This window comes from Pongo abelii, chromosome 2, assembly GCF_028885655.2.
Source record: "Pongo abelii isolate AG06213 chromosome 2, NHGRI_mPonAbe1-v2.0_pri, whole genome shotgun sequence".
In the NCBI taxonomy this organism is placed as follows: Eukaryota; Metazoa; Chordata; class Mammalia; order Primates; family Hominidae; genus Pongo; species Pongo abelii.
Window position 1 is genome coordinate 96,037,911 of NC_085928.1, and position 135,015 is coordinate 96,172,925.

The 135,015-nt window shown below is 45.9% G+C and overlaps 3 protein-coding genes across 11 annotated transcripts in view; 1 reads left to right on the forward strand and 2 right to left on the reverse strand.

Moving 5' to 3' along the window:
• The window catches only part of RPP14 (ribonuclease P/MRP subunit p14), a 13,884-nt gene extending 13,852 nt beyond the window's left edge, over positions 1-32 (reverse strand). Inside the window, exon 1 of the mRNA XM_009238854.4 lies at positions 1-32. This exon is cut by the window's left edge and continues 141 nt beyond it. The gene's annotated coding sequence lies outside the window, so the exon portion shown is untranslated.
• Positions 33-11,373: 11,341 nt separating this feature from the next.
• ABHD6 (abhydrolase domain containing 6, acylglycerol lipase) lies at positions 11,374-66,185 on the reverse strand. 8 transcript variants are annotated; one of them, XM_002813592.5, is made up of 10 exons: positions 65,771-66,181; positions 53,950-54,014; positions 47,207-47,350; positions 36,571-36,727; positions 34,478-34,591; positions 32,837-32,969; positions 29,091-29,248; positions 18,719-18,773; positions 18,405-18,505; positions 11,374-12,520 (listed from the first exon to the last, which is right to left on the reverse strand). In XM_002813592.5, exons 3-10 carry the CDS (start codon positions 47,323-47,325, stop codon positions 12,344-12,346), a joined length of 1,014 nt encoding a protein of 337 aa, XP_002813638.2. In that variant the 5' UTR covers positions 47,326-47,350; positions 53,950-54,014; positions 65,771-66,181; the 3' UTR covers positions 11,374-12,343. The 8 variants fall into 8 exon arrangements, with proteins under 8 accessions (XP_002813638.2, XP_009237130.2, XP_003776263.2 ...); XM_009238855.4 differs by having other exon boundaries at positions 11,374-12,523; positions 65,771-66,172; XM_003776215.5 differs by lacking the exon at positions 53,950-54,014 and having other exon boundaries at positions 65,771-66,185.
• A 27,290-nt stretch (positions 66,186-93,475) lies between these two features.
• DNASE1L3 (deoxyribonuclease 1 like 3) lies at positions 93,476-116,131 on the forward strand. Of its 2 annotated transcripts, XM_002813594.6 has the most exons (8): positions 93,476-93,682; positions 100,712-100,800; positions 103,464-103,553; positions 104,140-104,252; positions 107,986-108,098; positions 111,121-111,278; positions 115,327-115,423; positions 115,956-116,131. In XM_002813594.6, the coding sequence occupies exons 1-8, from the start codon at positions 93,542-93,544 to the stop codon at positions 116,070-116,072; spliced, it is 918 nt and encodes a 305-aa protein (XP_002813640.3). In that variant the 5' UTR covers positions 93,476-93,541; the 3' UTR covers positions 116,073-116,131. The 2 variants fall into 2 exon arrangements, with proteins under 2 accessions (XP_002813640.3, XP_009237133.3); XM_009238858.4 differs by lacking the exon at positions 103,464-103,553.
• Positions 116,132-135,015: the final 18,884 nt, after the last annotated feature.

Here is a 135,015-nt window from a genome sequence, read left to right on the forward strand (position 1 = left end):
CGCCCCACGAAGCGTGACGCCCAGGCGGATATGACGTCAACGCGCGGCGTCTTCCTAAGGACCCAGGCGCGAATCCTGATCCGGAGCTGAGAGCGGCCGAGCTCAGCGCCGTCTGGTGTCCACTCCGGGAAAGCCGTGTGTGCAATTTGCTTGGGGTGCGATTTAGGGCGTGTTTATTCCGCCCTGGACGGTGCTTCATAGTTATCCATTTCTTCATGCATTCATTCATTCATTCATTCAACAATTTCTTTGTTGTTTTTTTGAGACAGTTTCACTCTGTCGCCCAGGCTGAAATGCATTGGCGCGATCTGGCTCACTGCTACCTCTGCCTCCAGGGCTCAAGCGATTCTCCCACCTCAGCCTCCTGAGTAGCTAGGACTACAGGTATGCTCCACCATGGCTGGCTAATTTTTGTATTTTTAGTACAGACAGGGTTTCACCATGTTGGCCAGGCTGGTCTCGAACTCCTGGCCTCAAGTGATCTGCCTACCTTGGCCTCCCAAAGTGCTGGGATTACAGATGTGAGCAACTGCGCCCGAGTCATTCTACACATTTTTAAAATTATATTATAATTTATTTATTGAGATGGAGTCTCGCTCTGTCACCCAGGCTGGAGTGCAGTGATGCGATCTCGGCTCACTGCAACCTCTGCCTCCCTTCAAGTGATTCTTCTGCCTCAGCCTCCCAAGTAGCTGGGACTACAGGCATGCACCACCATGCCCAGCTAATTTTTGTATTTTTAGTAGAGACAAGGTTTCACCATGTTGGCCATGATGGTCTCGATCTCTTGACCTCGTGATCTGCCCACCTCAGCCTCCCAAAGTGTTGGGATTACAGGCGTGAGCCACCGCGCCTGGCCTAATTTTTGTATTTTTAGTAGAGACGGGGTTTCGCCATGTTGGACAAGTAGGTCTCAAACTCCTGACTTCAGGCAATCCACCCACCTCGCCTCCCAAAGTGCTGGGATTACAGACGTGAGCCACCGCGCCCAGCCTACAAATTTATATCTAGCATCTCCTCTCCTCAAGATCTATGTCAAGCACTCCCCAAAGATAGGACCCACTCTCAGTGTCCCTTGTGACTCCCAGCACATAGTAGGTGTTCTATCTAGGCCGTCCTGAAAAGACCCACAAAGTAAAGACTTACTTTGTGCTAGGCACTGTGCAAAATATTTTACATATGTTATCTCATGGAACCCTCACACAATGCTGAGATGGCTATTACTATGATCATTGCCATTTTAGAGGTAGAAACTGAGGCACAGGCCAGCCGCAGTGGCTCATGCCTGTAATTCCAGCACTTTGGGAGGCCGAGGAGGGCAGATCACTTGAGGCCATAAATTCAAGACCAGCCTGGCCAGCATGGTGAGACCCCCATCTCTACTAAAAATACAAAAATTAGCTGGGCACAGTGGCACACACCTGTAATCCCAGTTACTCGGGAGGCTGAAGCAGGAGAATTGCTTGAACCTGGGAGGTAGAGGTTGCAGTAGGCCGAGATCACACCACTGCACTCCAGCCTGGCAACAGAAAAAGAAACTGAGGCACAGAGAGACTAAGTTATTTGCTCAAGATCACAGTTATAAGCAGTGGCATGGGCTGTCTGATTCTAGCCAGTGCTCTCCATACTGCACTGTATTACCACCAATTGAGGGGCTGCAGTGGGAAGGGAACCTTTAGTGTAACCCCCATGAGGATGGGGCCTTGTCTGTGTTTCTCACCACTGCATCCCAGTTCCTGGTACCCAATGGTGACCCAACATCTATTTACTGAAGGCATTTGTTCATAAATGGATGTGCTGGTTTTGCTTGGGTTGAGGGGCAAAGGGTTGCCTTGCACAGGACAGTTGAGTCAGCGGGGATCTCCTTCCTCAACTATTTTCTCAAAATCCCACTGTGTTGTTTCCAGAAGCTTCAGTCCTCAACCTTGGCCATGCTCTCCAGTTCTGTGGTTCCTACTTTCTTCTTCCTTCAGAGGAGACAGAGCTTGTTCCAGATGTGGGAAGAGGTGGAGAAAGCAAACACAGACCCCACAGACCCCGGTATTATCTTTCTCAAAGCAGCTTGATTTCAGAAGCTGCCAGAACTTGCTTCAAATGCATCCTCTGCCACTTTCCTACCTCCCTCATCTGTCACATGGAGAGATTATTAGCATCTACCTCACAGAGTTGAGGGAAAAAGAGTTGATGGTATAAAGTGTCTGGCACCCCAGGAAACCCTCAGTAGTAGGAGAGGGTTCCTGTAAGCCAGCTGCCTGGCAAATGTATCCTGCCAGGTGGCCCAGGAAAACCAGAGCAATTCCTGCATTTTGAACTTCAAAGAACAATAGATAATTTTCACCCTGCTGCAACAAACCCCGAAAATGAAGTGTCTTCCCAGTTGCCTGAATTCTCTCATGCTGTCTTATTAATTCAGAGCGGAGGATAAAAGAGATGCCTTTGAATGATAAAGATAAAAAACTTTTGTTTTTTGGCTGGGTGTGGTGGCTCAGGCCTGTAATCCAGCACTTTAGGAGGCCGAGGTGGGCAGAACACCTGAGATCAGAAGTTCAAGACCAGCGTGGCCAACATGGCGAAACCTTGTCTCTACTAAAAATACAAAAATTAGCTGGGTGTGATGGTGCGCACCCGTAATCCCAGCTACTCGGACGGCTGAGGCAGGAGAATTGCCTGAGCCCAGGAGGCAGAGGTTGCAGTAAGCTGAGATCACGCCACTGCACTCTAGCTGAGATGACAGAGCGAGACTCTGCCAAAAAACAAAACAAAACAAAAAACAAAAAAAAAACTTTTGTTTTTCAACTAAATTTTATATAAAAAAATTGTTTTTGGACAGTGTCTCACTGTCACCCAGACTGTAGTACAATAATGTGATCATGGGTCACTGCAGCCTCAACCTCCCAGGCTCAACCGATCCTCCCACCCCAGCCTCCCAAGTAGCTGGGACTACAGGTGCATGCCACCATGGCCAGCTAATTTTTAATGTTTTTGTAGAAACAGGGTCTCACCATGTTGCTCAGGCTGGTCTTGAACTCCTAGGCTCAAGCGATCCTTCTGCGTTGGCCTCCCAAAATGCTGGGATTACAGGTGTGAGGCACCGCACCATGCCTAAATTTTATCTTCTGAATAGGTACTGTAGGCTTACAGCATACATTTCAAATGACAGAAAGGGATAAATATTAAAAAGTGATTCTCCCTTCCACCTCTTCCCCTGTCAGCCTCTCCCCTCTCCAGGAACAACAACTAGTATGAGTTTTTAAAGTGTCCCCTGAAAAATATGATATGGGGGCTTTTACCTCTTGATGATGTATCTAAAATTGCTCTAAATCAAAACACACAAGGCTGCCTCAGTCTTTCTTTCTTTGTTTTTGGAGACAGGGTCTCACTCTGTGGTCCAGGCTGGAGTACAGTGGTGCAAACATAGGTCACTGCAGCCTCAAACTCCTGGGCTCAAGTGATCCTCCTACCTCAGCCTCCAGAGGAGCTGGGACTACAGGCATGTGTCACCACACATGGCTAATTTTTTTTATTTTTATTTTTAGAGAGGGGATCTTGCTATGTTGCCCAGGTTAGCTGCCTCAGTCTTTATGAAAGTTACCCTGTACTGCATTGGGTGGAGCCAGTTAGTTCTTAAGAGGACCATTTCAGGCACCCTCTGTGTTTCAGAGCAAAGTTGTTGGGGTCGGTCTCTATTTTATGTTCCTGAAAGGTACGGCAGCCAAGAATGAGTTAAGTCCACACTTCCCCTCTGCTGTGTGGCTCCCCTCACTGCCTTACTTATTGGTGCCAAATGGATTTTTCTAAAGCTGAGGAGCTTTCTCAACTTGGGGAAGAAAAAGCAAGAGAGAGGGGTCCAAGTGAGATTTCAGTCCCCCTGTTCTCCATTGATTTAATGGAAAACATACCCCCTTATGTCAGCAGATTGTGGAGATAGGACAAAGGAAGTGAAAATGATCAGAAGTTAAAACCTATGGAACTGTAGCCATTGTTTCTGTTTAGAGAACAAGATCACGTAGTTTAGGGAGATTTGCTAAGTACCAGATAACTTGCTCACATTATTCCATCAACCATGCAATGTCACTATTATTACCACTTTTCACAGATGAAGAAAATGAAGCTAAGTCATTTATCTAAGGTGGTGAGAGGCTCCAGGGCCTAAGAAGCTGCATTCCATCCCTCCCATGTGGAAGACCAGGCTGGGAGCTGCTCCTTTGAGGCAACTCAAGCGTCATCTCCAAACAAGAAACTCTGAAAAGCAGGCAGTGCTTTAGAATCCCTAGAAGCCAAGCCTGAGAGAGAGACCCTCACGGAAGTGATTTACTGGGAGATGGCCCCCAAGTGAAATCTGTAAGGGAGGAGGGAAGCAAGATAGGGCAGGAGAAGAAACCAAGCAAAGATGTGGATTTGAAACCGGTCCAATCATCCCACAGAACTGATGCTTATGGTTTCTTTTGAGTATATGTAGAATTGACCTTCTCATCTTAAAATCTGAGAAAGTTACATTTGTCTTATCTGAGTTCCTTTCTCAGTAAACCAACCATGAGGCTTCCCAGGTAGTATCAAGGAGCTGAAACTCACCAGATGACTGCATTTGGACAATGACAGTCGAGACCCTTCACCCTTCATGACTGCCTATCTCCCACGACCTGCTTTCTGTTGACCAACTCCCCTTCCTTATCCTTCCCTGATTCCTGTTTTCCTGCATTTAGTTATATTTCTGCTGTGTAAACTCCTAATTTTAGTCAGTCAGGGAGATGGATTTGAGACTGATCTCCCATGTCCACAGCAGCAGCTCCCAAAGAAAGCCTTCTTCCCTGGCAATATTCATTGTTTCAGTGATTAGTTTTCTCTTTGGTGAGCAGCAGGACCTAGAAGCAACACTTGGTGTTTCAGTAACAGATTCAGCTGAGTCTAGCCTCAGCTGGATCCCATGGGGAGTCCTGGAGCATAAATGATACTAAGGAAGCTTCTAGGCTTTGAGGCAAGGGGGCCAAGCCTTCTATTGGTGTCATTGGCTGCTACCTATAGGGTTGCCAGATTTAGCAAATAAAAATACAGGATAGGCCAGGCACAGTGGCTCATGTCTGTAATCACAGTGCTTTTGGAGGCTGAGGCAGGAGGACTGCTTGAGCCCAGGAGTTCTTACCCGTATGTATGTGTGCAAATGCACAGAAATCCCAGTGGACTGACTGATGGGGGAAGGGTGGGGCTGTGCAGAGGGTGTAAGAGACTTTCATTTTTTCAGCAATCTTTTTGTTTGATTTTTTTTTTTGAGACAGTTTTGTTCTTGTTGCCCAGGCTGGAGTGCAATGGCACAATCTCAGCTCACTGCAACCTCTGCCTCCCAGGTTCAAGCGATTCTCCTGCCTCAGCCTCCCAAGTAACTGGGATTACAGGCATGCACCATCACACAGGGCTAATTTGTTTTTTTTTTTTTTTTTTTTTTTGAGTCGGAGTTTCGCTCTTGTTGCCCAGACTGGAGTGCAATGGCCCGATCTCTGCTCACCTCCACCTCCTGGGTTCAAGCAATTCTCCTGCCTCAGCCTCCAGAGTAGCTGGGATTACAGGCATGCGCCACCAAGCCTGGCTAATTTTGCATTTTTAGTAGAGACAGGGTTTCTCCATGTTGGTCAGGCTGGTCTTTAACTCCCAACCTCAGATGAACTGCCTGCCTCGGCCTCCCAAAGTGCTGGGATCAGGCGTGAGCCACTGTGCCCGGCTGTTTGATTTCTTTTAAAGTGACAGCATCATTTTGGTAACACTAATTATTAAATAAAAAATCAGGACCTGCTACTTACATAGTTAGGCACAAGAGGGAGCTGTGGACCACACCTATCTGTTTTTTTTTCTCTGCAAAAACAAGCAAAAATACAGAATTCCCAGTTAAATTTGAGTTTCAGATAAACAATGAGTGGGACATCTTTATACTAAAAATGTATTTGTTGTTTATCTGAAATTAACATTTAACTGGGCATCCCGTATTTTATCTGGCAACACTCGGACATGAGAGGAGAAAAGGCATAGCTTTGCAGGTATCTCCAGTTATCTGAGGGTAGCTCAACACGGCAGCCAACCCAGCAGGTGGGGGGTGGATGCAGCAGTCAGCAAAGTGGACCTGGGAAGGACATAAGCACACCCCTTTCGGGCAGGAACTCTGGGGGCAGGGCACCAGACAATGGTAAAAAAGACTAAAAGCCCTTTCCTAGACCATCAAAACCACCCCCATCACCCAGGGAACAGCGAGACAGCCTGGTCCCCTGCCCCAGCACCCACCCCTCTGCCAGCAGCTGCTGGAGGACATCTTTTCCCCTTCAGTCATTCCCCTGCTTGTCTGGGGGTTATAGCTGGAGCCATGCTGTTTAACTTTGTGTCACCCAGCATTTCTGAACTGTATTTAAATGACGGAGGAAACTTTCCTTGGAAGTGATCTTAGAAACCTCCCTCCTAAAAAAATGGCTCCAGGGCCCCAGGAAGGGAGATTTTGGGGAGGGGATAACCACCCTGTAATAAAGCAGCCTGTTTCTGGAGGGGCCTTAAATCCTTTCTTCAAAATTCAGAGACCTTCTCCTGGGGGTTCAAAGATGTCCTTACAAAGAGATTTGCACCCTGTTTTCTCTGGAGGACTCTGCATCCCTGTTATAGGAATCTGGGGGCTCTGTGGGTTTGGACCTAGAAGAGCTCCAGGGAAAAGAGCAGGAGGAGTGGGCAACAGTAATGTCTAGCATAGCCCCAATTGTGTTATAAAAAAAAAATCCACAAAGCCAACCAGTTTTACACTGCTTACCCGTATGTATGTGTGCAAATGCACAGAAACCCTAATGGACTGACTGATGGGGGAAGGGTGGGGCTGTGCAGAGGGCGTAGGAGACTCTCCTTTTTTAAGCAATCTTTTTGTTTGATTTCTTTTAAAGCGACAGCATCATTTTGGTAACACTAATAATTATTAAATAAAAATCAGGACCTGCTACTTACATAGTTAGGCACAAGAGGGAGCTATGGACCTATCTGTATGCTGCACCTTCCACGCTGGAAGAAAAAAATGCTTCCTCAGCCCACCCCTAAGGCAGGAGAGCCGGACCTGAAAAGCAGTCTCCCATCCCTTATCTGAAATCCTAAAAAAAAAAAAAAAAAAACTGGAAACCAAATATCTTCATCCAGCGCCAATGCTTAATCTGAACTAAGGTGAGACTTAAAGCTTTTGTCCCACTTACTGTGGCTAGACATACATTGCATGGCAGAAATACGAATGCATTTATTTGACCATGTGTGGTGGCCCCAGACCCTGCAGAGGGCATCACATGATACATGGTATACGCACTGTGATACCTTTCCAGGTCGGAACGCTTCTGAATTCAAATCACGTCTGGCCTGAGAGCTTTGGGGAAGGGTTGTCTTGGCAGCCACCTTTCCAGTTGTCCTTCAGGAAGTCACCTGCCCCCAACCCAGCCAGCTTTGGCCTTTGGTCATTGGAATTGTTACCCCCTTACTGCCCCTATGAACTCTTCTTTCTTCCACCCCCTGCTGCAGCTCCTGCTGTGGCCTCAGATGCCTGTTCATTGCCTTGAGGATTTAAAGACCTAAGATCCAGAAACCAATGAAGGGAAGGTTCCTCCAGGAGCCAAGAGAGAGGGACTGTCCTGTTGCTGAAAGGAGACCCAAGCAGTCACCTGTCCTCTCCCTCTGTCCCTCTGCCAGACTAGGCTGATGATGGTCACAAGACTCTCCTCCCACTGCCAGCACAGGCAACCCCAAGTCCACACCCTGGTTGGTACCAGTCCCAGGGAGCAAATACTGGGCCCCAGAGCCCTGGGGCAGCTGGGGACACCAGAAGAGCCAGCCCCAGGACTGTCACCTGGCAGGTAATTTGAGGATATCTCCACTGCCCTATCTGTGACCAGCCCCGTCCCTCTAAAAAAACCCCTCTACTTTTTTGTCTCCTTTCAGGAAATGGAGAAATTGCAAGAACAGCACCCAATTTGGGGTTGGGGAGGGAGAAAAGGCTGATGAGAAGGTCCAATCTGTGGTTGAAGGGTGATGCTGGAAGAGCTGAAAGGTGATGGCTCCTCCAAAGCAGAAGGCTGGGGCCTGCACGTGTTAAAATCTGCAGCCACCATTTTAGAACGATGTTAGTTACCTAAGCAACCCATGGTCCTAAGAACAATATCCAGGGCTTGGAAAGTAAATAAGGGGGCCTACATTCAGCATTTATGTATAAATATTAGATCCAAAATGTGTTTGAAGGCAGGTATAGCCCCTGGCCGGTAAGCAATCACTTTAAAAGATGCCTGGGCAGACCCCAGCAGAGCCTCAGGGCTGGCTTCTGAAGCAGCAGCTAGGAGCAGCCACTTTTTTTTTTTTTTTTTGAGACAGAGTCTTGCTGTGCTGCCCAGGCTGGAGCGCAGTGGTGCAATCTTGGCTCACTGCAACCTCCGCCTCCCGGGTTCAAGCAATTCTCGTGCCTCAGCGTCCTGAGTAGCTGGGACTACAGGTGTGCACCAACATGCCTGGAAAATTTTTTGTATTTTTAGTGAAGAAGGGGTTTTGCCATGTTGGCCAGGCTGGTCTTAAACTCCTGACCGCAGGTGATCCAGCCGCCTCAGCCTCCCAAAGTTCTGGGATTACAGGCGTGAGCCACTGCGCCTGGCCAGGACACATCTCTTGACTGCTTTCCATGCCAGACCCCAGAGAGGCAATGAGACTGAGCCGAGACTCCTCCCAAAGGAGAATATTGTTAGGAACAAACAACACTCATCTCCAGAGTATGGGGGCAGGGAGAGGATATCAGCAAGGTGAATAAGCCCTTCCAAAGTAGATGAGACACCAGTCCTGGTTGTTAAGGAGGCTGGAGTGGAGAGGGCAAGCTGTCCCTGGATATGTCCTTAGCAGAATGATGTCGGAATCCAGGTGGGTTCTGTTTCCTGTCCAGCAGGAGGCTGGGCAGTTGGAAGTCCTTAACTATGATGAATGAACAACCGGATGACCTTCTTCAACAGGAGCTCAAGCCAGGAGGTGTGGCCCCAGCAATCTACGGCTGAAGCTGCCACACACTGGCCTGGTCTGGGTGAGCCAATGGGGCCCCAGGTGGATTGGTAAGGTATGTGGGACAGCTCCTGCCTGAACAGGTAAAAGCATTGTTTTTACACGTTACCGTTACCTTGAGTTATATACCGAGAGGCTTCCCTCTCCTCATAAGCTGTGTGAGCTTGGACACAATACTTTACCGCTCCATGCCTCAGTACCTCTGCTGTAAAACTGGCATGGTGTCATACGTACAGGGCTGTGTGAAAACACTTAGAATAGCCCCTGGCACATAGTTTAGTCCTCCAGCCTGGCCTGACATACGTTCTGAGAATTTCCTCTGGGCAAAGCAACAAGAATACTCACTGGGGCTCAAATGGAAGATACAGGTTTACAAAGGCAGTCTCATCAGTTTGATGCATTTGTTACATCACTCACTCCTAGTGTTACCTCTGTCCAGGACAAGGAGACCAGACTGACTGCAAACTGAGTTCTCACCACTGCTTGTCCCTCTTCAACACCTGACCAGGAGGGTCTGCCTACAGCAGCCCTGAAGGCCCCAACTCCAGGCAGTGGGATCGAGAGCCCAGCTGCAGCTGTGATTCCTGGGGCTACCCATTGTTATTTCAGAAGTTCCTGGCAGTCTTTCAGGCGGTGCTGTGATGAATGAGTACTTTCTTCTTCCCGACCACCATCAAAGGCACACACCATAGAGCCCAGGGGATGTGTGGCAAGGGGGACTCAGAGCTGGCAGTTACCAGCAGGCTTGCTATAGTCACAGAGGCAGGAAGTGAGGCACAAGGGTCTTCCGAGTGCAGCCAGAATTGCAGCACCAAGAGAGAACCTGAAAACCCACCTTATAGTTAAAAATGACTCTTTCATACTCTCTGCTCACAACTTGTATTCAGTACTTTCTGATGACAGCAGAGGAGATGGAAGCTGTGTCCAGCTGCAGAACCTGCCCACTGTCCTTCCGGGCTCGGATGGATGGCACACACCCTGCCTGAATGACCCCATGGTGGGCACAGTTCAGGGACTGCTTTTGATGTCATCTTTAGCTGGTATTCAACCCAGAGCATAAGAATTCCTGTATCCTGTACGGTTTCTGATCTAAGGTACTTATCCCAGGTCTGGGGCTTCCTCAGTGATCCTGAGGAAACCATCTCTCATCACCTAGGCCCACCAACACTGAACCCCTCTCCCACTATGCTCAGAATTCTTGGTGAATATAGGAAATTGGAACAAATAAAATGTCTAATATCTACTTTCTTTTCTACTTCATTGATTTTTGTTTTTGTCTGTTTCTTCCCTCTATTTTGCTCTGGCTTTGATACTATTTCTTTTTTCGTTTCTTGAGCTAGAAGCTTAATTTACTGATTTTTCTTTCCTTTTTTCTTTTTTTATAAGAGATGGGGTCTTGCCATGTTGCCCAGGCTGATCTCAAACTCCTGGGCTCAAGCAGTCCTCCCGCCCTGGCCACCCAAGGTGTTGGAACTACAGGTGTGAGCTACTCCACCTAGCCTCTTCCCTTCTAATATACGTATTGAAGCCTATAAATTTCCCTCTGAGCACTGCTTTAGCTGCATCCCAGCTTGATGTCATATTTTCATATCTTCTTCTTGCTTTTAAGCTCTAAGTTCCATTCTTCTCTGGTAAACTAAAATATTCAAACACAGTCCTGAATTCAGATTTAAACTATAAAGTTTATCTCACTTTATTCCCAGAATGACTTGGCTGTAGATTTTCTGTAAAAAAAAAATTGGAAAGAGTGAAGCTCCTGGGGAGTTTAGGGCTCCTAAATCCTACAGAAGAGAGTCAAAAAGAATAGTTTGATGACTCTTGCCTTTTGTTTTTGATATACAATTTCCAGTGAATTATTATTATATTATTTTGAGATGGAGTTTTGCGCTTGTTGCCCAGGCTGGAGTGCAATGGCACAATCTCGGCTCACTGTAACCTCCACCTCCCGGGTTCAAGAGATTCTTATGCCTCAGGCTCCCAGGTAGCTGGGATTACAGGTGTGTCGAACCACACCCGGATAATTTTTGTATTTTTAGTAGAGATAAGGTTTTGCCATGTTGGCCAGGCTGGTCTTGAACTCCTGGCCTCAAGCAATCCACCCACCTCGGCCTCCTCAAGTGCTGGGATTACAGGCATGAGCCACTGCACTTGGCCTTTGATATACAATTTCAGCTGGATAAAAATTGCAAACATGATTCCTTAAAACTCATAAATCATCCATGCAAAGACTTCCAAAGCCTGTCAAACAAACCTTATTTTAAAAAACACATTTTAAAGTTAACAGAAAATCTGCCAACATTGCACCTAATTAGGAGTTCAGAAATAGAAACCACCTGCATGTTGCTGATCTAGGACTTATTAAATTTATTTCATGTCATTGTGGTCACTTTTACAGCTGTTTAGACTTATTTTCAATCACATTACTCTTCACAGAATTCACAGAATTCATTAACAAACTAGTATGTTACATCCAAGGGTTCTTAGTAGCACACCGAAATAGAAAAGAGGCCCACGAGTTGTTGCTTGTGTGTGGAACCTGAGTCTGATTACTTAGACAGATGTCTAGAACATTATTGCTTTATTAGGCCTATTTTTTAAAATAATAAATTATTCCTAGGAAACCCACCCTGCCAGGTGCTCATTCTGCGACTGCTGTGGGTTCACTCAGAACATACCTGACTGGTGGGTGCTGAATGAACCTCCCACCCATGTACCCTGCTGCTCCGGCTGCTCCGAGGGCTGGAGCAATGCCCCTCCATGCATGTAAACATTTTCTACAGCTTGCCACTTTCCTCCCTGGTCTTGCAGCCAATGGGCTGCAGTCATACATGGGTCTCTATGTAAAACTTAAATTAGACCTAAACAACAGGGTTCGGCGAATGAGGACTAATGCTCCTATAAAAGCTACTGCCCATGCAAGGGAATACAACTGAAGCAACAAAAATATCTTGAGTCTCCAACTATAAGGAATGTCTCAAAGAAAATGTCCTTGATTTAATTATGGTCCAAGGTGGCTGCTTTGCACAAGCTTGTCAGTGACATGAACTTGAAGACTTCATGGTAGATTTCATGGCTGGGGTTTCTTATTTTGTTCCATATGAGTTTCTATTTTGTGAAAAATATCTTGGAGGTTTTCGCGTGGTCCCCAAAGCTCTGGGGAACCGTGGATACCAGGGATAAGGGACTGGCTTCCTCAGGGTCACTGGCGCTCCGACCGCATTTGGGGCAGGATCCCTGAGAGTGGTGGCCGCGTCAGACTTGGGGGATGGGAGCAGATGCTGTGTGCAGAATGCAGGCTGCAGTCAGGGCCTCAGTCCAGCTTCTTGTTGTTGTCTATGTTGTGCACAGAAGCTAAAAAGTCGATTATGAGCTTGGCTGTCTTCCTGGGTCTCTCCATCACTACCGAGTGCCCACAGTTTTCCAGAAGCTCCACCTGGCAGTTGGCAATTGACTTGGCCAACATGTCTGCCCCAGACACATCCAGCACCTGCTGGGCAAGAAAGGGAGCTGGATGATACACAAAGATTCAGACACCCACGTGTGCACTCCGTGGACAGAACTTCCACCAAGGCCTGGCAGGGGTCAGTGGGGCAGGAGGATATGAATTTTAGGACCAAGTCCCTTTGGTGTTGGGGCTTGTGGCTGTCTGAATGGAAGTAACCATGATGCCTCCTGTTTTATTCTGCAACTCTGTGCCAGGAGCTGGGCTGATGTCAGCAATACTGAGGTAGAAAACAAACGTTCCTTGCCCTTGAGGAGGTTATGGTATTGTGGGGAAGCCAGAGAGCACAGGGGATGAGCAGGGTCGAGGGAAGACCTTGTTCCTGAGTCCCGGGACAGCAGAAAGGGGACCGGGGAGGAGCATTCACGGATGTGGGAATGGCACAGGGTGGGAGATCATGGCGAGTGCAGGGGCCACCAAGGAGCACGGCGGCTGAGACACCAAGCACATGGGCAGTGGGGGTGGCATGGTGGGGAGAAGGGGCAGAGAGGAGGGCGCTGCTCCTATAGCCGCACGGACCATGGGGAACTACAGGCTGTGTTAAGGTGAGTGACTTGATCAGGCTGGCCCTGTGGCTGGTTAGGGCAGCGCAAGCTGTAGGAAGGATGCAAGAGGGGAAGGCTAATTATCACAAGCTGGGCGTATCTCATTATTTTTTGAAACGGAGTTTCACTCTTTCGCCCAGGCTGGAACGAAGTGGCGCGATCTCAGCTCACTGCAACCTCCGCCTCCCAGGTTCAAGTGATCTTCTGCCTCAGCCTCCCCAGTAGCTGGGATTATAGGTGCCTGCCACCGTGCCTGGCTAATTTTTGTATTTCTAGTAGAGATGGGGTTTCGCCACGTTGGCCAGGCTGGTCTCGAACTCCTGACCTCAGGTGATCCACCTGCCTCAGCCTCCCAAAGTGCTAGGATTACAGGCCTGAGCCACAGCACCCAGCTGGAGGTCTCTTTGAAGGTCCTCTGGGGATCCCCGGAGCTGTGTGTTTCCTGGCTCTAACCTCTGCAGATATGGGGAATACTTTTCCAGCATGAAAGCCAGAACTTTTCCAGGGCTGACCCTTTTCAAACAACTCATTTCCTCTCCTTTTCCTGTGGGTTCCCAGCTACTGTGCCAATCCACCTCCATCTTTTCCCCCAATATCCTCCCTCAGAAGTGGATCCGCATTCACTCCCCCTCTCTTAGCTGCCTTTACCTTCAATTCATCCCAGACAAGAGGGCCCCTCCTCCCCATCCTTAACGGCAAAAGCAAAAGCCCCAACAAACTCAAGCGCCTTCTGTGTCTTTGCTCTATTCTCACCAATTCAAATGATTAAAACCAAGATTTTCTGCCCACTGGGGAGTTAAGGTAAGAGGATGCCTCAGTCAAGGAAAAGAGTCCTGCAGGGCATCCCTGGACCAGGAAAAGGAACAGCTAATGGGGAGCTTAACAGCTAATTCCAGCCAAGGAAATGGAAACCTCTGCCTTGTCACTCACTCACAGCTAAGGCTGCCACGGCAGCCCACTGAGCAAGAATAACATCCAGCTACTGTGGAAACACCCAGAAGAAACACAGATGCAGTCAATAGGTGAAAAAAGCACAAAAAAGTAGAAACTCCCAACTGAGTGTCTTTTTTTGTTTTTTTGAGACAGGGTCTCGCTCTGTTGCACAGGCTGGGAGTGCAGTGGCACGATCATGGCTCACTGCAGCCTTGACCTCCCGGGCTCAAGTGATCCTCCCACCTCAGCGCCCCCCAGGTAGCTGGGATGACAGGTATGCACCATCATGCCCAGCCAAAACTGAGTGTCTATCCTGCAGAGAGATCAGAAACCACAACTCACAGGCAAAAATACCCATATGAGCTGCTGGCTTTGGCACTGTTTGCTGGTCAGCGTTACAAATCCATCATTCTCCCTGGTCACCCAGAGGTATGTGCAACTACTGAACGGCCCCCTGATGAGATATGCACATCTGTGGGAACCGTTTCAGCTATTTCCTAGATAGAATATTCATATAAATGGTCAAAAACTTTTCCTGGGCTGGGCGTGGTGGCTCACACGTATAATACCAGCACTCTGGGAGGCCGAGGTGGGAAGATCTCTTGAACCCAGGAGTTCGAGACCAGCCTGGGCAACATAGTAAGACCTCATCTCTATAAAAAATAAAAAATTACCCGGGTGTGGTGGCGCATGCCTGTAGTCCCAGCTGCCTGGGAGGCTGAGGTGGGAGCATTGCTTGAGCTCAGGAGGTTGAGGCTGCAGTGAGCTATGATTGCACCACTGCATTCTAGCCTGGGTGACAGAGCAAGAACCAGTCTCAGAACAAACAAACAAATAAATCCCCCCCAACAAAAAACAAAAATCAAAACCTTTTCCTGCATTGCTTCACACTAGGGCTAAAACTATGGTGAGGCAAGTGAGGCATTCACCTAAGGCACAAAATTTGAGTGCCAAAAAACTCATAAATTAAAAGAAAATATTTTAGTGCAGTATGTTAAAAAAATTAATGGAAAAAGACACATGATGAACAAAATATCAAAATCATAAATACAGACACGATCTGACCCTGCACCTGCATGACACATCTCTCTCATCTCACCCTTATCTCGGGCCTGTTATGCATTATAGGGGTAGGTAGATGATAAGCTGCTGGAGGGCAGGGATCCTGGCTGTCTTGGTCCCTACTGTATCCTCAGGGCCTAATACAGTGTTAGGCACATACTAGGTGCTCAATAAATGCCTGTTAACTGGCCTAAATGTGTAGTCAGTCAGTTAGTGGGTTTATCCCTTCACTAGTTGGTTTGTTCACTCAATTTCTCACTTGTTTGCTCACTCACTATGTACTCTGGGTCTCCTGCATACCAGGCATGGTGCTGGCAGGGAGAAGGGACATAAAGAATAATAGCCTGTCTGTCTCTAGATGGCCCTCCCATTTTGGTGGACTGAACATAGAGGAGCGATGCTTGAAATGAAGCATGCAGAAACCCTCTCAGGAAGGGCTGCCATGTTTGGGTGTACAGGTTGTATACTGCCCAAATCCATCATTCACAAAAATGACAATGCACATGGCTCCCCTTGCAGCTGTGCAGTATAGCAGTCAGCCTACAGGGGTCCAAAGAAGAAGGAGGCTGAATTTGGCCTGGTAGGGGCAGGTGCTGTGACACCAAATGTTGATGACAGAGCAGGAAAAGAGCCAGCGAGCCTGGGAGGCAAAAGGCTGTGAAATAAAAGACTCCCTGAAGCCTCTGCTATTTGGCCTCTGTCCCGGGGACAGTCCACAAAACACATGAAGGATCTGATCGTATTTATAGCAAGCCCATAGAATGTTAGGCTCTTTTTCTGGAATGAAATGGACTTCTGAGTCTGGGAAAAAATTCTGGACCATGCATTGAAGCCACCAACAGAGGCAAAGGACATGAGCAATCTAATCTAATACCAGCTAACCTAATCATTTACTTTTTTGCAACTGGAAGATCACCTTCATACATATTATTTCATTTGAGCCTCAAAATAACCCCGGTACTAGAAGTTTCAGAAACCCTTAATTTAGAGGGGCTGAGTTACTTGCTCAAGGTCATGGGCTGACCAAGGACAAAAGTAGGGCTGGAACATAGACTTTCAGAATCCAAGGCCAGTGCCCTTGATTCTGCACTGTCTCCACAGGAAGATGGGTTACAGCCTCTCCCTGTTGGATCCTGAGAGCCCCAAATCACCTTTGGGGTTTTTAGAACAACAGAAGGCCTTCGCTGCTCTGGCTCTGATTCCTGATCAAATGACTCTCTGCTGGCATAGCCCAGGGCACAAACAAAGCTTCTTTCAGTCCCTTGGCGCTGCAGAAGAGAGCACATGAGAGCCCCTTCTCTCCACATCCACAAAACCATGCTGTGAATCCTCACCATGCCTGGCTCATCTAAGACACCATTGCCTCTTATTCTGCGTACATGCCATGGGCACAGCCTGGCTGCTCCTCCCCACTCTCTCCTGCCTGGGCCATTCATGCACTTGTGGGTCTTTGTGGCCACAGTGTGACATCCTGCCAGTTAAAAATTGATGCATTTAGGTAAAGGGTATGCAGGTATACTCTGTATTCTTTTTTATTTTTATTTTTTTGAGATAGGATCCTGCCCTGTGGCCCAGGCTGGTGTGCAGTGAAGCAATCACGGCTCACTGCCACCTCCATGTCCTGGACTCAAGTGATCCTCCTGCCTCACCCTCCAGAGTAGCTGGGACTACAGGTGCATACCACCATGCTTGGCTACTTTTTTAAAAATTTATTTTTTACAGAGATGGGATCTCACTATGTTGCCCAGGTTGGTCTCAAACTCCTGGGCTCAAGCAATCCTCCTGCCTTAGCCTCCCAAAGTGCTGGCATTATAGGCGTAAGTCACCATGCCTGGCCTTCTTTCAAATTTTCTGTAAGTTTGAAATTATTTCAAGATAAAATTTTTTTAGGAATAGAAGGAATAGATCTGTTTGGGCTGATATGAAATGATTTCCAAGATATGTACTTCTTATATATATATGTACATACACATATATAATCTTATATATCTTACGTGCACACCTATATATATCTAAGCTTTCAAACATGCATCTTAGATGCCAGTGTATCTAGCATGTTTGAAAGCTTAGATATGTATAGGTATGCATATACATACCCTATATGTGTGCTTAGAATAGGAGTAGGCAAACAATGGCTTGCTGCCTGTTTTTATAAATAAAGGTTCACTGGAAAAAGCCATGCCATTTGTTTACATATTGCCTATGGCTGCTTTTATACTATAAGGTCACAGTTACTCAACTTTGTCCAGGTGTGACAGAGACTGGACCACAAGGCTGAAAATGTTTACCATCTGGCCCTTTACAGAAAACATTTGCTAACTTCTGGCTTAAAAAATTTAGGCCAGGCATGGTGGCTCATGCCTGTAATCCCAGCACTTTGGGAGGCTAAGGAAGGTGGACTGCTTGAAGTCAGGAGCTCAAGACCAGTCTAGCCAACATGGTGAAACCCCGCCTCTACTAAAAAAAAATACAAAAATTGCCAGGTGTGGTGGCTCACGCCTGTAATCCCAACATTTTGGGAGGCTGAGGCCGGCAGATCACGAGGTCAGGAGACCGAGACCATCCTGGCTAACATGGTGAAACCCCGTCTCTACTAAAAATACAAAAAATTAGCTGGGCATGGTGGCGGGTGCCTGTAGTCCCAGCTACTTGAGAAGCTGAGGCAGGAGAATGGCGTGAACCCAGGAGGCAGAGCTTGCAGTGAGCCAAGATTGTGCCACTGCACTCCAGCCTGGGTGACAGAGCGAGACTCCGTCTAAAAAAAAACAAAAAAACAAAAAAATTAGGTGATCACAGTGGAGGGCACCTGTAATCCCAGCTACTTGGGAGGCTAAGGCAGGAGAATCGCTTGAACCTGGGAGGCAGAGGTTGCAGTGAGCCAAGATTGGGCCACTGCACTCCAGCCTGGGTGACAGAGCAAGACTCCGTCTCAAAAAAAAAAAGGAAAAATATATTCAAGATAGTAAGATAAGAGTTGCCTCATGGTAATGGAGACTGGAATTTGGGATGTGAAAAATAAAAGTTTTCATTATAAACCTTTTGGTATTCTTTGAAGATTTTTTTATACCATGTGACTACATGGCTTTGATAAAAACAATTTTTGAAAATGATTTCAAATTGCCTTTCCTTTTACCGACCAAATGTTGTTTCTCTCAACTCCCAGAACTCTGCCCACTGTCAACACCGGCACCCAACACAGGTGCCTTCCCCCTCTTCCTGACAGCAGCGATCAGCTCACTCCATAAATAACCACTTGTTCTTCCTCAAGGACGTTTTTCCTCAGAGGCCCTGGTGACCAGCACAGACTGCCGCGGGGATGTGTTACATACCTGGTCTTGTTTCCCCCAGATGATCTGCGTCGGAACCTTGATCTTGTCCATGTTCTGATGGAGAGAGTATCTGGACTTCTCACTGACGATTTCCAAAAACACTTGTCAGAAAAGGAAAACAAAGTGAGCATGTGCTGGACTGTGCCTGTGGCACCACCGCAGAATCAAGGGATAGTCACCAGGCCCAGGCCACCACTTCCTCTCTTCAGGGGCCCAAGGAGACACTCAAAGTGTCAGAGATTTAAGAAATAAAAGCCATCCATCCACAGAGCTTCACTTGTAACAAACTCCAAGCTGAAAGTAGGGCTACTTACGCTTTCGGTAGAAGTTGTTATGAGGGATGCGGACATCGACAAGGCCTTGCAGGATCTAAGGATAAATAACCCAAAGTTAGAGAGCAAGAGAAGATTCATTTCCTCAGGCCTCTCTCAGCTCTGGGACAATGAATGGGAATGAGGTCCAGCAATTTATTGCACTGTCAAGGTCTTTAGAGCCTGGTCCTCTGAATTCTCATGATGCAGCATACAGTCTAATGGGGAGTTAGGCTTCCAAGAAGCTTTTTATTGTTATTATTATTATTATAAAGGAACTTGGGTAATATCATGAAACCGGAGGTGCCCTACAGCATGTTAAAGACACCTGAGATGGCCTGACAGCAACTTTAGCTTGAGAGATTCTCTGCTTCACTTAAGACATAATCAGGCCGGGCCGGGCATGGTGGCTCATGCCTGTAATCCCAGCACTTCAGGAGGCCAAGGTGGGCAGATCACTTGAGGCCAGGAGTTCAAGACCAGCCTGGCCAAATGGTGAAACCCCCATCTCTACTAAAAAGACAAAAACTAGCCGGATGTGGTAGTGCAGGCCTGTAATCCCATCTACTCGGGAGGCTGAGGCAGGAGAATCACTTGAACCTAGGAGGCGGAGGTTGCAGTGAGCTGAGATTGCGCCACTGCACTCCAGCCTGGGCAACAGTGAGACTCCATCTCAAAAAAAAAAAAAAAAGACATAATGAGGATGACCATAATATCAAGTAATTCGCCAGTAATATCCAAATGCAGAACAAGTTCCATTAAAAAAAATTAAGCCACTGGGGGATGATAGGTCTATTAAACAACAAAGAAATAAACTATTGAGAAGATTCTGGGGAGGGTTCCACAGTCCCACTGGGAGGGTTCAACAGCCCTTTGTTTATCATTTGACACTGTCTTTGCCTTCCCTGCTGAGGGCTGGTGAGGGCTGCAGCCAATGTGGACAGGCCACATCTCCTGGATCTGGGCTACTGACCCAAAGAGGTAGTGGTGGCTGGAAGGAACACAGTCCTTCTCTTCCTCCTGCCTCAGGACTCCTGAGGTAGAGTACAGGGTTCACATTAGTGGCTGTACTCCTCTACTCCTCTCCTCTACCTGCAAACAGGTCTGAACCCTTTAAATGCACTCTCTCAGGAGTCCTGTGCACTGACTGAAAGTAGGGAAGACCCAGCCATGGCTGCTGTGGACTAAACCAACCCTCTGGAGCATCACTAGACTCTAACTCATTCAGCCTGGACATGAGGACAATGACAATTTGTTAAATAACAACATTGTGCTCAGCATCAGACATTTTCTTTGTTCAGCTGTCCACCCTGTACCCACATATCTATTCATCTTGTATCCATCCATCCTCCATCTCTGCTCAATTCAGCCATCCATCCTGAACCACATATGCATGTGTCTACCTATCTATCCTGCATTCACCAATCCATCCAACCTCCATCTCTGCATCAACCAGATATCCTCCCATCCATCCATCCATCCATCCAACCATTCAGCCATCTATCCATCCTGCAGACCTAAATCATCTGTGCACTGGCACATCAAGCAATTCATGCAAAAATCTGTCCTGCATCTACCCACCCATCCATTTTCCATCCCTGCATTATCCAGACATCCCGTCATCCATCGATCCATCCAATCTATACCTAGGACCTACTTCATGCAAGCACTGTGCTAAAGTCTGGGGATAGAACAGCCAATTAAGACAAAGTCCCTAGTGGAAGACACACACGTGCAATCACAACACAATATGACATGGTGGGCTGAGTGTGCAGGTGCTCCTTCTCTCCTAGGAAGGAAAGACTTTTGGAGCTGCCATTTATTTTTCTCTCGGTGTTTTCATATCCCTAACGACCCAAAACATGGAGTTTTCCAAAACACCATTTGGCCACTCTATTCTGGGAAGAGATCAGTGCTGGGAGAAAGGAATGCTACTTCATGGCTAAAAAGGGATTTCAGGGGTGGAACATGCCACAGCATCAGATTCTGGGTGTTTCCTGAGGGACAGGCCATATCTATTAACTGAGCCATGTTCACAACTTCTGAATGGGACCTATTCTCTCAAGTCTTAGGAGGACCCGCCCACCCCCAGGCAGGGTCCAGCTCCTACAACAGAGGGAGATAATTTGGGGTTACGAAGCCTCAGCCATGGACTCTCCTCTCTTGGTTCTTCACACCATTTCCCTAGATGACCTCATTCAGGCCCATAACCTTCAATATTAGTGTCTGCTGATGGCTCCAGTGGTACAGCTTCAGGCCAGACTTCCCTCAGCTACACCTTAACCTCTGCACTTGGAGGCCTCACAGGCAACCTGAACTTAACACATGAAAAATGGAGCCCTTGGCATATTCCCCAAACCTGCCCTTATACTCTTCAGAATATACTACCTCTGTTTTTGTTTTTGTTTTTGTTTTTTTGAGACAGGGTCTCACTCTGTTGCCCAGGATGGAGTGCAGTGGCATGATCTTGGCTCACTGCAGCCTCTGCCTCCTGGGCTCAGGTGATCCTCTCACCTCAGCCTCCTGAGTAGCTGGAACTACAGGCATGCGCCACCACACTTGGCTAATTTAAAAAAATTTTTTTTGTAGCGATGCGGTTTTACCATGTTGCCCAGGCTGGGGTGGGCAATCCACCCGCCTTGGCCTCCCAAAGTGCTGAGAATACAGGTGCAAGCCAGCATGCCCAGCCGGGAAAATACTACCTTTATCCATCCAGGACCTCAAGTGCTGGAAGTCACCTGTGACTCCTCCCCTTTCCCCAGCCCCCATTTCCAATTTGCCTGTACATCCTGTCCATTCTTTCTCAAATCTCGTCTCCATTGCTACCATCCTAGTCTACACCACCAACATCTCAAAGGCACAATAGTTCCCAAATGGGTTCCTCTGTTCCATTTGTGCTCTCCTACAATCCCTCTGTGGTCCTATTATATTTAGAAAAACCCCTGGCTCCTTTCCGTAACCTATAAGGTCCTACAGGATCTAGTCCAGCATTTTTCAAAGTGGTTCTTGGGAGTCCAGGAGGTCAAACTACTTTCCTAATGTTCAATGTTACTTCCCTCTTCACTTACATTCTCTCAAAAGTACACTGTTTTTCAGAGCCTATAAAATGTGGGATGATGTCCTTGCTCTTGGCTACTGGAATGAGTGCTTGTACATTCATTGCATTTTGGAATCTTCTGAGTTTCCATTTATTTTCTTTTATTTGTATTTAAATAGAGATGGGGTCTCGCTACATTGACCAGGCTGGTCTTGAACTCCTAGTCTCAAGCAATCCTCCCATCTTGGCCTCCCAAAGTGCTGGGATTACAGGCATGAACCCAGCCTGAGTTTTAATTTCTAATATGGTAAACATTAATAATAAATATAACCCCTATAAATAAAAACCCTTTGGGTTCCTCAATAATTTTTAAGAGTATAAGGAGGATAGGTTCCAAGATGGCCGAATAGGAACAGCTCCGGTCTGCAGCATCCAGCGTGATTGAGGCAGAAGACGGGTAATTTCTGCATTTCCAACTAACGTACCTGGTTCATCTCACTGGGATTGGTTGGACAGTGGGTGCAGCCCACAGAGGGCGAGCTGAAGCAGGGCAGGCATCGCCTCACCTGGGAAGCTCAAGGGGTCGGGGGTTTCCCTTGCCTAGCCAGGGAAGCCATGACAGACTGTACCTGGAAAAATGGGACACTCCTGCCCAAATACTGCACTTTTCCCAAGGTCTTAGCAACTGGCAGACAAGCAGATTCTCTCCCGTGCCTGGTTCGGTGGGTCCCAGGCCCACGGAGCCTTGCTCCCTGCTAGCGCAGCAGTCTGAGATTGAACTGCAAGGCGGCAGCCTGGCTGGGGGAGGGGTGTCTGCCATTGCTGAGGCTTAAGGAGGTAAACAAAGTGGCCTGGAAACTCGAACTCAGCAAAGCCCACCATGGCTCAGCAAGGCCAGCTGCCTCTAGACTCCACCTGTGTGGGCAGGGCTTAGCTGAACAAAAGGCCCCAGGCAATTTCTGCAGACTTAAATGTCCCTGTCTGACAGCGCTGAAGAGAGCAGTTGTTCTCCTAGCACAGCATTTGAGCTCTGAGACAGACTCCTCCTCAAGTGGGTCCCTGACCCTTGTGTAGCCTAACTGGGGGACACCTCCCAGTAGGGGCTGACTGACACCTCTTACAGCCGGGTGCCCCTCTGAGACAAAGCTTCCAGAGGAAGGATCAGGCAGCAATATTTGCTCTTCTGCAATATTTGCTGTTCTGGTGATACCCAGGCAAACAGGGTCTGGAGCGGACCTCCAGCAAACTCCAACAGACCTGCAGCTGAGGGACCTGACTGTTAGAAGGAAAACTAACAAACAAAAAGGAATAGCAACTACATTAACAAAAAGGACATCTACACCAAAATCCCATCTGTAGGTCACCAACATAAAAGACCAAAGGTAGATACAACCACAAAGATGGGCAGAAACCAGAGCAGAAAAGCTGAAAATTCTAAAAACCAGAGCGCCTCTTCTCCTCCAAAGGATTGCAGCTCCTCGCCAGCAACGGAACAAAGCTGGATGGAGAATGACTTTGATGAATTGACAGAAGTAGGCTTCAGAAGGTCAGTAATAACAAACTTCTCTGTGCTAAAGTAGCATGTTTGAACCCATTACAAGGAAGCTAAAAACCTTGAAAAAAGGTTAGACGAATGGCTAACTAGAATAAACAGTGTAGAGAAGACCTTACATGACCTGATGGAGCTGAAAACCATGGCACGAGAACTTCGTGATGTATGCACAAGTTTCAGTAGCCAATTTGATGAAGTGAAAGAAAGCGTATCCGTGATTGAAGATCAAATTAATAAAATAAAGTGAGAAGACAAGGTTACAGAAAAAAGAGTAAAAAGAAATGAACAAAGCTTCCAAGAAATATGGGACTATGTGAAAAGACCAAACCTATGTTTGATTGATGTACCTGGAAGTGATGGGAAGAATGGAACCAAGTTGGAAAACACTCTTCAGGATATTATCCAGGAGAACTTCCCCAACCTAGCAAGGCAGGCCAACATTCAAATTCAGGAAATACAGAGAACACCATAAAGATACTCCTCAAGAATAGCAACCCCAAGACACATAATTGTCAGATTCACCAAGGTTGAAATGAAGGAAAAAATGTTAAGGGCAGCCAGAGAGAAAGGTTGGGTTACCCACAAAGGGAAGCCTATCAGACTAACAGCGGATCTCTTGGCAGAAACCTTACAAGCCAGAAGAGAGTGGGGGCCAATATTTAACATTCTTAAAGAAAAGAATTTTCAATCCAGAATTTCATATCCAGCCAAACTAAGCTTCATAAGTGAAGGAGAAATAAAATCCTTTACAGACAAGCAAACGCTGAGAGATTCTGTCATCACCAGTCCTGCCTTACAAGAGCTCCTGAAGGAAGCACTAAACATGGAAAGGAACAACCGGTACGAGCCACTGCAAAAACATGCCGAATTGTAAAGATCATCGACACTATGAAGAAACTGCATCAATTAATGGGCAAAATAACCAGCTAACATCATAATGACAGGATCAAATTCACACATAACAATATTAACCTTAAATGTAAATGGGCTAAATGCCCCAATTAAAAGACACAGACTGGCAAATTGGATAAAGACACAGACTGGCAAATTGGACAAGACCCATCAGTGTGCTGTATTCAGGAGACCCATCTCACATGCAGAGACACACATAGGCTCAAAATAAAGGGATGGAGGAAGATCTACCAAGCAAACAGAAAGCAAAAAAAGAGCAGGGTTGCAATCCTAGTCTCTGATAAAACAGACTTTAAACCAACAAAGATCAAAAGAGACAAAGAAGGCCATTACATAATGGTAAAGGGATCAATTCAACAAGAAGAGCTAACTATCCTAACTATATATGCACCCAATACAAGAGCACCCAGATTCATAAAGCAAGTTCTTAGAGACCTACAAAGAGACTTAGACTCCCACACAATAATAATGGGAGACTTTAACACCCCACTGTCAATATTAGACAGATCAATGAGACAGAAGGTTAACAAGGATATCCAGGACTTCAACTCAGTTCTGCACCAAGCAGACCTAATAGACATCTACAGAAGTCTCCACCCCAAATCAACAGAATATACATTCTTCTTAGCACCACATCGCACTTATTCTAAAATTGACCACATAATTGGAAGTAAAGCACTCCTCAGCAAATGTAAAAGAACAGAAATCACAACAAACTGTCTCTCAGACCACAGTGCAATCAAATTAGAGCTCAGGATTAAGAAACTCACTCAAAACTGCACAACTACATGGAAACTGAACAACCTGCTCCTTAATGACTACTGGGTAAATATCAAAATGAAGGCAGAGATAAAGATGTTCTTTGAAACCAATGAGAACAAAGACACAATGTACCAGGATCTCTGGGACACATTTAAAGCAGTGTGTAGAGGGAAATTTATAGCACTAAATACCCACAAGAGAAAGCAAGAAAGATCTAAAAGCAACACCCTAACATCACAATTAAAAGAACTAGAGAAGCAGGGGCAAACACATTCAAAAGCTAGCAGAAGGCAAGAAATAACTAAGATAAGAGCAGAACTGAAAGAGATAGAGACACAAAAAACCCTTCAAAAAATCAATGAATCCAGGAGCTGGTTTTTTGAAAAGATCAACAAAATTGACAGACCGCTAGCAAGACTAATAAAGAATAAAAGAGAGAAGAATCAAATAGATACAATAAAAAATGATAAAGGGGATATCACCACCGATCCCACAGAAATACAAACTACCATCAGAGAATACTATAAACACCTCTACGCAAATAAACTAGAAAATCTAGAAGAAATGGATAAATTCCTGGACACATACACCCTCCCAAGACTAAACCAGGAAGAAGCTGAATCTCTGAATAGACCAATAACGGGCTCTGAAATTGAGGCAATAATTAATAGCTTACCAACCAAAAAAAGTCCAGGACCAGACAGATTTACAGCCGAATTCTACCAGAGGTACAAAAAGGAGCTGGTACCATTCCTTCTGAAACTATTCCAATCAATAAAGAGGGAATCCTCCCTAACTCATTTTATGAAGCCTGCATCATCCTGATGCCAAAGCCTGGCAGAGACACAACAAAAAAAGAGAATTTTAGACCAATATCCCTGATGAACATCGATGTGAAAATCCTCAGTAAAATACTGGCAAACCGAATCCAGCAGCACATCAAAAAGCTTATCCACCAAGATCAAGTCGGCTTCATCCCTGGGATGCAAGGCTAGTTCAACATACACAAATCAATAAATGTAATCCATCACATAAATAGAACCAATGACAAAAACCACATGATTATCTCAATAGTTGCAGAAAAGGCCTTTGACAAAATTCAACACCCCTTCATGCTAAAAACTCTCAATAAACTAGGTATTGATGGAACATATCTCAAAATAATAAGAGCTATTTATGACAAACCCACAGCCAATATCATACTGAATGGGCAAAAACTGGAAGCATTCCCTTTGAAAATCGGCACAAGACAAGGATGCCCTCTCTCACCACTCCTATTCAATATAGTGTTGGAAGTTCTGCCCAGGGCAATCAGGCAAGAGAAATAAATAAAAGATATTCAGTTAGGAAAAGAGGAAGTCAAATTGTCCATTTGCAGATGACATGATTGTATATTTAGAAAACCCCATCGTCTCAGCCCCAAATCTCCTTAAGCTGATAAGCAACTTCAGCAAAGTTTCAGGATACAAAATCAATGTGCAAAAATCACAAGCATTCCTATACACCAATAACAGACAAACAGAGAGCCAGATCATGAGTGAACTCCCATTCACAATTGCTGCAAAGAGAACATAATACCTAGGAATCCAACTTACAAGGGATGTGAAGGACCTCTTCAAGGAGAACTACAAACCACTGCTCAACGAAATAAAAGAGGACACAAACAAATGGAACAACATTCCATGCTCATGGATAGTAAGAATCAATATCATGAAAATGGCCATACCGCCCAAGGTAATTTATAGATTCAATGCCATCCCCATCAAGCTACCAATGACTTTCTTCCCAGAATTGGAAAAAAACTACTTTAAAGTTCATATGGAACCAAAAAAGAGCCTGCATTGCCAAGACAATTCTAAGCAAAAAGAACAAAGCTGGAAGTACCAAGCTACCTGACTTCAAACTATACTACAAGGCTACAGTAACCAAAACAGCACGGTACTGGTACAAAAACAGATATATAGACAAATGGAACAGAACAGAGGCCTCAGAAATAACACCACACATCTACAACCATCTGATCTTTGACAAACCTGACAAAAACAAGAAATGGGGAAAGGATTCCCTATTTAACAAATGGTGCTGGGAAAACTGGCTAGCCATATGTAGAAAGTTGAAACTGGATCCTTTCCTTACACCTTATACAAAAATTAATTCAAAATGGATTAAAGACTTAAATATTAGACCTAAAACCATAAAAACCCTAGAAGAAAACCTAGGCAATACCATTCAGGACATAGGCATGGGCAAGGACTTCATGACTAAAACACCAAAAGCAATGGCAACAAAAGCCAAAATAGACGAATGGGATCTAATTAAACTAAAGAGCTTCTGCACAGCAAAAGAAACTGCCATCAGAGTGAACAGGCAACCTACAGAATGGGAGAAAATTTTTGCAATCTACCCATCTGACAAAGGGCTAATATCCAAAATCTACAAAGAACTCAAACAAATTTATCAGAAAAAAAAAAACCCATCAAAAAGTGGGCAAAGGATATGAACAGACACTTCTCAAAAGAAGACATCTATGCAGCCAACAGACACATGAAAAACTGCTCATCATCACTGGTCATCAGAGAAATGCAAATCAAAACCACAATGAGATACCATCTCACACCAGTTAGAATGGCAATCATTAAAAAGTCAGGAAACAACAGATGCTGGAGAGGATGTGGAGAAATAGGAACGCTTTTACACTGTTGGTGGGAGTGTAAATTCGTTCAACCATTGTGGAAGACAGTGTGGCGATTCCTCAAGGATCTAGAACTAGAAATACCATTTGACCCAGCAATCCCATTACTAGGTATATACCCTAAGGATTATAAATCATGCTACTATAAAGACACATGCACACGTATGTTTATTGCAGCACTATTCACAATAGGAAAGACTTGGAACCAACCCAAAAGTCTATCAACGGTAGACTGGATTAAGAAAATGTGGCACATATACACCACGGAATATTATGCAGCCATAAAAAGGATGAGTTCCTGTCCTTTACAGGGACATGGATGAAGCTGGAAACCATCATTCTCAGCAAACTATCACAAGGAAAGAAAACCAAACATCACATGTTCTTACTCATAGGTGGGAACTGAACAATTAGAACACCTGGACACAGGGTGGGGGGTAGGGGGCTGGGGGAAGGATAGCATTAGGAGAAATACCTAATGTAAATGATGAGTTGATGGGTGCAGCAAACCAACATGGCACATGCATACTTATGTATCAAACCGGCACACTGTGCACATGCACCCTAGAACTTAAAGTATATTAAAAAAAAAAAAAAGGAGGATAAGGGGTCCTAGCCAGGCACGGTGGCTCACGCCTGTAATCCCAGCACTTTGGGAGGCTGAGGTGGACGGATCACGAGGTCAGGAGTTCGAGACCAGCCTGACCAACATGGTGAAACTCCAGCTCTACTAAAAATGAAAAATTAGCCAGGCGTGGTGGCGCACACCTATAATCCCAGCTACTCAGGAGGCTGAGGCAGAAGAATCGCTTGAACCTGGGAGGCGGAGGTTGCAGTGAGCCGAGATCATGCCACTGCACTCCAGCCTGGGTGACAGAGCGAGACTCTGTCTGGAAAAAAAAAAAAAAAGTATAAGGGGTCCTAAGATTTTTTTTTTCAATTGAGTATCTCTGATTTAGCCCCTGCCTCCCTTTCTAACTTTATCTTCACCATTCTCTTATTCTTGGGGCTCCAGCTACCCCAGCCTCCTTTGTCTTGAATATGTATGTTTTTCCACCTCTGCATATGCTGTCCCTAGAAGAGGCTTATCAAAGCCACCCCTTCCTCCCTGTATTCAATCACTACACAATCTTCATTTCTGCTATAAAACTCATGACCACTGGTAATTCATTGTTTACTTGTTATTGTCTGCCTCCCCCACTGGACCGTGTCTGCCCAGGGACCTTCTTGTCTTTACTGATCACCATGCCAGCACAGTGCCCAGCGTGTTGCAGGCACTGCAGAGACACTTGTTGAATATATACAGAAGAGGACAAGAAGGAGTCAATGAGTAGATGAAGGAGGGAATACGTGCAGGAAGCTGGTACTCGCCCCCGGGCCTCTGGGGAGGGTAGTTGTGTCGCTGCTGCAACCACGTTACCTGTTGGGGCACCTTGAAGCGGACATAGGAGCAGAGCTGAAGCATTTCACTCATCTCTTCTGGGGTAGACGGGATCAAGGGAATCTTCTCCACGGCGGCAGAGTCCTGCAGTTCTTTGAGCCGTTGTACGAATTGATTGTCAGTTGAGTACTGCAGGCCTGTGGGATTCAAACCCAAATGGCTTGATGATACATCTGCCTTCTTACCAATCCCATTTTATATAGGGAACTTCTGATAGCAGCCCAGAGTTAATATATTTCAGGTTTATTTCATGAGTAGATTTCTTTTTTGTTGGTACTGCCATCCTTGCTCAAATCAAAACCACACTGAGAAACACGCAAAAAAATCCTTCCACATATTTCAGGGACTGGTCACTCACACTGTAGTCCATGGACCAGGAGCATCAAAAGCCCACAAGAAATGCAGACGCTGCCCCTCCCTGAGCCTCTTGAACCAGAATTTGCATTCTCACAAGTTGCCAGGGGACTCATATGTATGATAGAATTTAAGGAGGGTTAGCCTAAGACAATTTGCCTAAGCACATCTGAGTGTTGACGGGAAACATAAGGAAATACATGACCGGAAGAAAACATAGGGCTGGCATGAATGACCTTCCTTTGGCCTCGACCCACGTGGTACTCTCTTATTTGGGGTCAATGACAAAACACAGGGGGACTGGGAGTCTTCCCAGCTGTCCCTTGCTTTAGGGCAGCAACCCTGCTGCCTTCTCCACAGTTGCTCTTCCTCTAGGAGAGCAAAATTGAGATTGCTCATTATCTCCCATCACCTCAGGGCATGACACGAGAGTCCACAGAAGCCGATGCTATGTATGCAAGAGGGCAAAACTAATTTTCACTTACAGCATGGAGCAAATTTCTAGGCATTTAGCTTAGCCAAATAATTAGATTTTTTTTTTTTTTTACTTTAAGTTCTGGGATACATGGGCAGAACGTGCAGGTTTGTTGCATAGGTATACATGTGCCATGGTGGTTTGCTGCACCTATCAACCCGTCATCTAGGTTTTAAGCCCCTCATGCATTCAGCATTTGTCCTAATGCTCTCCCTCCCCGTGACCTCCACCCTCTGACAAGTCCCAGTGTGTGATGTTCCCCTTTCTGTGTCCATGTGTTCTCATTGTTCAACTCCCACTTATGAGTAAGAACATGCGGTGTTTGGTTTTCTGTTCCTGTGTTAGTTTGCTGAGAATGATGCTTCCAGCTTCATCCATGTCCTTGCAAAGGACATGAAATCATTCTTTTTTATGACTGCATAGTATTCCATGGTGTATATGTGCCACATTTTCTTTATCCAGTTTATCATTGATGGGCATTTGGGTTAGTTCCAACTCTTCGCTATTGTAAATAGTGCTGCAATAAACATATGTGTGCATGTTAGATTTTTTTTAAATTTTATATTTTTGTAGAGATGGGGTCTCCCCTAGGCTGGTCTTGAACTCCTGGCCTCAAGCAATCCTCCCCTCTCAGCCTCCCAAAGCGTTGGGATTACAGGTGTGAGCTACCTCACCCAGCAAAATCTAGAAAAGAGCTAGATTTTACAAAGAAAGGCAATAGCACCAATAATATTGGTCGTGATGCAGAAACCCACACTTTACAAATCTATGTCCAGCAAACCCTTTAAATCTAACATGGATATGATGTATGGCTTTCATGATGCCATGAAGCAGATGACATTATCTATTTCCTCTCTCTTTAAAACTAAACCTAGGTTAGATGTCATGTGGTATATCCTGGACTGGATCCCAGAACAGAAAAAGGACATGAGTTGAAAAACTAAATGAAATCCAAATAAAGCCTGGAATTTAGTTAACAGTAATATACTAATGTTGGTTTCTTAGTTGTGACAAAATTTACTGTGGTAATGTGAGCTATTAATGGGGAAACTGAGTAAAGGTTATATGGGGCTCTCTAGAATATCTCTGCAATTTTTTTGTAAATTTAAAATTATTTCAAAATTTTTAGAAAGTTTATTTTAAAACTCTTGGTAGAATACAATCCTGAATTTATTTCTACTTTTCAATTTTCACATACAAACTTAATTTTAAATTTCCAGTTGAAATTCGGATGTCAATTTTTTCTCTGAACAAATGAACCTATACTTGAAAAAGCCAGTTAGATTTTACTTCCTGTAAGTGATTTAAAATCTAAAAACCTTCCATAGATGCTGTTCCTTCAATTCTCAAACTTATTATTATAAGATCAAATTATTTCAGATATGATACTTGAAAAAAAGAGAGGAGAAGACCCTTAGGTGTGTTCTCTTCAATTTCAATGTCTTTAACATATTGAAAATGATTAGCTTTCAGAGTGGCAGAAGGATTTTAAAGGTCAATTTAGTTAAGTTTCAGTAAAAGTCATTAAATGTTCAATTCATGGCTGGATTCTAGTTGAATCATACAGAGGACGTAGAAGATATGAGTCACAAAAAGGAGGCAGTAAATATGCAAGGACTTCCAAACATCACAGCTTGGGTTCTGGAGTCAGGCAGCCTGGGCTCTGTTCCTATTGTGATTCTGGCACTAATGTAATTTCTTTGTGCCTCAATGTTCCCATTTATAAAATGGGCATAATATCTTGACCTGCATGGTAACTGCATATGTAAAAAGTCATTGAGATGCACATTTAAATTTGGACAATTTACTATGTGTAAATAATACCCTAATAAAGCACCAAAGGGAGAGAGAGAGAGGGGCCAGGCGCGGTGGCTCACACCTATTCCCAGCACTTTGGGAGGTGGAGGCGGGCAGATCACTTGAGGCCAGGAGTTCAAGTGACTCAGGCCAACAGGATCCTGGCCAACAGGATTCTAGTTTGCCTAGCCAACATTGCGAAACTCCACCTCTACTGAAAATACAAAAAATTAGCTGGGCATGGTGGCACACACCTGTAATCTCAGCTACTTGGGTGGCTGAGGCACAAGAATTGCTTGAACCTGGGAGGTCAAGGCTGCAGTGAGTCATGATTGTACCACTGCACTCCAGTCTGAGCAACAGACTCTGTCTCAAAAAGAAAAAAAAAAAAAAACAGAGAGGGGGAGATAGAGGAGAAAAAGAGAAAATATGATTTTTATCTATTATATATTATAAACACAAGTCTAAAGACTTATGGAAGAAAAACAAATTTAAAAATCCAACTTCAAATGGTAATATCTGAGAACATGTTACACTTCACGTTGACATATGTACATATAACAGTAGACAAACTAAAGTTTGATTTTTTTTAAGATCTTACTATAATAAATAAAGATCTCTCAGTTTTTACCGAAAAAGGAGAGGGGCATAATTATAGTACCTTTACCTCACAGGGCTACTGCAAGAATTAAATTCATATAAAGAGCTTAGCTCGTAAGAGCCTGATAAATGTTGGATGTTGATATTAACATTATATTTCAAAGTATGTGCTGCAAAGCACTATATACATTTTAATCAACCACCTCAAACATTCCTTTTTTTTTTTTTTTTAATTTTAGATGTTTACAGGCATGAGCCACTGTGCCTGGCCCCACCTCAAATTCTTGGTGTAACAAGGCTGGCTCTATATTTTCAAAATCAGTCTGGTTATGATTATGATTATATAACTATTGGTTGGTTAGAGTTATCAGTAAAACACTGCATATCTCTCAAGCATACATCAAAAAGATCATTCCAAAAAACGGTCATAGCAGACACTAGCTACTTGTTTCTTCAGGGATTCACCCCTGCCGAGGGATGTTTCAGCCTAATAACTTACCAGCAGGACACACAAGACACAGGCTGGAGACATCCGATGGGTAGTAAGCAGCATACACCCCAGCCACCTGGCCACCCATGGAGGTGCCTACCAGGTGGAAAGGTTTTTTGTTCAGCTTCAGGCATTCTACAAACTAGGAAGGGAAATGAGAAAGCGGCTTGGTTATACAGCTGTAGACAATGGCAATGGTGATTACAGCATAGAAGCCCCCTGGATTTCCTATGGACAACTGAAAATGACTACTGTTTACAGAGTCCGAAACTCTACTGGATCCATTATAAGATGAGCCCTGTGGCATGCATGGACTTCTCTTTATCTGGCACAGGAGATTGAGAGGTCATTTATCAATATAAATCAACAGGGATTCTGCTAACTAGAGTCAGCAAACTTTTCTTTCTTTTCTTTTTTTCTGAGACAGGGTCTCACTCTGTCACCCAGGCTGCAGTGCAGTGGCGTGATCATGGCTCAATGCAGCCTTGACCTCTGGGGCTCAGGTGATCCTCCCATCTCAGCCTCCCGAGTAGCTAGAACTACAGGCATGCACCACCACATCTGGCTAATTTTTTTTTTTTTGTAGAGATGAGGTTTCACCATATTGTCCAGGCTGATGAAGTTTTCTATAAAGGTCCAGAGAGTAAATATTTTCTGCTTTGAGAGCCATATGATCTGTTGCAACTATTCAACTCTGCTGTTGCAGACAAAAGCAGTCAAAGGCAATATGTATTAAATAAATGAGTGAGTATGGCTGTGTTCCAATAAAATTTAGTTTACAAAAATAGGTACAAGCTAAACATAGCTCATGGGCTGTAGTTTGAGGGCTCCTGCACTAATTTAAAGCTCTTCTGGTCCATCTGACCATCCATTCATATAACTACCCATCCATTTGTCTATTCAACCATCCATCCATCCAACCATCCATCCACCTATCCATCCAATCATCCAATCAGCCATCCACCCAACTATCCAGCATTCTAAAAAATATTTATTGGATATCTATTAGGTACAGGAAACTATGATTAGATGCTGAAAACACAGCAAAGAGCTAAAAAGACAAGATTCCTGACCTAATTTAAAAAAGTTTAATGGAGGAGGCTGATATTAAATATCCTCATTTGGGGGAAAATACTTAAGGTCAACCTGAAACTTACGGGCTACCCCATTCTGAAATGGCTCTTAAACGCCTATGATCTTGAAAGCTTAGCCACAGAAGGCTAGAGATAGATTCTAAAACAGGTGCTAGCAATAGATGCTAAAGTACGTTATAATGTGAAGAACACCCTCCCCAGCTAGGCAGAGGGGCTATTACTGTTATCATATAACTAGTGAGCAGAAAAAGAGATCCCTAGGAAGGGAATTGGTTTTAAGAAATTCTAAACCCCTTTTCAAAGAGTTGAGAAAATGCTCAGATTGTATTTTGTTACAAACAACTGCAATAGGCTTAGAGTCTGTAATAAGCCCTGGCCCTCCATTGCCAACCGGAGATATCATCAGGTTGCCATTTGGCTTGCCATCACTTGTAGACAGAACGTACGGGAGACTGGTCATGAGGTAGCACAGGACTCCCTTCCCTGCTCTCCAGATTTGGACATGCAATGGTGGCTGAGACAGTCTGGGCAATCTTTGGTAGAGCCTCCTGCTTACCTGGTGTATCCTCTTAACTTGCCCATCTATGGACAGGTCATCCAGGGAGGAGCGGGTGGTGCCCTCATGTCCTGGCATGTCCACGCAGACCAAGTGCAGGTTCTTTGGAAGGAACTGAGGACACACAGACCCAGAGAGTCAGTACGTGGTGTGCAAAACATGTCTGCCCATTTTCTTGGGAGGTTGTCCCATGTACAGTGACCCAGACAGCCAACCCTGGGGATGTATGGGTCTTGGCCACTCAGTGTTTTACCCCACTAATTGAATAAGCATTGCCAGTAGCCTCATCGGGAGCAGAGGCCCACAAAGACTAATACATAGATGGAAGTAGGCTCAGGAGATGCCTGTAAAAAGGGGACAAAGTCGGGGCAGCAGGCTTAAGTCTCTTGCTTTTTCTTCACACCGGTTGACATGTACTGCCTCGTCCTTTCCCTCACCCCTTCCACACTTACTCCAGCCATGCAGCTGCTGACTTGGAACTAGAAGGGATGGTTCTGTTCTCTCATATTCTAGCCAGCTCCAGAGCCAACAGGAGCGATGTTTTCCCCAAGAACCACATCTGATCACCCCGATTCTGGTTTGTTTAGTTTTTTTTTACATTAAGTTCTAATTTTCCAAATTATTATTATCCTAAAACACCTTCTTCCATTTAGATATGTACCACTTTTAACCAGGAAACTGAGAAACATAAGTTACCAACAAACAAACATCTAGTTATAAGAAAGATGCTTATCTGAGGAGGGGACAGGAAGTTCATCAAGGCATGAAAATGACTGTCCTCATAGTGGAATTTGGAAATAAGAATACAACTAAGTAGAGGGTGTGTGAGTCTTCACCTACTGGTGTAGATGATACTTGGGATCCCTCAGGTATGGTCTTGCCTGAGGTGGGAGCCAGGGATGCTTCCTGCCCAAGACTTCTGCCAGCCCCAACCTTCACACCTGATCACTCTTACCAAGGGCAGCAAGTTGCCACACCCAAGTAAACCAAGACAAAAAGTGACTTGGAAAACTCTTCCAGAAAGCTGCTAGATCAAGACTGTTTCTCTAAATGGCAAAGGAAAAGAAAAAAGCAGACGTAGAAGAGGGAGTGGGAAGGAAAGGAAAAGAAGGAATGAAGGAAGAATATGGAGGGCAAGGAAGAGAAGAAACTTGGGAGGACAAAAAAAATGACTTTTAAAAGCCCATCTCTGATCTCACAGCAGTTCTGAGATGCAGCTGTGTCAGAAGCCTCCCCAAAGAAATATCCATGAGGTGAAAAGATTTCTAAGCCATACGTTTTATATATAATATTCAACTCAATAATTTTTTTCTGACAAAAGAATGAGTAACATATTGCATTAGTTTGTTTGTTTGTTTTGAGACAGGGTCTCACTCCTGTCGCCCAGGCTGGAGTGTGGTATAGCACGATCTTGGTTCACTGCAGCCTTGACTTCCTAGGCTCAGGTGATTCTCCCATCTCAGCCTCCAAAGTAGCTGGGACTACAGGTGCATGCCACCATGCCTGGCTATGTTTTTGTATTTTTTTGTAGAGACAGAGTCTCCCTATGTTGCCCAGGCTGGTCTCAAACTCCTGCGCTCAAGTGATCTGTCTGCCTTGGCCTCCCCAAAGTGCTGGGATTACAGGTGTGAGCCACTGTGCCAGGCCACACTGCATTAGTTCTAATATGACTTGAACCACCACAGTTCTGAGTTCCCTTTGCTTTCTACCATTGTTGATGACATCATGTCCTAGTGGAAACCCTTTTCTTCTTCCTTTTTTTATTTTTATCTTTTTGAGACAGAGTCTTATTCTGTTGCCCAGGCTAAGTGCAGTGGCATGATCATGGCTCACTGAAGCCTTGAACCCCCAGGCTCAAGCAATCTTCCCACCTCAGTCTCCTGAGTAGCTGGGACTACAGGCATGCACCACCACACCTGGCTAATTTTTTATTTTTTGTAGAGACAGGGTTTCTTTATGTTGTCCAGGCTGGTTTTGAACTCCTGGACTCAAGCAATCCTCCTGTCTCAGGTTCCCAAAGTGCTGGGATTATAGGCATGAGCCACAGCACCCAACTCCCTTTTCTTATAAGAGAGAAGAATCGAGAATTGCACCTTGACCACACTGAGCCACATATCCTTGTGGGCAGAGAATCCGTGGAGCATGAGGATGGAGGGTTTGTGCCCAGGCCTGCCCCGGAAGGAATAACAGAACTGATAGTCTTCATGGTGAACATAGCGGACTTGCATGCCCAATGTCCTCCGCCAGTACCTGGAGGGGGTGGGAAATAAAGACAAAACAAAACCAGTAGACTCAAGATGAGTGGCTTCAAGATGGGCACAGGTCGTCTCTATAAGTCTTACTTAGTGACATCACAAACACTTCTCCAGCCCTTGTCCTCCATCAGTCTCTAGAGTCCTCCTGAGCTTTACCCTCAAGGAACACGGAGCCAAACCATTCCAGAGAACACCTTAAATGAACTATTTTGGTATATATTTTACTAATCACTCTAGGAAGGGAAATGTGATGTTTTCTTAAGAAGCATGCCACACATGATAACCTTTTGATAATATGTCTTTCTAGAGACTTTGAGAGTGATAACTTATTTCTTGAGAACCATCTGCACTGGTCCTCTGGCTTTGTTCCTCATAACATATGGCAGCTGGTTGAAAGCTCAGCTTCTGCTGGTTACATAAGACTTGGCAGTGCTGGACTTTGGCCCAAAATCAATTTCAATATGAAATTACCATCTAAACAAATTGAACTCTCTGCATGGTGAATCCCTCCAAGTTGAGAGATAATTAATTCAATCAGAGATGCACTTTGTAAGATACTTCACACTAAAGAAGTAGCCAAGTCTTGCAAAAGCAAATAACCTAAACTGACTGGTCTTAACTCTTTGTGTAAAATAAGCAGAGAGGGAGAGAAGATATATATTCATTTACTTTTATCTGCATACAAAAAATGTGGGAGCATACATAAGGTTTTTTTTTCATTGTTTGTTTGGTCAGGTTTTTTTTTTTTTTAGATAGAGTCTCACTCTGTCACCCACGCTGGGGCAATCTCAGCTCACTGCAACCTCCACCTCCCGGGTTCAAGCAATTCTTGTGCCTCAGCCTGTATCTAGGGTTACAGGTGCACACCACCACACCTGCCTAATTTTTGTATTTTTAGTAGAGACAGGGTTTCACCATGTTGGCCAGGCCAGTCTCAAACTCCCGGCCTCAAGTGATCCATCCACCTTTGCCTCCCAAAGTGCTGGGGTTACAGACGTCCAGCTGGTTAAACCGCACCTGGTTGGTTTCTTTTGAAACTTTTTTAATGACTACATTGCCTACTCAAAACGTAAAGAACATAATAACATTGGCTAGCTTAAAAGCTCTTCTTACAGCAAGGCAAGCATATTTCAAAATTCTAAATCATAACATGACTTTGTTCATCCATTCACATCCCAGCTCATTCACTTACTGAGAATGTCCCCTCCAAAACTCATGTTGAAATTTAATTGCCATTGTGAAGTGGGACTGTTAAGAGGTAATTAGGCCCTGACAGTTTTGCCTTCATAAATAGATTAATGCTATTATTGAGGGAGTAGATTCCTGATAAAAGTGAGTCTGGCCCCCTCTTGTCTCTGGCTCCCTCTTACAGTCTCTTGTCCTTCTACCTTCCACCATGGGATGACACAGCAGGAAGGCCCTTGCCAGATATTGGTGCCATTCTCTTGGGCTTCCCAACCTCCAGAACAATAAGCCAAACAAATTTCTTTCTTTATAAATTACCTAGTCTGTGGCATTCTGCTGTAGCAACACAAAATGGAATAAGACACTAACTGTATAATCTTATAATACGAGGAAATGCTGCATTCCACTAAGAATATGGCAAAGATTAAATGATGAGGTAATTCATGTACACAGCTTTGTTCAATGCCCAGCACATGGTAAGTATTCAGTACATGATAGTTATTAGTATTATGTAAAGATGATTTTGTCCTTCCAAATATATCATTTGCCAAAAATTAAAAGGAAAAATTAGGGGAAATATTTGCAATGAATATGACAGCTGCAGAATGATATCCTTAATAAATAAAAAGCTTACAAATTGATCTCAACCATGCTAAAACCCTAATTCAACACTAGGCAAAATAAATGAAAAGGTACCTTAGAGTAGAAAAGATATTAATGACTAACAAACATAAAAAACATGTTCAAGTTCACTAGCAATTAAAAATATGAATAGTGCACCAACATGGATAGAACTGGAGATCATTATGTTACGTGAAGTAAGCCAGACGCAGAAAGACAAACATCACATGTTCTCACTTATTTATGGGATCTACAAATCAAAACAATGGAACTCATGGGCATAGAGAGTAGAAGGATGGTTACCAGAGGCTGAGATGAGTAGTTGGGGGTAGGGGAGAAGTGGGGATAGTTAATAGGTACAAAAAAAATAGAAAGAATGAATAAGACCTACAATTGATAGCACAATACCGTGACTATAGTCAATAATAACTTAGTTGTAAATTTTTAAATAACTTGAAGAGTGTAACTGGATTGTTTGTAACTCAAAGGATAAATGCTTGAGGGGATGGATACCCCATTCTCCATGATGTGCTTATTTCACATGGCATACCTGTATCAAAACATCTCGTGTACCCCATATATACCTACTATGTACCCCCCAAATTTTTTAAATAAAAAATTAATAAAGAAAAAATATGAATACCCTTCATGAGCTTCTAAATTAGAAAAGTGGTGGGGTTTTTTGTTGAGACGGGGTCTTACTCTGTCACCCAGGCTGGAGTGCAGTGACACAATCACGGTTCACTGCAGCCCTGTCCTCCTAAGCCCAACTGATCCTCCCACCTCAGCCTCCTGAATAGCTGAAATTACAGGTGCATATACCATGCCTGGCTAATTTTTTAATTTTTAAATTTTTTTGGTAGAGCCTGGGTCTCCCTGTATTGCCTGGGCTGGTCTCGAACTCAAGTGATCCTGCCACTGAGCCACTGCACCTGGCGTTTGTGTGTGTGTGTGTGTGTGTGTGTGCGTGTGTGTGTGCGTTTATATAACCAGTTATAAAGTTCAGCCTTTCTAGAAAGCAATCTGGCATAAAATATCAAGAATCTTTGAAACCTCATGCCCCTTGTTGACCTAGTAAGTATAATTCCAAGAATAATCTGTCTCAAGGAAATAAGTAGAAACTTTGAAAAATAATATTTTTAAAGTGTTCCAGCCAGTGTTATGTGTTGTTTAAATTAGAAAAAATCAATACTAACTTTAGTGTCCATGAATAGGAAATATATTAGATAAACTACCATATAGCTAGGTGATGTCTTATTTTGCTATTATTTAAAATGGAGTTTTCAAAGAATATTCAATAACATGGAAAAATATTTAAGACATGATGTCAAGTGAAAACACAGGACCCAATTTTTTAAAATACTATTGATTCCAATTCTGTTAAAAAAAAAAAAACTGTTAAGTATACACAGATGAAGAGGTGGCGGAGAGAGGTGGGAAGAACAAAAGAAGCACTGAAGAAAATTAATTATTCCAGGGGTTAAGGGTAATTTACATTTTCTTTGTGTTACCTTTTTATTTTTAAATTATTTCTTATTTTTTATTTTTGGTACCGGGACTGGGGCTCGAATGGGTTACGTTTTTATAATCATCAAATTCTCTATAACTCTCATACAAAGTACAGTGTGAGATCACGGAAGAGCTGGAAGGACCTTGTGGAAAAGGTGAAACTTCAGCAGACTACTGGATACTCAACATATATCAGCTGGAAGCTGGAGAAGGTGTGCCAGGAGGTAGAGATGGCAGAGGCAAGGGCCTGGGGGAGAGCCAAGTATGACTTGAACCAGAATGAAGAGACACAGGGTTGGAAGGCGGCCAGACTGCTGGACTCAGGAATTGAGGGCTTCTTCATTACCAGACAGAGCTCTTTGGTACTACTCGATATTTTTCATTTAATTGGTACATACACTGGACAAGTTTACCTAGGCTCCAGAAACAAGGAGCTGGAAAAGTAATATTTTTTCTTTCTTTTTTTTTTTTTTTTTGAGATGGAGTTTCACTCTTGTTGCCAGGCTGGAGTGCAGTGGCGCGATCTCAGTTCACTGCAACCTCCACCTCCCGGGTTCAAGTGATTCTCCTGCCTCAGCCTCCTGAGTAGCTGGGATTACAGGCATGCACCACCACGCCCGGCTAATTTTTTTTTTTTTTTTTTTTTAGATGGAGTCTTGCTCTGTTGCCCAGGCTGGAATGCAGTGGCATGATCTCGGCTCACTGCAACCTCCACCTTCTGCTTTCAAGCGATTCTCCCACTTCAGCCTCCCAAGTAGCTGGGACTACAGGCACGTGCCACCACGCCTGGCTAATTTTCGTATTTGTAGTAGAGACGGGGTTTCACCATGTTGGCCAGGCTGGTCTCAAACTCCTGACCTCGTGGTCTACCCACCTCAGCCTTCCAAAGTGCTGGGATTACAGGCGTGGGCCACAACGTCTAGCCTCTAATTTTTGTATTTTTTTAGTAGAGACAGGGTTTCACCATGTTGGCTAGGCTGGTCTCGAACTCCTGACCTCAGATTATCTGCCTCCCTCAGCCTCCCAAAGTGCTGGGATTACAGGCATGAGCCACCATGCCCAGCCCAGAGAACTAATATTTTCAAATGATCCCCTCAACGAAAGAGTAGGAAGATGACTCTAAGATACCAGGCCAGCTGAAAAATTCTGAAAGACCCATGGCCCAGATGGAAAAAATCTTCTTTGGTTTAATGATAATAGATAATAGAGAATAGATTACCTCTAATTCACAAAAGCAGAACCTTACAGAACAGAAACAAAGAGAAGAATTAAGGTGGGATGAATGAATGTCTCAGGAGCAAGATCTTTTACAATCTCAGTACAACAGCCAAACTGCTCCTGTTTCAGGGACAGAAGTCATTGAAGGCTCTATTGACCTAAATAGAAAAGCCCCAAAGAGGACCTCTTCGGGGTTCCTCTTTAATAAAGTCTCCCGGAGTCCAGAGTCCTCATCCTATAAGTCTCTGTCTAGTTAACAGGAACCTCTGAAGAAAAGTACTTACAGATTTTTTTATACTGTGGTAAAATAGACATAACATAAACATTTACCATTTTAACAAGTGTACAATCAATGACATTACAAAACATTGTAAAACTACCACCACTATCCATTTCTAGAACTTTTCATCATCCCAAATAGAAACTCTGTACCCATTAAACATTAACTCCTCATTTCCCCCAGTCCCCTAGCAACCTCTATTCTACTTTCTCTAAGAGTTTGTCTATTCTGGGTAAAAGTGGAATCATACAAAATTTGTCCTTTTGTATCTGGTTAGTTTCACTTAGCACAGTTGTTCTCAAGGTTCATCCATGTTGTATCAATAGCATGAATCAGAGTGTCATTCCTTTTTAAGGCTGAATAACATTCTATTGTGTATATACCACATTTTGTTTATCCATTTGTCTGTTGGACATTTAGGTTATTTCTATCTTTTGGCTATTGCAAAGAATGCTGCTATGGACATTGGTACACATATTGAGACCCTGCTTGCAATTCTTTGGGATTTACACTCATAAGTGGAATTGCTGGATGTTATGTTAAATGTATAACTTTCTGGGGAGCCAACAAATTTGTGCATAGCAACTATACTACTTTACATTCCCAACAGCAATGCATAGGGGGTTCCAATCTCTCCACATACTCAACAACACTTATTTTCCATTTTTTTTAAAGTTATGTATATACCACAATAAAAAGAAAGAACCAGGCTGGGCATGGTGGCTCACAACTGTAATCCCAGCACTTTGGGAGGGCGAGGTGGGTGGATCGCTTGAGCCCAGGAGTTTGAGCCTGTCTCTACAAAAACCTGCAAAAATTAGCTGGCAAGGTGGCACACACCTGTAGCCCCAGTTACTCTGGAAGCTGAGGTGGGAGGATCACTTGAGCCTGGGAGGCAGAGGTTGCAGTGAGCAGCCTAGGCTGGTCTTAAACTCCTGGGCTCAAGCAATCGCAAACCTCTGCCTCCCAAAGTGCTGAAATTACAGGCATGAGCTGCAGCACCTAGCTCCAAATTCACTTATTAATTCCAACAAATTATTTATAGATTTTTTTTGGACTTTCTATGTACACAATTGTGTCATCTGCAAGCAATGTCAGCTTTATTTCTTCTTTTCCAATTCTTATCCCCTTTTCTTTCTTATATTTATATAAATGAACTGTTCACTATGATTTCTTACCTTGATTTCACAACTGAGTTTCTTTGGGAAAACAAAAATCTTAGAAAATCTCAGTCTTTTTCATCTTGTGAACAGTCCTGATATTTTCATTACACAATGAAAATCAGACCTGATGTCATCCGCAGTGGCCAGAGCATCCCCAGTGTGGCTCTCTGTTGACTCACGTTGAAGCATTTGGTACCTCCTGCAGGAGCAGCCATAGTCCACGGTGCTGTGGAAGTGTGCTGGCCATGCTCCAGGGACACTTAGACCCAGAGAGAGCTGCTCTGAAGACTCGCTGTGGCCTACTGGGGACACCTGTTCTTGTTCCCTGAGGAGCTGAGACGATCCCAGAGGGAACTCCAGGAGCTTGCACGATGTGATGACTTCACCAAACCCTTATGCTCATATGGCAGGGCAGCGGGGAACGGAGACTGGGTGCCAAGCTACCTCTACTGCCTGCTGATCCTGTTTGTGTAGCAATCCTGAAAATTAACCTGACCCACCTAGGTCTGCGAGGTGAACCCACTTGTGGTCATCACTGGCAGCCAAGCAAATGGAGGCCTTTGGAGGAGTCGCTGTGGTTAAGGGATATAAGTGACTCATGGTGATGCTGCTCATTCTATGATAACCACTGTGTAAATGTCACTTGCGGTGAGGCTATTTGGAGGAAGCAGTCTGTGCATTTTGGTGATGCGGAGGAAGTGCCTCACAGGATTGCTGACAGCTCTCTGCAATGGCATCATGGGTTTTATTACTAAAATCATAATCCCCCGTGTCACAATGCCACCTGGCATGATCTGAAAGGTTTTCTAGGATTTTCATCTTGCCCAACCAGCTGGGTTTTCTTCTTGGCCTGTGTGCCTGAGTTCACAAAATAAAGAGCATTGTGTTTGTCTTTCAGCCACGGCACTGAGCTGGGTGACAGGCATGGGCAGGCTTTAAGACCCCATGCATCCATACTGCCAATTAAAGAGGCTCTGAATGCTCTGCACTGCGGGGCCTCTCTGTTTTTTTTTTGTGGTATTATTTGTTAATAAAAGTGAATTATTTGCTATGCAGCATTATTCATAATAGCCAAAAGGTGGAAACAACCCAAGTGTCCATCAACAGATGAATGGATGAACAAACTGTATATACACACAATGGAATATTATTTAACCACAACAGAAAGTGAAGGAGTGATGCATGCTACAACATGGACGAACCTTGAAAACATTATGCTAAGTGAGAGAAACCAGACACAAAGGTCACACATTGTATAACCCCATTTATGTGAAATGTCCGTAATGGGCACATCTAAAAAGACAGGAAGTAGATGAGTGGTTGCCAGAAGATGAAGTGAGGGAGAAACTGGGAGTGATGGCTACTAGGTATGGGGACTCCTTTGGGGAGGTGGAAATATTTGAAATTAGATAGTGGTAATGGTTGTACAACACTCTGAATATATTAAAACCACTGAACTGTACACTTTATTTATTTATATTTATATTTATGTTTCATTTATTTATTTATGTAGACAGAGTCTCACTCTGTCACCCAGGCTGGAGTGTAGTGGCACGATCTCGGCTCACTGCAACCTCTGCTTCCCGGGTTCAAGCGATTCTTCTGCCTCAGCCTCCCAGGTAGCTGGAATTACAGGCACGCACCACCATGCCTGGCTAATTTTTTGTATTTTTAGTAGAGATGGGGTTTCACCACGTTGGCCAGGCTGATCTCGAACTCCTGGCCTCAAGTGATCCGCCCGCCTTAGCCTCCCAAAGTGCTGGGATTACAGGTGTGAGCCATCGTGCCCAGCCTTGAATTGTACACTTTAAAACGGTGACTTTTATGTTATGTGAATTTTAACTTAATTAAAAAAGCAAATATTTGCTATCAACTTATTTTTCTCATTACAAATGAAACATCAAAATTACCCTGACACCCTTACTCTGAAAGCCTTCTCCTAGACAGCCCAGGGAACTGTTGGGGGACTATGCAGCATTAAGACTAGTTTCACACGAGGGGGGTGGAATTAACCTTTACATAATCACACCTCTGTATGTGACCATATCCATGGTTACGAGCCACATCAGTGAATTGCGTTCTCTGCTTCAATTTCATGTGGTTAATAAAAACGGCGTTTTGTGTGTGGCAGTCCATGATGCCTTGACGAGGCCATGAGAAGGGGCACGCAACTCTGCCTTCTCCATGTCAGGGGTCATCCAGAAGCCTTAGCCCACAAAGCACAGAACTCCTGCAACCAGCACTGCAAGGGCAATGGCATTTCAGCTTCAGAGTGAGTCTCGCTTTCTCAATGCAGAAGGTGGGTCCCGGGTGACTCGGGAGGGGGTCACAACTCCCCACTCCTGCCCCCAGAGAGCAAGAGCAAAAGATGAAAAGCTCCCTTCCATTCAATTAGTTTCCTTTCAAGGATCAGAGCTTGGCTGGCAGGCGGAAAATTCCACACTCAAGTGAAACAAAAAGGAGCCAGAAAGGAGGGCAGATAAAGGGCATAACACCCTCTCTGGACTCTTCTACGTACAGAAGTGAGTTCCGACTTCCCGAAGTCCCAGTTAGATCTCAATGGGCTTACCTATAGCACAGAGAGGAACCAGGTCTATTTCGATGCTCCCTTCATCAGGGGATGTACACCATGGGGGTGGGAAGGGCAATTTCATTTGATAATTGGACAGTGGCATGAAAAGGCAATGAAGCACATCACGAGAAAGTCACTTTCTTTTTGACGTTAACCTTCTGATTCCAACAAGGAGAAAGGCTCAGCTCAGGGCTGCTACATCTTTCATGCTGCTCATGCTTTGTAACAAAGTAAAAGGAGATACAATTTAATAAGACTGTTTAATGTCATTGTGTTTATTTTTACTTTTTGATATATACACATGTTTTTTTTTGAGATGGAGTTCTGCTCTTGTTGCCCAGGCTGGAGTGCAATGGCGTGATCTCAGCTCACTGCAACCTCTGCCTCCCAGGATCAAGAGATTCTCCTGCCTCAGCCTCCCGAGTAGCTGGGATTACAGGCATGCACCACCACGCCTGGCTAATTTTGTATTTTTAGTAGAGACTGAGTTTCTCCATGTTGGTCAGGCTGGTCTCAAACTCCTGACCTCAGGTGATCTGCCTGCCTCGGCCTCCCAAAATGCTGGGATTACAGGCATGAGCCACTGTTCCAGGCACTTTTTGACATTAATTTACTATTTATGGCAAGCTTTTCACTTAAGGGAGTGATATTCATATCACTTTTTAAATACTTGATTTAAGGATTTTTTTAAAAAGATGGCTCACTCTAAAGGAAATACAAAATAAAAGGAAAGGTGGTATCCAGATAGGACAAGAATAATAACAGTGGTACAAGAATGACATATTTTGGAAACTTCTTTTTCTTTCTGTCACTTCTTTACTAATGAACACTTCTAGAACAACTCTAAAAGTATTCTGTCCTACACATGCCATCTCAATGGTTCTGGTCTTTCTTGTTCATTTTTCAGTGACATCGCTGCACCTGTCAGGACATCACAGGGTCAGAATCCAGTGATGAAGGCCAGGCGCGGTGGCTCACACCTGTAATCCCAGCACTTTGGGAGTCTGAGGTGGGAGGATCACTTGAGGTCAGGAGTTTGAGACCAGCTTGGCCAACACGGCAAAAGCCTGTCTCTACTAAAAATACAAAAATTAGCCAGGCATGGTGGCACGCACTTGTAGTCCCAGCTACTTGGGAGGCTGAGGCAAGAGAATCGCTTGAGCCTAGGAGGCAGAGGTTGCAGTGAGCTGAGATCACACCACTGCACTCCAGCCTAGGTGACAGAGGGAGACCCTGTCTGAAAAACAAAACAAAACAAAACAAAACAAAAAAAACCAACCAACCAACAAACAAAAACAACCAATGATCAAGAAGATACCAAAGGAGTTCCCATAAAAATGTACAATTCTTGCTTGAAGACAGAATCGCTGACTTTGGGAATGTGGGTGGAGAAAGATGCTATCAGAAACCTGAAAGGGCCGGGCATGATGGCTCATGCCTGTAATCCCAGCACTTTGAGAAGGCGAGATGGGCAGATCACTTGAGCCAGGAATTGGAGACCAGCCTGGCTAACGTGGTGAAACCCCATCTGTACTAAAAATACAAAAAAAATTAGTCGGGCATGGTGGCACACACCTGTAAAATCCCAGCTACTTGGAGGTTGAAGCAGGAAAATTGATTGAAGCCAGGAGGTGGAGGTTGCAGTGAGCCGAGATCATCCCACTGCACCCCAGCCTGGGCAACAAAGCACAACTCTGTCTCCAAAAAACAAACAAACAAACAAACCAACAAACCTGAAAGAACTGATCTAGTAATATTCTTCAAGAGCATTCCCAAAATTCCAAACAGGATGAGTACCTTTCAACTTTTCTCTCTGTCTGAAATATTTCCTGATAAAATGTTGGACAATAACCACAAAAAGGACAAGCAGAGAAGATGTCAATATTATGATACTCTTTGAAAACGTCAATGATAAAACTGGCTTACCAATAATAGATTCTTATCAGTGCTGAAGGCCACAGAAGAAATGAAGCCACAAATGCCAGGATTGGGATGGCCAGCGTGCCGCCCGCAATCACAAACATGTTAACCACATCAAGATCCATCCTGCTCTTTCAGGCTGGCTGACTCCTGCAGGGGCCAAAGAGAATGACGATATTAAAACTCTGTATCAAGGGGGAAAAGGTGAAGAAGCAAAGGGGACAAGAAAAGTGAAGTTCCCAGAGTGAGGGTAAAGAACAGGAGGAAACCAAAGCAGGCAAGTGCTTTAAAAAAAACCAAATACATATGACAACTAAAAGTAACGAGGAACTTTTCAGAGGAGCCTGGATTTGTAAAAAACATTATAAAGGACATAGTTGGGACAAACGTGGAAATCTGAGAAAGGGCTGGGTATTAGACAACATCAATGTATCAGTGACACAATTCTTGAGTATGATGATGAAATTGTGATTATGTATGTATGTAGGAGAATATCTTCCCTCTTAGGAGATGTCTTCTGAAGTTGTAAGGGGTGAAGTATAATGGTATCTGCTACTCATTTTTAAAGGTTCAGGAGGGAAAAAGTAAAGTGTGTGTGTGTGTGTGTGTGTGTGTGTGTAGGTGAGAGGAAAAGAGAGAGAAATAAAGCAAATATGGTAAAATGCTAACCACTGGGGAATCCAGGTGAAGGTTACATGATATTATCCTTTCAATCTTTCTGTAGGCTTGCAGTATTTAAAAATAAAAAAGGAGACAGGTGCAGTGGCTCACACCTGTAATCGCAGCACTTTGGGAGGCTGAGGTGGGCGGATCACTTAAGGTCAGGAGTTTGAGACTAGCCTAGCCCACATGATGAAACCCCATCTCTACCAAAAATACAAAAGTTAGCCAAGCGTGGTGGCAGGTGCCTGTAATCCCAGCTAATCGGGAGGCTGACGCAGGAGAATCGCTTGAACTCAGGAGGCAGAGGTTGGAGTGAGCCAAGATTGTGCCATTGCACTCTAGCCTGGGCAACAAGACTCCATCTCAAAAAATAAAAATAAAAAACGAGGACTGGTTGGGCATGGTAGCTCATGCCTGTGATCCAGCACTTTGGGAGGCCAAGGTGGGAGGATCACTTGAGCCCAGGAGTTTGAGGCTGTAGTAAGCTATGATTGCACCACTGCACTCTAGCCTAGGCAATGGAGTGAGAACCTTTAAAAAAAAAAAAAGACAGACTTAAAGAAATCAATGAACAAATATACATGTACACATGGATACAAGAAACCAGTAACAGTGATTGCATCTAAGGTGGGGAATTAGATAGCTAAGTGTCAGGAATAGACAGGAAACTTGGTTTTTCACTTTTTAAAACTTTTAAGTTGTTATGTAAATATGTAACCAATTCAAAAAATAAGTACGTAATACAAAGTTAAGGGAGAATAAGCCAAAAAGGTAGTTTTCAGTGTACTTTCTGATGTCTTCCTAAAGACTGACACATCTGAAGGCGAGAATGTGGGATGCATGACAGTAGGGACTGGGTGTCCCCAGCACCAACACTAAGACCTGACACATCATCGGGGCACTAGAATTCCAGCTGTATCAGAGGCCCCACCCTGCCCTGTCTTATGAGCTTATAATGCAGTTCATTCTAGCATAGAATGAAAAATATTTCAGGCTGGGTTCCGTGGCCCATGCCTGTAATCTCAACACTTTAGGAGGCAGAGATGGAAGGATCACTTGAGGCCAGGCATTGAAGACCAGCCTGGGCAACATGGCAAGACCTCATCTCTATTTTATATATATATATATATATATATATGTGTGTGTGTGTGTGTGTGTGTGTGTCTGTGTGTGTGTATACATATATATGTATATACACACATATGTATCATAAAGTATATAAATATAAATATACAATAAATATATATTTCAAGTACCATAATTCTCCCCAACACAGAAAACCCTTGGAAGGGCCTGTAAGCCAGGCGTGGCCCTCTGCCTTGATTCCCTGCCATCTGTGCTAAGTGTGCAGGACTCACCAAACGTAATACAGATTTCTTCAAGAAAAAGCATTAACATCTAGCAAATCATGGCTTTCCTTACATTTCCTGGGAAATGGAGTGATCTCTCCCATATGCCGCTATGGACTGATACTTAATTCAATTTGATAATAAGTTCAATGCAGCACAGTATAACCTCACGACCACTGAGCACAAGGGTCAGCACATTTTTTCTGTAAAGTGCCAGATGGTGACGATTTTAGCACTGTGGGACACAGAGTCTTTATCACAGCTACTCAATCTGCCACTGGATGAGAAAGCAGCCATTGAAGACATGTAACGAATGAGTATGACTGTGTTCCAATAAAACTTCACAGAAATAGGCTGTAGGCCAAATTTGACCTGTAGGCTGTAATTTGCCAACCCTTGATATAGAACATCAACCCTGTCACATAGGAAAGGCAAGTGTTTCATCCTGTTTTATAGGCTGAGGAAACTGAGGCTCTGAGAGGCTAAGTAACCTGTCCAAGGTCACCCAGCTGGTAGTCATGATTACAAAACAGGTTTCTAACTCCAATCCACTACCTTTGCACCAAGCTCCACTTTGTCTATTTTTTATTTTTTTCAAATGGCCTGTCCTTAGTCTCTGTAACCTCTTTGCTGTTAGGTATCTACATTCATCATCCCTAATTTCTCCTTGAAGATATGAGCTCTCCATCTTCAAGAGGTTTTGCCTAGCAAGCACCTCACAGCCTGGAGAAGGAGACAGATGCACCCATAGGTGGGTTAGATGGTTCTTTTCATTACATACATATACTCTACCTAAGTACAGTCCTGAGTCTACAGTGATGAAAGCTGCCACCTTCCCAGGGCATAAGCACTGTCTTTGTCTCTGATGCAACTGCCCTCTCAGTTTCTCAGTCACTGTAAACAATTTTCCCAGCACACTGAAATCATTGGCCTGCTTCTCCTTCTGGAACCAGAGCTCCTTGTGGGTAGGGACAATCACGTATGTTCTTTCTCAGTGTCAAGTACGGCACAGGACACAAATAAGGCACAAATGAATCAATGAAAAGCAAATTTACAAAATGGGTTCCATCTGTTTCATTTCTTTTAGGAACAACCATTCCCAATGGCTCTGTAAGAGACCTGACATCCTTCCTCTTTCGGTAATTACAAAAATCCCTGAAGGAGTCACCTATTTAACACTGGCTACAATTTACCCTGCTAAAAGGCATCACCTTCAAGGAGTAAGCAAGTTAATCACAGACTGAAGGGAATCTGTACAGATCTGTTTGAACATCATGGGCTGTGAATGAGTTGACAAAGATGGGAACTGTCAGCTTTGAGAAGACTTTTCCACATCATACAAAGTCCTTAAAAACTGCTGGGGGCCACTGTAAATTCAGATTACTGAACAGCAGGGAGTCCTTTGGACTAGGAATTAGAACAGTTTATGCCCAAAGCCATATATATCATAGACTCTGACACTGGAGAGGATAGCCCCGAAATGAAGGCATGATCATCAAAAAAAAAACCCCTCTGTGCTCTGTCGGTGCCTGCCACAATGCCAGTCAGTTTCAGCGAAGGTTGCATCTGGCTCCATCTTCTATTTAACAGCAGAATAAAGTCTTCCATGAGCACCTTTTGTAGAACATGATCAATTTAGTAAAGTCTGGACTTATTACTGAAAACCCTGCACACTCTCCCTGACAGGTCAAATAAATCCAGACCTCAGTTGAAGAAACCACAATTTTGAGTTTTCTGTACAGATAAAGGGTAGGCAATTTATTCCTATCTCTACAACATCCTTCATTTTACAAAGGACTTGCTTCAGCTTTCCTTTAAAAAGACAGCTCCCCTGCCACGCTGGTGTTTATTTCTAGAATACTCTATGTACCCCAGGGAGAGGCTGGAGGCAGAACAAACTGAAGCATTATGAACCAGGAACCGCCAATGGCCAAAAATCAGAGATCAACCAAGAAGTGTAACTTGAGTTTCCCAAAGCATGGGACCCATACAACTGAGAGTTTGCATGATAACGTTAGTGAGTAGGAGAGTACTAAAGAATGTTTCAGGGGTACACAGCATTAGATAACAACATATATACTAGGAAAGTCATCTCTTTTCAGTCCTGCTTGGGTCAAAGAGAAACTCTCAGTGTGGTGGTGTTAAACCACAGCTGGGCGTGGTGGCTCATGCCTGTAATCCCAGCACTTTGGGAGGCCGAGATGGGTGGATTGCTTGAGCAGAGGAGTTTGAGACCGGCCTGGGCAACATGGAGAGGCCCCATCTTTACAAAAAATACAAAAATTAGCCGGGCATGGTGGCATGCGCCTGTAGTCTCAGCTACTCAGCAGATTGAGGTGGGAAGATTACTTGAGCCTGGAGGCTGAGGTTTCAGTGAGCCGACAGTGTGCCACTCACTCCAGCCTAGGCGACAGAGGGAGACCGTTTCAACAACAACAACAACAAAAAAACAAGGAGTCAATTTAAAGAAAAATGCTTAGTAGGTGACACATGAATATAGCAAAAATCGTGATGGTTATCCATGAATGGCTGCCACTGAGGGGCAAACTCGTGCGATGGATGGCACCAGGCTGGGGGCACCAGTGTGGCAGCTGGCCCTCTCCAACGTGACTTTTCCACACATCAGCTGGGAGACCTTGACTTCTTCATCTATTTAATGAGAACATTCAAATAGTCACGTCTGTTCTTTCTTACTTTGGTGACTTAAACATTTCTGGAATTATGCCAGGCAATTAAAGAGTAGGATTTGGCCTGCTCTCACAAGAATCTTCTCTCCTAATAGAGTTCCCAGAACCTAAAACATCACCTGGCAAAGACTTGGTGCTTGATCATGTTTATCACCTGACTGAATACACTGAAAAAGAAAAACACTTCATTTTATCTATTTATCGTGTAAAGTGAGGCACCCCAGGGTTAAAGACACTGCAGCACAGTGTGAAGCAGGCAATGCCAGGAAGGAGAGCTGGCCATGCTGGCACCAGGGAAAACATACTCTCACATCCCAGGCTCAGGATCCTCTGCCACTGCTTAACACCCAAGCTGTGCATTTGGGGGCCCTTATGTCTGAACACAGTGGCAAAGATTAATTGGATAGGGGACATGTCAGTGGATCCAGATAAACATTGCATCAGGGAAATGAAGTTTAATCTGGGGTTAGGAGTAAGACACATCTCACAATTTTCTTTAATGTTCTCACTGATTTTGAAAACTGGGATCTTAAGTTCCAATATCTTAGTCTTCAGGGTATAAAGTAAAATCTAAGAATAAACAACGTAAAACACTTTCATAGAATCTCATAGACACATCTCTCCTCGCTTCTCCTGACTTACTGATTTCTGTCTTTTTTTCTTTCTTTTTTTTTTTGAGATGGAGTCTCGCTCTGTCAGCCAGGCTGGAGTATAGTGGTACAATCTTGGCTCACTGCAACCTCCGCCTCCTGGGTTCAAGTGCTTCTCCTGTCTCAGCCTCCTGAGTAGCTGGGATTACAGGCATCTGCCACCATGCCTAGCTAATTTTTGTCTTTTTAGTAGAGACAGGGTTTCACCATGCTGGGCTGGTCTTGAACTCCTGACCTCAGGTGATCCCCCCGCCTCGGCCTCCCAAAGTGCTGGGATTACAGGCGCAAGCCACTGCACCTAGCCGATTTACTGATTTCTGCTGACAGTAATTGCATCAGTCTAACCTCCTAGATGCCAATGCATCTTCCATTCTCCTACTTGCTCACCACTCCTGTTAGGCAAAGGTGAAGAGGCACCAGCACTGGAGTCAACTTGTCCAAGTCTAAACAAACTACACTGCCTGATATATGGCAATTTAAACTTAAATTGATTAAAGCCAAAGAAAATTCAAACCTCAGTTCTTCAGCCACACCAGCCACACTTCAAGTGCTCAACAGCTACATGTGGATAAGAACTACCATATTAGACAGCACAGCCTTAGGGGACTTACACCCCTAAAAACTAATCCCTAAAAACCTAATCCCAGTTGGGTTCAACATTTACTAGGAATGTAAGGTAAAAAGAAAAATTGTCACCAGGTGTAGGACTTTGTATGAGTCGGACCGCAGCTCCCCTCAACCACCACACTGGGTCCAGGTCCTCCCTTCCTCTCCCTCCTGTTTCTGTAAAGGCTATTCTTTCACGCCCCATAGTCCCACCACCCCAGCTGCCAGAGGAATCTTCTCAATTCACAGCAGGGATCAGGCTGTGCTGGTCTCATGTCCACCAAACAAAATGTGAACTCTGACCGCCCCATGTGGTCCCAGCTCAACTTCCCAGTCCTGACTCCCACGTCTTTGCCTGCACTCCAAATAACCAGCTCACAAGCCCCATACAGCTTCATTCTGTCTTCCTTCCTGCTGACCCCTTGGTGTGAAGCACTCCCACGTCTGGGCTGCCTGATGAAGTCTTCCCTGCCTTCAGGGCCTGTTCAAGTGTCCCCTTTTCAGGAAAGCACTGGGGCCCATGAGCCCATGCCTTCCAGACTCCCTTCAAATTCAGAGCCAGGTTCCCCCGCATAGTCTTTCAGAACTATTTGCAGGGGGCTTTCAGGGTGTGCATCAGAGCTTTGAAAACCTTCAGGTGCCAAATCCCCTCCCACCAGACCTACTGATCAGAGAAATCATGCAGCACACTTTGGCCTGCAGAGGGCTTGGAAGCAGGGCTTGCAACAGCAGTCCCAGTCTAATTAAAGGCTGCCTTTTGGGGGAAATCTATGGTGGTTAAAATCCATACTCACTCTTCAAAGAGCACAGCCTTCTTTCCCAACTGCTACTGACTCTGGCAGAAGCTGAAAATGAGATTCTGGAATCACAAGAAATAAAATGACAAAGCATTAACTCACACTAGGGAATATGAATGAAGTGCTAACAGCCGGCCAAATTGCTGGCTTCAGTGAAGGTGGAGTGCTCTCTTCCTCAGCACAGGCAAAGTACAAACAGCTTGTGGCTTTATACTATGCCTCTTGCTCAGGTCACCTCCCCCAGTGAGGCAATAAGGCAAATGTGCACAAAGGGCAGGGCATCTCAGATAATGAGCCAGGACTAGGAAGAATTGACAGAGGTCAAAGAAGAAATCTGGTGAGTAGTCAAGCATGGAATGATAGTTAAAGCTCTCCTCCATCGGGGTTAGGACTTACCTAAACAGCATGTTCAGAAAGGAATGGAAGCAAGGCAGCAACCAATGGGCAAGTGAGGATAATATTGTTACCAGAGTGATGGCACTGGTACTGTCAGGGGGGCTGCACCGCTCCAAAACTGGGTTGGGCAGAAGCAGGGAGGCACTACAAACTGCTCAGCAGCAAGAGAATGAGATGAGCAAAGGAAATGAAATCAGCAAAACTCCTGAATTGTTTCAGATGAATCAAAGAGTTAAATATGAAAAATAAAACCATCAAAGTTCTAGGAGGAAACATGAGAATTCTATTTTAAAAGTATCTCCATAAGAAAGGGCTTTCTAAGTAATGTCTAACATCCAGAGGCCATAACAAAGAGTATTAGTTGCATAAAAAAGTTTTTAAATCTCCACGTGGAAAGAGACACCATAAATAAGATTAAAATTTGTAAATACATAATAGAGACAACATAGTAATTTCCTTAATGTATAAAGGGTTCCTACAAATCAAGACCAACAACAACAAAACCTAATAGAAAAATGAGCAAATGATCTGAACAGATAATTTACCAGGAGGGAAATACAAATGACTCTTAAACATATAAAAAGATGCTCAATCTCATTTATAATAAGAGATATGCAAATTAAATCTACAGGGTGATGGTGATCTTCCTTTATTGTACTGGCAAAGAACAAGAAGTTTAATACAGACTGTGCTGCTAAGGCTATGGAAAAATAGATGCTCTCATATAATGTACCAATTTGCATTCTCATCAGCAAACTCTACAGATTGCAATTTGGCAAAATCTGTGGCTATGTAAAATGCACATATCCTTGACCTAATGATCATCTCTCTCTCTTTTGTTTTTTTTTTTGAGATAGAGTTTCGCTCTTGTTGCCCAGGCTGGAGTGCAATGCCACGATCTCAGCTCACCGCAACCTCCGCCTCCCGGGTTCAAGCGATTCTCCTGCCTCAGCCTCCCGAGTAGCTAGGATTACAGGCATGTGCCACCACGCCCGGCTAATTTTGTATTTTTAGTAGAGACGGGGTTTCTCCATGTTGGTCAGGCTGGTCTTCGAACTCCCGACCTCAGGTGATCCACCTGCCTCGGCCTTCCAAGGTGCTGGGATTACAGGAGTGAGCCACCGTGCCTGGCTATGATCTTTTCTTCTACGAATTTATCTATGTTTATGCCTGATTATGTGTGAAAATGTTTGCGTAAGAGTATTACAATACCATTCATAATGGCAAAAGATTGGAAATAATTTACATGCTTACATATAGTGAACTTAAGTAAATGATGATACAGCTTTGCAAAGAAACACATATAGCCACTAAATACAAATAGAAATTAAATATAAACCATTTAAATAATGAGACAGTCCTATTTGTCCCTATGGGTAATGACCTCCAAGGTACATTAACTCAAAAAAGCATGGAACAGAAGACAATGGATAAGAGTAATACCCTAACATTGAAAAACAGAGAGTGAGAGAGAAAATATGTTTGTTATGCTTATGTACGTGGGAAATCCTTCTGAATGGACACAAAAGAAATTGGCCATGATTATGGTTAGCACTGTGAAGGGAAACTGCAGGGCTGGGGACAGAGATGAGAGGGAGACTTTTCACTGATACCTTCTGTCCCTTTTGAAGTGCTACTATGTGCATATTTAATGAAAAACTACAATATAGGCTGGGCACTGTGGCTCACACCTGTAATCCCAGGACTTTGGGAAGCTGAGGCGGGCAGACCACTTGAGGCCAGTAGTTCAAGACCAACCTGGCCAACACGGTGAAACCCTGACTCTACTAAAAATATAAAAATTAGCCAGGCGTGGTGGCGTGTGCCTGTAGTCCCAGCAACTCAGGAGGCTGAGGCACAAGGACTGCTTGACCGGGAGGTGGAGGTTGCAATGAGCCAAGACTGTGCCATTGTACTCCAGCCTGGGTGACAGAGCGAGACTCTCTCTCAAAAACAAACAAACAAAAAACAAAAAAACAAAAAATAACTACAATATAAACTCCTCAAATAAAGTAGTCCATCTGTATTGTCCAATATGGTAGCCACTAGTCACATGTGGCTGCTTAAAATTAAATTGAAATTAAATAAAATTTAAAATTCGGATCCTCAGCTGCACTAGCCACATGTCAAATGCTCAACAGCCACTAGTTTGTGGTTATCATATTGGACAGCAGAAATATAGAACATTTCCCTTATCACAAAAGTTCTACTGGCCAGTCCCAGACTCTACACTAGTTCAAGAGGCCAGGTACCATGGCTCACACCTGTAATCCCAGCACCTTGAGAGGCTGAAGCAGGAGGATCACTTTGAGCCCAGGAGTTAGAGACAAGCCTGGGCAACATAGCAAGACCCCATCTCTACTAAAAATACAAAAATTAGCCAGGTGTGGTGGTACATGCCTGTAGTCCCAGCTAGAATCCCTTGAACCCAGGAGGCGGAGGTTGCAGTGAGCCAAGATCAGGCCACTGCACTCCAGCCTGGGTGACACAGTAAGACTCTGTCTCAAAAAAAAAAAAAAAAAGGCCCATTAGAGACAGCAACCAAATATTAACTGTTTCCCATTATGAGGAAAGAAATACAAATGTGAATGCTGGAAGGATGGAGGATGAAACTCCCTCCATCTCCACACACGCTATGCAGCCTAGCAGCCCACTCTATTAACATTCAATGACTGGGGGACTACTGCCCACATGACTGTCCAAAGGTTATGCCTGCATGGCAGGAACTTTAGTCCTTAAGACTCAAAGTCCAGTACTCTAAGATAGAAGATAGGAATTTAAATTTTTCAAATGATAAATGTTCTTATCGTTCTATCCTGGAAACACACGACCATCCATAAACCACCAATTCTTATCTCCTTTGTGGTTCTGGGAGAGGTACTGATTAAATGGTTCACTCTCTCCTGCTTTGCACCAAAACTCTGACAACTGGTTCCTCATGGGGGTTCTCATTCAAGAACCAGCCCAGCCCACAGTCCCCTCCCTGCTTTGGCCACCTGGGCAGCACTGTGGGAAAGAGAATTCAGCCCAGCCAGGCTGGTCCTGTGGGTGGAGGATCAGAGAGAACCAGAAAGCCGTGCTACCTGATCCTCTAGAGAAGTGACAGGCAGAGGAGGGACAGGCAGGCAGATCAGTCCGAGGCTCAGTTGGAAGGCAGGGGGGTTGTGTATCTTGTGGTACAGCTTTTAACAAATCACATTGGCCAAGAAGCAAGGTGAAGAAACATGTCACACATGCACTGACCTGGCAACATCAGCCTCTTTGGTCAGGATGGGGGCTGTGGTGATAGTCTGGAATAACCGCCTGCTTGAAATCATGTTTAAAACAAGACAACCCTACAGAAATACAAGCCAGTCTCCTGCTGGATAAAACAGGAGCCAAAAGCCACTTGACCCTTTACCTTTAAGGAGCCCAAAGTCTTCAGGCTCTAGTGGAACCCACAACAGGCTTTGATTTGAACGTTTCTCACTGAATTAGCATGAATACACGTACTGTCATCAGCCAGGTCACCCCTCAAAGGTGAAGTGCTAGAAAGAGCATCATGTAAGTGACTATTTGCCACATGGCTGAAAGGAATTAAAATAGCCCTCTATTGGTGTGCTATATAGCAGATGGCAAAAATAGAACCTCAGCACCCAAAACATTCTCCTGTTGGCCAAACTTGCACTTTTAAATAAGAGGAAAAGCAGGGAGACCAAAGACGGTTTTGCCTTTCTTTTCTTTCTTTCTTTCTTTCTTTCTTTCTTTCTTTCTTCTTTCTTTCTCTTTCTCTCTCTCTTTCTTTCTTTTTCTCTCTACTTCCTTCCTTCCTTCCTTCTTTCTTTCTTTTTCTTTTTTTTGAGACAGGGTCTCCCTCTGTTGCCCAGGCTAGAGTGCAGTGGCACGATCTCAGTTCACTGCAATCTCTGCCTCCAGGGTTCAAGCAATTCTTGTGCCTCAGTCTCCCCAGATAGCTGGGACTACAGGTATGCATCATCACACCCGGCTAATTTTTGTATGTTTAGTAGAGACAGGGTTTTGCCATGTTGGCCAGGCTGGTCTTGAACTCCTGGCCTCAAGTGATCTGCCTGCCTCGGCCTTCCAAAGGCTGAGATTACAGGCGTGAGCCACTGTGCCCAGCCTGGGGTTTTGCCTTTCTAAATGAGGTGAAGTGGCCAGATGCAGTGGCTCAGGGCTGTAATCCCAGCACTTTGGGAGGCCCAGGTGGGCGGATTACCTGAGGTCAGGAGTTCGAGACCAGCCTGGCCAACATGGTGAAATCCTGTCTCTACTAAAAATACAAAATTAGCCAGGTATGGTGGCAGGCATCTCAGTAATCTCAGCTACTCAGGAGGCTGAGGCAGGAGAATCCCTTGAACCTGGGAGGCGGAGGTTGCAATGAGCTGAGATCGAGCCATTGCACTCCAGCCTGGGTGACAGAGCGAGACTCCATCTCAAAACAAAACAAAAAAAAAGGAGGTGAAGTTGGTCTACAGTACTTTCCAACTGCAGGAACAAAGTTGATGTTAAACCAAAAAATGAGCCCTGTTAATAAACACTGGCAGGACTTAGCAGGACAAGACTTCCCACTCCCAGCACAAAGTCTAGCATTCAGGGTCCTTGTGCACTGATCCACATCTTCTTTCTAGCCAGAATCTCCTCCCCAGAGACCTCAGTAGCCCAGGAAGATAAATACCAGAAAAAAGGATATATGGTAAAGCCACACTCAGAATTTCATAGTTAAGAGTAAAATACAGTTTTGTTTAGTACCTTATCTAAATAAAACAAAAATCAAATCTATCTATTTTAAAAGCAATAGTAAATACTAAGCAAAATTTAGGTTACAATTACACTTCTGTGCTTTTTTCTGCTTTTTTTAAAATTTGAGACAGGGTCTTGCTCTGTTGCCCAGGCTAGACTGTAGTGGCGCACTGCAGGCTCGACCTCCTGGGCCCAAGTGATCCTTCCACCTCAGCCTCCTGAGCAGCTGGGATCACAGGCATGCACCACCACACCCAGCTAATTTTTCATTTTTTGCAGAGATGGGGTCTCTCTATGTTACCCAGGCTGTTCTCAAACCCCTGGCCTCAAGCAATCCTCCTGCCTTGCCCTCCCAAAGTGGTGGGATTACAGGCACGAGCCACCATGCTCAGCCCTGTGCGGATTCTTAGAACAAAGACTTCATTTTTTGTAGACTGTTTTACAGTATGATAAGCCCTTCCAATTAACATTTGGTCATTGCTGTGCTATCATAAAGAAGCCATTTTTGCAAAAATATCTTATGGCCTCACTGATTTCTCAAGGGCCTCTCAATTCTTTGATTTTCAAGTCTCTCCCCTAAAGGAGTGTTCATCCCTTCTCTTTATCAATTGGCAGATCTCACACTGCCAGATCCTATTATTGCTTCCAAGCAGTTCTCTAACATCACTGGCTTTGATTTCATGAGATATTGCCTCTCTTAAGAGTTGCAACTTTACTTTCCATTGTTTATATCATATTTGCAAAACATCTGACGACCAGGCAGAGACCCAGAGCCAAAATATGGATGCTCCTGGAGCCTGGCTGACCACCAGGGTTGAAAACAGAGGGAGAGATGATGAAGTAGGACCTAATTTTGCACATGGCAAGTCCATTAATGAATATTTTCCTGTTATGAAAACTTCTGCTTCCCATCCACAATCTGGAAACTGTGGAGAATCAGATACTAGATACACTTAATAATCTGACTCTCTCATGACTATACCTGCACTGGCTTTCTGTTTTTTTCTCTATTTTCTCCACTCTCTACCTGTAAGACATCCTCTGTCTACCCCCAGTTCTCCTTTAAAAAATCTTTCTGGTGGAGCTAGAAGTTATCTCCGTCACTTAGACTTTCCTCAATCCCCCAGTAACCTCTATTTCATCCTCCATGCCCCAGAGTATTTGGTATGAACACTTCCCTTTCAAGACACTTGCGATTTGTATCTTGTGATAAGAACACTGGCTGGGCGGGACTGTAAACTAGTTCAACCATTGTGGAAGACAGTGTGGTGATTCCTCAAGGATTGAGAACTAGAAATACCATTTGACCCAGCAATCTCATTACTGGGTATATACCCAAAGGATTATAAATCATGCGACTATAAAGACACATGAACACATATGTTTATTGCGGCACTATTCACAATAGCAAAGACTTGGAACCAACCCAAATGTCCATCAATGATAGACTGGATTAAGAAAATGTGGCACATATACACCATGGAATACTATGCAGCCATAAAAAAGGATGAGTTCATGTCCTTTGTAGGGACATGGATGAAGTTGGAAACCATCATTCTGAGCAAACTATTCCAAGGACAGAAAACCAAACACCGCACGTTCTCACTCATAGGTGGGAATTGAACAATGAGAACACATGGACACAGGGTGGGGAACATTACACACTGGGGCCTGTTGTGGGGCAGGAGGAGGGGGGAGGGATAGCATTAGGAGAAATACCTAATGAAAATGACGAGTTAACGGGTGCAGCACACCAACATGGCACATGTATACATATGTAACAAACCTGCACGTGGTACACATGTACCCTAGAACTTAAAGTATAATAATAATAATAATAATAATAAAAAGAACACTGGCTGGACCCTCCACTAGGCTGCAAGCTCCTCAAAAACAAGTCTGACCACATCTTTGCCTCTGTCACAATACTTAGCATCCACTGTGCCTTGCCCTTGGCGGACACTTGGTCAATGCCAAATGATAAGCTGGAAAGCTGAAACAAAACCAACTGCTGACTGAGAAGAAACCACTCCCTGCACCCATCACACAGCCTTAGGGGGAGAAGTCATGAATCAACAGGGCTGCCCCACCAGTGTCAACGCAGGCCATTCCTTCACTCTGCTCATATGGCCACAAATGAAAGAAACATTCATCAGAGCAGTATAGTTTTAGAGGTTTTAGTCTGGATGGGCAGCTGGGTCCTAGAGAAGTTAAGCAAGCTGCTCAATGTCACACAGCTTTGTCTTCCTCTCTGCTAATTCACCAGTGGTTGGCAGTGGCTCTCAGCATGATGTTGAAGGCCACTTAGGATTTGGTGCCTGCCCATCTCTCAAAAGTCATCTTCTTCTATCACCTGTCGATTGCCTGCCCTCCATCCCTTCCCATAATGATCTGCAACCCCCAGACATGCTGTGCTCTCCCACACCTTCAGGACTTTGACACACCTGCTCCTCTCTCCCTGGCACACCTATTCTCCCTCTTGCCTGGCGAGCTCCAGCCCATCCTAAAAGTCTTGGCTATTAAAGCACCGCCCCTCTCTGTAAATGCTCCTGACAGTTCAGTTTTGCAGCTCAACAACCTGGGTTCAAATCTCTGCTCTGCCATTGAGCACTGTGACTCTGTTCTGGTCACATGCTTGCCATGTGACTGTAGCAAGTGACCTAAACTCTTAGAATTCTACCTCAGGGTGGGGATAAAATGGGATGCAAGGAAACTGTTCAAAGCAGTGACAGGCAGATACTAAGCATTCACTCTGCACTGCTGGGATTTTGCCTGACTTCACAGGCAGAGTTAGGCAGCCCTGCCATACCTCCACCACTCTGCATGGCCACTGCTCAGGCTTATTGAGATGCCTGAGTAGTCTCTGGGCAGGGTCTGCGTTGACATCTTTATACTCTCAGAATCCAGTCCCCTCCCCAGACTTCATCATATGTAAGGTCTGAATACTTTTCTGGGTATATCACAAGGCAAACACCCAATGCCAACAGCCAAACAGCCACAGCTTCTGGAAAAATGCCTAAGAGCAAAGGCTGCTGTTAACATATTACTTAAAAAGAAGAGGATCCCAACCTGCAGCAGTGTAAGAACCTCTGCCCACACCTCCTGAGTGCTGTCCTGCTCCCCTGAATCAGCAGTTTCCTTGGTACAGCACCAGAGAGCCGCACAGAAGCTCATGACAGACCCCAAACCCATCCAGCCACAGGCAGCAACACCCTAAGTGGCCTCTAGGATTGGGAAGCGTCAAATAGGATCCAGAGGGTTTCTGAGGGCCCAGTTTAGGAGAATACCTTGATCTTCTTGGAAGACGCAACTACACGCAAGGTCAGAAAGGACTTTAATGTTGTGAAAATCATGTCTGGTTTCAGTTTCTCAACTGTGGCACAAGTGACATTGGAGGCCGTATAATTCTTTGTTGTGGCACTGTCCTGTGCATTGTAGGACGTTTAGCAGCATCCCTGGCCTCTACCCACTTGATGTTACCTACAAGTTGTAACAACCAACAACAACAAAAAAATTTAAAAATTATCCAGGTTTGGCCGGGTGCGGTGGCTCACATCTGCAATCCCAGCACTTTTGGGAGGTAGAGGCAGGTGGATCACCTGAGGTCGGGAGTTCGAGACCAGCCTGACAAACATGGAGAAACCCCATCTCTACTAAAAATACAAAATTAGCCAGGCGTGCTTGTGCACACCTGTAATCCCAGCTACTCTGGAGGCTGAGGCAGGAGAATTGCTTGAACCCAGGAGGCAGAGGTTGCGGTAAGCCGAGATTGCGCCACTGCACTCCAGCCTGGGCGACAGAGCAAGACTCCATCTCAAAAAAAAAAAAAAAAAAAAAAAATTACCCAGGTTTGGTGGTGCACACCTGTAGCCCCAGTTACTTAGGAGGTTGAGGTAGCAGCATTGCTTGAGCCCAGGAGTTCAAAGTTACAGTGAGCTAAGATTGCTCCACTGCACTCCAGCATGGGTAACAGAGTGAGACCCTGTCTCTTAAAAAAAAATTTTTTTTAAGACTCAAATAGGAGAAATTTTTAAATGAATTTTTTTTCAACTTGCAGAACTAGCTTCCTGGCATCTTCCAAATATTTAGCTTTGATGGGGATGTCTTTGCCTCTTTTCTTTTGAACATCTGTCACGGTAATAATTGATCTAATCACCAAAATAACCAGGAGTTTCATAAAAAGTATGACATAGCGTGCCAGGTGTGGTGGTGCACACCTATAGTTTCAGCTACTTGGGAGGCTGAAGTGGGAGAATCACTTGAGCCCAAGAGTTCCAGACAAGCCTGAGTAGGAAACATAGTGAGACGTCATCTCTAAAAAAAATTTTTTTTAAAGAATATGACATAGTGAAGCTGATTTCCACTCTTAGCTGCCTGCTAGCCTACTAGGATAAACACTGATTCTTTATTTATTTTTTTATTTTTTGAGACTGGGTCTTACTTTGTCACCTAGGCTGGAGTGCTGTGGAGCAATCTCAGCTCACTGCAGCCTCGACCTCCCAGGCTCAAGCAATCCTCCCACCTCAGCCTCCCAAGTAGCTGGGACTACAGGTGCGCAACACCACTCCCAGCTAATTTTTTTTTTTGGTAGAGATGGGGTTTCACCACGTTGCCCAGGCTAGTCTTGAACTCCTGAGTTCAGTGATCCTCTTGCCTTGGCTTCTCAAAGTGCTGGCCACTTTGAGGTGTGAGACCACCACACCCAGACAAAACACTCATGCTTGCCTTTCTTCCCTCCAAACCCAAAGATAATCTTTGAGTCTAACTTCTTGCCCCAGGGATAGACCTCACCCAAAACATACTGCAAACCAGGATCACCTCTAAGGACAATTTTTTTCTCATATCAAGTTTCAGAATTACTTCCCAGTTGCACAAACTGCATTCCCATCTTTTACTCTAGGTTTGCAGATGCTCACAGAACTCAAAGGTCACACATTTTAAAAGCTAAAAAAAACCAGAAGGGCAATTCTGTCTCTAACTACAAAGACAATGGATAATTTGGAGTTGAAGAAAGCCACAGAATGTGTCAAAAAAGGCAAAATAATAAAAATAATAAAAAGATGAAAATAGAGAAAGTCTCATAGGCCTTTCTGAGCACACAAAATGGTTAATTTCTGCAGAGTCGGTGTGAGCCATTTATTAATTATTTTTTTCCAGTAATTCAAGGTAGTGGTCAACTACCACTCTTCATAATAACAGCTGCTGCTTTCTGAGTGCTTAACACATGCTGGGCCCTGTGCATTATTTTATCTAAATATTGCCACTACCCTCTAAAGTGGGTAGTGGGTACTATTACCAGAAGCTGAGAGGCCCTTGCTAGTCTGAGAACCAAATTTTAGAAAAACAAATTGGTGCTAGAAACACAGGTGATTAATTTCTCTTATTTCTAATTTCCTATATTATAACAATGTTCTTGATAAGAATTTGTTGAAATTGGGTAAAAAGTCTAGTGGTTCGAGGTCGGCTTGGGGGGGGTGGTTGGGGAGAGGGGGTGGTTCTGAGGCCAGACTCACTTCGTGTCTTGGGAAGGGACCACCTCTGGAAGCCTCATATTCCTGCTCTCAGGAATGGGCACGCCGGTGGTGGCTACCTCAAGGGGCTCTTGGGGAAAGTATGGCAGGTAATTCTTTTAAGGGGCTTAGGACAGGGCCTGGCACACAAGATTTGCTTATTCTATGTCAGCTATTATTCATTATAAACTACTTTAAACTCTTAGCCAGGTGGAGCCACTAGAGATTTCTGAGCAGGCGGGAGCAGCGGGGAGGGGGGCGGCGAGATAAATGCGGGCCTCCAGGTCCCAGCTGGAGTAAGACCCCCCCCTTTATTTCCTCTTCCTAACCACCCAGCTCCTGGGGCATACAAAGGGCTCAAAATACATATTCTCTGCATGCACAGTATCTAGACCCTCTGGCATCCTCCTCCTCGCCCACTCCCCCATGCCTCACTCTGTCACCTGGCCTCACTGTGGGCTCAGGGGCGCAAACCCTGCACGTGCACTGCCCTGCAGCCGGCGTTACACAATCCGCATTTCTAAGGCAGCCGGGAAGCCTGTGTCGCTGTAGGCGGGGGACCGCAGGTTGCGGGCGGGTACCTGGCTGGACAGCATCCTGATTCAAGGGTTTCGACACGGAGGGGGCGCAAGGGCACGGGAGCCGGGGCAGTCTGGGGAAAGGGAAGCTAAAAGACTGCTGGGGGAGGGGAGTAGCGGAGAGAGATCTTGAGGACGGCGCGGAGGCGGCGCGTGACACGGAGCAAGATGCCATCTGGGTGGGCGAGCTGCAATCCTTCTCCAGGAAATGGGGGAAACGGGGCAGCAGGAGACCCAAAATCCTCTCGGCACTGCGAGAGACGCCTAAGGGCTGCTGCGGGCGCAGGGGGTGGGGAGGCGGAGTAGAAAGAGGGTGCAGGTCCCGACACGTCCTCACTCTGTCCCCCGGCTTCAAGAGGCTGGCAGCCTGGACCCAGGAAATGGGGCGCCGGGTTTCGGGCATCTCAAACCTATCCAGGCATCGGGAGGTGGGGGCAGCGCCCGCGCGGGGAGCAGAGTGGAAAGGCAGGTGCAGATCCCCGACTCTTTCCACTCGATGCGCCGCTTCCGGGAGGTACTGGGGGAGAGGTCACGGGGCCATCAGGGCGCCCCATCCCCCTAGGGGCGCACCACCGCCCGCCCGCCTCTGCTCACCTGACCGGCCTCAACCGCCTGGGTCCCGCCGCCGGGCCCGGACCCCGGCCTTTGGTCCCTAGCCCTGGGCTCGGACCTGCCGCAGCGCTAGTACCCGCGCCGCTCCCAGCTCCGGCGCCCAGCCCGGCTGGACTCCTTAAAGGCGCAGTGTGCCGGTTCGCGTCCTCCGACAGAAAAGCCGGCTCCGCCCCAACTCAGCGCCGCGCGCTGTCCCCCAGCGGCCGCGCTCTGTTTGGGGGCTGCGGGGCGCTTATCCCCAGCTCCTCCGCGCGCAGGCTCACAGCGTTAAACCCGGAGGGTACAGTTAGCGTCCCGCACAACCCGACGCCGGCAACTGTCTCCTAGCACCCCAGAGCCAGGGCGAGAGCAGGATCTCCTACCGAGGTACCGGGGGCGGAGCCCGAGCGACCGGTCCCGCCCCCGCCCCGCCCCGCCCCGCCCCGCCCCGCCCCGGAGCGCACAAGGTGGCGGGGCGCGGGGAGGGCCTCTGAGCCCGCAGAGCCACACACAGTTCCACATCCCCGGCCCGAATTCTTCCCGGCACTGTTTCACTTACTGAGCACCTACTGTGTGCCTGGCGCGGCTGGGCATTAAACCCGCCAAAATGACTCAGGCAGGATCTCTGGATCTCTACCCCGAAAGGCATCAGAGAGAAAGGGACAGGCAGGGGTTCTCAGGCAGCAAAGCAACACTGCTTGACATCGGTTGTCCCACGTAATCCTATGAGGTAGGCACTGGGGTCGGCTTCTTTCTCAGAAGACACCGAGGCTCAGGGAGGTGAGGGGCTTGCCCTGGGTAGTCCAGGAAATGGGAGAAATGGGGGCGCAGGAGCCCCCAAATCCTCTAGACACTGCGAGGGCTCCACCCCAAAGAACACTGTAGGCGCTCGTGCTCCCGCCCTGGCTCTCGGGTGCTTGGAGACAGTTGCCGGCGTCGAGTTGTGCGGGACGTCAGACTGTAAGGACAGAACTGGGAATTCCAATCCAGGATCATCTGACTCCAAAGCTATACGGGAGAAATGGGCACCTGAAAAGGCCTTCGGCCACCTCTGGTTAAACCCCTGCTATGGTCGTTTCTTTCTTTTAGGGACAGTTAAATCCCAGCTTGGCCTGGCTACTCTTCCGTGTTTTCCATGTCTCAGTTTAGCTGCCACTTCCTCCAGGAAGCCTTCAGTAAGACCCCTTTGGGCTCACACTGCACTGTGGGCTTCTTTCATCAAAACATGTATTCGTTCATTTAACAGATATTTACTATACCTGTTAGGGGCCTTAATGGCACCCAGGTCTTCCTGCTGCACTGAGTGCTTGGCCTGCCACTCCAAACATCAAGGGGCCAGGGCCCAGCAGGACTCTCTTGGCCGTTTAAATCCCCTACAAAGGTAGCCTTTGGGCCTCAGCCTGCCAAGGCCTCCACGCTGGTGGAGCCTGGCTGAGTGGGGCAGGTCCTGGGTTTTAAGAATAGGACATAGTCAAGAAGTCCCAGAGAAGTGGCAAAGGGGCATCTCTGAAGCCACTAGTGAGCCCCATGCCTGTAAACCCTGCTCTGCAGGGCAGCTGGAATTCATCCGGAATTTGGGACAGTCCCCCTGGCTTGGGCTGGAGCATTTTCCTTTAAATTGTTGGCTGCCTTATCACTTAGGCTTCAAGGGCTGCATGTGACTCACTTCAGGGAATGGCCCCCGAGTTTCAGTGGCAATTTATTTACCAAAGAGTGGGTTGCTCAGTCCCACCTCTCTGGCTTTATCTCTCCTCACGGCTGAAGCAGAACCTTTCCAAGCCAGCAGTCCACCAACATCCCCAGAGCAGGTCCACAGAGGTAGCACAAAATGTGGGGATTAAATGTCCTTCAGTCACTACTGGCCACCTATTGGATTAGCATCCTGGACTCAGGAACATTCACCAAAACAGGAGTCCAGCGGGTGAATGCATAGACAATGAAATTGATGAATGACTTCCTGGAAGGCCCCAGCCTAGAAGCCATCAATACACCTGGTATAAAGTTTAAAACAATTGCTCTTTAGTCTTTTAATTTTCCCTCTCCAAAACCTTAAAAATGGGTAATTCATCAGTTTGGTGGGTTTTTTTATTTAACTCACAGCCTGTGACCCTGGGCGTCTCCAAGGGCCTGGAATTTCTATATCCCGAGGGTTTTTTCCCTCAGAGTTTTATATTTAGAAACACCTTTTTGAGCCCCACGTGGGAATCACATTCTGGGTGACTTATCTCCACCGGATGGCTGACAGGAGAGAAACCTTATTAGCTCCAGTTTTACAGTGAAGGAGGCAAGAGGAGATAAGGGAACTCACCTCTGGCTCCTCCCCGAGCCGGTGATGCTCCTGATTGCTGTCACTGAGGAATCAGGGCCTAGGTGGGAGACCAGAGAGCAGTCCCAGGGGCCTGGTACTTTCCAGATGGCACCTTTAGTCATCCCAAATAGAAACTCCTTATCAGTGGACAGGTCTCACCCTAGCATTAAGAAAGAGTTTTGAAACCTTTCCTCTGCCAGCAGTTACAGCAAAACGCTCCAGTATTCACTCTGCCATGAAGGCTGTACATGTCTCCTGGATGCAGCAGCACAGCTATCAGAGCTGAAGGATGCCATTATTTAATGCGCACTTACTACCTTCAGCCACAGGCATCAAATCACTTAGTCCTGACAACACATAGTAAAATATGCTCACCTGTGAGATATACTAACCCACTTTACAGACACATGAGGTACAGAGGGGTTAATGGACTCACTCAAGATCCCACAGCCAGCATATGGCAGGGCCAGCAGTCAAAGGAGTTCACTCATTCATTTATGTAGCAAACATTACTGAGAACCTACTACATACTAGGTACTGTCTGGATGAACAGAGACACACTTCTTGCCCTCAAGGACTTAGAGTCTGTTTATAATAATAAAATATTAGAAGCTATTTAATCAGGGAATCACACACAAGCTGTGAGGAATCACACAAAAGCCATGTCAGCACATGGAAATGTGTGCAGGAGAAAAGCAAAAAACACAAGATACCATGTGTACACAGACACCAGCTGGGCAGCACCCCTGAGCTTATGAGTCATTTGTACCATCTATTCCCCAAGCATTTGCTGTGTGACAACTCTGAGCCAACCACTGAGGCCTCTGCCCTATCTGGAACTCCGGTATTACTGCCTCCCAGCAGCCTTACCTGACTATCCAGGCAAAATTAATTTTTCCATCGTCCACACCCCTGTAGCACATTATACATGAGGATATGTTTATTTATTTAGGCAACTCTCAACTCCACGGAGTTGTGAACTCCTTTTCCACTTCCATCTCCCCAGGGAAAAGCATGATGAGTAGCACAGAACAGGCAAATGTTAATTAGCTACCATGTGTTGAGCTTTTCCTGTGTTCGTCACCTTGTGCTCAGTGCTTTACGTGCATTATCTCATTGAATCCTCCCAACAACTCTGTTATTAGCCCTATTTTACAAATGAGGAACATTTTGAGGCTCAGAGAATTTCTGAGCCTCAAATCTACCCAAATGTGTTGAATAACCTACCCAAATATCTTAGTCTGTGTGTGTGTGTGTCTTGAGAGAGTCTCACTCACTCTGTTGCCCAGGCTGGAGTACAGTGGCACGATCATGGCTTATTGCAACCTCCACTTCCCCAGGTGCAAGCAATTATCCTGCCTCAGCCTCCTGAGTAGCTGGGATTACAGGCGTTTGCCACCACACCCAGCTAATTTTTGTATTTTTAGTAGAGGCAAGATTTCCCCATGTTGGCCTCTTAGTCTGTTTTTGCATTGCTGTAAAGAAATAACTAAGACTAGGTAATTTATAAAGAAAAGAGGTTTAATTGGCTCACAGTTCTGCAGGCTGTACATAGTGCCAGCATCTGCCTCTCGTGAGGGCCTCAGGAAGCTTACAATCACAGTGGAAGGTAAAGGGGGGCCAGCATGTCACCAGGCAAGACAGTGGGAGCAAGAGGGAGCAGGAGCAAGAGAGAGTGAGGGCAAAAGAGAGTAAGGAAGGAGGTGCCACGCTCTTTTAAACAATCAGATCACATGTGAACTGCCAGACTGAGAACTCACTCATCACCAAGGGTCTGATGCTAAGCCATTCATGAGGCATCTGCTCCTGTGATCCAATCACCTGCCAGACTCTTTTTAACAACCAGCTCTTCTGGGAAATAATAGAATGAGAACTCACCCACCACCCCTCCCCACCAAAGGGCATTAATCTATTCACGAGGGACCTGCCTTCATGACCCAAACACCCCCATTAGGCCCACCCTCATACTGGGAATCACATTTCAACATGAGATTTGGAGGGGACAAACATCCAAACCATATCACCAAGGTCACACAGCTAGTCAATGATACTGCCAGAATTCAAACAAAGTTTTGTATGTCTGAGCACTAAATCTATATTCTAACCATTCAGCCACCTGCTGCCATGACAAGTAATGGAATTAAATAAGAAGAATACAACAAAATCTCACCTTAAAAAGCTTGTACCCAGCATTTTATGAAATAATAACATTTTTTAGGCTAAAAATACTTCTTTCCAAATGCCTTAAAATATTGCTTATTCATTTATTTGTGAATTAAATGTTTACAAGCATTTACTTATGCATAGGACCCAAGCTATGGTAGATACGATTTTACTCCTTCCTTTAAGGAGAACAGTCTAAATTATATACACCTGAAAAAAAGAACATCAATGCAAGAGTTAAGTAATAAGAACATATCACAAGACAACAAGTCAACATATGTCAACACATGTCATATGTAGTATATAATCATAGAAAGGACTCACTAATCAGGAAGTTCTAACACTAATTCCTACTATATTGATTCATTCGCTGAAAATGCCAGTTGAGCATAGCACTAGGCCAGAGAGTGTCCTGGATGGGAAGGAAAGGGAGGACTTTGAGAGAGCAGTGTCACTGCACCTGCAGCACTCTGATAAGCTCAGGCTTGCCAAGCACCTGAAAAGAAGTGGGAAGATGCTGTAGTTTGAATATGGTTTGTTGATCCTCACCAAATCTCATGTAGAAATTTGATCCCCAATGTTGGAGGTGGAGCCTAATGGAAGGTGCTTGGGTCATGGGGACAGATCCCTCATGAATGGATAAATGCCCTTTGACAGGGAGGGGTGGTGAGTAAGTGAGTTCTCACGCTATTATTTCCCATGAGAGCTGGTTGGTGTGTAAAAAGAGCCTGGCAACTCCCCACTCTCTCTTGCTTCGTCTTCTACCGTGTGATCTCTACACTTGCATGCTGTGCTTCTATGTCCACTATGAGAGGAAGCATACTGAGGCCCTCACCACATGGCCAGTCTTGATCCTTCCAGCCAGCAGAATTATGAGCCAAATAAACCTACCTACCTACCTTTCTTTCTTTCTTTCTTTCTTTTCTTCTTTCTTTCTTTCTTTTTGACAGAGTCTTGCTCTATTGCCCAGGCTGGAGTGCAGTGGCACAATCTTGGCTCAATGCAACCTAGGCCTTCTGGGTTCAAGCAATGCTCCTGTCTCAGCCTCCTGAGTAGCTGAGATTACAGGCACATGCCACCACACCCAGCTAATTTTTGTGTTTTTAGTAGATACAGGGTTTTACCATGTTGGCCAGGCTGGTCTCGAACTCCTGACCTCAGGTGATCCTCCTGCCTCAGACTCCCAAAGTGTTGGGATTACAGGCGTGAGCCACCGTGCCCGACCTAACCTTATTTCTTAATAATTACTCAATCTCAGGTATTCCTTTATAGCAACATAAAATGGACTAAGACAGACGGTGATGGAAATTTTCCAAAAGATTAACCTGGACCTTTAATAAGAGGTGAGGGATACTACCACCCAGAATGATTGGGACTCCACTGCTAAAGACAGGAAAAGGTTAATGTAAAACCAAATTAGGATAAAAATGATGAATGCAAAAGGAATGGAGCATATGGAATGTTAACAGATGGCAGAGGGAAAGCCAAACTACCAGTTTCCTATTTTACATCATCTTGATCATGGAAAAAGATTTGATCAGGTGAAAATATCACAAAGAGGGAAACTGAGCTCAGGATAGGAAGAAAAGATGGAGAAAGAGCACACAAAAATTTAAATTAGTTCAAATTACCAGATCAAGAGAAATTACTGCCAAAGATACTAAAAGGATATTTAGATGTGATCTCAATAAACATATTCAGTGATCTTTGAGAAATTATGCTAGAAGATTTTAATGGGCGAGAGTCCCATTTCAAATAAAGGAGAAAGACTGATACACAGATCTCGAGACCAAGAGGTGTGGTGTTGATTTTTAGCAAAGTTCTGCACCTGATTGTTAAACTAAAACAAAAGAGGTAAGTACAAGAGCTCATTTGGGTTCACTGTGAATGATCACACCAAAGGAATAATGTTTCACAGTTACTAGCATAAATAGACCTGGAGACTGTTGCAGGAAATTGCATACAGAATCTTGACTTATAGTAGGCTTTGGACAAAGCATTTTATAATCTGTTTATGGAGAAGATGAAGTAATTTAGACTTTGAAATATCACGGTTTGGTGGAGTCATAGAAGGTTAAACAACAGTGGCCCAATTTTGTTTAATCTGACAAAATGAGACTAGAAGCAATTTTTTTTCCTTCCTTCTTTCCTTCCTTCCTCTCTTTCTCTTTCTCTCTTTCTCTCTTTCTTTCATCTCATTATGTTGCCCAGGCTGGTCTTGAGCTGCTGGCCTCAAGCCATCCTCCTCCCTCAGCTTCCTAAGTACTGGGATTACAGGCCTGAGCCACCATGTCCTGCCTGGAAGCAATTTTCTTTTTCTTTTTTTTTTTTTTTTAGACGGAGTCTTGCTCTGTCGCCCAGCTAGGAGTGCAGTGGCGGGATCTCGGCTCACTGCAAGCTCCACCTCCCAGGTTCACGCCATTCTCTTGCCTCAGCCTCCCAAGTAGCTGGGACTACAGGCGCCAGCCACTACGCCCGGCTAATTATTTGTATTTTTAGTAGAGACGGGGTTTCACCGTTTTAGCCAGGATGGTCTCGATCTCCCGACCTCGTGATCCGCCCGCCTTGGCCTCCCAAAGTGCTGGGATTACAGGCATGAGCCACCGCGCCCGGCCAGAAATTTTCTAATAAAATGCTCTAGTTCTCTCTCCTTGAAATTTTTTTTTTAATTGAGGTGAACACAAATTCAGACTTCTCATTAAATTTTAAATTAAACAAAGCTAGGAAGAAAATTGAGATTTAAAACTGTTTCAATAATTTGGAATATGCCAAAAACATTATGGTGAAATTTAACCATCCCACCTTTAAGCTTTTAAAATCCAAATTGGAGGCTGGACACAGTGGTTCACGCCTGTAATCCCAGCACTTTCGGAGGCTGAGGTGGGCGGATCACGAGGTCAGGATATTGAGACCATCCTGGCCAACATGGTAAAACCCCGTCTCTACTAAAAATACAAAAAAATTAGCTGGACATGGTGGCATGTGCCTAAAATCCCAGCTACTCTGGAGGCTGAGGTGGGAGAATCCCTTGAACCAGGGAGTCGGAGGTTGCAGTAAGCCAAGATCATGCCACTGCACTCCAGCCTGGCGACAGAGCAAGACTCCATCTCAAAAAAAAAAAAAAAAAAAAAAAAAAAAAATCCAAATTGTAGCTCAGCATATGGTAGACCAGATGCAGCCTTCTCAACTCATCTCTATTCTGGATAAAATAGATTTTTTCATATGTTGTTGGGCTGACATGTATCAAAATAAGAGTAGGGGGCAGTGAGCAACAAATAAATGTGAAATGCAGTGTTGTCCTGAGAACAAATGTGTATATCGTACCCATAAACAATATTGGGAGACTAAACTTGGCCAGCTGTAACTTTGAGGAGCTGAACCTGAAAGCTCCATGTTTAGCCAGGACCCTCAAATGAGCTATGGCAGTGCCAGATGCTGGTGTGCCTTCACTACAAGCATGTACAAAGAAGGATGTTCTCTGTAAACCACCCAGGATTCTCATAGATCATAATTCACCACATATGAGCTTACTGAAAGAAGCCAGACACAAAAGAGCAGATACTATATGAGCTCACTCGATAAAGTTCAAAAACAGAACAACTATTCTAAGATGCTAAAAATTAGAAGTGGTTGCCTTTGAGGGGAAATGACTGGAAGGGGGCTTGAGGCAGGTATCTGAGGTGCCAGTAATGATTCTATATCTTTATCTGAGGTGGTAGTTAATGTATTCACTTGTGCAAATTTCTCAAACTATATACTTATGTGCAATTTTCTATGTGTATGTTATGCTTAAATACAAATATATTCTTAACAATAAAGTCAAAACCAATATCACCATCACACACAAAGAAATGAGTCACAGATAGAGAGAAAGAGAGAAAGGAAGAAGGTCAGCAGTAAGGGCAAACAACCAATTTAGAGTCCCCAAGTTTCTTTGTATATAAAGATATATTTCTATGTATTTATTTAATTTGCATTAATTTCTTTAATTTGCATAAAGAAATACGTGCAAATATTTAGAATTTTATAATGTAAATATATAATTTTATAATTATATTTGCATATAGAATTATTAGATTATAAACTAATTATGTATGTAATGTTAGCACAAATAAAAGGTGGAATCACAAAAATTAGTAAACAGCAGTATATTTCTTAAATGATTAGACATGTTTTTAAAGGAACAAATAGAAATTTTAAAAATAAAATATCTATTTTGAAGTTGAAGGAATAGATATCAAAGAATGTGAAAGATATCCATTCTTTCTTTGATCCATCCTTACCCAAAGGATGGGTGAAACAACAGGTAAGACACAGCTAATGAGACAATTGATTTGGTAGCCAGATCTGAAGACATTTTCCAGAATTCAGCACAGAGTGATGACATGACTAAATATGAAAAAGACGTTATGGAATATGAAGGATAGACTGAGAAGGTTTAATATTTATTTAATTAGTGTGAAAGATGGAGAGAAGGAAGGCGAGGCCATATTTGAGGTGGAAATGGCTGAGAATTTCTAGGGCAGGAAATAGAACGTGACTCCACAGATTTAGGAAGTACAACATATCTTTTTTTTTTACATTTCCATAGGTTTTTGGGGAAAAGGTGGTGTTTGGTTACATAAATAAGTTCTTCAGTGGTGGTTTCAGAGATTTTGGTGCACCCATCACCCAAGCAGTGTACACTGCACCCAATGTGTAGAGTCTTTTATCCCTCACCCCCTTCCCACCCTTTCCCCGAGGCTCCAAAGTCCATTGTATCATTCTTAAATGTCTTTGGATCCTCATAGCTTAGCTCCCACTTATGAGTGAGAACATACGATGTTTGGTTTTCCATTCCTGAGTTACTTCACTTAGAATAATGGTCTCCAATTCCATCCGGGTTGCTGCGAATGCCATTATTTTGTTCCTTTTTATGGCTGAGTAGTATCCCATGGTGTATGTGTGTGTATATATCACATTTTCTTTATCCACTTATTGACTGATGGGCATTTGGGCTGGTTACACATTTTTTGCAATTGCGAATCGTGCTGCTATAAACATGCGTGTGCAAGTATCTTTTTTGTATAATGACTTCTTTTCCTCTGGGTAGATACCCAGTAGTGGGATTGCTGGATCAAATGGTAGTTCTACTTTTAGTTCTTTCAGGAATCTCCACACTGTTTTCCATAGTGGTTGTACTAGTTTACATTCCCACCAGCAATGTAGAGGTGTTCCCTTTTCACCGCATCCACGTCAACATCTATTATTTTTTGATTTTTTTTATTATGGTCATTCTTGCAGGAGTAAAGTGGTATGACATTGTGGTTTTGATTTGCATTTCCCTGATCATTAGTGATGTTGAGCATTTTTTCATTTTTGTTGGCCATGTGTATATCTTCTTTTGAGAATTGTGTATTCATGTCCTTAGCTCACTTTTTGATGGGATTGTTTGTTTTTTCTTGCTAATTTGTTTGAGTTTCTTGTAGATTCTGGATATCAGAACTTTGTCTGACAACATATCTTTATTTATTTATTTATTTGTGACAGGGTCTCTCTCTCTGTCACCCAGGCTGGAGTGCAGTGGTGCAATCATGGCTAACTGCAGCCTTGACCTCCCAAGCTCAAGCTATCCTCCCATCTCAGTCTCCCAAGTAGCTGGGACTACAGGCATACACCACCACTCCCAGCTATTTTTTTTTTGTAAAGACTGAGTCTCGCCATGTTGCCCAGGCTCGTCTCCACCTCCTGGGCTCAAGCGATCTGCCTGCCTTGGCCTCCCAAAGTGCTAGAATTACAGGTGTGAGCCGCTTCACCCAGCCAGGAAGCACAATATATCTAAAGCAGGGTAAATAATAAGAAATATTGTAGTGAAACTGCAGAACACTAAAAACAAAGAAATAATCTTATAAGCAGCTAGAGGTTTTTTTGTTTTTTTTTGGCAGATTACTCACGAAAGAAGAAATTAGATTGTCACCAGATTTCCCAATGGCAACACTAGAAACCAAAAGATAGTGAAACAATATCTTCAAAGACCTGAGAATTGGATACCCAGCATTTTAATAATGAGGGTGAAATACAAATAAAAACTAAGATAATTTGACTAACTTTTTTTTTTCCTAAGAGACAGGTCCCTTACAATAATAGTTTCCCAGCTAGAGTGCAGTGGTACCATCATAGCTCACTGCAGCCTGGAACTCCTGGGCTCAAGGAGCCATTCTCCTGCCTCAGCCTCTCCAGGAGTTGGTACTACAGCCCTGCGCCTCCACACCCGGCTTGCGCTTCTAAGATGTACTTCAGAAAAAAGAAAAATTATCCCATTAAGAAGAAATGGAAGGAGTGAAAAAATTGGTAAGTATAATAAATCTGAACAAAATTGTCAGTACAAAAAAATAAAGATGAGAACAGTAATATACAATTTGTGAGTTTAGGACAGAATTAAAGAACAGAATTAAAACACTGGGCAAAAGTAAATTAGGAAAGAGTGACTGGAGTTAAAGTGTTCTGAGCGACTTTGCATTTGTTTGGGAAGGGGATGGAGATTTAACTTTGGTCTTTGTCAAATATATGTGGCAAAATGTCAATGGTCGTTATGGGGGCCGGGCGCAGTGGCTCACACTTATAATCCCAGCACTTTGGGAAGCTGAGGTGGGTGGATCACTTGAGCTCAGTCTGGTCTACATGGTGAAACCCCGTCTCTACCAAAAATACAAAATTAGCCAGGTGTGGTGGCACGTGTCTGTAATCCCAGTTACTCCAGAGGCTGAGGCAGGAGAATCACTTGAACCCGGGAGGCAGAGGTTGCAGTTGAGCTGAGATTGTGCCACTGCACTCCAGCCTGGACAATGGAGTGAGACTCTATCTCAGAAAAAAAAAAAAAAAAGGCAATGGTAGTTGCTAAAATAATATAAATAAGATATATAACTTTCAAATCCGTAGAAAGGGGAAATGACAAAAGCCAATAAGAAACAAACAAACAAATACCAATCAACCCCAAAGAAGTGTACAAAAAAGTAAGACGAAAGATAGTAAAAATAAGTCCAAATATATCAATAATCAAAGTGAATGTAAACTAACTAAACTCATCAGTTAGTCAGGAATTGTCAAATTGCATTTAAAAAACCCAAGAGACACTGTTTCAAGAGACACTCCTAAAACATAGGAATTTGGAAAGGTTGATAACTTAGTCAAATTATCCTCTATGTTTGGTGTTTTTTATGTCTTAAGAAATTCTTCCCTACTTCACATGAACCACATGGGTTGAGATTAGGGGAGATACAGCACCCCAAGGAAATGGGGATTGAGCGCCACCTTGGGAGTAATGGCCGCTGGGCTGGCCATAAAACAACAAATGGAAGGACAGAGGCAGAGACACTAGCTCCACACGTTCCAGTCACTTGAACATATCTCAGGTGAAGATGGTGGGCTCTAAATTGTAAAGTCCTGTTCTGCGGCTTATTAGATATCTGACTACCTAAACCTCAGTTTTGGCTGGGAGTGGTGGCTCACACCTGTAATCCCAGCACTTTGGAAGGCCGAGGCAGGTGGATCGCCTGAGGTCAGGAATTTGAGACCAGCCTGGCCAACATGATGAAACCCCTTCTCTACTGAAAATACAAAATTAGCCAGGTGTGGTGGCAGGTGCCTGTAGTCCCAGCTACTTGGGAGGCTGAGGCAAGAGGATCACTTGAACCCAGGAGGCAGAGGTTGTAGTGAGCCAAGATTGTACCATTGGACTCCAGCCTGGGCAACAAGAGCAAAACTGTGTTTCAAAAATAAAATAAAATAAAATAAACCTCAGTTTCTTCATCTATAAACAGAGGATGATGATGAGGAATTGATAATAATACCAACCTCACAGGACTTCAGAGAAGATCAAGCTGAACAATGCCTTTAAAAGTTAGCACTACACCTGGCACAGATGCACTGTGCATCGTGCTAGCTCTCAGCATCATTGCTGTTTATACACCAAGCATTTTTTGAGCTCACGCAGTCCTCAGAGGGCCTGAAAACTACCTTTGAATAATTGAAGGTCAGTTGTGAAAGAGATTATGAAGACCCCAAATTAGCAGGTGGGGAATCGATGGGTGACAGTTGCCAGCGGGTGTTTGCACATGTGTGGGAACATAGGGCCAAGTTTTTCTTGCTAAGACAACATACATTTCTTCAAGTCTTCTTGCTGAATGTCTCACAGGCTTCATTTCAGCATCTGTGTCACCCATGTCATTGGACCAAGACCTCTCCCTGTTGACTTTCCCTGGTTTCTCCTGGGGCCTTTATGTACCCCATCGTTTAGCCACTTGAACTTGAACATCTGCATGAAACTTTCAAAGATGCATGCCACATTGTGCCATTTAATCATGATGCTTTCTCACTCACCTAGTCTATCAGAAGGACAATGCATCCTCGTCTGTTCCCATCTCTTCTCTTCTCTGAGCTGCTGAGGTCAAGTGGGGAGCTGGGTTACCCATGTGTATGGATGGATCAAAGTCTGGTTACCCGTCAGGCAGTGTCCTAGTGGCTAGGTTGGGGTTCTGTGGACTGGGAGTATGGGGTACCCAGTAGGGGCAGGGATAGGAGGAACCAAGTTTGCTTATCTCTTCCCAGTGGCACAAAAATGATTGGGAACAGGCCCAAAAGTCAGAAGTGGGATGGAGGTTGGAACAGAGTAGGGAGAGATGGGGCAGGCAAAGCTAGAAGGAGAAGGTGACAGTGGAGAACAGACCACACCTTCCTGTTAGTTTTCAAAGGGATTGTTCTCATTTAAAGACATAGGCTGGGCCGATGCCAGTGAGCAGCTAGCATACGTTTCTTCATTCCCCGCTCTGGACCTGGCTTTTTTTGCATTATCCTGTTTGTCTTCATCTTCACCACAGCCACTGAGTGTGTTATTACTTACACCATTTAACCACGAGGAAACAGCTTAGAGGTTAGGTAACTTGCCCAAAGTCACATAGCTAGCAACTGGTAAGTAGGGAATCATCTCCTAAATTCAGTATATCACATGGGACTTGATGAGCATCTCCTAGGACTTTGCCCAAGACTTAGATTTTGCAGTCGGCCATGGAGGCTCCACTGAAGTCACGAACGATAGAATGCATGTTGGGGAAGCTTAGGAAATTTCTACTGCAAGTCTCTTCCTTAAAAAATGCGCCTCACTTTGGCTGGGCATGGTGTCTTATGCCTGTAATCCAAACACTTTGGGAGGCTGAGGTGGGCAGATCACTTGAGTTCAGGAGTTCGAGACTAGCCTGGCCAGCATGGCAAAACCCTGTCTGTACTAAAAATACAAAAAAAATTAGCCGGGCATGGTGGCGTGAGCCTGTAATCCCATCTACTCCGGAGGCTGAGGTGGGAGGGTGGCTTGAGCCCCAGGAGGTGGAAGTTCCAGTGAGCCAAGATCGTGCCTCTGCACTCCAGCCTGGGCAAGAGCACCAGACTCCATCTAGAAAAGAAAAAAAGAGAAATGCACCTCACTTCAGTGATGGCTGCTCCCCACTGTTGTGACTACATTTGAACACAGTGTGGTTGGGTATGATTGGGTCTCCATGGAAACAAAGCTTCCACAGACTTCTGCTTCCAATCTCTGAGAATTAATATCAAACACAGTTTCAAGACTTGATCTGCACTGCATTTTTACACATGGGCCTCTAAGGCAGTGCAGAGTAATGGATGGGAACGCAGGATTGGCTGTCAGGCCTGCCTCTGCCATTTACAGAATGAACACTTGTGACAAGCTGTTCCCTCTCTCCGGGTCCCGGTTTCCTCTATAAAATAGGGCTATGATAGTACTTACCTCATACATTTGTTCTAAGTATTATTACATTATTAAGCAAAATAAGTGTTAGCTATTATAATTCCTCCCCACCCACCTGTTCCCCTCCTGCTGCCCCTGTTCCCAACACTGGGATGACCAATTCATCCTGGTTTGCTCAGGACTTGTTCTGATTTAGCATTGAAAGCTCAGCATCCTGGGAACTGCACTAAGGTTTGAGGGAACCAGGATGGTCAGTTGCCCTCCCCAACACTTCAGCCAGAGACATCATAATAGTCCAGATAAACTGGCAGCCAATGGAGCTCAAGATGGTTTGAGTCCAAGATTTACATTGATAATTCAAAATCATGACAGTTTTGTGGCCACTGGATATAGAATGATAGCTCAGAGGCACAGAAAACTCAGTGAAACCAAAGGTAAGTCCAACTAATTATTCAACTCTGGGCCCTCAAGGGCAGGAGCTGTCTTGTTCATCTTTGTATCTCCCTCTGCACTTAGAAGGGTAAATTGTTAAATGAGTGAACAACAAATGCAAAAACCCACAGCGCAGGTTAGGTGCCATGGCTCATGCCTGTAATCTGAGCACTTTGGGAGGCCAAGGCAGAAGGATCACTTGAGCCCAGAAATTTGAGACCAGCCTGGGTAACATAGGGGGATACCGTCTCTATGAAAACAAAAACATCCACAGCTCAGAATGATCTCAAGTCCCAGGCCAAGAGCTGTTTCAAAACATCTCCTGGGCTGAATTTTTTTTTTTTTTTGAGATGAAGTGTCGCTCTTGTTGCCCAGGCTGGAGTGCAGTGGTGAGATCTTAGCTCACTGCAACCTCTGCCTCCCAGGTTCAAGTGATACTCCTGCCTCAGCCTCCTAAGTAGCTGGGACTACAGGCGTGTGCCACCATGCCTGGCTGATTTTTGTATTTTTAGTAGAGATGGGGTTTCACTATGTTGGCCAGGCTGGTCTCGAACTCCTGATCTCAAGTGATCCACCTGCCTTGGCTTCCCAAAGTGCTGGGATTACAGGCGTGAGCCACCATGCCTGGCCCAGGGCTGATTTTTTAAGGTCTTATGCTAGGAATGACCTTGGCCTGCATCTAAATCTGGTTCTGGAATGAAATTGGAGTAGGCGCTGCCGCTGGAGGGGGAGATCCCTTCCTGGGAATGGGATTCCTTACAGCCTGCATGGACCTGGTGGACTGAACAAAGATGGGGAACGTGGGAATAAAAGACAAAGACATAAGAGTATATTTGGAAGAAGCAGTCAGGGGGCACCTTGCCTCTAGTAGACAAGGGCCCTGAGCTTTACACAGCCCTCCGTATTTATTGGTAAAAGAGATAATGAGAAAAGGGGGTTGTTGTTGGGTAATTGTCAGTCAGCTGTTTGGTTCATAGCAGGCTTGCAAGACTGCATCCTTTGAACAATAGGCGCTAGGTTTCTCAGTAGATAACTTCAAGGAGCCCGGCCCCCAGGGAGTGTTTGCCCTCAGCAAAACTTTCCGTGGCAGGTGCAGTGTGAGTTTGCTCACATCCTGCATTTATGATAAACAGTTTGCTGTTTGATCATATAGCGTCCAGCGGAATGCTGAGTTGGTCACAATCCCTTTGGCCTTTTTGGCTCCCAACAATTCCTGCCTGGAAAATCATTCATGAGTCACTGTGTGGTTAACGATTGACATGTGCTCCTACCCGCACTGCAAACCTTGTCTGTAGAACTGGTGTGGTTTTAGATAGATTTACAGATAAATTTATAGATCATGCCTAATGCATGATGATTCAGGAGGGAAGCCTTCTCCCAAAGAACACCAGATGATTTTCTGGGGCCCTCTGCTCACAGCCAGGGTGTCCCCCAAGCCCTCAGCCTCCTTACGTATGTATGGGACACACAGAGGGTTTCAGAATATGGAGAGAAAACATTTCCATTTGCTGGAAATCTGGGGTCAGGGACATGGATTGTTCTCAGTGTTCTGAGCTGGAATAGTGGTGGGGCCTTATCACTGCTATGTGCCAGAGAAGAAATGCTATAGGAGACTGACCAGGTGCTCACACTCTGGTGCCAAACAGTCCTGGCCGTGCCTCTTACCAGATGTGATGTGAGACCTGGAGAGGTGACTTGCCCTCTCTGAGGCTCAGTTTCCTCATTTGTAAAATGAGGAGAATAATAGTAGTCAGGTAGTTGTGAGGTTTAAAGGACCGAGTCCATGTAAAGACGTGTAATGTGGGCCTACTATAGGTCAGAACCCACAGCCACTATTACAGACACACCTTGGAGATATTGCAGCCTCAGCTCCATACCACTGCAATAAAGTGAGTATCACAAGGTTTTTGGTTTCTGAGTGCATATAAAAGTTATGTTGGCTAGACACAGTGGCTCACACCTTTTGGAGGCCAAGGAGGGAGGATCGCTTGAGCCTAGGAGTTTGAGACCAGCCTAGGCAACATGGCAAAACACTGCCTCTACAAAAAATACAAAAATTAGTCAGGCATGGTGATGCATGCTTGTACTCCCTGCTACTAGAGAGGCTGAGGCGGGAGGCTCGCTTGAGCCCAGGGAGTGAAGGCTGCAGTGAGCTATGAGCATGCCACTGCACTCCAGCCTGGGCAACAGAGCAAGATGATATTGAAAAAAAAAGTTATGTCTACACTATACTGTAGTTTATTAAGTGTGCAAGAGCATTATGTCTAAAATACAATGTATCTATCTTGATTAAAAATACTTTATTGCTAAAAAATGCTAATGATCGTCTCAGGCTTCAACGAGTCATAATCTTTTTGCTGATGGAGGGGGCTTGCCTCGACGTTGATGGTTGCTAATGGATCAGGATGGTAGTTGGAGTGGCAGTGGCAGTTTCTTCAAAGAAGACAACAACGAAGTTTGCCACATCGATTGACTCTTTCAAAAAGATTTCTCTACAGCATGTAATGCTGTTTGATGGCATCTTGCCCACAGTAGAACTTCTTTTGAACTTGGAGTCAATCCTCTCCAACCCTGCATTATCAACTAAGTTTATGTGATATTCTAAATCCTTTGTTGTCATTTCAAAAATGTTACAGCGTCTTTACCAGGAGTAGATTTCATCTAAAGAAACCACTTTCTTTGCTCATCTGCAAGAAGCAACTCCTTATCTGTTCAAGTTTTATCAGGAGGTTGCAGCAATTCAGTCACATCTTCAGACTCCACTTCTAGTTCTTTTACTATTTACATCACATCTGCAGTGACTTTTCCCACTGAAGTCTTGAATACCTCAAAGTAATCCATGAAGGTTGGAATTAACTCCTTCCAAACTTCTACTAATGTAAATAGTTTTACTTCCTCCCATGAATCACAAATGTTCTTAATGGCATCTAGAAATGCTGAATCCTCTCTAGAAGAGTTTCAATTGACAGCTCAGATCCATCAGAGGAACCACTGTCTAAGGCAGCTTTAGCCTTACAAAATGTATTTCTTAATAAGACTTGAAAGTCAAAATAATTTCTTGATCTGTGGGCTACAGAGTGAATGTTGTCTTAGCAGGCATGAAAACAACATTCATCTCCTTGAACCTCTCCATCAGAGCTCTTGGGTGACCAGGTGCATTACCAGTGAGCAGTAATATTTTGAAAGGAATCCTTTTTTCTGAGCAGCAGGTCTCAAGAGTGGGCTTGAAATATTCAGTAAACTGCACTATAAAGAGATGTACTGTCATCCAGGCTTTGTTCCATTTGTAGAGCACAGACAGCATAGATTTAGCATAATTCTCAAAAACCCTAGGATTGGGCCGAGTACAGTGACTTACGCCTGTAATCTCGGCACTTTGTGAGGCCAAGGCAGATGGATCACTTGAGGTCAGGGGTTCGAGACCATCCTGGCCTGGCCAACATGATAAAACCCCGTCTCTACTAAAAATACAAAAATTAGCCAAGGGTGATGGCGTGCGCCTGTAGTCCCAGCTACTCGGGAGGCTGAGGCACGAGAATCACTTGAACCTGGGAGGCAGAGATTGCAGTGAGCCAAGATCGCACCACTGCACTCCAGCCTGGGTGACAGAGTGAGACTCTGTCTCAAAAATAATAATAAAATAAAAAAGAACCCTAGGATTTTCAGAAAAGTCAGTGAGCACTGGCTTCAACTTAAGGTCACCAGCTGCACTTGCCCCTAACAAGAGAGCCAGGCTGTCTTTTGAAGCTTTGAAGCCAGGCATTGACTTCTCTTCTCTAGCTAAGAAAGTCCTAGACGTCATCTTCTTCCAATAGAAGGCTCTTTTGTCTACGCTGAATATCTGTCGTTTGGTGTAGCCACCTTTATCAGTTACCTACCTTAGCTAGATCTTCTGCATATCTTGCTGCAGCTTCTCTATCAGCACTTGCTACTTCACTTTGCACTTTTATGTTATGGAGATGGTTTCTTTCCTGAAACTTCATGAACCAACCTCTGCTGATTCCAACTTTTCTTCTGCAGCTTCCTCACCTCCCTCAGCCTTTGCAGATTTGAAGACGGTTGGGGAGGATCTTGCTCTGGAATAGGCTTTGACTTAAAGGAATGTTGTGGCTGGTTTGATCTTCCATCCACACCATTCAAACTTTCTCCACATCAGCAATAAGGCTGTTTTTCTTTCTTATCATTCATGTGTTCATTGGAGTAGCACTTTCAATTTCCTTCAAGAACTTTTCCTTTGCATTCACAACTTGGCTGTTGGGCCCAAAAGGCCTGGATTGTGGCCTGTCTTGGCTTTCTAAATGCCTTTCTCATTAAGCTTAGTCATTTCTAGCTTTTGATTTAAATTGAGAGATGTGCAACTCTTTCTTTCACTCAAACACTTAGAGGCCATTGTAGGGTTATTAATTGGCCTAATTTCAATATTGTTATGTCTCAAGGAAGAGGAAGGCTTGAGGAGAGGAAGAGAGATGGGGGAGTGACTGGTTGGTGATCACAACACACATTTATCTATTTATATGGCGTGGTTCCGCGGTGCCCCCAAATGACTACAATAGTAACAACAAAGATCACTAATCACCACAGAAGACATAATGATAATGAAAAAGCTTGAAATATTGCAAGAATTACCAAAATATGACAAAGGGACTTGAAGTAAGCCCATGCTGTTAGAAAATGATGCCAGTAGACCTGCTCGATGCAGGGTTGCTACAAACCTTCTATTTGTAAAAAATGCAATATTTGCAAAGTGCAACAAAGCAAAGCACAATAAAATGAGGCATGCCTGTATCGTTACAATTTTAATCCAACATAAGCACCCTACACAATATGTTCCAAAGGGAAAATACCCCCTAAATCAAATGCAGAAAGGAGTGTCAAATAGCAAGCTCTCAATAAATGTTAGCTACTGTTATTAAGAGCTGTTAAGGCCAAGCATTGTGGCTTATGCCTCTAATCCCAGCACTTTGGGAGGCCAAGAGAGGCAAATCACCTGAGGTCAGGAATTCAAGGCCAGCCTGACCAACATAACGAAACCTTGTCTCTACTAAAAATACAAAAATTATCTGGGTGTGATGGTGTGTGCCTATAATCCCAGCTACTCAGGAGGCTGACATAGGAGAACTGCTTGAACCTGGGAGGCAGAGGTTGCAGTCAGCTGAGATCACACCACTGCACTCCAGCCTGGGCAACAGAGTGAGACTCCATCTCAAAAAAAAAAAAAGCTGTTAAATTGTAATGGGCTTCCTGTGTCTCAGAGTCAACTAGCTTTCCTGGGAATGCCAGCAGAAGCTCATTTAATAAATTCCATGAGGCACATCTCAGAAGTCCCATTCTTGCCCAAAATGTATCACCTGAATCTAGTCATGAGGAAACCTCAGACAAACCAAAATTGAGGGAGATTTAAATGAAATAACTAGTCTGTATGTTTCAAAAATGTCAAAGTCATGAAAGACAAAGAGATGGCTGAAGAAATATTCAGATTAAAGGAGACAAGACTGTGAAGTCAATGCACGATCTTGGATTGGACTCTGGGCCAGAAAGAAAAAAATGCTATAAAGGATGTTATTAGAACACTTGGTAAAATTCAAATAAGGTCTTTAGATTAGGTAATAATATTGTATGATCGCTAAAACTTCTGGTTTTGATAACTGTCCTATGGTTATGTAAGAAAATGTACGTGTCATTGAAATATACAGCCCAAAGTATTTAAGGGTACAAGGTCACAATATCTCAAACTTACTCTTGAACACTTCAGAAAAAAAATAATATGTAGGCTGGGCACAGTGGCTCCCGCCTGTAATCCCAGTAGTTTGGAAGGCCGAGGCAGGTGGATCACTTGAGGTCAGGAGTTCAAGACCAACCTGGCCAGCATGGTGAAACCCCATCTCTTCTAAAAATACACAAATTAGCCGGACATGGTGGCATGCACCTGTAATCCCAGCTACTTAGGAGGCTGAGGCAGGAGAATCACTTGAACCCAGGAGGTGGAGGTTGCAGTGAGCCGAGATCACGCCACTGCACTCCAGCCTGGGCAACAGAGAAAGACTCTGTCTTATAAAAAAATTAATATGTAAATATTGAAAAGTAGTGACAAAGCAAATGTGGCAAAACGTCCTTTGGTAAATGTGGGTTGAGGGTATTTAAGAGTTCTTTGTGCTATTTCTGCAACTTTTATGCACATTTGAAATTATTTCAAAATAAAAAGTAAAGTATATATAAATAAGAGGAAGCTAGGAAGTGACAAAACCATTAAAGGAAGAATAAGAAACTGCAGTTCGGCCAGCAGCCAGCTCCCTGCTGGTTCCCACGTCAGGCGCTGCGAGAAGCCGTTTGCCTCTCGGTCCTGTGCCCTCACCATGCCCCCTTGTGGTCAGCCTGGAAAGGCCAACTTGATAGTTACAGGCTGCTTCAGATCTGCCACCCACGTGGTGACAAGTCCTGGCACGTTGGCATGGGTGGTACTGAAAAAGGCTATGGATCCAGGGCAGTGCAGCGGCCAGTGGCAAGGGAGGAGGCGGGGTCTCCAATGGCATCGTTTGAACTGCCTGCAACCTTTTTACCCACATGTCTCATGAAGGGATCAAGGAGAAAAGCACTGTGGTCTGGGAAAAGACTTCTAGCACTGAGATGCTGCCTTCAGGGGCAAAGATTAACCTGGCTCCCCAGAAGAGGAGCAGTGCTCATTGCCAGACAGAAGAGGGAGTTGTTTTCGCCCGTGTCATCCTTTGAATTGGCACCGACAGGCTTTGGCCTCCAGCTCTGCCCACTGAGTGTGGTTTCACAAATCTGCAAATTCCAAGGGCAAGATTAGGGTGAGGTTAATGAGACAGGGTCAAGTACAAGTTAAGGGGCAGATCATGTCTTTACTTTGTTACTTTGTTCATCATGGATTTTTCTTCATTAATTTTTGATTTTTCAAAATATTGCATTGAATGTTATTTAGCTTGATTACTGAGTTATTTGGCAGCTCTTTAAATTTTGTGCCTAAGGCTAGTGTCTCATTCGCCTTGCCCTAGTCCTGTCTTGACAGATCTAATCCATTAGTCGTATCACCACCAGCTCAGAGTTTGCGATTAGACCCTTTTGTACCTATAAAGAAAGGACTGGCAAAAGGAATTAATCCTGAGAATGTAAATACCTGCTTTTTTTTTTTTTTTTTTGAGGCAGAGTTTTACTCTGTCACCCAGCCTAGAAGACTGGAATGCAGTGGTGCAAACATAACTCACTGCAGCCTCTAAATCCTGGGCTTAAGTGATCCTCCCATCCTCCCACCTCAGCCTCCAGGGTAGCTGGGGCCAGAGGTATACACCACCATGCCTGGCTAACTTTTTTATTTTTAGTAGAGACAAGTTCTCGCTATGTTGCTCAGGCTGGTCTTGAACTCCTGGGCTCCTGCCTCGGCCTCCCAAGGTGCTCGGGTTACAGATGTGAGCCACTGCACCCAGTCAAACGCCTGCTTTTGATGCCACTTCACAGCCAGCAACTGGAGACCAACTTCTTTATCTCCAAGTCTCAATTTCTTCATCTGTAAAATGAGGATAGCAATTGCTCCTTTGCAGTTTATTCTGAAAACAGAGTATCATCCCAACTGAGTACCCCTAAGGGCCAGGCACCGTGCTGAGTCTGCCCTTTAGGTATAACCTCTCTAAATTTTCACAGCCCTACCATGTACGAGATACTGTTATCCCCATGTTAAAGGTGAGGAAAAGGGCACAGAGAAGTTTGGTTATTTGTCCAGGGCTGAACAGCCAGTAAGTAAAAGTATATATGCTTTAACATCATCAGCATTCCCGACATGAGATGATCCCCATGCCCCCGGAGATATTTGGCAACATTTGTCGAACAACTGGGGGATGCGATTGGCATCTAGTGGGTAGAGGCAGGGGATGCTGCTAAGTGTCCAGTAATGCACAGGACGGTCCCCACAACAAAGTACTATCTGGCCCCAAAAGTCAATAGTGCCAAGGCTGAGAAGCCTGCTCTATGCTATGCTCCCGAGTCAGAAAGTTACATGAGGACTTAGCACTTAGTGCTCCATGAAAGGTACATACTGTTGTGGTTGTTGTTATTATTACCTTTTGTCTCTATGGCTGGGGGTTCCCGTGGCTTCCAGGGAAGCTGAGTTCCCTTGGCACCACACCCACACTGTGATCAAGAACCCCGTCTGTAGGTCAAACATGGTGGCTCACACCTGTAATCCCAACACTTTGGGAGGCCAAGGTGGGAGGATCGCTTGGGCCCTGGAATTTAAGACCAGCTGGAGCAACATGGTGGAATCCTGTCTCTACAAAAAAACACAAAAATTAGCAAGGCATGGTGACATGCACCTGTGGTCCCAGCTACTTGGGAAGCGGAGGTAGGAAGATTAGATTACTTGAGCCTGGGAGATTGAGGCTGCAGTGAGCTGAAATCGCGCCACTGCACTCCAGCCTGGGTGACAGAACGAGACCCTGTCTCAAAAAAAAAAAAAAAAAAAAAAAAAAGAACTTGGTCTCTGGAGTCCGTTAGAGCGTCATACATCGCATTCAGCAATGATTTATTGAGCATCTGCTGCTACATGACAATCCTGTTCCAGGCAGCACAGACACACGGAGGTGCCCCCTTCCCCTATGTGGCAGCCTGGTGGAGAGACAACTTTAGACAAGGAAACACACAAGCTCAGAGATAATAAGATGTTATAATGCATGCCATGAAGTGAAAAACCTGGGCGCCATGAGAGAGAAGAAGAGAGAAGACCCTGATGGGCTCAGGAGGCCAAGAGGGCTTCTGTGAGGGTGTGACATTTAAGCTGAGCCCTGAGGCCGGAGGAAGGAAGAGCACTGTAGGCAGAGAGAACAGCTGTGCCAAGGCCCTGAGCGAGGAACCGAAAGTTAGGCAGTGCAAGGGCAGACCAGTGTGGGAGGAAGAGGGGAGTAGAGTGTTATGACCTGGGAAATGTGAGCAGGTAGAGGCCACATTAAGAAGTTTGGTCTTTGACCAATAAAAGCCCTGAAAGGATTTTAATCAGAGCAGGCCTGCCCTTCAGAAAGTGACTCTTGAGGTCCAGGCACAGCCCCATGTGGAAGATAGTGTGTGAGGCTGAAACCCAGAGTGTGTCATCATCTGGAAACAACTCTGCAAAGGTGAGAGGTTTGTCACAGTTACACAACCTTAACTAACACACCTTCCTCCCCGCAAACTCTAAGCTGGTTGTGAAACATGACGATGGAGCATTTTGCATATGTTACAAAATTATTGTTAATGCTTATTCATTTTTGGACAAAGACCAGCATCAGTCACTGGAAACACCTGTTTGGATCACGAGGCTTGTCTTCTGCCAGAAGTGGGGACTTTCCCACAGCCTTCTTGTTTCTTCTTGCTGCTTTTGGGTGACTCAGCCTATGACACTTTTGCTCCTCCTGAAATCTCCATATCTTGCCTTTCTCAAATTCCAAGGTAGCCTTTGCGCAACATATCAGTCTCCACTGACTCCTGTCTCATCAGGGCCCATAGTGGATGGCTGTATGGGGGCCATGTGATTGAACTCCTGATCCTCATTTCAGCCCATTCATGTGACATGCATGGAGCTCTTCAGCAGGGACTTACTGACCAGGACAAGAGCTTGAGACTTTGAGGGGATCTGATTGTCACTGCACAATCAAGGACAGTATTCCCAAGAGTGGATGTTGCTCAAGATAGTCCAAGGAATTCTATGAAGAAAAGGACTCCACAGACAATAAATTTTGGACACCCTGTTTCAACACAGTTAAGAGGCTTTTTATAATTACAGGACTTTTCAGAACATTTAATATGCTAATGTGCATTCTAAATCTCCAAGAAAGAACGATGCATATTTATCTTTTCTTCCAGGTGCATCTTAGAGACTGGTGTTTGCAAGTGTATGGAGCAGGAAACTTCATCCCGAAGATGGAGACCCCGGGGCTGTCAGCAGGTGTTAGGCAAGTGCCTCAGAATTCCCAGTTCCCAGCAACAGAAGCCAACTGAAGGATGAGACAGGGTTTCTGCCTTCCCTGGGTCCTCCAGTACTACATGGAGGGGTTGGAGTGAACCTTCTGGAGGTGGGGTCAATGACTCTTGGAGGTGGGGAAAGCTTCCTTTGACTCAGTTGCACACAAAGACAGAAAACGTGTTTGCATGGGCATTGTTTAACCTGCTTAAAAGAATGAAAAGCTTTTAGCACTTTCTTCTTTTTCTGTAATTACTAAAGAAGTACATGTTTTTGCAAAAAAAAAAAAAAAAAAAAAAAAATCAAACAATACACAAGTATATAGAGTAAAAAGCGAAGTCCTCCTTTCATCTCCTGCCCTGCATCCCTCCCTGCACCCCGCAGTGTTCCATATTAAGGTTTTGGTATGCCTGGTTCAGTGGGTGAGAAGGTTAATCTGGAGTCAGCACTCTGAGATTGAATCTCAGCTTTGCCACATGCTAGCTCTGTTTCCTTGGGCACAAGCCTCAGTTTGCTCATCTCTAAGATAAAGTAGCCATAGGAAGGGCTTGGGGGGTATGGGGTGAGATGAAACACAGAAAGCCCTAATGCAGCACCTGCACCTAGTTGGATTCAGTTAAATTTGGCTGTTAGAATTTTCCTTCCAGAATCCAGGCATTTTTTAAAAGGTCCAATTTCATTCAATGGATGTGCTAATTCGAGAATGGGGTCCATCTCTTAATCTGTTCATGTGACTCTTTTTTAAGTCCTCAAGGGCAGTTTCTATGCAGCAACCACTATTTAGAGGTTTACTTTATTTTTTCAAGTTCATACTCAAATTGTCAAAGCTGGAAATTAAAAAAAAAAGCAGATTACTTGACTTTTTTTATTCTACACATTAGCTTGTTTTTAATGCTAGGAACTAAGAACTTTTCTAGGACTTCGATGGAATGATTACTATCTTAGAAAATGCCATGCCTCCATAAATATATATGCCTACTATGTACCTGCAAAAATTAAAAATAAAAACTTTGTTAAAAGAAAATGCCATGCTGTTAAGTTCAGCTTACAAAAGTTCTCATTCTTTTTATAAATCCAGCTAGGATTTCCAGATAAAATACAAGTTGCCCAATTAAATATGAACTACCCCAAATTCAAATCTACCTACTGTTCTATATTTTTATTTGTTAAATCTGCCAATCCTAAACCCAACAAACCTAAATAATTACTTATAAGGGGTTTGTGGCCGATTTATAAACATTTCATACTTTATTTAATATGCCCTATTTTCTTTTAAAAGTTCTTCAATTGTCTGAACTAACAAAAAAGCTACTTTTAAAAAATACTAAATCATTTGAATTCTAATAAAGTAAACAAACAAAACATTGATGATAACCTAAAGTGTTTATAAATGTTCCAGAACTGTATTCAGACAAAGATTTCAACGTAAAGTCATGAATCTGAATCAAACCCTACCAAGTGCACATTTTATAAGAGAGTTACAAGATTTTCTATATAGTTGGCCAAGCAGCTCTCATTAAGTCCATGAAATACCGCATATTCCATCTTAAAACACACAAAAAGATTATACCATGGCTCTGAGTCTCTTAAACATTTCTACACTTTAATTCTAAATCTTTTTTCTGGTTGGAAGATGCCCATTCACCAAGAAAGACAATTAACCATTCCCTAGAGCTCCTTTTTTTTTGTTTTTGTTTTTTATTGAGATGGAATCTCACTCTGTCGCCCAGGCTGGAGTGCAGTGGTGCAATCTTGGCTCACTGCAGCCTCTGCCTCCCAAGTTCAAGCTATTCTCCTGCCTCAGCCTCCCAAGTAGCTGGGATTATAGGCGCCCGCCACCATGCCCGGCTAATTTTTGTATTTTTAATAGAGACGGGCTTTCACCATATTGGCCAGGCTGGCCTTGAACTCCTGACCTCAAGTGATCCACCCACCTCAGCCTCCCAAAGTGCTGGGGCTACAGGAGTGAGCCACTGCGTCCGGCCCAGAGCCACCTTTTACCAGAGATTCAATCAGGCCTGAGGTCTTAGGTTGCAGACAACAGGGAGATTCATTGCAGCACGAACTTAGGAAACCATTTCCTTCCATGTACTATTTGGGGTTATTTTATAGAATTCCTGGCATGCTTGGCCAGTATGCTGCCTGGATGTATGTTGGGGATATATGTATAATTTTCCCTGTGGCTGTGGCCACAGACCCATCACCATAAGAGGGGTTGGTCCGCAGATCCCGATGCTGGCTTGGAGTTATTCTTATTCCCTACCCTTTTCACAGAATTGTCTTTGCCAAAGTCCATTAATATACCTTGATTGGATTTTGCTTTTTTTTTTTTTTTTTTTTGCTTTACAGATCTTCATAGTTTCCTGCCCATATCTCTAAAAGTCATTTTGCTTGAATTGATATCCTACAGTTCTTACAAGACCTTTCTTTCCCAGGGTCACACAACTCTCACCAATATTAAATTAATATCAGCTTCAATCACGGGTCCCTCCATGGGTTTCACCGGCTATTTGCTCGCAGAGTCCAGGGACATTTTCCTCATCCATTCCATCAGATCCCCAATTGCTTTCTCTGGCAACACACTGCTAGTATTTGTACAGTAAAACTGCCTAAAAAAATTAAGTAATTCAAACTGCTCTTGACCTTAGTTTACACCACCAGGGCAATTAGAGTCACAGTCTGGGTGTGTCTGAGGACAGCAGGCCGCCAAATCCCAGTGATTTAGAGAAAACCGAGCAGAATTTCCCATGCCTCCTGCCTCATTGTCCCCCAGCAGAAAGTTCCGTCACCCCAGGTGCCCTCTAGGGTGGACCACTTCCGAGTTCATCCACTGTCAGGAAAAGGCACATGGCATGCAACCACAGGACCGATGACTAGATGTCAGAGCTGGCTCCCGGTTGGGATATGAGTGACTTTGTGGAGGATGGCGCCTAAATGAGGCATGCCAATTTCCGCACCAGGGTGACGAACATAGGGGCTCCTAAAAGGCTAGTCCAATGTATCTGTATTTCCTTGGGGATTAAAACCCATGATCTTCAGTTCCTCAGAGAACTGAAAGTTGCAACGAGAAATCCAGTAATTCCTGTTATCTGCAGGCTTTATAAGTCAGTGGAGCCTGTGGAGGTGGCCAGAATCCGGCACTCCAAGCACTGCTGTCTTCTCACGGAGTCTTGAAGCCAGAGCAGCGCCAGGATGTCACGGGAGCTGGCCCCACTGCTGCTTCTCCTCCTCTCCATCCACAGCGCCCTGGCCCTGAGGATCTGCTCCTTCAACGTCAGGTCCTTTGGGGAAAGCAAGCAGGAAGACCAGAATGCCATGGATGTCATTGTGAAGGTGAGCCCCTTTCCTGGGAGGAGGATCCCAGATACCCCTCACACCCTCACTCCTGTCTTCAGACTTTAAGAGACTCAAGGAACTTAAAGTTGGCCCTTAGGGGGAATGTAGAAGCTGGCTTGGAACAATAACCACTTCAACTCTCTGTACCTCCTGCCATCATCTTAAAACAGGGGTGATAACAATGGCTCCCACCAGGGTTGCTGGGGGGACTACAGGAGTTGGCAAATGGAAAGCTCATAATGTAGTACCTGGCTCATTATACATTCCAGATAAGGGTTAGCTATTATGATTTTTATTGCTATTTATTGAATGCCTGTATCAGGCACTATAAGCACATGGTTTCATTTCATAATCTTTATGAAGAGGGACTATTACTCCCCATGTAGAGGTGATGAACAAAGAAAGATGAAGTAACCTTATACAGCTACTCCTTTTCACCAGCAAAGCCCAGCTCCTTTCTCTCTTTCCTTTTCTTTCTTTCTTTCTTTTCTTTCTTTCTCTTTCTTTCTTTTTCTTTCTTTCTTTCTTTCTTTCTTCTTTCTGTCTTTTCTTTCTTCTTCCTTTCTCTTTTTCTTTCTTTCTCTTTCTTTCTTTCTTTCCCTTCCTTACTTTTTTCCTTTCTTCCTTCTCTCTCCCATCCTCACCATCCGTCCCTCTCTTTCTCTTTCTTCCTTTTTCTCCTCCTTCCTTCCTCTCTCCCTCTCCTCTACTCCCCCACTCCTTCCACCTTCGCTTACACTTTCCTTGGGTGATATACCCAATGTCTGGGGACACTGCTTGCTTTCTCTGGAGTCAGTTGACTCCCTTTATCCTACAGGTTAATTTATTTTTGATGCTGGCAACTTAACTGTTTCCCAGGACTCTGGAAAGGTACTTATTACCTTAGGAAACCTGAAGCACCATGGTGTGGTAGGGGGGCCAGGAGCCCTGGGTGCAGATTCCACCTACCAGACTTGTGAGCTGGGAGGCCCTGCACCTCCCTGAACCACCAGCTCCCCTCAGTAAAACGGCAACCACGCCCAAATACCACCTGTAGCACTGGCTGGTGAAGAGAACTCAGGGTGCCTGAGGCACCCAGCAGAGCCTGCAGCAAGGCTGCATGAGCCAGAGCCACTGCTGTTGCTCTCATTGGGAAGGAGGATTGGAGTGAGGACTGGCAGGCTCTGTTCTTACTTGGACGAGCCTCTCAGACCCGGGTGGCCCTGCCCTTTGGGAGGTACCCGAGGCCTTCTAGATGGTGTTGTTTAGCCCGGATAGCAATGCCAAGCCTGTGGGAACCATGACAAGATTGTTCAATGGGAAACCCCGACATGCAAGGCAATGATTTTCCCCACTTCACACACGGCCCGTGGAGCCTGGGTAGCCACGGAGTTCCCATCTCCTTCCTCACTGATGCAACCCGGCTATCTTTTTGTTCCTTGGTGAGTCCATCATGGGGGCTTGAACTCTGCATCTCCCCTGAGCAGCTGTGTCCTGCAGAGCATGTCCGAAGTCCTTGTCAAGGCTGCCTCACCCTACCCATCCTACCAAGAGGCCATCCCCAAAACACTGCAAGAGCCACCCAACAGGGCACTCACAGTCACCCGAGAATGCCAGGCATTCAGAATAGGATTATCTCTAGCGCCCATTGACTAAGCACCTCCTATAGGCCAGGAATTCTATATTCTGATTTAATACTGTGACTTAGGTGATGTTGCCCCCACTTCATAACTGAGAAAACAGAGGCTGAGAGTGGCCCCTTATCCAGGTTTCCATAGCCAGTAAGGGGAAGAGCCGGGATCAAACACACCCCTGCAGCCAGCCATAGAAGCTGAGATGCCTTCTCCACTCTTCCATTCCGGATTTATCGCTTCAGAGACTCAGCAGCGTCATGCTGCCATCATTCTGACCTGCACTGGGGAGGCTGGAGAGTGAGGGAGGCCTGCCTTCTCCATCTTGGGGTTGGCCCCCACATACCATGGGCAGCCCTCCAGATGCTGACCCCTCCCTGGCTGAGTCTCCCCTGTCTGTGTGTTCTCCAGTGTGTCCTTAAAGAACAGAGCTTGCTCATCCAGCAAATGCTCAGTGAAGCTAGACCTTGTGTCAGACACACCAGGGCACTAAGGATGTGGCAGTGGCTGTGGGAAGCATTGCCTCCCTCTTCACAGAGCTTACAGCAGAGGGCAATGGTCATTTCAGGAGTGCATGCGATGTGCCAGGCCCTTAATGTGCAGTATCTAATTCAGCCTCATAGCCACTCTGATTATTGTGCCCATTTTGCAGAGGAGGCAAATGGAACTCAGGTGAAGTGAGTTGCCCAAATAGTTGTGGAGCAAGTAAGTGGCAGAGGGAGGGCTGGAGCCCAGGCTCTTCCCACCATGCTGAGCTGCTCCCTATTTAGAGGCAGGAAATAGGGTTTCACAAGCCACCCTCTGCCCCAGATCTTTCTTTTCTTCTCTTTCTTTCTTTCTTTTTTCTTTCTTTCTTTCTTTTTTCTTTCTTTCTTTCTTTCTTCTTTTTCTTTCTTTCTTTTTTCTTTCTTTCTTTCTCTCTCTCCCCCCTCCCCTCCCCTCCCCTCCCTCCCTCCCTCCCTCCCTCCCTTCCTTCCTCTCTTTCTCTATTCCTTCCTTTTTTTTTTTTTTTGGACAGGTTCTTGCTCTGTTGCCTAGACTGGAGTGCAGTGGTGCAATCACAGCTCACTGCAGCCTTGACCCCCCCAGGCTCAAACAATTCTCCCATGTCAGCCTCCTGAGTAGCTGGGACTACAGGTGCACACCACCATGCTGGCTAATTAAAAAGAAAAAATTGTAGAGATGAGGTCTCACTGTGTTACCCAGGCTGGTCTCAAAGTCCTGAGCTCAAGATCCTTCTGCCTCAGCCTGCCAAAGCACTGGGCTTACAGGCATGAGCCACCATACCTGGCCTGCCCTGGATATTTCAAGACCCCTCCAGACCATCTCTTCCCCTCTCCCCAGGCCCACTTATAACACTCCTTGCTTGGATTCTCTCAACACTAGGCATGCACAACCCAGAAATTCCTCTTCCCCTCTTGTGAACAGAGTCAGGAATTTGGCCTTAGTCAGGGAGATATCAGTGTTTCAGGTCTCAGCTCTGGAAGGTTTCCTCCCTGGGGCTCTCATCCTGGGAGCCTCTTCTTGAGGAGATGGAGCCAGGGCAAGTATATTTTTCCTGGTCTGAAATTTGAGCAGGGAGAACACATGTCAAGAGGGATTAGAAAATGGAATATTTGGCCGGGCGCAGTGGCTCATGCCTGTAATCCCAGCACTTTAGGGGGCCTAGGTGGATGGATCACCTGAGGTCAGGAGTTCGAGACCAGCCTGGCCAGCATGGAAAAACCCTGTCTCTACTAAAAATACTAATTTTTAGTAAAGCTAATTTGCTGGGCATGGTGGTGCGGGTGCCTGTATTCCCAGCTACTCAGGAGGCTGAGGCAGGAGAATTGCTTGAACCCAGGAGGTGGAGGTTGCAGTGAGCCGAGACTGCACCGCTGCACTCCAGCCTGGCCGCAGAGCAAGACTCCATCTCAAAAATAAATAAATAAATTTAGTGGTCAAGAAGGTGCTCTGTAGTGTAGATAACCTGTTGTCCTGTATTCACTCTGTGTTCAAATTACTAAACCTCCTGGAGCCTCAGAGTACCCAACTACACTAGCATTAAGGACTAGCATCAAAGAGTTATCATGAAAACTGATGAGTTGCTGGGCGTGGTGGCTCACAGCTGTAATCCAAGCACTTTGGGAGGCCGAGGCGGGCGGATCACCTGAGGTCAGGAGTTTGAGACCAGCCTGACCAACACGGTGAAACCCCATCTCTACTAAAATACAAAAACTGGGCATAATGGCAGGCACCTGTAATCCCAGCTACTCAGGAGGCTGAGGCAGGAGAATCACTTGAACCCAGGAGGTGGAGGTTGAACCCAGTGAGCCGAGATTGCGCCACTGTGCTCCAGCCTGGGTAACAAGAGTGAGACTCTGTCTCAAAAAAAATTGATGAGTCAATGATAAGAGGTAACTCTTACGAAGCCCTCCCTATGTGCCAGGCACTGTATTAAGCATGTTATATAAGACAACTCATTTAACTTATATTAAATAAGTTAGTTAGAAATGCACCTGTCATATTCTGATAAATTTTGGCCATTACCTCCCACAGTTCCTTCCGTCAAGGAGTTTTCTTTTTTAAATAAAAATTTGATTTTAATTATAAAGGTCTAGCTTTTTAATCATATTTTTTATAAATTAAACAATGATTTTTAAAATGAAAATAGTCATTAGAGATGATTTTTAAAATACAGAAACCTCTAAGGAAGAAAATAAATCATTCATTACCCTGTCACTTGAAGGTAATAGTTGTTGGCATTTGGGTAATTTTCTTACAGGCCATATGTAAGTCTGCATGGGTTTCGCAGCACGGACACCATCCTGTGTCATCAGTTTTGTATTCTGCTTTATATTCTAAATATTTCCCATGATGTTCATATTCTTTTAAAACTTAGCTTTAATGCTATATAATGCATTATCCTGTGTTTGCAACATAATTCATTGAATGATTTTCTGTTTGGCAAAACCTAGGTTGTTTCCAATTTTTTGTTGCAATACATCTTTCTCTTTGATCTGTACAGGTAATAATAATTTGTTTCATGTCTCCTATATAGCTGGCACTACTCTAAGTATCCACTTAATACTCTAGCAACCCCATGAGGGATTGATATTATCATCCCAATTTATAGATGAGGACCCTGAGGTGCAGAGAAATTGTGGATATTTCCTTACAATGAGAGACTTTTTTTTTTTTTTTTTTTTTTTGAGTTGGAATCTCGCTCTAACATCCAGGCTGGAGTGCAGTGGTGTGATCTCAGCTCACTGCAACCTCTGTCCCCCAGGTTCAAGTGATTCTCCCGCCTCAGCCTCCTGAGTAGCTAGAATTACAAGCATGCACCACCACGCCTGGCTAATTTTTGTATTTTTAGTAGAGACAGGGTTTCACCATATTGGCCAGGCTGGTCTCAAGCTCCTGGCCTCATGTGATCTGCCTGCCTCGGCCTCCCAAATTGTTGGGATTACAGGCTTCAGCCACAGCGCCCTGCAGGAAGACATTCTTCAGAGTGGAAAAACTGGGTCAAAGGGTGTACATATTTGAAAATGCCTTCCAGAAAGGTGTGGCAGTCACAGTGACTAAATCAGCAGACTGGCTTGGCCAGCGGCTTCCAGCTCCCAGGAGAGCCCTGCATGGCTGATGCCATGGAGTTCAAGCTGTCCATGGAAGGCTCCAGCCTTAGGACATTGTTCTCCTCATCAGTCACTAAACGGGTGGACCTCCCACCTGGGGCAGCCTCCTAAAGGCTGAACCCCCAGTCATGGAGGCACCCGGACAGGTGAGTGCTGGTGTCTCTCACTGAGTCCTTCTGAAGATGGAACTGGAATGTGTGCTCTGGGAAGACAGGACCACCGGTGTAACCCTCCTACTCCATGTCTTTGGTGGCTGTGTAAGAGGACATAATTAACCTTGGGGGCCAGGTGCGGTGGCTTATGCCTGTACTCCCAGCACTTTGGGAGGCTGAGGTGGAAGGATCACTTGAGGCCAGGAGATCGAGGCTATAGTAAGTCATGATCATACAGCTGCACTCCAGCCTGGGTGACAGAACAAGACTCTGTCTCAAAAAAAAGATATTAACCTTGGGGACGCCTTGTCCTTGACCAACAAATCCTGTGGCATTGAGCCCACCAGGAACCAATACACGGAAAGGCCCCTGTGGGCTTGGTCACAGAAAGGGCTGTGGGCTTGTTCTGCACCCTGGCCTCCAGGCTGTTGCTTACCTTGAAGGAGCCTCTCCTATATTCTTTTCTCTCTGAGTGCCTTCTCATCTTTCAGGGCCCATTCAAATGTCACCTCCACCGTAGAGCCCTTCCAAATCCTCCGAATAGAAGCAATTAATTACTCCTCAACACTTCCACAGCTTGTGACTTATTTAGTGCAGGTTTTTGTTTTGTTTTGGTTTTGGCCTCATATCATAGCTAGCTGTTTCCATTTGTCTCTCTTGCTGGACTATGAGTCTTCCAGAGCAGTGACTGGTTTTTTGTTGTTGTTGTTGTTGTTGTTTTTAAGACGGAGTCTTGTTCTCTTGCCACGCTGGAGTGCAGTGGCGCAATCTCGGCTCACTACAACCTCCGCCTCCCAGATTCCAGCGATTCTCCTGCCTTAGCCTCCTGAGTAGCTGGGATTACAGGCACCTGCCACCACACCCGGCTAATTTTTGTATTTTTAATAGAGACAGGGTTTCACCATGTTGGCCAGGCTGGTCTTGAACTCCTGACCTCAGGCAATCTGCCCACCTCGTCCTCCCAAAGTGCTGGGATTACAGGCGTGAGCCACCATGCCCGGCCGGGACTATATTTTAACAGTTCAACATGGTGGGCTTTGCAGTCACACAGATCTGAGTTCAAATCCTGGCCCTACCACCTATCCTGGCTGTATGACTTTAAGCTAGTCACTCAACCACTCTGAGCTTGGTTTCTGCCTATGTTTAATGGGCTAATAAGCATAGTTACCCCATAGGGTTGTTGTAAGGCTCGGAGTAGGTTTGCAGTAAATGTCAGCTTTTATAATTATTATCATTATAATTATACCTCTTTATTTCTAATCCAGTCTGTTATCTTTGCTTACTAAGGGCTTAATAAATATTTATTATTATTATTGTAATTATTCAAGCAAAGCCAAGAGGCAGGATATTGTGGGGAGGTCATGAGCAAGGGACTCTGGGCTTGAATTGCATAGGTTCAAATTCTGCCTTTGCCACTTTCTAGTAGGGTGATCGGGAGTGTAATTTACTCAACTTTCTCCGAGTCTCATGCTCCTCTTTAAAATGTACATAACAAAAGCACCTACCTACCTCAGGGAGTCCTTCATTTAGTTCAGAGAAGAAATTATTTTAATAAGCACCCAGTGCAATACTTAAAAACAGTAAGTGTCCAATAAAAGGTTTTATCTGTGGTAAATGACCTCAAACCCCTGGGAATTCTCTTTCTTGCAGATCATCAAACGCTGTGACATCATACTCGTGATGGAAATCAAGGACAGCAACAACAGGATCTGCCCCATACTGATGGAGAAGCTGAACAGGTAACGTGCGGAAGGGTGGGCCCTCTAGGGCTCAAGGTCAAGTGCAAGGGCATCTGAAAGCCCCTGGGAACTGAAAGTAATGTGAGATCCTGCACTTGACCACCAGTTCACACAGCCAGTGTTGCCCAGGAGTCCAGCTCCCTTAGCCACGGTCCTGAGAACTTTCAACCAGTTGATTTTACTATGATAAAACAGAATAGAGGAAATAGATGAGGGGTCTGGACACAGAAAGAAATGAAAAAAGCAGATGAGGCTGAGCTAAAAAGTACAGTTATGAAGAAAATGTTGGAAAAAAGAGAAAAGATTAAAAACCAATCGTAGAAAAAAGATAAATAATATTACAATATGCTCACACACAGGAATATTATGCAGCTGTTAAAAGTCATGCTGGTGGCCAGGCGTGGTGGCACATGCCTGTAGTTTCACCTACCTGGGAGGCTGAGGTGGGAGGATTGCTTGAGCCCATGAGGTTTAGGCTATGGTGAGCCATGATCACACCACTGCACTCCAGCCTGGGCCACAGAGCAAGACCCTATCTCTCAAAAAAAAAAAAAAAAAAAAAAAAAAAAAAAAAAAATCACGCTTGCTACAGAATAAGTTAGAGCTAAATATTCCAGCATGGAATAATGACCACAATCTATTGAAAAAAAGCAAGTTGAGAATTGCAGGTAAAATAGCCCATTTGAGTCATCATCATGTTACGTGAATAAGGGTGTGTTTGTATTTCCACGTGCATAGAGATGAAAGGCTGGAAGGATGCTCTCCAAACGATTAATAGTGGTTACTTCTGGGGGCTGTGATCAGAGAGCTGTGGTGAAAGGGGTTAGTGAAGGAATGACGGGCACTTGCTTCTTATTTTAGTACTTTTTAAATCTGAGACTCTGTCGCCCAGGCTGGTATGCAGCAGCAAGATCTCGGCTCACTGCAACCTTTGCCTCCTGGGTTCAAGTGATTCTCCTGCCGCAGCCTCCCAAGTAGCTGGATTTACAGTCATGCGCTCACTATGCCTAGCTAATTTTTGTATTTTTAGTGGAGTCGGGGTTTTGCTGTGTTGACCAGGCTGGCCTCAAACTCCTGACCTCAAGCGATCTGCCCCTCTCAGCCTCCCAAAGTGCTGGGATTACAGGTGTGAGCCACTGCACCTGGCCATCTCAGCAAGAAACACTTAATAGGGACTTTTGAACAAAAGCCACGTCTGGGTCTTAGGCAGGAGCGAGATGAGATGGTAGATCCTGGTGCCATCATCCCCCAGCCTCTGGGCTTATCCATCATAGGGAAGGAATGTGTAGGACAACTGTAGGGACAGGCAAGAATCCATGTCAATCTGCCTAAGGGCTTCCCTTATAGTAAGGGAACTGAGTGGGGGACCTGCCTGAGTCACCCAGCCAGGAAGTGGCCAGCCTACATTTGAACTTGCGTCACATCTGATCTCATAGCCAGTGCTCTATTCTTTGTCATCTCAGCCTCCCTTGGAGTGTTTATGGGGGACTGAGGGGACAAGTTTGTGGGGGACTGAGGGGACAGGTGGGCTCCAGTCATCTCCTCCACAGTCAGTCTGGGGCGAGTCTTTTCACCACCAGTGGTCTTGGCACTCCCCAACCTATCTAGACTGTTGCGGACTCCAAGCAGAGCCAAGCCTGTTTGTCCCTTTATCCCCCACAAGCCAGAATGGGCCTTAGTCACTTTGCAACTGAGTCACCACAAGCAGTTTGCTAACTCAGGACTTGGCAGGCCATGTTCAAAATAGGGCCAGTCTCCCCAAAGTGGAAGTCCAGCAGAACCTACTGTTCACACTCCTGGGGCCCCAGGGGCTGAGTCTGCCTTAGAATACTGCATCTGAAGTCCCAGGAATTTCTGTAAGGTCTAAGTTGGCCCCTAAATACCCCTTCTGCTTTTTTTCCAACTGAATCTGAGAATATGCTGCAGCTTTAGACATACCCTAGATCTTTTTGTGAGCAGATAGAGTGAAACTGTGTTAGGCTCTGCCCAGAGTGGAGTTATCAGCAGGTTTGGTAAACACATAGAAAGAGTCCGCTTTCCCTGGTGCAGGTGAGGGGCAAGGTCAATGGGACTTCATGGCTGTATCCCCAGCACCCAGGATATAAACAACAGTGAATTGAAATCATGGTCCCAAAGCTTGTAAAAAAATGCCTGGAGGCTTTCAGAGGAGAGACTATTCCTGCTTATCATAAATGCTCAGGAGTGGTTCGTGGACACGGACAGGTGGCCTGATGATATTTATTCCACCAGAAAGCATGAGCTGCAGCTGCAGCCATAGGCATGAGTGGGGTCAGGGGCTGATTCTGGCCCAGATTGTCTTCTAGGGTCTCAGTGGCCTCCCACAGGTACAGGCCAAAGCATGCGGGTTTTGGGATGAGTTGGATCTAGGTTCAAATCCCAGCTTTGTGCTTGCAAACCATAGAAAGGGGTTAATGATAATACTCTCCTCATAAGGCAAGAAATAATGGCTGTAAAGATCCTGGCAGATGCCATATTCCAGCCAATCAATGGTAGCTCTTCTTATTGGACTCAAAGGTTATGATGAACAGTGGCCCTTCCACACGATGCCATTGGGCGTATGGAGGCAGATTGGAAAGAAAGGAGCATGTGCAGTAGGGGAATGTTTATTCTTCAAGATGCAGTGTAAAATCTTTGTTTTCTAGAAATTCAAGGAGAGGCATAACGTACAACTATGTGATTAGCTCTCGTCTTGGAAGAAACACATATAAAGAACAATATGCTTTTCTCTACAAGTAAGTATCACCTATGCTCCCTGGAACATGGCCACTAATAAATCGTGAATTGAATCAAAGTGCATGTCTTTTCTTCAAAACCAAATTTTGATTTCTAACCAATTCTCAGTGTTGATCAAAATAATTGCTGTCAAAACTGGGGGCTTATGCAAAGTATTAACTCTTCAAGCTGAAAACACAAGGGGTCTCCAAACACCTGATTTGTTGGTTGGCTGCATGGTTGCCAGGCCAGTTCTTTACTCCTCATAGTCAAGTCCTGGCCCAGGGCTGGAAAGCTGAGGTTCTCAGCACAGCTGATTCCTGAACTTCGTATTCTTTTCCTCTTCCTGCTAGTAATTTCTTAAGTCTGAACATTAACTTGTGGGTGCCACAGATAACTAGTATGGCTCAGATCTTCAGCTCCCAGATTCTCAATAGCTCCCTGGCTGTTGAGAAGAGTTGACTCAGCCTTGTTCTCAGGAAAACGATCCTGTGCTTGAGCCTGCTCTGGAGTCTAAGAAAGCCATGGGAACCTACATCTCTGCTTCAGGAAAGTAGTAAGAAAAGGGCTGACTCAGCTGGGAGGACTTCCTTTTCCTTCTTTTAGGGAAAAGCTGGTGTCTGTGAAGAGGAGTTATCACTACCATGACTATCAGGATGGAGACGAAGATGTGTTTTCCAGGGAGCCCTTTGTGGTCTGGTTCCAATCTCCCCACACTGGTAAGACCCACAGGCCTCTCTCTCTGGGACCTCCCAAACGGCCCATGAATGCGCAGCAGCCTTGAGCATGAGCTCAGGTTTATGCAGCCCATTAGGGAGGCATTAGGCTGGATGTGACAGTGCATTGCTTCTAATGCCTCAATGTAGATGACGCAGTTCAGTGTGATGGCACCAGGCTTGCTTCTCAGAATGCCATGACTCAAGACTTCCCCAGCCCAGAACCCACTTTCTGGAAGCAATGGTAGTCCGCTCTCTTTGGAGAGTTTAGGCTCATGGAAATTGTTTTCTGCAATTCCTTGGTTCCTGTCAAGTACAACTCTTCCTTCCTTTTTAAAAATCCTGGCTGGGTGCGGTGGCGCACGGCTGTAATCCCAGCACTTTGGGAGGCTGAGGCAGGTGGATCACCTGAGGTCAGGGGTTTGAGACCAGACTGGCCAACATGGTGAAACCCCGTCTCTAAAAATACAAAAATTAGCTGGGCATGGTGGTGCGCACCTGTAATCCCAGCTACTTGGGAGGCTGAGGCAGGAGAATCACTTGAACCAGGGAGGCAGAGGTTGCAGTGAGCCGAGATCGTACCATTGCACTCTAGCTTGGGTGATAGAGTGAGACTCTTGTCTCAAAAAAAAAAAAAAAAAAAATCCTAAGCAATGGCTTAGGCAAGCCCCTAGCCTAGAGGCTCACTCTCCCTCCAGTCACTGCATCGCAGACTCCTCCACAGGCTGCAGCGGGTGAGGAAATCCAAATGGATTGCTCCCTGAACTCTAACAACAGTACTTGTACTAGCCCCTGATTAAGTGCCAGCCTCCTGTAATCCTTGCAATGACTACAAGGTAGGGAGTAGGATTATCTCCACTTTACATTTCAGGAAACTGAGGTTTAAAAAGGCGTGGAGTCACCCAGCTACTGAAATGGACAGGCCAGGGTTGTAACCCAGGCCACCGCCCCAGGAGCTGGTGTTCTTTTTTTTTTTTTTTCTGTTTTTGAGACAGGGCCTTGCTCTGTCATCCAGTCTGGAGTGCAGTGGCATGATCTTGGGTCCCTGCAACCTCCACCTCCTGGGTTCAAGCAATCTTCGCACCTCAGCCTCGCAAGTAGCTCAGACTATAGGCATGCACCACCACACTCAGCTAATTTTAAAATGTTTTATAGAGATAGGTCTCGCTATGCTGCCTAGGCTGTTCTTGAACCCCGAGCTCAAGCCATCTGCCGGCCTTGGCTTCCCAAAGTGCTGGGATTACAGGGGTAAGCCACTGTGCCCAGCCAGTGGTTAACATTGCATGTTAACCACTATGCAATGCTCGATGGAGTCAAGAGTCAACTATTTTTTCAGTACCTACTATGTACCAGGCTCTGTTGAGGGCACTGGACAAGACAGAGGAGGTGACATTGGGCTGTGACCTGAAGAAGTCAGCCATACAGAGGGCTGGAGAAAGGGCATTCCACATGGAGGGCACAGTGAGCACAAAAGCTCAGAAGTGGGAAGAATGCTGGAATATTTAGGGGGACCAAAAAGAGGATGGGGGAGTGCAATGGAGGCCTGAGGAGGAGAGCTGGCGATGAGGACACGTGGGGCCCTGGATGCAGCCTGCTGGGCTGAGTTCTGGCTCCTCTCTGTGTGACTTGAGCAGTGACCGCCCCACAGCCCATGTCTGTTGAGGTAAGAGTGGGAATCCAGGCTGAGAATGAGGGAAGTCCCAGGGGGAGGTGCTCAGAAGGCGACAGCTGCTGTTAGCAGGTGGGCCAGGCACAGCTTCTGAGGCTCGCGCACATTGCCACACTCAGGCTCTCTCAGTCCTCCAACGGTGGGGGAAGGTTTTCAGACACTTCACAAAAGTCTTCTGTGAAGACCATGCTAATTTTTAAATAGCTTTTTGGAACTTTTGTTCTTAATTACAAAAGGAGTATAAACTGACAAGCCTCAATTTTTTTTTTTTTTTTTTTTTTTCAGACAGAGTTTCGCTCTTGTTGCCCAGGCTGGAGTGCAGTGGCATGATCTTGGCTCACCACAACGTCTGCCTCCCAGGTTCAAGCGATTCTCCTTGAGGTCTCAAGGGGGTCTCAAACTCCCAACCTCAGGTGATCCACCCGTCTCAGCCTCCCAAAGTGCTGGGATTACAGGCACGTGCCACCACCCCCAGCTAATTTTGTATTTTTAGTAGAGAGAGGTTTTCCCCATGATGGTCAGGCTGATCTGGAACTCCCGACCTCAGGTGATCCACCAGCCTCAGCCTCCCAAAGTGTTGGGATTACAGGAGTAAGCCAACACGCCTGGCCAATTTTTTTTAATTAGAAAATGTACAGCTGGGCTCGGTGGCTCATGCCTGTAATCCCAGCACTTCGGGAGGCTGAGATGGGTCAGTTTATACTCTTTTTGTAACTCCCAGCTGGGCGTGGTGGCTCACACCTGTAATCCCAGCACTTTGGGAGGCTGAGATGGGTGGATCACCTGAGGTTGGGAGTTTGAGACCAGCCTGACCAACATGGAGAAATCCTGTCTCTACTAAAAAAAAAAAAAAAAAAAAAAAACAAAGTTAGCCAGGCATGACGGTGCATGCCTGTAATCCCTCTTACTTGGGAGGCTGAGGCAGAAGAATCGCTTGAACCCGGGAGGCAGAGGTTGCAGTGAGCTGAGATTGTGCCATTGCTCTCCAGCCTGGCCAACAAGAGCGAAACTCCGTCTCAAAAAAAAAAGAAACCTTTAAAAAAAAAAGCAGAAAATACAACCATAAATATATGCAATTTTTCCTGTCAATTAAAAAAAGAAAGAAGAGGGATAAAATACATCAGAAACAAAAGAAAATACAGATTTGCCACACACACAAAAATGGGAAAATAAAAGCACTCACAATGCCAGCATGGAACACAGTTGTTATAAGTAAAATATTTATTTAGAAACAGAATGCTTGTTCCCTGGTACCGCAAGGAAAAATCAACATTCAGATAAAAAGTTTTCTCAGCAAGCCAATTTTACTTTCTGCAGAAAGGGTGCTCCTTGCAGATGGAACAATGGTGAGAGCACAACTGAATAAAGGAGGGAAGCAATTTTTATCCTTTACTCAGCTTGTCCCTGCTACTGTGTCCTGTCTCTATTGGCTGGAGCCAGACCACACAATCTAAGCTAACCCGACTGGCTAATAATTTAAACCTTTCTTAAATAGGTAAAGGCAGGGGACAACAAAGGAAAAGAGGAAGTTGCTTATGCCAAATAGGGAACAGGCAAAGGCTGTGAGCTGGAATGTGCCTGCGAGCTGGAATGTCCAGCACAAATATCTTAGTTAAGGTAGAAGGACATAGAATGTACTACGTGCCTGTGAGCATGTCTAACAGCTACATAGGATAGAGCTTAACAAAGAGTTATTAGCACAAAGCAAGGAAGCTTGAAGGAAGTTTGTCTTTAAAGGAAACTATTATTTCTAACACTTATGATTTATTCTTTAACAAGAAGGGAAACTTTGAAGAGGAAACTTTTTTACTTTCTACAATAGTCTACCAGCTTTCTCTTAGCCATGAAGGGCAACTGGGAGAAATGAGTCTTTCGTGTACTAAAAACAGGCAGCCTAATGACCCCAAGATCATTAAAATCTCGGCCAGTGGCTGGACCCTCTGGGAACTGGGGACCCAGACAACGCAGCCTGTGCCTTCTGGAGGGGAGAGCCTGTTTCCCTCCAGCAGCGTTTGTGAGACCTTGACAGGGGAAGTGTGTGACCCCCGCCTCTTTCCTGTTTCTCAGCTGTCAAAGACTTCGTGATTATCCCCCTGCACACCACCCCAGAGACATCCGTTAGAGAGATCGATGAGTTGGTTGAGGTCTACATGGACGTGAAACACCGCTGGAAGGCGGAGGTGATGACTGCTGTGTCAGCCGAATTCCCATCTAGCAGGGGCAGGCTCTGGTCCCTGAGTGGGATGAGTACCTGTCCAGGGAGGGGGAGCGGGAAGGGCATGTGCAGGCTACCACCACTTACAGCATTCTTTAAGGCCTTTCTTCAGCCCTAAGTATCCCTCTTGCTAAATCTGCCTGAGTACCTTGCATGTGGGCCTTGGGAATTGCCACACTTTCCCATTAATAACAGATGCCAACATTTACTGAGTGAATAGCTAGTGCCAGGCACTGTGCTGAGACATGACATGGACAAGTTTATTTAATCCTCCCAATAATCCCTTGAGGTAGCTACAGTACCTTTCTCATTCCCACTTTGCAACTGAGAAGTGTGAGGCATAGAGCAGTCAGGATTGTTTCAGTTGCAAGGGACAGAATCTCAACATGGCTCATGAAAAAAAGGAGCAATTGATTGGTTTGTGTAACTGAAATGTCCAGGAGTAGTTCAGGCATAGCTGGATCCAGGGCTCAGACAAGGTAATCAGAGCTTGATTTGTCTCTTCCTTTCCATCTCCTGGTTGCCCTTTCCTCTGTGTGGCTCCATTCTCAGGTTGGCTCCACCCATGGGATGGCAAGACGGCCACCAGCAGCCTCCAGACCAACTGATGAATTTTCCTTCCCACAAGGCAACAAATACTGCGGGACTGAGTCTCATTGGCTCTGACTGGGTCAGGTGTCCATCCCTGAACCAATCATTGTGATCAGGGTGTTGAGATACTCTGATTGGCTAAATCTGTGTCCACCCCAGCTCCACCCCAAACTCATAGTTTGAGGTGGAGGAGGGATGGGTGGTCTCCCAAAGGAACTTGGGGTGCTGTTTTCACAGAAGGGGGCACACATTTGCCATCCCTATAGGCTCAGTTCTTTCCACTTTTGGAAGAGACCACTTGTGGCTGTGAGGGTCTGTGAAAGCTCTTGGCAAATATGGAAGTGCACCCAAGGGTTCTTCTTATGTATTTCTCTTTTCTTGTTTCGGAATGTGACTCCTGTGATCCCCTTCCTCCTCTTGAGTTCCGCTGCTCAAATGCAAAATGAATGAAACAAAGTGTGAACATAGTCCATCAGAGCTGGGGCATGGAAAAGACCAGGGGTGTATTTCATTGCTTATTAATAAATAGGTCAAAACAAAGATTCATTCTTTCCAAAAATTATGAAATCATTCACTTATTAAACAAGAATGTATTGAGCATCTATTGAGTGTTGGGCTGTGGGGAGGCATCAGTGGCCTAAAAGTGAACAAGAGCGGAAACTGCTTCAGTGAAGCAGACTGGGATGTGATTCTTTTTTTTTTTTTTTCCTTGAGATGAAGTCTCGCTCTTGTCCCCACGCTGGAGTGCAATGGTGCAATCTCGGCTCACTGCAACCTCCACCTCCCGGGTTCAAGCGATTCTCCTGCCTCCCGAGTAGCTGGGATTACAGGCATGTGCCACCATGCCTGGCTAATTTTTATATTTTTAGTAGAAACGGGGTTTCACCATGTTGGCCAGACTGGTCTCAAACGCCTGACCTCAGGTGATCCACCTGCCTCGGCCTCCCAAAATGCTGGGATTACAGGCGTGAGCCACAGTGCCTGGCTGGGATGTGATTCTTGACTTCACCACTTGAACCTCCCAGTCCTGTGGCCTAGAGCATGTCACTTAATCTCTCAATCCTGTTTCTATAGAGGTTAGTGGGCCCTTGTACCTTCTATTGTTTATTGCTGCGAGGTGTAAATTTAAAAACACCTAGTGCTAGGCCTGGCACATAGTGAATGTTCAGCAAATCATGTCTATATTAGCAGAAGCTGGTGATCACTGAGCTTAAGGATGACACTCTGTCCTCAACTGAACCCGTCAATCACGGGGAAAATTGTGATCACCAAGGTCAAAATAAAATGTTCTTGAAGAAAACTCTAAAGTCAGCAATGCCCCACCAAACAATAGCACAAACAAGGAAATCTGGCACTTCCTCTGGATTGTGGAATGCTGAAAATTCTGTTCCAAGAGCCTTGCAGGGAAAAATATTTCCAAGATAGGAAGTTTCTGTTGGTGGCCTTGGGTGGGGGTGGACAGCTCACTCGATGGTCCCCTCCCCTGAAGATGCCTCCCACCTCCTCAAGGGACTGAATTTTCACAGAAATAAGTTTCCAACTTCAAAACAAGAGGAGAGAAAGAGTGATGCCAGGGTTGTCAATACACCACCCAAATTCACTTTTCCTGCTTGAAAACAAAAGGCGTTGATTCATTCGTACGTTTACACCCTACAGTAGTTTGAGCCAGGGACAAAAGATGTGAGGGAATAGATTCACTGAAATTTTTTTTATCCACACCTGACTGTGCATGCTGAATTATGGAAATGTGGTGACTAGAACAGCAAACATTCTCCTTCCTGTTAACAACACCCTCCCTGGTATGCACTCGCCTGTCATCGACTCATCAAAACTGTGACTCAATTGTAAACAACAAAAAGAAATTTTTAAAGACCTTGTATTCATTTGCTAGAGCTGCCGTAACAAAGTACCATACTGACGACTGGGTAGTTTAAACAATAGAAAGTGAGTTCGTCACCGTTCTGGAGGCTGGAAGTCCCAGATCAAGGTGTGCCAGCAGGGCTGGTTTCTTTTGGGGGCCTCTCTCCTTGGTTTGTAGATGACTGTCTTCTTCCAGTGTCTTTACATGGTCTTTGCTCCATTTTTCTGTGTCCTAATTTCCCCTTTTTACAAGAACGCCAGTCATATTGGATTAGAGCCCATCCATATGACCTCATTTTACCTTAATTCCCTCTTGAAAGGTTCTATCTCCAAATACAGTCGCATTCTAAGGTGCTGGGGGTTAGGACTTCAACATAGGAATTTGGCCGGGGCGGGAGCAGGGGGTAGACATGATTCAGCCCATAACAGACCCTGTTGTTTACTGGGCCTGGGAGGCAGAGTCTTTGCTAGAGTCCAGTGTGAAAGCATTCTGCAGCACCACCCACCAGGTGACAGTTCCAAATCTTGTCTTTTAGAATTTCATTTTCATGGGTGACTTCAATGCCGGCTGCAGCTACGTCCCCAAGAAGGCCTGGAAGAACATCCGCTTGAGGACCGACCCCAGGTTTGTTTGGCTGATCGGGGACCAAGAGGACACCACGGTGAAGAAGAGCACCAACTGTGCATATGACAGGTAGGAGGCCCTGCAGGGTGCTGCTGGCTCACCACAGGGTTTGGTGTGCACTAGGAAAGACGCAAGGTGGCTGGGCATTGTGGCTCACGCCGGTAGCCCTAGCACTTTGGGAGGCCTCAGTGGGTGGATCGCTTGAGCACAGGAGTTTGAGACCAGCCTGGGCAACATGACGAAACCCCGTCTCTACAAAAAATACAAAAATTAGCCAGGCATGGTGGCACACACCTATAATCCCAGCTACTCAGGAGGCTGAGGTGGGAGGATCGCTTGAGCCCAGAAGATGGAGGCTGCAGTGAGCCAGGATCGCACCACTGCACTCCAGCCTGGGTAACAGACTGAGACTTTGTCTCAAAAATAAAAAATAAAAATAAAAATAAAAAAAGCACACTGCTTGGAGAGCTGAGTCAATTAAATGTTAGGCCCCTCTACTGAGTACCACATGCAGTGTATGAACCACAGGACCCTATGCAGTAGCCCTGGGCACTGCAGCTTAGCAGAGGTAAGCACTGGCTTCGGTATCAGATAGGCCTGGATTTAAATCCTGACATTACCACTTCATATGTCTGTGACCAAGAGACAAGCTCTCTGTGTCTTTCATTTCCTCCCCTGTAAAATGGAAATTATCGTAGTGCCTCACTCATGAAGATCCGACGTGGAGTAAATGAAATAACATGTCAGGCTGCTAGCACAAAGCCTGGCATACGGCAAGTGGTCATTACATTCATGGGCTGTTCATTGTTCCATCACAAAGACTTACCGCAATTGATTTGCCTAATCCCCATCATTAGGCATTAGGTTATTACAAAGGTTTTGCTGTTATAAATACTGCTAAAATCAATATCCTCTGTGCATTTTGTGCAAGTATTTATGATTTCCTCAGGAAGCAACCCTAAAAATGAGACCAATTAGTGCAACAGTATTTATACTTTTAAAGCTTTAGCTACATATTCCTAAATGCAAATGCATACATTTAAGCCCTAGCATTCCCTTGTGCTTTTTAAAGTCCCTTCAGGGATTTTCAAACAGCTTTCATCTTTGCTCCTTCAATGGGGACAGAGGGGGGAGTGCCTGAGGCATGTCAATGTTAGTGATCTTCCATCACAGAGACCACAGGTGGGGAAACCCCTAGGAGCCTGTTTCCAGGTGGTGGCCACAGTTCCCAGAGCTCAGCCTGCCACGAGGAAGTGTGAGATGGCCATCTGCATGAGAGCCACCAGGCCACTCGTTTTCACTTCCTCTCGGAGCTTTTTTTTTTTTTTTTTTTTTTAAGACGGAATCTTGCTCTGTTGCCCAGGCTGGAGTGCAGTGGCGCAATCTCGGCTCACTGCAACCCCCGCCTCCCGGATTCACGCCATTCTCCTGCCTCAGCCTCCCGAGTAGCTGGGACTACGGGCGCCCGCCACCACACCTGGCTCATTTTTTTTTTTTTGTATTTTTAGTAGAGACAGACGTGTTAGCCAGGATGGTCTCGATCTCCTGACCTTGTGATCTGCCTGCCTCGGCCTCCCAAAGTGCTGGGATTACAGGCGTGAGTCACCGCGCCCGGCCTGTTCCTCTTGGAGGTTTTGAGGCTGGTGTTTCCTTTGCAGAAGTTATCACTCTGCAAAGTGAAAACCCAAGGCGGGGAGTTACAGGGGACTAAGTGCCCAGACCGTCCCCTCCCCCTATTTTGAAGGACTTCCAGCAAAGCCGGGACGATGGCCACTCACTTACTCACACATGGCAGTTGTGTGCCCGTGGGTAGGTCAAGTCCCTTCTCCAGCACCATTCTTCTCCCCTGGCAAATGAGTGGGAAGTGATTGAAAATGATACAAAAGAATCAAAAGGCAACATGGCCACAGTAGGTCAGGTGGGGGGTAGAGGAGGTTAGAAAAAGATGTTTACTAAAAGGATCCTGATTTTATACACATGTATCCCAAAGGACGGTGGGATTACATGTGACATTTTAAAGATTCATTTCTTTTTTTGATGCTCTGAATTTTGTTTCTCATAACAACATGTATAACTCTTGTGCCTTTTTATTTTTTCTTTTTTTTGAGACAGAGTCCCGCTCTGTTGCCCAGGCTGAAGTGCAGTGGCGTGATCTCAGCTCACTGCAACCTCCACCTCCCGGGTTCAAGCGATTTTCCTGCCTCAGCCTCCCAAGTAGCTGGGATTACAGGCATACACCACCATGCACCGCTTTTTTTTTTTTTTTTTTTTTTGGTACTTTTAGTAGAGATGGGGTTTCGCCATGTTGGCCAGGCTGGTCTTGAACTCGTGACCTCAGGTGATCCGCCTGCCTTGGCCTCCCAAAGTGCTTGGATTACAGGTGTGAGCCACCATGCCCGGCCTCTCGTGGCTTTTAAAATGTCATAGGCCAGTTGTGGTGGCGTATGCTGTAATCCCAGCTACTTGGGAGGCTGAGGCAGGAGGATCACTTGAGCCCAGGAGTTCAAGGCTTTAGAGCAACATGATCACACACCTGTGAATAGCCACGGCACTCCAGCCTGGACAACATAGTGAGACCTTTCTCAATACAATAAAATAAAAAGCCATAAAAATTATATTTTAAAAATGGAATTAGACAAGATGGTCTCAATTCCAGTCTTTGTTCCATGTTCACATATTTGTTGAACACCTCTCATGTGCTGAGGGCTGGGGGAACATGCAAAGATGCCCAGGATCTGGCTGGTGCCCTGGACCAGCCTGATAAAACTTCACATGAACACTGGCCTTGTCCTGCACATCCCTAGAAGAAGTCAGAAATGGAAGAGCCTTAAACATGTCATTCTTTGCTTTCTGAGTCTTAAAGAAAGCTTTCACAAATCTCTAACTTGATGTGAAGAATTTACATTTGGGTTGAATTAAAAGCTGTAGCCTGGGCCGGGCGCGGTGGCTCACGCCTGTAATCCCAGCACTTTGGGAGGTTGAGGTGGGTGGATCACCTAAGGTCAGGAGTTCAAGACCAGCCTGGCCAACACAGTGAAACCCCGTCTCTACTAAAAATACAAAAATTAGCCAGGCGTGGTGGCACACACCTATAATCCCAGCTACTTTGGAGGCTGAGGCAGGAGAATCGCTTGAACTCGGAAGGTGGAGGTTGCAGTGAGCTGAGATGGCGCCACTGCACTCCAACCTGGGCGACAGAATGAGACTGTGTCTCAAAAAAAAAAAAAAAAAAAAAAAAAAAAGTTAGTTATGGTGGTGATGTTAGCAAATGCAGATACCAAAACTGTTGATTAGAATGGGGAAGGCACAGCGGGCACTTATGAAATGGCAGTTTGACTCACCTTGCCATTCCTCAGGAAGTCACTCAGGACCACGTAGACCACAACTGCATCACCCAACTTGGGATATGTTAGTTTGTTTCCAAAACTCATTTGACTACCTCATTCTTACTTTTTGTCATTACTGCAAAGCACATATGCTGTGATTTTTCTTGATATTTTTCATTAAATCCCTTAATTTCTTGCTGAAATAAATTTTTAAAAGAAATTTCATGATACTAGCATGAGTAAGAAAGCAGCAGCATTTGCCATAAATTGAAGGTAACGTAAAAATTAAGTCCAGTGAAAATCATGCATTGTTAAATTCTGCCTTAATTCTCTTGCCTGCAGAATGCTCGGAGATGGCAGCCTACTCTCTGTCAACACGGGACTGAGGGAGGTATTAAAGACAAACCAGCACCTCCCTGAGAATTTCTCCATAATCAAATCAGGGAAAGTGAAAAATAATTGAAAAAGGAACAGCGTTCTCAGTACACAAGTCACTGTTGTGTGGGATAGTGTGCATGCGTCATATAAAATCTTCTCCTGCTCCACCAGGACATTGCCCACACTGGGAGACAGTGTCCTGGTATCCACAGAACCGTGGCAGGGACTGCTCCTATTTCACAGTTGTAGGCACTGTCCTTTAGGGTCACAGGCTAAAACCAGGTCTGGACTTTGAGCGTCACATGAAAGGGCCAGGCTACTCAGTTAATTCCAGACAGCAAACACAGACCTTGGTTTGATCTCAGCAATCACAGGTTGGATTAACACAACTGTTTTCCCTCCCCTTGTTCCAGGATTGTGCTTAGAGGACAGGAAATCGTCAGTTCTGTTGTTCCCAAGTCAAACAGTGTTTTTGACTTCCAGAAAGCTTACAAGCTGACTGAAGAGGAGGTAAGGTTGCCATCTTGTCTTTCTATGCCATTGTCCTGGAAAGATGAGTTAGCTTGGGCAACATGATGAGACCCCATCTCTATGAAAAATTCAAAAAAATTAGCTGGGCATGGTGGTACATGCCTGTGGTCCCAGCTACTTGGGAGGCTGAGGTGGGAGGATCACTTGAGTCCAGGAAGCGGAGGCTGCAGTGAGCCAAGATCGTACCACTGTACTCCATGCTGGGCAACAGAGTGAGATCCTGTCTCAAAAAAAAAAAAGATGGGCTGATGTCACCCTTTGAGGGCACCACTGAAGACACAACATTGGGCACTAGACCTTGACTCTCCATGCCTATGATTCTGTGATTTGAGTCCCCTGCAAAACTTATGATCGAGCTGGTCTTGGAATGACGCTTACCAGTGTGTGTTCTGTGGGGTGACTTTGGGCATTTCATCTCCCCTTCCTGGTCCTGAATTTGCTCATCGCTAAAATGAAAGTATCTCTCAGGCATCTCCTAATTTCCATGTCTACCTCCCCTTTCTCCTTATAGGCCCTGGATGTCAGCGACCACTTTCCAGTTGAATTTAAACTACAGTCTTCAAGGGCCTTCACCAACAGCAAAAAATTTGTCACTCTGAGGAAGAAAACAAAGAGCAAACGCTCCTAGATCCAAGGGTCTCATCTTATTAACCATTTCTTGCCTCTAAATAAAATGTCTCTAACAGATATGAACTGCTCCCTGTGCTTAGGAAACAAGACTGATCCAACTGCTTTCATTTTTTGACCTGAATTTATTCTGACTTGAGCCAAATTGGAAGGAGAATCTTTTATATCTCTCTTGGTCTCATACCTCCCCTGAATTGTCCAAAAGGGAACCAGGGGCATTTGTAGATCAAAATTATGATCTTCACGCCCTGAGCCAGAGCCCCATCCACTGTCACTGGCCCTGCTCAACCCTGTCATGTGAGAGGCTGCAGGGGGAGGAAGAGCGTCAGCTTTCAGTCCTCATGAGGGGTCCTGTTCCACAGGCAATGACCAGAAACACCAAGGCCCCAGCTGCCCCTGTGATTTGGGCGATTAACTGTTTTAAGAATCTGCCCCCTCCTGTCTGAGGTCAGGCCACCATCACATCTCACAGTGTTGAAGGATAAAGGCCACTCCCACCTGGCTTCTCTGCCTTCAAATTGTCCTCCAACTCAGCCAGCCCAGGAAGTATCAGTGTCATCCTCTGAAATACTAATCTGACCACAGCCCACCCTCAGTCCCACCCCCTGCCCATAAATCCTTCAGCAGCTCCCATCACCATCGGAGAGAGCTCAGTCTTGGCCACCATGAAGGTCTCTGCTATCTGGCATATTGTGCCAGCCCCACCTTCTGCCAGGGTCCCACCCTGGACCCCTGCTCCAGCAGGATGTCCTCCGCCCTGCATACCCCATGCTCTCCCTCCCTGGGGGCCTTGGCTCTGCCCCCCCATGCCCTGCCCTATCCCAGAGCCCGGGCCAAGCGCCCCCAGCCCCCATGTGCGCCCTACCTCTATTGCAACATCCACCACATTATATTTGTCACCAAGGCCAGTGTTGAAGGTCTTTGGGGCCCCAGTGTGATAAACACCTAGTGGGCTGGCTGGGACTCGAGGATTTTGTTATCTTTCTTCAATCAATGAGGCTCATTGGAGTCCAACAACATAGCACCATTTAGCCTGTATCCAAGTTGCCCATTTTTGTTTGTTTTGGTTTGTTTTCCCTGATGTTTCTTTGTTCAAGTCATACACGAACATGGCTAAATGAGTGAGCAGTACCGAAGAATAAGCAGGGAAAAGGAATGCCGTGCCCTGACCCCATCCCCGAGTTTCCTGTCTCAGAAACAGCCCCTCTTCCCAGCTCATGTGTTTTTCCAGAGAGTCTGCGCAGAAATGAGCACCATATGTAACCTTAAAAATACAAAATATAGCACACCATATGCATGGTTCCACTTCTCGCTTTTTTCCTTTAATATATTGGGGATGATGTGACTTTTGATGTAGGAGAAAAAGACCTTAAGTCTGATGCTTGAAATTATGTAACATCTGACTGGGGGAATAAAATCAAAAGGGCCCTGATTAAGCACGGGAAGCCATCTTCCTCAAATGTCCAATTAACCTCATTGGACAAAGGTCTCACTGGAATTGGTGAGGGGGAGTGATGGCAAGGCTGCTAACACATCTGTCACCCTTCTCCTAAGCCAAAGCTCACAGTCCCAGGAAACTTGCCAGTTTCCAAGGTCCAAAATTGTCAAACAAGTTCAGGCTTGGTGGCTCATGCCTGTAATCCTAGCATTTTGGGAGGCCAAGGCCAGGAGTTCGAGACCAGCCTGGGCAACATGGTGAAACCCTGTCTCTACTAAAAATACAAAACATTAGCCAGGCATGGTGGTACACTCCTGTAGTCCCAGCTACTGGGAGGCTGAGGCACAACAATCGCTTGAACCCAGGAGGTAGAGGTTGCAGTGAGCTGAGATCGTGCCACTGCATTCCAGCCTGGGCGACAGAGTGAGACTCTGTCAAAAAAAAAAAAAAAAAAAGCAAGTCATAAATGGACTTATTCCGGAGGGAGAGGCTCATCCTTCTGTCCCAAAGTACTGCAAGCTCCGACAGCCCACATGGCTGGGACAAGAACCCTGGCTGCTGGAGCTTGGGACTCCATGCTGGCTGGGGGAGGAATGGGAAGGAGGACCAGACACTAAATGAGTCAGTCCATGGCTCTGACTTGGTCCTGACACCCTGCAGCGTCCTCCCAACAAGACATCCCTCCACTCCTGTCCAGGAGCAGGTTACTGGAGCCACAGGCATCTGCCAGCTCTTATTCCGGCCAAATTCTCCCAGGCAAGAGGGCACAGCGCAGAGGGTGTCTCACTGCACATAACCTAATGGAGCTGCAAACATCCTCCTGTCCCTTTGGGTCACCTGGCCTGGCCTGGGCAAGGAACTCTGGTGGCCTTTTGGGGAATATGAGTGTCCCCTGGTCATAGGCACCCTTTTAGCCTTGGCTTTGTCCAAAGAGTCTAAAGCTTGGCTGGGTGCGGTGGCTGACGCCTGTAATCCCAGCATTTTGAGAGGCTGAGATGGGAGGATCACTTGGACCCAGGAGTTTGAGACCAGCCTGGGTAACATGGCAAGACCCCATCTGAACAAAAAATAAAAAAATTAGCTGTGCATGGTGGTGCATGCTTGTAGTCTCAGCTATTCAGAAGGCTGAGGCAAGAGAATCACTTGAGCCTGGAAAGTCGAGGCTGCAGTGAGCTGTGATCGTACCATGACACTCCAGCTTGGGAAACAGAGCAAGACCTTTTCTCAAAAACAAAACAAAACAAAAAAACCAAATGAACAAAAAAGAGTCTAAACCTTGGTGTGCACTGTGGAATCCCAGGGTACCAGTTACCATGGCGATTCCCACGTCCCAGTCTCCCAGGGTCTGTCTAAAGGATCTACGGCCAGGGCCCAGGAACCTGCAATTTCAACAAATCCCCCAGTTGATTCCAAGGCACATGATCTGAGGCCCAGATTTGAAATCACTCTCCCAGTCTCCCTTGGTGAGGCGAGGTGTAGCATGGTAGCAAGGATCAGGCTCACTTTGGAGCCACAGTCTCTACTGCCTACCAGCTGTGGGACCTCGAGCAGGCTACTTACCTTTACTTTCCTTTTGTGTAAAATAAAGATAATAAGAGAATCAACCTCATAGGTAAAGTTTAAATAAGATGATGGATATAAAGCATGGAGGATGTGCCTGATGCCTAGTAAGCCCTCGATAAATTAAATTCCTTTACTTGTATATTTGTATTAACAGGGCTTGCTCTGTTAAAGGGTACTCTGCTTTAAGTCTGGGTGTGCGTGTTGCTTGAGCTTAGTTATTCAGAATGAATTTTTGTCACACAAGGAATCATGCCAGGGTTCCATTTCTTTGTCATTCACCACGGCAAATATTTTGGCAAGTAACCCTGAGGATGGAGACGCCCCTGCTTCCAGTCCTTGTGACATCCTCTTCCTTGTCAACACCACTTTCCTGCCACAAATACAGAAACCCTCCCCCAGTGACCTTCACCCTGACCCTGCTGGGGGTGGGGTGGGTGAAGGGAGCTCCTGCAATCCAGCAACCCTGCTCCTATCTCTCCCCTGGGCTGGACAGGGCAAGTATAAAGAGTCGTTGCCAAACCAGGAAAGGGCGACAAACTGGGGGCCACATCCCTCGTCCCTCCTGGAAAGAGGAAAGGCACCCAGCCCAGGCAGGTGTGAGGGTGGAAAGCAGGGCAGCTGAGAGAGGCTCACATTTGCATCAGCTGCTGAGTCTCCTGATCAGGGCGGGCTTCCACCTGAATGATCCTGAAGGAGCCAGCATCCCCATGTCACCTGCCCATGGGCCATATTTCAAAGGAGGAGCGGGTCCCCACTGTTCCCAAGACCCTGGCAACAGTGGCGTCAATCTTTGGGATTCAGGGAAGCTACTGAAATTAAGTCAAAATAAGGGAATTTGAGGAAACAAGAATCTACGGATGCAGGTTTGTGTGTGTGTGTACGTGCACAGACACACACGCACTCAGCTCTTTCCCAGGGGTCTCCCTGCCTGGCACATATTCCTCGGCCTGCTCAGCTTCTGGCTGGGTGGTACCAGCCCATGTCCCTGCCTCAGATGTGTCTTCTGATGGCAGGTGGGAGGGAGTTGGTCATTTACAGAAACTCCTCCTGCTGCCCCTCTATGCTCTGGGAAACTCTACCACCAAATACCCTGGGAGTTTTATTTTTCCGAGTTATCATTACTTTGAGATTCCCACTCCTGAGATCTTTTCACAGTTTCCTAGAGGCTAGAGCTGAAAATATCCTTAAAGGTGATAATAAGTAATGGCTGCCATTTGCTAAGGGCTGCTGTGTGCCAGGCTGTGTGCCAAGAGGCTGTGGCATGGGCCATCTCACTGAATTCCAACCGCAGCAGTGAGGTGGAGTCTGAAGTCATCTCCATTTTATAGACGAGGAGAGTGAGGCCCAGAGAAGTTAAACAACTTGCCCAAGGTCACACAGCTGGAGAGTAGTGAACCCAGGTGACTCACCCATTTGGCACAGCAGGCACTGTGCCTAGGGCCCACGGAAATGTGTTAATTTCTTTCAGAATCAGAAAGAAAAACATGAACTTTGGGGATAAAGAAAAAATTAACATAATAATAATAACATGTTTGTCTTTATACCAATATAGTTGTAAAATATAATTTTTAATATTTTTTATGGGGGAAAGGATCTATAAAGGCAAAGGTGCCTAAAGCCTGTGAAAGTCACAATGGGGCCCTGGGGGAGGCACAATTAAAATCCCGGTCTGCCTACTTCAAAGTTCGTGCTCTCTTCAGTCTAGTCTAATCCCGTTCACAGGTGAGGAAACTGAGGTCCAAGGCCACACAGCGAATAGCAGAGCCAGGTGGAGAGCTCAGGTTTCCAGTGGGCCAACCACCATGGCTTGTGGTCCGACAGCACCACCCGGTGGCCTTTTGGGGAACTTACCTTTAGTCCAGAGGTGAACCTAGAAAGAGAAAGGGCTGAGATAGATTCAGATACCCGCAGGAAACCTCCATAAGCCAGCCTGCACTTGGGCTCCACACTCAGCAGTGGTGGAGCTAGGCCAGGGAGCCAACTCCACACTTGCTCTAGGCTGTCGTTGGAATTCACACATCTCAGCCTACACACACACACATACACACCCCTCTCCCAGGGTAAAAGCATCATCCCCCAGAGTTAATATTTGTAAAGTTCTTAGACCAGTCTGGTCCAATAGGAATATAATATAAGCCAAAATGTAATTTGAAATTTTCTGGTAGCCATATTTTAAGAAGTAAAAGAAATAAGTGAAATTAACTTTAATATATTTAATATTTTATTTAACACAGAAATCAGCAAACTATACAGCCTGTGGGTGAAATCTGGCCCACCATCTGTTTTTTTAAATAAAGTTTTATTGGAACAAGCCATGCCCACTTGTTTTTGTATTGTCTATGGCTGATTTTGCACTGCAATGGCAGAGTTGAGTAGTTGCATAGTTGAGACCAGGTGATCCACAAAGCTGAAAATTCTTACCACCCAGTCCTTTACAGGGAAAGTTTGTCAACCTCTGATTTAGCCCAATCTATCCAAGTATGGTCATTTCAACATATAATTCAATATAAAAATTATTAATGAGAAAGTTTACGTTTCATTATACTAAATCTTTGAAATTCAGTGTGTGTTTTATACTTACAGTGCATCACAATTGGGATAAGACTCATTGCAAATGCTCAATGGACATGCGGTTGGATCATGACTACCGAACTGGACAGTGTAGGGCTTAGAACAATGCCCGCAGATATCAAACAGGTATTCATTAAATACCTAAATAAACTCCCCACCAGCCTTTCTTAACTGGCTTCCCGGAAAGAATTAAGCCCTAACATTCGGGGACAGCCCCTGTTTGTAATGAATCAACTTCTTTCCCATGCCTGTAGAATGGTGTCATTCCTGGGAGGACTGAGAAAAGTCACTGGCCTCATTTTCTGTAGGGTTTCATTTATTCACAGAATCCCAGTTGAGAAAGGCTGCAGCCATTCCTTTTCTAAGGAGCTTGAAGACTTGCTGCTGATAGAGATAATAATTATTATTAGTAGTATAAATCACATGTATAGAGCCAGGCACTGTGCTAAGGTCTTTCTGAGCATTGTTTCAATGACAGAAATGACAGTGGCCTCCCTCAGGAAGGCTCCTCTGTGCACCAAAGGTGTCCACTGTCCCCCATACAGCCCTTCTCAGTATGTCCTGTGAGCTCCAAGATCTCACCCCTCATTCCCCAGGAGCTTACCCTAGGCCCGGCCCACAGGAGCTGCTGGATCAATATTTGTTGCATTCAATCAAGTAACTCTAGAGAACCCGGGGGTCATTTGGTGTTTGATTCAACCTGGCAGGTGTTCTTCCAGCAGCTCTGTTATGCAAGTCTGCTGTGTGCATCTCAAGGGAATCCATTCTCACATTGATGCTCGCTCACATTCCCAAGATTGCTCAGGGAAAACCAGACAAGATAGTTGCATTCGCAGTTTTAAGTGGTCTAGCTCCTCTATGATGGTTCAGGCTAAGAGACAGACCACTAGAGACCCGGGAAGAGTGATTCGTTTGCCCAGTGCTTTCTCTGTCCAGCCTGAGGAACTGCCCTTTTGTCCAGGTAAGGAGGGAAGCGTACCACAATATCCTGGTTGAACAAGTCCTGCCCATGAGCATTTTGGTTTTGAAAGAGCTGTATGCAGGGATGTTTATTTGAATTCCCTACCTGCCCGAGGCCTTCTAAGCAATCGGATTCTGTGGGCACCAACATCAGATGGGTCCATGGACAATCATTCGACATGTCTGGGATTCTGCAAGAGAACTGTTTCTGAGAGAAGGAGGGAGGCCCATCAAGATAATATGAGTAACCAAGGTTTAGCTGTCAGAAGGGAGGTGGTATGGAATGAATTGTTCCTCCCAAAAGACTATTTATTTATTTGTTTTTGAGACAGAGTCTTGCTCTGTCACCCAGGCTGAAGTGCAGCGGTGCGATCTCGGCTCACCATAACCTCTGCCTCCCAGGTTCAAGTGATTCTCCTGCCTCAGCCTCCCAAGTTCAAGTGATTCTCCTGCCTCAGCCTCCCGAGTAGCTGGGATTACAGGCACCCGCCATCACGCCCGGCTAATTTTTGTATTTTCAGTAGAGACAGGGTTTCACCATGTTGGCCAGGATGGTCTCCAACTCCTGACTTCAGGTGATCTGCCCACCTCGGCCTCCCAAAGTGCTGGGATTACAGGCATGAGCCACTGCGCCTGGCCCCAAAATATTTAAGTTTTTCTTTTTTTTTCCCAAGTTCTAACTGCCAGTGCCACCTCATTTGGCAATAGGACCACTGCAAATGTAATTCGTTAAGATGAGGACATACTGGAGGCGTGGGCCCCTAATCCAATACGATTGATGCCCTTCTAAGAAGACAGTCATGGGAAGCCAGAGGGACACACAGGTAGACAGCCACGTGACAAGGAAGGCAGAGCCTGGAGTGCTGCAGCTGGAAGCTGAGGAAGGCCAAGGATGCCGGTGGCCACCAGAAGCCAGGAAGGGCAAGAAAGGGTTTGTCCCTATAGGTTTCAGAGAAAGCTTGACCCTGCCCAAAGCTTGATCTGACTTCCAGCCTCCAAAAATGTGAGATCGCCAATTTCTGTTGTTTTAAGCCACTGAGTTTGGGGTACTTTATTATGGCAACCCTAGGAAACTGATACAGGAAGGAGCTTCGAATTTAGCATGGTGGCTGCACAAGACATATAGGCCACTGTGGTACCCTTTCTCCTCTTCCTGCTGAGCGCATGACTCCATGAATCAACCCAGCCCTCTCACATCTAGGAGTCATGTGACTTGTTCTCACCAGTAGAATGGGAGAGGAAGTGACACCGCTTAGTTCCAGGCCAAGGTGGTTCGGAGCAGGTGTATTCTCTCCATGCTCAGTCTCTCTCCCCTTTCCCTGGCTGGATGTAGAGGACTCAGGGGAGGGCTGTGAGGCCCTAGGGGATGGCAGAGCTACCAGGTGGGAGAAGCCTGGGTCCCGGATCAGCAGGTGGAAGGTCACCTGCCCAACATCAGATTGGACGGCCATGTAGGAAAGACACCTTTATTGGTTTAAGCAACTGGGACTTAGGGGCTGTTTGTTGTAGCAGTGAGGCAGCCCTGACTAACACAGGTTCTGAGGGATGAGAGAAGCGGTAAGCAAAAATGTAAATTACTTCTTCCGTAAACTATGGGGTAAATCGGCACTAAGCAACCCTGCTATGGATCCCTTCAACAGAATGTAGAGAAATAAAAAGCAGGGAGATATTCTCTCCCTTTAGCACCTTAAGGATTTAGCGAGCCCTCTCCTGCCCTGGGTCTGCTGAGGGAGCACTTGGAAACCCCACTGTTTCCCCCCAGGAAAGCAGCCCCCATGTCCATGCCCTTGCCAATGACGGCAGGGGCAGAGGCAGCCCTACAAGGAGCTGAGGTCTTTAGAGACAGACAGCCGGCAGGGAGGGCCGCCGATTGGTCCAGACCCCACCTTAGTCACTCTCGTGCCTACCCATGCACAGCGAGGCGGCGGGGCTCGACAGCTGCAGAGCAAGGGTGAGTCTGGCCGGAGGGTCCAGACGGGTCATGGGCATAGGAGAGGAGCAGCTCTGGGGACCTTTCCCCATGTGGACTCACGTGAGCTGGTCTGTTCGCCATGGGAAATGGAAGATGCCACTTTTGGTGTAAAACACCTTTGTGATGGACTGGACCTTGGCGTAAGTTGGAACCTTGATGTGCTTCATAGCGTCCCCTGCAATACAGCAGAGGCTGGGGAGAGTGAGGGTCACCTTCCTCCTGCCACATTGCCCCAACCCACAGGGCCGAGAGTCAGCAGGGACACACTACTATAACTGCTTCAGTTGTTAAAACAGTGCGATATTTCCGTACCACCTAGGACCAGCCATGCCTTCTTAGGGCCCTTGACCCCTACCTTAGGACCCTGAGACCTTCCTACAACCTTATAACCAAAGGGTAATGCCTGGCATAGCACGGAGACCTCGACACCCCACCTTGGCAGCACCACCAGGATCTGTCCTGATAGGGAGCAATTCCAATTAGCTATTCTGACTCCACCCCCCCTCCAAGCTCACTTACCCCACATCTCATTTCTCCTGTTGTCCCTGGATACCCCACCCATACCAGTGCTCCACAGGAGGCATGTGGGGGCTGCTCAAGGCTGAACTAGCTCCCCACATGCCCGCAGGCTGCAAATCTTGCCTGTTGAATCACCACCAACAACAACTACAGTACTAATAATACCAGCTACCATTTGTTTGAACACTTACTTCACGCCAGGCCCTAGAATGTGCTTTACATGTGTAAAAGCGCATTTTTGGCTGACCTAACTGGGGTCCAGATTATGCCTTTAACCCCTCTTCCCTGTGTCTTTTTGCAGCCACTGGAATGACACAGCCCCTGTTTGTAACTGTGGTGGGGAGGGGGGAAGTGGTCAATAGTAAATCTGTCATCAGCCAGGCACAGTGGCTCATGCCTGTAATCCCAACATTTTGGGAGGCCAAGGCGGGCGGATCTCCTGAGGTCAGGAGTTTGAGACCAGCCTGGCCAATGTGGCAAAACCCTGTCTCTATTAAAAATACAAAAGTTAGCTGGGTGTGGTGGCAGGTGCCTGTAATCCCAGCTACTTGGGAGGCTGAGGCAGGAGAATCGTTTGGACCCAGGAGGCAGAGGTTGAGGGGATCCGAGATTGCACCCCTGCACGCCAGCCTGGGTGACAGAGTGAGACTCTGTCTCAAAAAAAAAAAAAAAAAAAAAAAAAAAGGTCTGTCATCTAGGCCAGGCACAATGGCTCATGCCTGTAATCCCAGCATTTTGGGAGGCTGAGTTGGGCGGATCTCTTGGCCAGGAGCTCGAGACCAGCCTGGGCAACATGGGCGAAACCCCATCACTACAAAAAATACAAAAATTAGCTGGGCATGGTGGTGTGCACCTGCAGTCCCAGCCTCTCTGGCATTGGAACTGACACCTCAATGATTGGGTTGCCAGGATGGAATTCAGGATGCCCAGTTACCTTTGAATTTCAGATAAACAACAAATTGTTCTTTAGGTATCTGGGACATATGTACACTAAAAAATTATTTGTTATCTGAAATTCAAAGGTGACTGGGCATCCTGCATTTTTATTTGCTAGATCTGGCAACCCTATGACTGGCACTGGCTTCACAGGCAGTGGACACAGACGCATGGGCCAGAGCAGGACGGGACTGGGAGGATGCTGTGTGGTGCCTCAGCTGAGACCCGCTCTGTGGATGAGTCCTGTGGAGTAGATACTATAATACCTAGGACTCTGCTCAAATGCTCCCTCCCAGCAGGCCTTTCCTGACCACCTTGTTTACCAGAGCATCCTCTTCTCCTCCTCCTCCTCCTTCCTCTTCTTCTCCTCCTTCTGTCCTCCTTCTCCTCCTTCTTCTCTTCTTCTCCTTCCCCTCCTCCCTCCACCCTCCTCCCTCCTCCCCTCCCCTTCCTCCTCCTCCCCTTCTTTTTCTTCTTCTTCTTCTTTTTCTTCTTCCTCTTCCTCTTCGTCCTCTCTTTCTCCTTCTTCTTCTTTTCTTCTTCCTTTTTTGATACAAGGTCTTGCTCTGCTGCCCAAGGTGGAGTGCAGTGGCACAATCTTTGCTCACTGCAGCCTCAAACTCTTGGGCTGAAGCAATTATCCCACCTCAGCCTCCCAAGTAGCTGGGACTACAGTTGCACACGACCATGCCTGGTTAATTTTTAAATTTTTTTGTAGAGATGGGGTCTCACTATGTCGCTCAGGCTGGTCTCAAACTCCTGGACTCAAGTGATTATTTTGCCTTGGCCTCCCAAAGCACTGGGATTACAGGCGTGAGCCATCATACCTGGCCATCTCCTTCTTCTAACTTATCTTCTCCTATAGCCTTGACCTTGAGGTATGGCCCATGGACCAGCAGCGTCAGCACCATCTGGGAACTTGTTAGAAATGCAGAAGTTCCCCCATCACCGCCTGCCCACTCCCTGCCCCAGTCAGAACCTGCATTTTACCAAGACCCCAGCTGATTCCTGTGCATAGGAAAGATGGAAAAGTGCTGCTCTGTAGTAGTGTGGACCACTGCCTGACACCACATCATTATCTGTTCTCTGTTGTATGCCCAGGGACAAAAAGTGTAAGTGTCTGACACATATCAGGTGCTCAATAAACACTTGTTAAATGATTGACAGACTGAATGAATGAATGAGCCAGAAATCAAACCGAAGCCTCCTAATTAAACTGAGTCACAGTTCTGTGCTTGTTTGTTCAGTGACTCATTTCCAGGTAGAGCTGGGATTCAGTAACTCCAGATCTCCTCTCCGTTCTGAATGGTGGAATCACAATTGGTTCCTATCTCACAGTGGGTTTATGAGGACAGTTCCTATTCCAAGTGCTTTCCCACCTGATTTACCCAAAACTCCATGACACAGGAAGGCACATACTAGGTTATTCCCATTTTTCAGATGTGAAAATTGAGGCCCAGAGAAGTTGAGGCTCTTGCCTGAGATCACACAACTCAGAAGTGGTAGAACCAGGATTTGAACTCATACCTCCTGATTGCAAATCAAGTTCTCATCCCTAGTCCATGTTCATTCATTTGTTCATTCATTCCACAGTCAAGTACCAGGCCCAGGCTGGGAGCTGGGAGGGCATAAATAAAGTTAACTAAGAAGCCTTGGAACCCAAAGGGCTCCCCAGGCCAGATGGATATACGAGGAATGGTGATTCTGTGCGCCCAGTGCTTCTGTGGACTCAAAAACCTGCAGAAGCATGAAGGTGGGCTCAACTAATCTGCTTGGGGGCATCTCAGAAGACTTCCCAGAGGAGGTGATGTGGGAAATTTCATCAGGGTGGGGCAGCAGGAGGAGCATCCCAAGTGGAGAGACCAGAGCATGAAAAGACCTGGAAGTGTGAAGGTGCCTAAGCACATCCCCAAGGTCTATGTGCTCAGAGGAAGGTGATCCGGGTCCACAAGCCAGGGATGAGGGGTGGTGAAGGATGAGGCTGGGGAGGGAGGCCAGGCCTGCCTGCCAGAGGCCTGGAATGGCAAGATGGTGGTGGCCCTTACCCAAGTGCCAGCTGTACTCCTACGATGACATGACTGGGTACTGGAACTTCTCGGGCTTCAGCCGATGCCATGCCTGGAGGTCCAGGGCGTGGCCTTGGCCATCGTGGGAGATGCCTAGGAAGAGCAGCTGCAGGATTCTTGGGGAGACCTGCCTCATTTCTAAGCCCTCTGGCCTGGTCTGACCTGCTGGCCCCTGAGTTGCTTTTCTGGCCTCCCAGATTCTGTCTCCCTTGGGTGGGGAGTCCTGGACACCCACTCCCTTGGACAGCTGGTTCTGGGCCCCCTTGGTCTCTGGCCATCCAACCTGTACCTCCTTGCTATCACAGGAGCTGGTGGCAGGCACCGGGCCCGCTACCAAGGCTGACCTGGATGGGGCCTGCTGGAGCTGCTTCCTGGGCACAGTCCCCTCCCTTAAGTACTTGTGGCCATCGTTGACCTTCCAGGAAACTTGGGCGGTGGCCTCCTTTTGGATGCACTCCTTCCAGCAGGCCTGGTTCTGGGAGGTCCACAGCTCCCCAGGGGCAGGGAGAGGTGGAGGAGGGAAGAATGGCTCTTCCCACAGCTCTGCGGCCTGTGTTTGGGCTCCCAGAGCCTCATCTCCAAGGATACATGCAGCCCATGAGGGCTGGGTTGCCAAGGCCCTGACAGAGAGGAGAGGCTGGGCTGCCCTGGGGGACTTGGGGGGGGGGTCCCACAGGCAGAAGAACAGACCAGGCTGGAAAAGGGTGCAGAGCCTGGCCACAACCCACCCAGGGTGACTGTCCTTCCCCCAAGGGACGGGCCCAGGCCTTTACCTTCACACCCACAGGGCCCTGGGGTGGCGCACAGGGTGCTGCAGCCTCTATTCCATTCAGCAAACTCTGATGCACACCTACTATGTGCCAGGCACCCAAAGGGGGTCCAAAAAGAGGCCTAGTCTTCCCCGGCCTCAGGGAGCGCTGGACATGCAGCTGAGGGGGTTTCCAGGGCAACTCTAGGGTCCAGCTCCTCAGATACGCAGCTCTGTCCCTTGCTAGCGGAGTGGCCTCGTCTGTACAGGAGGGTGAGAGTGGGAACTACCCTTAGTATTGGGGGAATGACATTAGACCAGCGTATACAACACTTGGACAGTGTCTGGCTGGGAGGAAGTGCTCCCTCAACATCAGCTGCAGTTTCACAAGCACCCGCAAGGTGCCAGGTGCTAAGCTGTGCTCTGTGTGCCTTAAACCATCCTCCCCATTAGTAGGCTCTCATGTCCTCCTTCCCAGGTGTGGCAATGGAGGCTTGGAAACCATGTGACTGCCCCAGGGCACTGAGGCTTGTGTGCCCCGCTGGTGTGTACCTACTCCATACCAGGCCCCGGGCTGGAGACTTTACTGTTACATCACATCACTTAATCCTCACAGTGATTTGCACACAGGCTGCCTTGCATCACTCTCACAAATGAGTAAACTGAGGAATCTCTGGGTTTAACCCAAAACCCATGTCCTTGTGTTACAGACACAAAATTCTCCCAGGAAGTGCGATGGGCACTTGAGAGAGGCGCAGGCAGGGTGGGGCAGGGGAGGACCCACCCGATGCCTGGGCAGCACCACAAAGTCAGCCACCTGGATCCTCACACCTTCTGCCTCCCTGACCAGGGAGAAGGAGGCTACCCACAGGGCCCTGGGGCCGCTTGCCTTCCACTTTGCATTCAACAAACGTCATTAGCTTCTGACCCTGTGCCAGGCACCAAGCCAGGCTCAAAATGTAGATGAGGAAAGACAGAGCCCAGGTACTTCCTGCTCTCAGGATTTCACTCTCTAGAAGGGGAGGCAGACGCTTAGCCAGGTTGCAGTGAGTGGGTCAGGGAAGGCTTCCTGGAAGAGGTGCCCTTTGACTGAGACCTGAACTGTGAACATGAGTTAGCCAGGGGCAAAGCACAGGGGAAGAGTGTTGCAGCCTGGGACCCCCCAGTTAGAAAGGCAAGAAAGGCCACGGATGTATAGACTGCCCTCTGGGCCTCAGTCTTTCCATGTGTGAAATGGGCTGTGAGGAGGTTTGGGAAATTTGGGGAAGAAACTCAGGTTAAGTGGAATAGCTGGGTCTGAGATGCCTCCCCAGGGCACGCAAAGTAGTGACTGATGAACCTTTCGCCTGCAGGCTCCCTGAGCAGGAGCTAAGCACCGGTTAGTCATTCTCTCCTGGCGGAGGGCCTACTGTGTGTCCGGAGCTGCAAGTGAACAACACGACAAAACGCCCTGGCCTCGCGGAGCTGATCCTGCCCTGCCCTGTAACTCGGGTGTCTCCGCGGGCCGAGCCTGGCACACAGTAGGTGCCCGGGAAATGTGCTCAAGTAAATTATGCCTAGGCGCACTTCACATTGGCTCTGTTACCGGGGACAGTGGGGGTAAGGGGTAAAGGGAGGAGAGTCAGGAGTTGCAGGGCTTGGGGGCGGCAGGACCCTGGAGTCAATCGGTTGAGGCGCGGAGTGTGCTGCTAGAACTCCAGACAGCCTCTCTGCCCCACCCCCGAGGCTTCTGCGCTGGAGTCCCCAGACTTACCAGCGCAGAAGAGGAGAGGTGGGTGGGTCCCCCTCCTCCTGGCGTGGGAGAACCCGCGCCTTCCCCACCGCAGGGACTCCGCTCGCGGACTTAGTTCGCGTGTCCAAGGCGGCCCCTAGCGGTCACTGCGGCGACGACAACCCAGGCAGCCGTCCTCTCGCCCCCGAAGCTCACAACTTCCTCGAGCGGGGAGCGGAGCTGGGACGGTGCAGAGAGGCGCTCCCAAAGGGCCGCCTTCCGCGGGCCCAAGGAGGCCAACGGCCCGCTAGGAGAGCCTCCTCTGGCTTCTGTTTTCTGTGTCTGGAGCCGTGCACAACTTCACGGCCCCGTTCCTAGACAGGTTTACCGGGTTTTAACACAGCTTTGACCATTAATGACTACCTGTGTGACCTTGGGGAAGTCACCAAACCTTTTTTTTTCCTTCTTTTTAGTCTTGTTCTGTCGCCCAGGCTGGAGTGCAATGGCGCGATCTCGGCTCACTGCAACTTCCGCCTCCCGGGTTCAAGCGATTCTCCTGTCTCAGCCTACCAAGTTGCTGGGACTACAGGCGCCCATCATCACGCCCGGCTAATTTTTGTACTTTTAGTAGAGGTGGTGTTTCACCATGTTGGGCAGGCTGGTCTTGAACTCCTGACTTCAAGTGATCCACCTGCCTCTGCCTCCCAAAATGCTGAGATTACAGGCGTGAGACACCGCGCCCGGCCAGTCACCAAAACTTTCTGAGCCTTGACAAACTCTCTTTTAAAAAATGTGATAATAAGAGTCAGTGCATAGCATTAGTGTTACTTACGATGATAATTTTCTTACTCTTAGTTTATTAACTTATTTAAGCTCCATCCATCTAACAACCCATGGGATGGTGCAGTGTGGGAGCAGCCCTCAGGCCTGTCACTGGCCTAGGCCTGTGCAAAGGGAAAAGGGTGAAGCTCTGAAACCAGGGGACAAGAACAGGCTGGCATGTGGGCTGGAGCCCTCCTAGGTGCGTGTGACTCACCCCTTTCCCCTCCCACCTTTCTGGCCACTCCCTGAGGCCACCAACATCCCCCCTCAGACAGAGTTCTGTGGTTGGCCCACCCTACCCCACTCACTCCTACTGATACCGCCCAACCCTAATGCCCAGCCCAAGACTGTCTGCCACACCACACTGCTTTCCTAGGACTCAGAACTTAATGTCTTAGTTCCCTTACACCAATAATAGTAATTTCAAGAACACTTATCGTGTACTGGACTCTGTGAAATGCCTTTTTTTTTTTTTTTTTTTTTTTTTTGGAGACAGTCTCGCTCTGTCACCCAGGCTGGAGTGCAATGGTGTGATCTTGGCTCACCACAACCTCCACCTCCTGGGTTCAAGCAATCCTCCTGCCTCAGCCTCCCCACTGGGATTACAGGCACATGCCATCACATCTGGCTAATTTTTGTATTTTTAGTAGAAATGGGGTTTTACCATGTTGGCCAGGCTGGTCTTGAACTCCTGACCTCAAGTGATCCACCCATCTTGGCCTCCCAAAGTGCTGGGATTGCAGGAGTGAGCCACCATGCCTGGCCTGAAATGCTCTGTATGTATATTTTGTCAGTGAGTTCTCAGAACACTCTTTGGGGTGGGTCCTGTTACCCCATTTCATTGGAAAGAAAACTGAGGCACAGTTTTCTGTGAAGGATCAGTGACCTGCCTGCCAGAGGTCATGGCAGGGCCAGGATTTGAATCCCCGGCCCAACCTTAGAGCCACCACGCTTAATGGCTTCTCCATAAGCCTCCCTTTCCCTAGCTGGGGTGTCCCTTCCAGTCTGCCTTGGGGAGCCAAATCTCTGCAACACTCAGGCAGTCCCTCTCTCAACAGCTTTGGGTTGAGGAAAGCTTGTCCAGGCCAGGTGGGGGGTGGATGTGCTCAGCGGGAGGGAGGCAGGGGGAGATGCCTTTCTGGAGTTCATCTGATTTTAGAATGGAAGTTTCCCATTATTTCCCTATTTTACAGATGAGAGCAGTGAGGCACAGAGAAGGTGACCGCCTGAGGTATCTCGGTTGGTAAGCAGCAGCGCTGGGCTTGGAATCAGGTTTGAACCTGCAGCATGTGACCTGCTGCTCTCTGAATGCTGTTGCTACACGAGGTTATTCTGCTGCTATGGAGCAGGCTGCTTGTAGCTGGGCCTGAAGCTGGCATTTCCAGGACTTGGTGCTTCTGCTGAGGTTTTCTCCTCCTCTGAATACACCCTGCCGGGGTTCAGCACCAGCTTTGCCCTAAGCACGTCCACTTCCTGGAAAGGGAGGGCAGCCCCCGACAGGGAGAGGTGTTCTGGTGTCTTGGCAAGGCAGTCAGGGAAGAGGGAGAAACATGGGCAATAAAAGGCTTGCAGATTCTTTCATCTTTGTACTTTGTCCCGGGGAGATAAGCGAGTCCAAAATACAAAACACCCTTGGATATGTGGATCCGTGCCACAAGTCAGGCTTGTAAATTCTCCATTTCCTGCCTGCTCTTGAGAACTCGAGGAAGAGAGAAAAAGCGTGTGAGGGGTGTGGAGTGGGTCTCCCTAAATTCCATGCCCATGAGCCGGTCCCCGTGGGCTTGGGGGCTCAGACAAAAGCCTTATCACAAAGCAGAGAAGGATCTCTTTGTTTAGAAAGATTCCTCCCACCATGCGTTAGGCAGCATCCTTAGGACAAAACCAGAAAAATAAAACTGAATCCAGGCTTGCTTGAGCCCTTACTGCCCCCAATGTGACATTTTTACTTCCTCAAATTATGATTTACTATTGTGAAAGGGAAAAAATACCTGCATAAGATACTCATTTCTGGGAGTTTTCATTCGTGAAATATACGGATGATACAGCCTCTTCCCCCTCCAAATTAATGGAGATTTGGAAAGACTCCATCCCTTTCTTCGACTCTACTTCCGTAGGGCTGAGAACTGAGGCTAACAGGCACTTCAGTTAACAACACTCCACATTTTTATATAAACTTGACGGGTTGACAAGGATCAAGCACTCATTTTGCCTTTAACCTTTATTCTACTTTTTTTTTTTTTTTTTTTTTTTTTTTTTTGAGATGGAATCTCACTCTGTTGCCTAGGCCAGATGGAGTGCAGTAGTGCGATCTCGGCTCACTGCAGCTGCTGCCTCCAGGGTTCAAGCAACTCTCCTGCTTCAGCCTCCTGAGTAGTGAGATTACAGGTATGCACCACAACACCCAGCTAATTTTTCTATCTTTAGTAGAGAGGGGGTTTCACCATGTTGGCCAGGCTGGTCTGGAACTCTTGACCTTAGGTGATCCGCCTGCCTCGGCCTCCCAAAGTGCTAGGATTACAAGTACGAGCCACCGCGCCTCACCTATTCTGCTAGCCTATTCTGCTAATTTTTAAGTCTGTGCAACTTTCAAGGGAGATTAAATCCCTATATGCCCTACTCATTTTACACCAAAGTCATCAAAATGTGGCTTCCAAGGCCCCTTTGAAGTCCTAAAACTAAACATGTGGTCAAGGGGCCCAAGTGTTATAAGTGCATCGGAAACAAAGAAACATGTTAATAAAATGTTTCCTTCTTGGCAGCATCCTGGTGAGTGCCTCCCTGGGTTGCAAAGGGAAATGTGATGAGGAAGAGGTGGGCTTCTGTGCTTTGAAGTGGGCAGGGCCTGGGAATCTCTGCAGGGCAGCTGCTGTCTGCTTCACCTCCATCGGCCCTCTCCACTCCTGGTAGGAAAGAGGCAAAGTCAATAGTGAAAGTTGGGAAGAAAACACAAAAGTCGGAAAGGACCTGGCACCAGGCCTGTCCGGGGTCAAGTTTCAGAGTTTTCAAGGTATTTGCACAAACAGCTGGTTTCCATAGCAGCCACGCCCAGGTGCAGGTAAGGGTTGCCCTGTGGTCCTAGCCATTGACCGATAAAGAGGTGCATCTCACCCTGGGATGTCTTTGATGTAACAGGAGGCAGTGGCTTCTAGTGGGGAAATTTACCCCAGGGTAACATCACCATCGCCCCCATGCAGGGGACCACCAGGTGTAGCCCCAGATGCCAACAAGCAGGCAGGGGGCGGCCTTGTGCCAGGAATATCACTTCCAGTAGGTGTTGGTCACAGACAGCAGTGGCTGAGACTCTGGCAGGGAATTGTTCCTTACAGCTCCCTGTGGGCTCTTATCTGATCCTCATGACCACCCAGAGAGGTGAGGCAAGGTGACTTCCCCAGGGCCACACAGCTAATGAACGGCGGAGCCAGTGTTGAAGCTCTGGGGTGCCTGACACCAAAGCCCATGCTGTTAATTTACAAATGCTGCCTCCCCCAACAGAAAGCCGCCAGACTTCACCGTTGAGAAACCAATGGCTGCGCCCTGTGCTCCTCTGTGGGCAACCTAGCATACTGTGGCCCGGCCAGACCCCACCGGGCAGAGGCTGAATGGACTCTTTGGCAAGTGGGAGAACTGCCCGCCACTGC

What these genes read in the sequence shown, in the direction of transcription:
- ABHD6 (XM_009238856.4), bottom strand. Translation starts at nt 47,325, where the DNA reads ATGGATCTTGATGTGGTTAACATGTTTGTGATTGCGGGCGGCACGCTG. An exon ending in TGTGGCTCAGTGTGGTCAAG is followed by an intron (nt 34,592 to 36,570) that starts GTGCAATTCTCG and finishes GTGTGTCCTCAG; the next exon opens with TTCCTTCCAAAGAACCTGCA. An exon ending in AAGTTAAGAGGATACACCAG is followed by an intron (nt 32,970 to 34,477) that starts GTAAGCAGGAGG and finishes TTCCCTTCCTAG; the next exon opens with TTTGTAGAATGCCTGAAGCT.
- DNASE1L3 (XM_002813594.6), top strand. Translation starts at nt 93,542, where the DNA reads ATGTCACGGGAGCTGGCCCCACTGCTGCTTCTCCTCCTCTCCATCCAC. An exon ending in CAATATGCTTTTCTCTACAA is followed by an intron (nt 103,554 to 104,139) that starts GTAAGTATCACC and finishes TCCTTCTTTTAG; the next exon opens with GGAAAAGCTGGTGTCTGTGA. An exon ending in GTTCCAATCTCCCCACACTG is followed by an intron (nt 104,253 to 107,985) that starts GTAAGACCCACA and finishes CCTGTTTCTCAG; the next exon opens with CTGTCAAAGACTTCGTGATT.